Source organism: Cynocephalus volans, chromosome 1, assembly GCF_027409185.1.
Source record: "Cynocephalus volans isolate mCynVol1 chromosome 1, mCynVol1.pri, whole genome shotgun sequence".
Lineage (NCBI taxonomy): Eukaryota > Metazoa > Chordata > Mammalia > Dermoptera > Cynocephalidae > Cynocephalus > Cynocephalus volans.
In genome coordinates, this window is record NC_084460.1 from 150,764,718 (window position 1) to 150,908,896 (window position 144,179).

Consider the following 144,179-nt stretch of genomic DNA (forward strand, 5'->3'; position numbering starts at 1 on the left):
TAATCTCATTAGGAAAGCGTTGCTGGGCTACACCCTTGCTTTTGTAGCCAGGCTGAAAGTTATCCAATATTTTGCCCTCTGCTTTCTTTTGAATTTATAAATTCTGGCTTTCCCTCATGCCATTTCTGCCATAACTCAACATAGGCTTTTGCACGTAGCCATGCAGCTTTCTAAATGTTTTACTGCTTAGTAATTTCATCCACTAAATACCCTGGTTCAGTATCTTTAAGTTCCACAATTCATAAAACTTTGGGCCATGAACAGAATGTGGCTAAGTTCCTTGCCAGTTCATAGCAAGGGTGATCTTTTCCCCAGTTTCCAATAAGTCCCTTCTCATTTACATCTGACACCTCTTTAGAATAGTCTTTATGGTCCATATTTCTACCAGCATTCTTGTTGCCACCACTTAACCAGTCTCTAAGACATTCCAAACTTTCCTCACCAGCATCTAGGCTTTTCCTAGCCTGTTCCTTCAAATTCTTTTAGCCTCTTCTCAACACCCAGTTCCAAAGCTACTTCCACATTTTCAAGTATTTGTTATAAGCAACACCCCACTTCTCTGGTAGCAATTTTTTGCATTAGTCCATTTCTGCTGCTTATAACTAAATACCTGAAACTGTATGATTTATAAAGAAAATGAAATTTATTGCTTACAGTTTTGGAGGCTAGGAAGTCCAAAGTCCAGGGAACACATCTGGTGAAGGCCTTGGTGGTGAAAACAGTGACCCGGGGTCTCACATGCCAGAAACAGCAGAGTGGAGAGAGAGCTCCTTGTACCTTCTCCTTTTAAAGCTCTCAGAAGCATGCCCCAGACCACCATTATTAATCCATTCATTAGGGCATGGTCATCAGAATCTAATCACCTCTTCAAGGCCCCACCTTTCAATTACCATAATAGGATTTCCCACCAACAACAGTTAGAATGGAGATTAAGCTTTAATGACTTTTGGGGGTGGGGGGACAGTTGATCCACTGCAGTGCATACACGTGTGTATATATAGATATGTATGTACATTCTTTTTTGCATACACAAATAGTATTTTTTTTTAATTGTAAGCAGTCATAATTATTAAATTCTGTACTATATAGGATTTTCTAAAAATACTCAATGTTTTTAAAAGTAAACTTATAAAAAGAAAACAAATTTAATGGAAAAACACGCTAATCTCTGTCTAAATTCACCATCTTTATGCATCTATATGAAGTCTAGCAATTGAAACCAGAGGCTATTTTAAAGGTGTTTGTATACAATCCTTGAGACTTTCCCTAATGTGCAAGTCCAAGAGTTGCAAAAGTGTCAGCCTTACAAAGACTAACCTATAAAATAAGGACATCACAGCAAGCCATCCAAATTTAGGTATAGAAATGTGACATATTTACACATTTACCACTTATGGTAATGACTACAAAGTCTATAAAAATCATCTGATAAAAATCTCCCCTCATTCCCAAAATAAATTATGCAAAAATGTCTTTACACACTTCTAGAAGAAAGACCATCTACTGATAAATGACATGTCATTCTGAAAATGTTAGTAATTGTAATTCATAGATTATGAACAGAAGAATATTTTTAGAAAGGTTTCCTCATTCCAGTACTGAAAATGTTTCAAACTGAGTCTTGTTTGAGTGGAAAGTAAAAGGAGGTAGCAAACTGATCACTGACTAAACTGCTGGAGCGCCATGGTTATGAAAGGTCAGAAAATATGGATCATTGCTAAAATGCAGAAGGTGAGGATTCCAGTTAAATTGCTTGTGTAAAAAGGTGATTATTGCTCCCCCCCCCCACACTTTTTTTTTTAACAGTATATAAAGTCAGGTCAGCATAAGCTTTTAGTGTACAACTTGTGGAACCTTTATAGGAATGATACAATAAGCAGATTTATTTTTCCCACAATTCTCTTCTACATTACTTTATTCATGTAGTAGGAGGAAGTTTGTTAATCCTCTGCTATTCTAAGAATAGGCATGGGATTTAAAAAAACATTTTCCTTATTAATCCACATGTAAAGTTATTTTTTGGTCATATACTTTCTCTCACAATAATCTTTTTACCTACAGTCACCAACAGAAAAATCCACCTGCAGATGGTGTTAAATGGGTTCCCAATCTGTTCTTTGTATTCAGCAGCTCAGGGAAGCATTCTTTCATGTTATGTTGCAGTATTTGGATGTTATTTTAAATAAGCCCCCACATATGTTTCTGCAGTAAGCAAAAAAAAAAGAAAAAAGAAAGAAAGAAAGAAAGAAATGAGATGGGGGGAGGGGAAGCTCTGTAGAACTGAGCCATTTGTACAAGAGTTGTGTAATCTTTTGATCTCCTTGCATTAAAATTCACATTATGGACCTGGAGAGATGGCTTTTCAAGACTCGGTGATGTGACACTTGAGCGAGGTACCCCATATCAAGGAAAAGCCCTTTACTATATAACATTGTCTCAAAGAAATGTTTTTAATCTGTGGCCTTATAACAAAATCTCATGTGAATACCTTTCTTGTAAACAGGCAGTACTGTGGGAAAAAACATTTTGTAACAATTTTTGTAAAAAAATGTTTTGTAACTTCCTGCCCAGTTTTTCATAGAGCATTATAAAAATGATGTAGATTCAAGTGATCAAAATTTGATTGTATTTTCTACTCCCTTCAACATTGAATCATCATCTTGATGGTTAATTGCTGATAATTAACTGCTCTTTTTTAAGAAGGGGATGTATGGATTGGCTTTTTTTGTATAGTTCTTTTATTTACCTAAAATCACCTTTACTGCTGCCCAAATAGCTAGTGTTCTATCATTGAAGGTCATGGTACATCCTTACTAGTCCACACCAAAACTTATTTTCCACTGTAATTTGTTTTCCATATGCACGGATTTTGAAAGATAAATAGAATAAGTTGCTATACACTTCTCAATCATATATGTAACACATACATGTAACACACATATGTCAAATAATGATCAATACATGGCATGTCAGTGGTTTTGACTAAAAAATGAGATATCTTCTAGAAAGCATGATAGAAATTGCTCTTCCACAGTTTGTCACTGAATTATGCAATTTTGTTTCTGATAGAACTTTTCCAATAGCTTGTTTTATTTGTTATTAATGTTGAAACTGTTTTTACAAGCTTCTCAGTAAAAATGTCTTATACTTGGTTTTATTTAAAGAAATACAACCCTGGATGATGCTTCCGTAATTTTGGACTCACTCATCTTGCATGACAAATTTTAAACTAAGATGTATTATTTTATACTTGTCCAGGAAAAATATCATTACCTAATTAAACTCGCTTACCAGAGAAATCAATGCACTTTAAAACTGACATGAAAACTTTGATGGTGACAATGTAAAGATTTGACAGGCAATGTGCTGTTGACCAGTGGCGTATGCACTGCAGGCCAAAAATGTTCAGATAGTCTTCATTATTCTTCCTTATCTGTTTCACCTGATGTTTGAAAACATCACACTCACAATCTCTTGCACGGCACACACATATTGTAACACCGTATTCACAATGAAGTTTTTTCCATTGTTTACATTATGCCATTTTTATGAATGATGGTATGTTACTATTTTCATAATTTTTCAATAAGCCAATTCTGTGAATTAGAGATATAAGAAGAGTATCAACCATAAAATGCAAATAGAGTATTAAAATTACCAGGAAAGAACATTAATGAAGATGAATACCCTGTTAATTTCATGTTTGAGGTTAAACTGACCAACACAGTCCTTGTTGTGTCCATATGGACCTACATTAACATTGTTAACAACTTAATGGGATTTTTATGAAAATCATATCTTACATTTAAAACTTGTAAAATATGTGAATTACGTGCATAAGATTTGCAAATATATGTAGAATATGTGAAAAAAACAGTTTCAATGCATTTTTTTTTCCCCTCTGAAATGGTCAAACTATTTAACAGACTACCAAGGATCACCATTCTTTTAGCAGCATTCCTCTAGTCCAAAGGTTAAGATTTTACCTACAATTCAGAAAAACATCAAAAGATGACAATGGTTAAAGTAGTAAAGCAGGCATCAATGAAAAATCACTGAGAAGCACTGTCTAATAAAATAAACTATTGAACAGTCAAAATTACTTTATACAAGTTAAACAAAGTTAAACGAAGTAAGAATAGCATAAGAAACTGCAACAATCAACAAGCTGCTTTATGACAAGCGCTTTCTGTTAAAAAGCTTGGCAGACTCTAAGTGCTCAATAAACGTTTACCAAATGTAAGAACATTTAAGAGAAAATGCCAATGCATTCTTTAAAATAAAATTTTTTTTCTCAATCCTAAACTCTTGCTCTAGCAAAAAGTTGCTCTTAAAATTAAAATCATGGCTAATTCTCACTGATACCCAGTGATTTTATAACTGTTCTACTGACAGTTTCAGCATTAAAGCCCTTGACATGCTTTAATTTTCTATTGTTACCCTGTTTCTGTACTCCAGGCTCCTTGTATTATATATCTGAACCACTTCAGTCAGTGCAGTCAGTATAGCAAAACCTCCTGTCTCTGCTAAACAAATGTTTCCATTAAACTTCCTAGAATAACTTTAATGACTTTATGAGAAATAACTCATCCATGTCACATGCTTCCTATACAAAAAGCCTATCCTAAGTCTGTGTTTTGTCTCTAAATGTCACTCAAATATTTGACAACTCCTATTATTCAGTCTTTTTGAAGAAATCATCTACATTTATTTAATTAACATCTTTATTTCTACTAGATATTACTGGCAGTCTTTAATTTGGCTATCAAACCACTTTGCACTTTTCCTGACTAAAACAGAATATATATTTTAAACACGTGCAACAAGGAAAAAATCTTTACAGTAGTTTCAAACAAGTTCAGAATTTCTAGTGATTAAAAAATATAAAGATATTTTAAAGACTTCAATACTATTTTCCCTTTTCTATAATGTACACAATATTTTCATCATTTTGTTTTTTCCCTCTGTAGGCAGAAATACACATAGTACCCACACACTTAAAACACATAAATGTCTGTTTGAAAAAATTAAGAATAAAAAGAATGTTTTTGAATGAGCATTACTTATGAGGAAGCCAAATAATAAGGAATTGATTTACCCAATAATGAACTACAAATTCCTTAGAAGTAATATTCTTGAATTGGTCAGAGAAGGCATGCAATCACAATACCCTATAACTTTAAAATCACAGCATATCTTAGAAATCAGCTGACCCAGCTGGTTAACTTTTACATGTAAAGAAATTGAGGATTGGAGTTTAAATTCTATCAAAATAAGGTAGTCGCAGTAGTGGTACTGGAAACAAAGTGCAAGAAAAAAACATAGGCTTTATAGTTTAAAAAGAAAATAAAACAAAAAAGGGCTAGAGATAAGACCTCCACAACAAAAAAACTACATAAACTTCAGCATGTTACTTAGCTTTTGGGGCCTTAGTTTCTTCATCTTTGACAAAAGCTTAATAAGATCTAGATAATTCAATCTGCTGAGTGTTGTTGATTGTATTAGAACTTTATATATCATCATCCCGGAAGCTAACTTTGGCTTTAATCATTAAATATTTATTGAGCCCCTAATATATATTGCTAGACACTGTCTTTAACAGTTAGGAAAAGGTCTTGGGATATATAAGGCCCTGAATAAAAAGTAACGTTTCCTTATTTCTATCTTTAATAAATAAATATCTATTGAATATCAAACATCTGTGCAAAGCAATAAAAATACAATGTAAGTGAAACAGTTATAGTCCCTATTCTCAGCTTAAAATCTAGTGGGGAAGATAAATAATAAATTAGTAAATTAACAAATAATAATATCTAAAGTGCTAAGACAGAAACAAAAAAGATGCTCTGATAAATACTAAGGTTTATTTAGTTAGAGGAGAAAACATTTTGGTCAAGTCCTCAAAGGTGAAAATGAAGTAGCCATGCAAAAAGCTTGGGAAAGATTATTCTAGACAGAAAATGTACACAAAATCCCTAGAGAAGAGTTTCACTTATTGAAGAAATTCTGTTATTAACTGTTAGAATCATAGTCCTTTCCTTTCTATATTATCAGACTGCATGTAACAAAAAAATAAAAATTAAATTATACAACTTTGGTTACTTGGGTATAAAAGCAGAGGGCTAAGTAAGCACAGGGTAAATACAAAGATTACTTAGTAGTACATGTTGGCTGCACCAAGTAATGCATGAAAATGAGTGCGTTCAAACCTAGGTGGTGATGAAAAACAAAGTATGAAATCTGCACTTTATTTTGGAGGTAATGCAACACACCACTGAAAGTTCTGAGCATGAAAGTTATGATGAAAGCTGTACTTTAAGGGAATTTTAATGTCTGTCACAAATATGTAAAATATATTAAAGCAGAGAAGTAAATGAGTGAAGGTTTAGGTAAAGAGGGCCTAATTACAGCAGCAGCTGAAATAGAAAACAATACTACAGATATACTACATCCAGACATGGCAAGAAATTGAACATATGGAACAAAGACTATCTGTCACTGAAAGCACAATGGTGTCACAAACAGGAAGGGAAGAGGACTAGAGATTGTAGTGAGATGGTAAGTTCAAGAAATTTGATATAAATTGTTAAGTATATTTTTATATTACCCAATTACCTTTATACTATTTTTCATAAGCAATATTGTTTTACATGAATATTCCGTATTTTTTCTCCAAGAGATTTTCAATCACTAAATGAGCAACTCAATGTATAATTACAAGTGGAATACAGTATGACATTAATATTTACTCTGTAGTTAGATAAAAATACGGATAAAAGGCATCCTTGCTTTGGAAATAAATGCCAGCAAATAACAACCTTTGTACTGGAGATACTTAATTGAAAAGGATTCATCAAAAACTTACTACATATAAGAGGCAAGATAACATAGTAGTTACCATGTGATTCTTGAGCTTGAATGTCTGGGTATAAATTTAGGTTCTACCATTACCTATGACAGCTTGAAAAGTTACTCAACCCTGTTTTCCAGTAAAAGAGGGATAATGGTGTCAATCTCATTTGGCTGTAAGCAGGATCAAATGAATGAATACATGCAATGTACACAGAAGAGTAATGGCATATCGTAATCACCCCAAATTTAGCTATTATTTATCCTGTGCATAACACTAGGGAAACAAGATTGCAAAAAGGTAAGAATCTCCCCCTTTAGGTATTTACAATTTAGGGAGGCAAAAGTAACTTACATGTAATCAACAAAAGATGAGAAAGAAAAGATTAATGCAGACTTATAAACTAAACATTTCAAGGAAAAGGCTTTCCTAAGTAGTTTTTTGTTCAGCAAACATCAAACCAGGTAAGTAACACAGTTGGTAGTAGGTGATTTTTCCTTCAATTCTTAAATTTATTAGTTCAAATGCAACGAATTTCATACTTCAGATTTAGAATGTCTACAAACTGAAGCTAAAAACTACTAACCAAAGAAAACTGCTAACCAAAGAGCCTCACTAAATGACTCACTAAGAAAAGCAATAAGGAGATTTAACAGTACTGGGAAGAGAATTTAGGAGGTACCAAATTCTAGGTCAGTGACTTCATGATTAACACAAGTACTTCTGGAGTTTATGGTTTGATATACATATACACACACAATATATATATCACAACCAGTATTAATATTAATGCTTTACTGAAAGACTACTTGGAAGGTTCAGACTAGAAAAAATAAAGCTAAAACCTTTTAGCACATTCTGATAGTTTGGAAACTTTTCCTTCCAGCTCTAAATAAAACAGTCTGTCAAAATATTCTATATTCTGATTGATAAAATCTATGTCTTAAGCTAGAGCCATAAGGTTATTTAACAATTCCAATTAAAGCTTTTTTCTGACTATATTAAAGTTAAGGATCCTTCCAAACCTTACAGAAGTTCTCACTTTAAGACAACCTAAACCCAGAGATTGAGATTTGAATCCAACATAAACTCAGGTAGAACCCAGATCCAGAAAGTCTTGTTTCCTAAAACTGCAGCTGGGGTTATCTGTCTAAACTGGGTAGACACAAAGGTTATAAATAGGATTGTGGGGGTGGGAGATAGGTGGAAGAGAGTGGGGTAAGGTGGGATCACATATATATGCCGTACAGAATATTCATATTTTTAAAATCTTTAATCAAAATTAGCTATAGTTAATAAAAATCTTTTTAGGATAAAATTTTTGTAACAATCTTAAGGATACTTTTTTTTTCACATTTTTATCATTCTCCAAAGTATGTTCATTATTCACTAATCTTGTCAAAATAAAATGATTTTTTTGTCCCACTTCACAGTATTTTGGTAGATTTTGTCTTCACACCCAACATCATTCACAAGTAACAACTTTCATAAACAGATTTCATAAAGATTATTCTTTCATTCATGAGAAAGATTTAGTCCTCTCACTTACATACTTGGGCAATATAACAAATTTTATAAAAAAATTTTTAGTCTGGGTGAAATGTAACTATTATGGCAGAATTTCTTAACACAGGATATAGGAATGTTTATAGCACTCACGGATGTGCTTTAGGGAGGCCCAATAACTCATTGAAATATGCACAAATTCTAATACTATATGCTAAAATATTTTTTCTGGGTAGAACATACCTCTCATTTTTCAAAAGGTCGATGACCACCCCTCACAACCCAAATTAAGAACCAAAGAAGAAAAGGGCATTATAATTTGTGAAAATAGAAATCCTAAGAAAAACGTATGGTTTTCATTTTTATGATCTACTTAGCCATAAGAGTCATTCTGACAAAACACGTTTCTGATTATCTTTATTTTTAAACCACTGCTTTTTCTTTTCTGGTACTTCCAAAATTTCTTACTGGGACTAGGTATCTAGCTTTCCTTTAGTATAAAATATCACCTTTCTGAAAACCCAGGAACATTTTCCTACTTGCTATCGTGTTTACCTTTTGCAAGTTGACTTAATATATTAAAGATTGACTTTTTTCCTATAGTTTGGTATTTCAGTTAATAAGCCAGATGAAATATGTTATTTGGCATTCTAGATACCAATAAAATATCTTAATGTAAATATTACTTTAAGATTTTATTTTAATAAAAAAGTATACTTAATGATATCTCTGCCCTGTTATTGAGTTATGGCAAATTAGCCTACAGCAAATAAAAAGTCCAGATGATCCCCTACTTGGACCACCAAATTATTATGAAGTATGTGTAAAGCAATGTATTCTTCACCACCTGATTCCAGACTTTCCAAATACCAGTTGGGTACAACAAAGCAAGAGACAGACCTAAAGCTGGGGTCTCTGCCATTCCCTAATAAACAGACTAATAAGATGGTAGTAAAAATACAGTTCAATCCTTGCACTAAGCTTCTGGTTGTTCTCAAAGGCCTAATCAGACTTCAAGCTTCATGAACGGATTTCAACTCCTCCAAGGTGTTCTTCCGAATACTGTTTCTTCATACGCTTCTCTTATAATGTTTTCTAGGTAGCCTTAGGCCCTTCAAGGTATAATTCACTGACCTTGGGATTTTAAGCTTGGTGCAGTTTTCCCAAATCTGAGTTACTTTAAAAGTTTCTGTGTATCCACATATGAAATTAAAACAGACTACATGACCAAAAAACCACCACTGATAAGAAGCACCAAAAATAAAACCTAGACGCAGAAAGGCCTTTCTCACAGTATGTTTCTTTTTGCTCATTTATTCACCCATTCACTCCAACATTAAGCTCTATGTGCCCATGTGTGGGGATTCACTTGAAATAAAACACAGCCCTAACCCTCAAGAAGATTTCAAATTTTTAAGATTGATTAAAACTATGTGCAGAGATTGCAGCATTGTTTAGGGTTTATACAAATTCAAAAACTGAATACTGAAAGATAGCTAGAGGCAATCTCTGCCTATTCTGAACATGTGTAGTAATACTTCTACAGTATTTGACAGCAACAGCGCAAAGAGACAGACAGAAATGGTTTTAATTTTATCCTTAGGATATTTATCTATTACACATTACAATGATAATTCCAGCTTAAGGAAAAAAAAGATAACTTGGTTTTAAAACCCAAGCAGAGCTATAGGATAGGTAAAGGTAAGACTGGTGACCTGACCGAGTACCTTACAAAAGTATAAGAGGCAACTTTTTGCAAACTTCTGTTTTCTTTATATCTAATTATATCACACTTATAGTCTAACTAGCAGTAAAATTTGCTTTATTTTGGTTAAATGCCTAAAACTTTATCTAAGAACAAGACAAGTGTAAATTAAATCTAAACAATACACTATTCTTAAAGCAGACAAAAATGATTTCCCTCCTTTATTAAGTTCTTATTTTAGGACATATCAATTTGTACTCCTCATAAGAGGCATGGCATTAAAAAAACAAAAAGATGAGTCTTTTCCTCCTGCTTCCAAAATTCTTATCAGTCTCCCTAGATGATTCTGAGCAGAATTATATGTAAAAAGTAACATGTACAATACATCATCACAGCATTTTCCAGTATAATTTTTTTTTCCAAATGGTACTTTTATAAAATTACTAACTAAATCCAGAATCAGCAAATAGTTGTTGGGTAATGAGGAATTTAAACTTTAAAGCAACTATGTAATGCAGGTGGCAACTCAACCTTGTAACTCAAACCTAGTAACACAAATTAGAGGTGAAAAACTGCTAATAATTCTAAGTTATGAGGTAGGGGTATATGTATACATATGTATGTATGAAAACCCATGTTATAAATTTGTGGGGTTGAGGTTTTTTTGTTGTTGTTGTTCACCTTTGCCAAGATCAATCAAGATGAAGAACAGTAATTTATCTAAAAGTCAGGAATTAGGTACACCTTTAAAATTTCAACACTATGTTTCCTTTATATGATGTTACATATATGATGTTAGCTGAAGCCTAGGTAAGAATAAGGTCTGTTTTGAGAACAGCATTTACCACTGCCCAAAATAGTTCCAAAAATGATGCAGACTATAAAAGATATTTAGCTTGTACTACAACAGATAACTGAAAAATGTTCCTCAAATATTAAAGAGGCAATAAATTTTTCTCCACCTGGTAAATTACTGGACTTTTTGCATAAGAATGTCATTCAAGTTTTCTAAAATGAGAACTTTGAGTTTACATTAAACATCTCTAAAATATTTAATAGTCTAAAAAAAAATTACTGTAGTGAGATGCATTTGCAAAATATCCAATTATCCAGACTTAGATAAAAGTAAATAAGAAACTTAAAGAGGGAAAGTCTTAAACACTATTAATCTTTTCCCACATGAAAAGTGGGAATAAAAAATAGCAGAATATTCATAAGTAAAGTGAAAATATTACCTGGTTTCTAAGGCACATGGTTAGCTATAACATCTAAAGTGGGATTTATTTGATGAACTGCATTATGCCCTCAGAAAATTTGGTGCAACTCAAGTAGAAATAGGCAAATATTCACATAACATGTCAATCTGTAGTCCAGAAAGGTATTTCAACTAAAATATGTCCATCTTCACATCTGAACACACTTACACATTACCGATATAATATTTAGAAGAGTTTCTGTATAGAAGACTTTTAGGCTGACATACAGGGCTCAATGCTTTAGAAGGTTAGGTAAACTCAGTTCTCTTTTGTTCATCAATGCCTCATTTCCACTACATAAAGCTTGGTCTCCAGTTCCACTATCCAATGACTGCTTTACATTAAGGTGTACTTCACTGGTACCACATAATGTGATTACGTTATAAAAGGCCTCTAGATCACTTTGTTCAAATCTAATAGTTGGTTTCGGTAATGTTCCAGGAGCAAGGGAACCCTCTCCAACAATTCTTAGGTTGATAAATTTGATTTTCCAAGTATTCTCCACAAAAGGGCACCGAATGAGTCCAAAAATTTGTTCAAAAATGCCCAAACAAGTGTTCTCTCGGTGGACAGTCCCGGCAACTCCAACCATAACTAGCCCATGGGGAGAAGAAGCACATTTCAGTCCATGGGAATCTAGGTTGGGGCTGAGGAAAAGAAATTCTTCCTTCACTAGTGACAGCAAACGAAGGCTCACGATTTCTGCTCCATGGTAGTCTATCACATTTTGTTCTGATGTGTTGTAATAAAACCTAAGCTTGACATCATGCCAGAAGTGCTGTGGACCCCATTCATCTTGAGGTGGTCCCAGAAAAGGATTCTGAGAATTAAGAAGTTCAAAGAACCAGTGACAGAATTCTTCTCCCAGGCGACGAAAATCAACCTTTTCAGCTTTTTTATCTTCTTTTGCCTGCTGATTAAAATAGATAAAATGAATACAAAATAAAGCCAAGGTTTAACTTTTATATCTATTTTTCTATCTAGCCTGTTTCATAGCTAAGTTTTAATGTACTGATAACAGCAGAGAGAACTGAACTACATGTGAACTCACTGAACCCATCATCCATAGTAAAATCTTTTTTCAAAAAGGAGAAAAATCATTTTAGAATTTTCTAGCTTAAACATGAAAATTCAGCAAAGAAAGTAAGGTTTAACAAAGTCTTTTAAAATATCTGCATGATTGGTCAATAGTAATGATTTACAGCATCACTATTTTCTCTTGATTGTGTCAGTGTTTTCACAGGTGTGTATCTCTGCCAAACTTTCCAACTGTACACTTTAAGTGAATGCACTTTGTTGCATATTATATCACAATAAAGTTGATAATAAATAAGCATTTTCATTGTCTTTAAACAGACACTGCTAAGGTGATTGAAATAGTTTATTTTCCATGATTGAGATTAATTTTATACTATAATTTCTTTTTTTAAAGGAAATGTTACTGCAAAATCATTCCTGACAGGCTAGATCTCATTCACCTACGTATTCCAGAACACAGTACCTCACTGATGCGAAAAGATCTCATATTTTACTGAACACCTACTATTGAATATATTGGGCACTGTATACGACACTTAAGGGCTTTCCTCCTATCTTCACAACAAGCTTTATGATATAGATATCATTGTTATGACCAATTTATAGATGAAAAAAAAAAAAAAAAACGCTCAGGTAAGGTTATTTGCCCAAGTTCACACACCTAGTATACGGCAGACCCTAATTTGAAGTCACATCTACATGCTTTAAAAGTCAATGCTCTTTTAAGTTTATTAAGAAAGACCTTAGAAGATACTTTCTTAATGTGAAGGCAAAGCCTCCTCACTTAAAACTTAACTAATTCAAAGAATATGAAATGTGTAAAATATGCAAATTTCCTAAAAGTTCATTCAAGCAACATTTAAATGTTCAGTCTAAAATGGACAGTGGAGATACAAACAAATAGGAACAGCCAACGTCAGCTCTGGAAAATTACAACAGGATTTTTTCTAGTTAAAGTCTTAAAAATGAGAATGTATTACAATAGAATTCTTTTAAAGTAAAAAAAAATTACAGAAAACAAAAGCCCAAAATTAAATTAATCTTGCAGTTTAAACTCTCTAAAAATCCAATAGTTCTCATTTGATAAGGGGGAAAAACATTTTTTTTTTCCCCTCACAAATCAATAGAACATTATACATATATCACTAGATGTCGGAAATATTTTGTCTTTTAGTTGCTGTATTGTTCTTTCTTCCTTTAGGATGAGAAGAATATGGAGTAAAGTTAAAAGTATAAAATACAAATATATCAACCACCTTCTTCCAGATCTAAGATTACCTGCAAAGTTTCAGACAGAACAAAGGTTCAGAATATAACTATAAGATCTATTTTACCTGTTGAAAGAGTTGGATGTCCTCTGTCTTCATAACTGGCTCTGGTGTTTCCTTTAATTTCAGTGGTGATTGCTTTTCCCAGTAATCTTTTGCATATTGAATAAGATTGTGTTTTTCAGTAGCTGGAGGTATAACAACTCCCTGTGTTGCCAAGTACTTAAATATGACATCTCGGTGGACTTTTCTACGCCTCAGAAGTTCTTCTACACTTTGACTATATACTAAAATTGCACGAATGGCATCTAGAGGGAAATTGCAAAGATTAATATAAAATCATGAAGCACTTGTAAATTTATCCACGGTCAACAGAAACTCTACCAAATAGTATTTATAAACTCTTGTCACAACATTAATTGCTTTTGCATGTTATTTTTAAAAACAGGAATTGAATTGTCAAGTTTCCCCCCTCCAATTCCTTTATGCTGTAAACTTTCATTACCTAAGATTCCTCCTTCCCTTCACTTCCTATATGTGACAGTGAAATTCTAGCACTTCCTCTTAAAGAATTGTCTTAAGAAAAATTGTAAGCCAGAAATTTTTTTTTCTAATCAGGCCAATGGACCTAACTTCATATACAAAACCTCTAAAAATAGGTAAAATTACAATATTTTAGATGTCAAGGAATTTTAGTCCAATATCCTCACTCTATGAATAAATGAAAGTTGAGGATACATGAGGTTTCAATAATCATATTTCTAGAAGTGGCAGAACCTGGACTTGTATGTTTTTTAATTTTTAAAAACTTTATATTAAACACAGACTGAAGAATATTTTTGACATGTGTGAGGTATACAGAATGGCAATAAAATGAACTTCCATACACACACCTCCTAGCTTAAGACACAGCAAATTACTAGTGTCTTTGAGGCTCTCATTTCACCCCTCCCTAATGCTATTCCTCTCTCTTCTTACCCTCCTCACAGGGTAGCTATTATCCAAAATGTTGTTTATTTTTCCCTTGTTCTTCTTTATAGTTGTACAATATAAGCATGTATCAGCATACAATATAGTTTGGTATGTTTTAGATGTTCTATAAATTCAATCCATCAATATATATAATCTTTGGAAGCAGCTTTTCACTTAATGTTTTTGAGATTAATCTATATATGGGTGTATGTAGCTGTAGTTAACTCATTTTCACTGTTATACAATAATTAATTATACTACTAGGTATCTGTTCTTCTGATTATAGATTTTTATTGTGTGTGTCCTATTACAAACACTGCTACTTTGAACATTCTCATACATATCTCCCAGTGTACACAGAGAGGCAAGCAGCATGAGCATCACCTGGGAGCTTGTTAGACATATAGAACTTCTGGGCCTACAACAAAACTACTGAATCAAGAGTCTGCATCTTAGCAAGATCTCTAAGGGACTGAAAGACACATTCAAGTTTGAGAAGCCGAAGTCTAGAGTATGTGTTTTATCTTCTATTTTAGCAGATAATGCCAAACTTATTTTCTAAAGTGGTAGTTCTAATTTACATTCCTTCATTAGTTGTCAAAGCATTGCTTCACCTGACCAAAACCTGAGGTTTATATTTTTAAATTTTTGCCAATCTGGTACACAGAAAAGACACCTTGTGTTTTTGATTTTCATTTCAGTGCTTTCTAAAGTTGAAAATCTTTTCATATGCTTATTGGTTATTTTTTTTTACTGGAGAAATGTCTCTTCTTTCCTGGAAAAAGGTCATTTAAACATTTCAGTACTGGGAAATTTTCACTTTTTCTTTATTTGCGTTTAGATCCACTATCAATTAAATCCAACATTTTATATAATACAATTTTAAATTCACACTCACCATGATCGTAAAAATCACCACGATTTACATTACATGTCATGTAAAATATATAAATGCTCAAGAACAATGTCTCAAACTATTTTCAGTCTAAATTCTTACGAATTTCTTTTAACGTTCATGGTTCAAAGTTACAAATGACAAAAATGTAAAACCCGACTTAAAAGCAGAGAAATCGTTTCAAATGGGAGAATTTTTTGAAGACACTTAAATCATATACAAATATATGAATCTGGAACATTTTAAAGTAAAATTCAGTAAATTTAAAACTAGCAGTGTGATGCACAAAGTGAGACAAACTTTATATTTTTATACGAACTAGGCACAAACAGGTTTAATATTAATAACCCTTGAAATCTTACTCTGCCCTAATGTACTCGTATATTTGACTCTGAAAACAATGTATTCCTAGAACACAAAATCATCTCAGAAAAACTTTGGCTCCAAAAGGAGACACGAACTCAAACTGTCTTTCTATTACAGTCGTTGTTTCACCAGAGACTGATGAAAAGTGTGTATGATATCCTCTTCCCCCCAAGCCTGAAGAAAAAAAGCCTGAACAGCTCAGCTGATCGAAACTGAAAATATAAAACATTCTGGCTCCCCGGAAATTTTAAGAGATAACTATTGAGGCACTACGAAACCTCGAACCAACAACAAGCTTTTGCTCATAACATTTAACGGCTATAACCTGGAAACTGCGCCATTGTCAGCGCCACCATCTCCCTCAGGGGGCCCAGCGCGACCCAGCCGCCCAAGTCTGAGTCTTGGTTCCAAAGCCGCGGAGCAGCGGGAGTGGCCAGGATTCCCGAAGATTCTGCCCAAGAGCGGCTGGGGGTGAACTGGGGGTTGGGCCCCAACCCCCTCCACTCCCACGCTCTCTTAACGTTGGGTCGGGGTGAGGGCTGGGGAGGGGCGGCCGCCCTCGGGGTGTAGGGTCTGTTCTCACCTTGCCGGTCCTCAGGCTGCACCAGGCGGTTGGTGACGGTGTCGCATAGGGCCATGATCTCATCGTTGTCCAGTAGGCCGAGCAGGTTACGACAGCCCTCCATCTCTGGGCAGCTCAGCCCCGACATCTCGACCCCCGGGAAGGGGGGAGAGGACGACACCAATAATGTCGTCTCTACGGCCCACGGGGCCCGTGCCTTAGCAACAGAGACCGGAAGTGTTTCTCTTCTTGTTCGCCGCGGAAGGGCCTCAGGTATTCCAAACCCTTGAGCGGAAGTGATCGCCAAGGCAGTCAATCAGGAAATGCGGTGCTCCGACTTGAGGTTCCGGGCTGGCCGGACGGAGCGAAATCCCACGGTTGATGAAAAGAGCTGCTTTTACTCGGAGAACACCGACCCTCCACAAGGGAGCTGGTTACAGAAAGAAAAGCCCTGAACTCCTCCGAAGTCCCTCCTCCAAAACAGCGCCTTGAAGGCCTGCGCAAGTGCAGGTGAGTGGGAAGCGCGCGGAGGCCCCGGCGCACGGCGAGCTCCCGTGATGCCGCGGGGCCGGCCAATGGAGGCGGCTCCTCCCCGCCCGCGGGCCCGGCCCCCGGGAGAGCTTGAAAGTCCTCAGCGGCCACTTCTGAGTTGGGTGAGCCGGTAGCTTGATATTAAGTTAGGTAAATTAAGATATTTTGGTTTTGTTTAACATTGTAGTATGAAAATATATATATATATATATATCACCTATTCTATCCCACGCCTGCCCGCCTTCCAGCTGACTCCTTTCTAACGGGCTGGGATCGTCAGTTTCCCCCATTTCCCATGTTACTGGCTCGGCCTTAGTAGAGGTGGTATCGCGCGCTGTTTGAGGTTGGGGATTCTGGGAGCCGGATTGCCAGGTTTTTATTCCGCTATTTACTTACTGAGACTGAGCAAGCTCCTTAGCCTTTTTGTCTCTCGGTTTCCTATCTCTAAATGGATCTAATAGAGATACCTACCTAATAGGGTTGTGGGGGCAGAGATAAGAACAGTGGCTGGCACCTAATAAGAGCTCAGTACGTGTTAGCTGTTATTACTATTAGTATGACAGCAATCTACATTGACGAGAGAAAAAGTCATGCTCTGCTGGACAGAGCAATCAGACTTAAACACATTGTTACTTGCCTCTATCTGCTTCTATTTTTTAGCCATACTTTAGGTAAGTTAACATTTAACTAGGTTATTGCCATTTAATAGCTGAAATGTACACATCTGCAGATCCCTGTGAGCATATTTAACATTTTTAAAATGTCATAGCTAAATACCAGTCATAAAATATGCTATAAATATAGTCTTTCAGCCGGACACGCAAAACATGTTTAATTTGCCAGTGGATGTTATTTGGAATACCATTTACTCAACAGATACCAATTTATTTTTCATTAAGCATTAATGAGTGCTTACTATGCTAGGTATTGAAGAATCAAAGAAATGACACCTACATTCTTCAAGGAGCTTTTGCGAGTGTTGCAGGTAAGGAGATGACAAGATAATAGTAAGTGCTTATATATGTCAGCGTGGGACTACATGCTCAACCTTGTCTTTCACTCATTGCTTCATTTTTTAAACACGTATTTATTGAGCACATAACTACTTGCAGTTACAGTTCTTTGTGCTGTACTAGGGACAGATGCAAGTCCTTTGATGCTGCATTCTAGTGGGAAGAAACAGTCAGAAAACATACAAAAAAGTATGTATACTTCCAGGAGATGCTATGGAGAAAAACAAAGCAAGAAGGGGATGGAGAGAATGTTACTATTTTATGCAGGTTGTAAAGAAAGGCTTCTCTCAGTGACATTGAAGGAAAGATCAGAAGAGAGTGCAAGTAAACCACAAGAGAAGAGTGTTCTGGGAAGAAGCAACAGTAGAGGTTTTGAGGAAGGAGAGATGTGCTTGGCAGGTAAGAAGGAGGCCAGGAGGCTGGAGCAGCTTGAGCAAGGAAGAGGCAATGAGCAATGTGGTTAGAGTTGCAGTCAAGACTGATGTAAAGCAGAGTTTCTCAGCCATAGCACTATTGACATTTGGGGCAGGACAATTCTTTGTTGTGGGGCTTGTCTTGTGTATTGTAGAATCCTTAACAGCATCCCTGGCCTCTACCCACTAGGTGCCAGTAGCACCTTCTCCCCTGTTGTGGTGACGAAAATTACCTCCAGCCATTGCCAGTTGTCCCCTGGAAGGCAAAATCACCCCCGTTAAAGAGCCACTGATATAGAACCACCCGTCAAAGTGCTTTCTGAGATGATAAAAAAAGTTTGTTATCTGTGCTGTCCAGTACAGTATCCATCAGCCACATGTGGCCATTAAGCTCTTGTAATGTGGCTAGTGCAACAGGAATTCAATTTCAAATTTTACTTGAACTTCAGTTAAATTTTAATAACCATATGTGGCTAGTGGCTATTGTTCAGATAGTACAAATCTAGAGCCTTGAATGCTATTACATAGACTTTGGTTTTTATCTTTTACAAACTGACTGTATTTCCTGTTCTTCTGTCAGTCTTTGACTCCAGACTAGTCACAATGGTTCCCTCATTACCTGTTCCTTCTATTTACCATGTAGATCCCTGCCTCAAAGCCTTTGCTCTTGTTATTCTGCCTAGCATATCTTCCCTCAGATGTCTGGATGCCTCTATCCCTTAAAGTCCCTGCTCAAAAGTTACCTTATCAGAGAGGTCTTCCCTAATTATCTGTTTAAAATTACCATCACTAACAGCATGCTTACTTATACATTTCCTACCCACTTTTATTTTTCTCTATAGCACTTATAGTATACTGTATGTTTGTTGCCCCCCAGTAGAATGTGAACTCTGCAAGGCTTTTTTTTTCATTGCCTATTATAGAGCCTGACACGTAGTAGGTATGCAGTGAATATTTGTTGAATAAATGAATGAATTATAAAGCCTTTGGAGGCTTTTAAACTGAGAAACAGCATGGTCTGACTTGTTTCAAACAGGAATACTCTGCTGGTGTGAAGAACAGATTGAAGGAAGGTAAAAAGGGTAGAGATAGGGAGCCCAACTGGAAGACTACTACTGTAGTCCTGGTGAGAGAAGATGGTGGATTGAATTAGAGTGGAAGACATGATAAAGAGTCAGGGAAGACTGCAAAGTTTTGTTTGGGCAACCCTTTACTGAGAGGAGGAATGCTGGGAGAAGTAGGTTTTAAAGGGAAAATAGGAGGAGAGATTGAGCTTTCTGGATAAAGTGCTGATACCTAAGGAGGATTAAATCAAAGAATGTGGGGTGGAGCAGGAAGAGGATGAAGAACTACCAGTAAAGGTAGCAGTACTGAAAAATGCGTGAAATAAAACAGCGTGATGAGGGCACGGTGGAGTTTCAGGTATGGCTGGAGCCAAAGACTGGACAGGAGCTATAACATGAAGAGAAATTTAACAAAATCATAACAGGAAGGAGTCAGAACTGGGCCCTTCACACACTTAATTCTTAGAACCTTGCAAAAACAGCTGTCCCTTTTTAACAGATGAAGAAGGCTGAGCTCAGCGAGATGTACTTGCTTAGATCTATCTCCACATGCTAGAATTTGAGTACAACTGATCTTCACACTTCTTTGCACTCTTCTCATTAAATCATATTCTGATAAGAGTTTTACTTACTGAGTACTTTTTGAGATAAAAAAATCTCTAGATTAGAACATTTTAGAGTATCAGATCTTACTACTTAAATATCCACTCACCCAACAGTAGTTATTTAAATACCTATTATAGGGGACTTTTAAAAATGTCCTAGAAACCTGGAGTTTCTGAGACAGCTATATGAATTTAAGGGGAAATAGTTTACTTCCTAGGGAAATACGAAGAACATTGTTGTTTTAGATCTGTGGTTTTCAAACCTTAGCTTGTATCAGAATCAACTGGAGGACTTGTTGAAAGACCTGACCAAAATTTAGCAATTCTAACAAGTTCTCAGGTGATGCTGATTCTGCTGTTCCAGGAATCACAATTTAAGGATCGCTGCAATTATAAGATAATGAAACATTAATGACGTATATCTGCACCAGACTTCATCCTTTGTCTCTGAAATCTCTATCTTCAGGCAAGTCCGACCTTCTCAATTTGGATATATTAGATCCACTAATGTTCTTCCTTTGCAGGGGAAACCTACATTGCAGAATGGAAACATTACGGTTTGGGGACACATCTGATTTTTAATGGCACTTCTCCAATTTTTAGCCGTATGACTTTAGTCAAGATTACCTTTCTGAGCCTTGGTGTCTAAAAATCAGTGTTCCCATTTACCCTTGAGTTGTTTTAATTAGAGATAACACATATAAAGTAGCTGGTACATAATTGAGTAAAACAGAAACCATTTTTTCCCCAGTGTGCAGCACCCACCAATAAGGTGTGAACCTGTCTTCTATTTTTAATTTTTATTGTGTGTAATATTGGATTGACTCCATTTCAAATCTTGTCATATACCCAAAACTTCTGTCCCTGTTACTGGTTGGTTGTTGAAATACATATAGATCTTATATTATTCTATGAAAAGCAACTTAATGTGGTTATCTTGGAAGCTTACTTAGTAATATTTGCTTCTCAGATTTCCTGAAGTTTCAGAAAAAGAAAATGGAAAGTTATTTAAACTCCAGTAACTTGTCTAAATACCTCAATACATTCACTGTTCTGAATATGGAACACATTCAGTCTAAGATCATTCAACCACAAATCAAACCGAGAATTTTAGATCTTGGCTCCATAATGCTTCAGTAACTCTTTGTGTTTGAAAGCATAACATTTGCAATATTTGCAAATCACTTTAACCCATTATCTATTCTATCATTTGTAGTGTTATCTCATTGCATCAAAAGAGATTCTTTTTCTACTTAAAGCCCCATTTTTTTCCAGTTGCAAGTTATAACAAATAGTGTAGTGGATTTTCCTTTGTTAGTGAACCAAAAAAGTAGGAGTCTTCATGCCCACGGACATCGCTTTTTGTTACAGATTGTTGACTTAAATATTTCGGCATTGAAATACTTTTGTAGGAAGTAATTTTCATCTTATATCCTAATATTTCAAAGTGACTTCATAGTCTTCTACCTTTTTTTATTTTAAATTCTGTCAGAAGATCTTCGTCTTTGAAGATTACCAATGGAAACAAATCCATCCTATGTCTTGCTTTTGGAGAATTCTGACATTTCTTTCTTTTATACCAACTAAGTTTGCAGAGTACTGTATCACACTGCAGCTACTTACCTGAAATGACTTTAGTAACCAAAATTCTATCAACATTTATTCCTGCATATGGACATTAGTTAAAATAATGTTCAGAAATGCCTATTTTGTGTAAACTTTTAGATTTATTTTTCTATATTATTTTTTAAAAATCACTCAATAATCCGAATATGGTAATATTAACTGAAATATCTCATCCCTAAAATGAGACATAATAGAAATTTCTCATTTAATATATACCTCAAATAAGCCTACTTCCTTTTGAAAACAATGTACTACATAAAACTGAACACTTTATTACCAACAAGGACAATGTTTTATTGAACAAATCTATGTACAGTACAAAAAATTTCTTGAAATGAGACACTATTGTTGATTTATTGCAGTTCAATGGCTCAGTTTTAATCTGTACTCTTATAAAATGCAAAGTAAAATAATTTAACGTTCAACAAGGAAGCACAAATTTCCTTTCTTGCTGAATCTGTAATATCTTTCACATATTGACAATTCCAAAATGCATATGCAGCATTTACTCATTCTGAAAAGGTGTTTTACAGTACCAAATAAATTAAAAAATAAACACTATCATCCCTTTTAGGTTTTTCATCCATACACCAGTATTAAACCAAACATGAAGGGAGTATGGCTGAACCTTCAGCGTGATTTGAAAAGAATCCAAAATCCAATGATATAAATTATCAATGAATTGTATAATCGGTGGTTTTAAAAAAAATGAATATGGCTAAAGCCCAAAGTACCAGTGTCCTTGTCCACGGAGATTCCCCTTTTCTTCCTCCTCTACAGTATCTGAGCAGCAAAAATTCAGATTTGCTGTATTCTTAATTTTACCGAAACAGCAGAAAGTATTTTAATTTTTTGAGGGAAATTTTTATTTAACGAAGATTTGAAACCTGGTCCATGTAAAATTAATAACATCCTCAAAATAGGAGTAGAAAAGAAAAGGTGAAGAATCTGAGGAATAAGAAGAAAGCTTCCTTTTCTTTTGAATCCCAAATTAGATCTCTTAGAAATTTATGCACCCCATAAAAGCAAAATGATGTAGGTTTAAGTTTTAGAAGACACACATAATAAAATGTATATATTCTTTCAATAGCCATTATTTGAGAAGTAAAGAGGTTAGTGATCAAATAGAATTTTATAAAACATTACTTGATTTAGTTCTGTATTAACTAATTTGATCTGTCTTTCAGAAACAGTTTTCACTTAGCAACACAAAAGTAGAAATAAAACCTCAAATAAAACTTAAAGACAAAGGAAAATGTGGATTATGTTTAAAACATCTTAACATTAACATTTCAAATTAATGAAAATGTAACACTTTGCAGGCATGAATTTATGTCAATGGTTACAACTTGTAAAAAATAAAAAGTTAAAAATGTCATAAAATGTTATTTTAGACTTCTGGAAAATGCACAGAAATTATATTTCAAAAATAATTTATTGTCCAAATGAACCAGTTTCCAAACAGACTTTTTATTATAAGATGTACTTTTAGAATGAGATGAACTCAATTATTACATTTTTAGTGTTGGGAAATAAGGAAAACATGTTTTGGTTTTTTTTTAGTTGAACTTAAAGGATTTAAAAACTTGATTATGAGTTGTATTCACTTAAAAATACCACAGCCTAATATAGGCTACATAACAAAAATAAACTTAAATTTGATTGGAATGGACTTATGACAATCATTGCATAGCAGTGAATGCTCATGATAAATAAAGTGAGATTTTTTTGGGGGGGGATATCATTTGATCTATCGTGACTTGGAAATCCTAATTTAATAAAGTCTGGATGCTACCCTGGAGGTAATGTCCCTCTTCCCTAGTAACCTCATCCCAGAAGCTCTATTATAAAATTTGTAATAGTAGGGTCTGATAATATTATCTGCTTTGAACAAAAATTTATCAGTTGGAATAACTGGAATATTTAATAATGATACATTAATATGTCCATTTTTTAAAAATTTGCCCTTGCATTTTTGTTTTTTTTATCCGTCTTAGATTAATACACTACAGGGTACTTTGAAAAGTACATTGAAAGATTGGTATTATCTTTTAATTCTATTTTTCCACAAATTTTTTGAAGTACTCTTGTATTAGGTAAGAGAGGTCTTTAAACATCCTCCTTTCAATAATGGGTAAGTGGAAAACATTTGAGAGGGTATTTTTTAGAACATTTAATAACAAATTTATTGACTATTAAGTTAAAATCTTCTTAGGAAAATTACTGGTCACCAAGGAAAATAATACATCAATATATCTCTTATTGTGTTCTTGCTAAGTTTTTGTGTAAATACTTCCTTTTATATATAAAAATTGCTATTCAGACCAAATTCATCACTTATGAATAAAAAACATGAGTAGTATGGCTTATTCTGGAATTACTCTTCTAATTAAATAAAATGAATTCTTGACCTGATTCACAGCTGACATATTTTTTTAATCTATTTTTATAGGACTGTACTTAGATAACTCACATTAAATGTATGAAGGACTTTACTATGAATCATCAAGCAATGTCCTACTACTATATACAAACAGAAATATCCCAGTGTGCTTTCATTATTCACATTGAAGAATTTGCAATTCAGTGTTTTCCTTCTCAACTATATATCCTATAATGGTCTTAGATTCCTCCCATCTTTCCCCAAAGTTACTGATGGTACTTTTTTCTTTTAAATATACATTTGCCTTTTAATATAACTAATTTTTATTACAAAAGTGGAAAGTGGAAGGCCTTATAAAGAGCTTATTAGCAAAGCATTATTGTTTTGTTTTGTTTTTTAATTTTCATTGTTGGCATGCCGTTCACAACTTTGGCCTAATTATTCATTTGAAATAAATTACAATCTTTAATAGATAGTATGGTGATGATAAATCAAGTTTTATTTTCATGTATCACTTTCTAAATTATATCACAAACCAAACAGCAATGGCTCCTTAGAACATATGTGACCAGAAGGGAGGACGTAATCTGATTATGCATGACAAGAAAACAAATCCCATTTGTAGAATACTTTTAAGTTGTTTATTATTGTAAGCCATCCCCCCTCCCTTTTTTATAGTGGGTTAACTTCCCTTTCTGTAAGGCTATAGCTGGTTTTTCTTTCTGACTAGTTGCCTGAACATGTTTCCCACATAAGCGAAACTGAACATGCTGCTATTAATCATCATAAACTTTTTTAAAATGTGGTTTTCTGGATAACTGGTACTTTGGGAGTTCTATATTAACCCTTTTGGAGTCTAAGCCAGCACATCTCCTTTGTGGGTTCATTCTAGAAAATGTGCTTTATCTTATCATTAGTAATCCGAGACCACTCTAAAATTAAGGCCATCAGGGAAATAGCAAACTGATGATGCATTTTCTTGTAGTGCTTTTCTCACACTACTGCTTGATCGACAGATCTTTCTGAAACATTTTTATCAGGCACCTGTAAAACAGAACATGTCTATTAATTCAAATTTTATAGATGTTCAGCTGGAATTCTAAGTTAGATTCCTGTTTAATTTATACCCTCACTCATTCAAGGGATATTGATATTAGTAAAAAGAAAATCTCCTCTTTTGCTAATTTTGTTTTTCAATTTTCTGGTTCTTTTTTTACTTCTGTTTTTGTAATAGAGACTCAGTCTCACTTGATTTATGTTCTGGCATGCTGATGAAAAAACATTTCCATCAAAATTACTTTGCTTCTAAAACTTCTATTACATGAAACTGGGAATGAAGAAAAGTCCCTGATACAGAGGAAAGAGTATGATCAAAGGGTATAAAAAACTTGTGTTCAGATTCTGGCTTCCACAAGTTCATAGGTCTATGCAAATTACTTAATTTGTGAATTTCACTTGCTTGACCTATAAAACAAGAATAGTAATAGCACTTCACAGTGGTTGTATGGATTGAAGAGAATAACGTGTGGGGTAGTGCTTCACCATCTGTGCTATACAAATGCTAATTTTTTTACCTCGTAAAGATCTATTATAGTTATATTTATGGCATTTTCTATTTCTACAGATACATCTACTGAGAAGATAGAAGACTTACTTTCATCATCTGAATCAAATCCAAAGAGTGTCTGACATTTCTTTTGTGCAAGGTGAGCCTCAAGTGCTTCTGCATTACAGTAGGTGGTTAGGCATTTGCCACATCTTAATCTTTTCACTGATTTTTTACAAATGTTATCTTGATCAGAACAGGCATCTACTCTATCAGTCAGAAATTTTCTGCGTTTTGGCATACTAAGGTACCGTTCATCAAGGTAACTAGGAGGCAATGGTCTGACATATGGCTTTGTTAAAATTAAGCCATATGAAGTATGTTCACTTGTCAGATTTGGTTTGGAAGGTGCCTGAGATACTGGTAGGATATTGTGTTCTTGTGATACAACAGTGGGTAAAATGGAACCATTTTCTGTCCTAATTCTATTTGTATCAATTTTCAAAGCAGGATCTGATGAAACTAAAGGTGTTTGCTCTATTTCACTATGTCCATTGACTAAATCACTAACACTACAATTATTTTCAGAATTTGGCTCTATGTCAGTCATCTTTTGGTCTATCAAGCTTATATTTGAAACAGTGTCAACAGAATGTTCACTTCCATTTTGAACTGAACTGTCTGTTTTCTTTTCCATGCTTTCTATACATGTCTTTGGTTCTGTAGAATCTTTCCTTGATTTGCTAGTTGAAACTGGCAGACTAATAGTTTGTTTCTCATTACTAGATGAGTCTTTTTCCTGATGATTAGGATTTGATTCTGTATGAGCATCCCAAAGAATTGTTTCACTTGGTTGTGCAGACGATTCTGGTGTTTTACTTAAATAGTGCTGAGCTTCATGTTCATATAGCAGAGGAAGATCTTCAAAAAGCTCATGGCATTCTGGAAAACTACACTGAGCTTGAAATATGCTGTGACTTTTTGTATGCTGGGCAAGCTGGAATGGCAGTTTAAATGATTCATTGCAATTAAAATGCAAACAAAAGTACACATTTGGATAGCTGTGTCTATTAAGGTGATCTATAAAATGTTGAGAATCTTCAAATTGCCTTTGACAAAATTTGCATTTTCCTTTGCTCCACTTCATTACCGTTTGTCGCACATTTAAATCAGTTGGATGTACAGTCCTTGCATGTTTATTTAGAAATCCAATTTTTTTAAATATCCTGACACAGCCAAGAGCAGGGCATTTAAAGTTTCCTTCTTGATCTGTAGCATATATGTCTTTTGGATGGCACACAGTTCCATTGATTTTATGAAGTACTGAAGTTTCTTGATTTAGGTCATAATCATCATCTTCATAATCACCTTCTTCATCCTCTTCCTCCTCATAATCCTCACATTCAGGTAAAGGCTTCAGGACATTTAAAGAAGTATCAGGACTGCCATTTTCAATAACGTTTTCAATAACATCTTCTGGTATGCTTACAGGAATTTCAATGAATTCAGCCACATGCTCAGGGATGACTTCTTGGTTTCCAACACTGGAAGCAGTAAGAGTCTCCACTTCTAAATCCTTATTATCAGAATTCCCATTTTCAAATGAAATGGAAGAACTGGAACAATTTATTTCTTCCAAAGCAGTGATTTCCTGATCGTCCTGTTGAGCTGCAGCAATTTGCTGTCTCTGCATCTTCTTAACATGATTCTTTAAATGCTTCTGCATAAGTCCTCTGTTTCTAAATTTTCTACAACATATTACACATGAAAAACTGCCTTTTTTCTGATGAGCCTGAGCGTGCCGTACAATGTGACCACCTAGAAATTCCTTGTTACATAACATACACCGATGCCTTGGGACACTGTGATCTACTTTGGAAGTATTAATAGCTATAAGGTTTTTCTTTGTATTAATATGACCTTTAAACTGTGCTCCAGATGGATCATCAGGATCAGTCTCCCCAGTGCTCTGATCTGTAAGAGAGTCAGGCGCTTCATTTAAACCTTGCTGTTCCACTGTCCTTTTTAGATTACCTGTAGAATTTTCCAGTGTACTTTCATTTAAAAATCTGACTGCTGTTTTATCACTCAGTAATGCTATACAGTTTTTCTTAATCATTATGAAGTTCCAGAATTCAGGATCAAAAAACAATCCCTTTTTCAAAATTGGAAGTAATTCAAAACGAACACGGTTTTGAACACTACTTGTGCCTTCATTATATTCTTCATCTGGACGTTTGTAAAGCTCTTCAACAGTATGATAAGCATCTAAGGAGCGCTCAAGAAAGAATATTGAGAGCGCACAAATCCTGAGGATCTCCAAATCATTAGGCAAAAAATGTGCAATTGTTTTATAAATTAGACATTTAGTTTTGGGATCATCATGAAGGTCGAGTTGTAGAGCACAACCACATATCTCAACACAAATTTGCAAGCCTTCTTCTTCAACCTGTAAAAAGAAAAGTGTTACTACTAAATACTTTTTAAAAAATATGATTACAATAGCTGTTTTTTTTTTTTTTTAATACAACTCTGAAATGAAAGTTGATAAAAACACAGTGTTCCAAAGTTCAGTTGGCAGCCTGAAATCTTTAAATATAACTAAGATATCCTTTTCTTTTCTTTTTTTTAACTTGAGAATAATCTGGAATGGATAGCATTCTGGCTTCCAATTTATTTGCAAGTTTGACAAGCCCTACTAACGATAATACAAGGTGCTTCATAAACTTATGATGATTAAAATTTCTTGCAAATCTAGACCCCCATTTATAATTTTAGGTACTAATCTTACATTCTTCAGCAGAAAGGTTAAATTATATGTATTTAAATGGATTTATCAATTTTCCATGTTAAGAAATAACTAGATTTTTTTAAAAAACTGCTTACAGAAACTTATAATGCTATACTAATTAATCTTACTTATTTTACTTACTAAGTAATATTTTAATCCAAAGAAGGGGGAAATGTGGCCCACATGAAGAGGACATTTGCAATCTTTCCAAATCTAATAAGGTATAAGAATAATGAGCCTACTGGAAATTATCTGAAAATTACTCAAGCTTTGAAACTGTTACTGATAACTCAGAGATGACTGTATCAGCTTTTACTTGGGAATCTGTTGTCAATCCATCTTAAAGTGATAAATCATGCTCTTAGTGGTTTCGAATAATCTAAATGCTTGTTTGAATAGGAGTTACCATAGTAATGTCTTTAAAATCACATTTATGTACACGTATATTCATCATACTCCCTGCATATGGCATATTGTAGATTACAGGGAGGAACACTACCTTGCAAGCCTTATGTCTTCTTAGTCCCTTACATTCTTGTAAATCTGCTGAACTACTTACAGTTCCATAGGCAGATCTTAACTTTGCACATCCTACTCCCACTTTATCTAGCTGATAAACTCCTACTGATCTCCTATTCTTTCTTTGAGAACCAATTCTAGCCTGAAGGTTTTTTCTCCCCATCTATTCTGGCCTCTGCCCTGAGGTACAGTTAAACACTTCCTATTCCTTACATTGAGAATAACTTATACTTATTTCTACAAAGATTTTCATATTGTTTTATAACTATCTGTGTATGCCCCCACCCCTAACTTGGAATTCCTAAGTCACAGGGGACAGTTTCTCATTTTTTGTATCCCCTATGGTTACCATAGAAGTAGGTGCATAGCGATCTCTGAGTAAATGTTATGCAGAATGAATGGGAATCAGATCTATTCCACTAACTTTAGTTTGCCCCTATAAATCCATCATCTCCAGCTTGGAATCCTTTCTGAATTCATATTCCTAAATATCTATTACAATTGGATTTTTCCACTTAGATTCTCCAGATATACCAAATTCAAAATCCACTGGTTCAAAACAGAATTTCTCTTTCTCCAAAGTTCTATCTGCATCCTCTCTCTTGACTCATAAACTTATAATTCATCCAGACGCTCTGCTCAAGTTTAAACATTTTAGTATCATCAAAAAAGAGAATAGGCTACTTTCTTCCCTGAAATTCTTTAATGGTTCCAGAGTATTTATGAGCTGAAGTTCCAACTTTTAGTGTAGCATTCTAAGTCCTTTCGGATCTCCAACACCCCCACACCCCCCATACACACAGTCTCTCAAGTTAGTCTCATTTCCCACCCACTTCCCCACATTTCTCTGCTACCCTATTAATGTCACTGGATGGCTGTGAAAAGCAAATAAGATGAGGAAGAAGTGCTCTGTAAACTATTAAGTTCTCTACAAGTGTTAGTACTATCCTCATCTATCATTCAAAACCCAGCTTACAGCACCTTTCTCTGTGAAGCCTTTTCAGATACGGCATCTGTAATGTTTCCTGAACTCACACAGCATGTAACTGTGCCTCTTTTCATAGCACTGAGGCCTAGAATGATCTATTCCATCGGATGAAAGCATTTTTAGTAGAGTGTAAACTATTAAGCATCATATTTTAATATTAATTTCATCTTTGAATTTTTCCCTTATAATATATTCTTAGGTTGAACATACATGTGAAATTAAGAAAGCTCTGTGATAACTGGTAGAACCTTGCTTATATTTTAAGCTTTCTATAACAGTATCAACTTTTGGTGCAAATAAGAATCATATAAAACAAAAATACAGATTCATCTTTATTTTTAAAAATAAAGTTTTACTGGTAATTCTGATGTACATCAAATGTTAAATAGTGCTCTGTAGCATAGTTTGTTTTCTGTTTTTTTGGTGAAGGGCGAGGTTAACTTTGACAGTACATTTAAATGACATGTACTATTTAATAAGGATGTTATGAATGCAGTTTGCAAAATAAATTAGAAATAAAAAAGAAAAAACTCTCATACAATGCTGCCAACTTTATATTAGGGGAATATGATTACTACATTGTAATACATCTAATGAGTGATGTGATAATAAATGTAATAAATGCATATATACTTAAGAAAAAATTAAAATATATTATTGAATGGATGCCTCCTTATATGTTTAAAAGTAACCCACATAAAGATTCAGTTAAGTGGATCTACCTAAAATGTAAAGTGGCTTTATCTTTCCTGTCTTTGTATTCAAGGTCCTGTTAATATCTGGGAGGAAACGTTAGAGGATATTCAGGATCTACTTTCATAAAAGGCTCATATATAGAATTATACTCACTTGCAAGTGGCCCAAGAAAAACTTAATTCAGGACTGGTTTTAAAAACAGGTAATGGGTTTTTACAATTATTTCAAATTAACACTTTAAAACTTGTCCTTAAGTTTCAAAAATGCCTTAGAGTTCATCGTTCTTTTTCACATAAACACCAGACTTAAAACAGTGAACTAAGTTTCTGTGACAGTGAATAGGTATTAACGACAGATATACAAAGTTCATTTGCAAATTAGTTAAGATTCTGCAAACGGGACTTAGGAAAATGTTCAAAGTGACAAACTTAATTATAAAAAGAGATAATAGCTTCTTATGGAAGCCATCGTTCCCATATTAAATTTTAAACCTCAATAAATTTGTTTTTCAGTTATTTTCACTTATATCTAATACCCCCATTGTACCAAGTTGGGATTTTGCAGCTGGGGGAGAGAAGGATGTAATATACAGAGAATGTAGCCTTAAAATCCTCCTTCCCTTCAATTTTATAATCAAATATATTTTATCATAAGAGATTCAAGTTTTAGTGAACTGTCATTTAAACCTAATTTAAAATTCAAGGGTTAAATATATCCTATTTACCTCATCTTTAATGATTTTCATGAAAGGAAATATGACTCTCACATTAGTTGCTGTTCTTAAAAGCTGGTAGCATTGATCTACAAAAACTTGTTTTGAAGGATTAGATTTAAGCTGTAGTTTACTCCATATGAAAATCAACTCCCTGTAAATGAGAAAAAAAGAGAAATATCAAAAATACAGTTTATCCAAATACAGACATTAGCTATGTTTCCCTGATTCTATAGAACCCTAGCTGGAATGTATACAAAGTGGGTGTGAATGTGTATCATGTTAACCCCCCAGCTGCTCTGCTGCCTATGAGACTAATAGAAGTTGGGAAAAAAGAGAGATCAGAAATTACAGATTTGCAGTGATAAGGAATTAATTTCAACCAAATGCTGGCATACCTAAAACATCTCTATTATTAGATCAAAACAGAAATTCTAATCTCAATGTACCAATATTGATGATATTAATTAAAAAAAAAAAACTTTGGCCTTATTATCCTACTTGCAAATTTGGAAACCACTGTTACAGACTTTCTGCAAAGAAGACATGGTTCATATTTTTCAATCTATGAGGATACCAAAAGTACTATAGATTAAAAGTGTAAGTATATCATAGTACCATCAGCCATTGGTATCCTTGGGGGATTGCAGGACCCCTTGCAGATACAAAAATCCACAGATGATCAAGTTCCTTATATAAACTGGCATAGCATTTGCATATAATCTATGCACATATATACTTTAAATCATCTCTACATTACTTATAATCCCTAATACAATGCAAATGCTACATAAACAGTTGTTATGCCTTATTGTTTAGGGACTAATGACCAAAAGAAGTCTGACAGTTCAGTACGGACACATCCAATTTTTTTCCTGAATATTTTTCTGCTGTTGGTTGAATCCACAGATGTGGAACCCACGGATATGGAGGGGTGACTGATTCTGAAATTGCATGTTTTTGATCATCTGCTCTTCTGTCAAGATATGGTACTTTTAAACAAAGCTACGGACCATTTAACATATTTCATAGGTAGATTCTTATCTAAAATATGGCCAAAGTCATTAGATGAACAAGGCTCAGAGCAGTGCGTTTTGAGGCAAAGGCATATCATAAGATATAATTGATATATTTGGATATCACATTTTAGCAAATTAAAATTTTTTAAAACATGCCATAAAAGTTATGCAGTGCATCATAATGTAAAAGTATTAAAATAACTGATGAAAATGTTTTAAAAAAAATGTGATTACTGAGTATGTACTTTGAGCCTAGCTATTAAATCTGAGGACAGCTTGATTACCATCATGAAGGTACACATATTTCAGAAAACACAAAACAGAAAATGACAGCAAATAACATATAAGAAGTAAAACCAAAATTCCACCTCCATTTCATACTAGCTATATCAGTGTTCCTTAAATTTCAGTCCACCACCCACTTTTTTTTTGCATACGTACTTCTTTAGAATGTTCACCAGGCTTCACATCTTCCTTCCAAATCTCTAGCTCTGACTTCTTTCCACATTTTCATGCCTGGGTATTTCAACTTAGATTGCTTTCCATCACCTTAATCCACTTAGAACTAATTATATTACTGCAAAATTGATGATCTTCTCCTAGATCAGTTACTGACAAACATTCCTCTGGCCTGTTTGGTTTTGACCTGTTTATTTTACCAGTGTCTTTATATTGCAATTATATTTTTGCTCAGCTGTGTTATTCTTTCTCAATGCTACCACCTTAGGCCTTTAATTTTATAGATGTATTTTTCTACAGTGGTTGCTAACCTGATCTGTTTCCATCCTCCCAGATCATTTAATTTAGTGCTTATTCAAAATGCTGTATAGTGTTAATTGCAACAGAAACAGATTTTGGAGTCAGAAGGATCAGGATTTGAATCTTGGGTACTCTTCTAGGTTGATTTCCTCACTGTCAAAGTGTTTCATTTATTTTCACTTTTCTTTATGCTGATGTCTCTACTTGGAAAGTACTTCTTCATTTCTAAGTCAAGCTTATCTTTCAAAGGCCGTATCAAGTGTCTCTTCATGAAAGCCTTCATGAATACTCCAAACTACGGTGATACCAACTTCAGAATAGAATTTATCTCTCTTAATGATTTCATGCTTTTTATATGCTACCTTGTTTATATTTTAGAGGTCCTATTTCCCCAACTGTTAATACATTGTAAACCTCCTCAATTACACATTGTATAGTGGAGGTAGTGGCAAGAACAATGGGATTGGGAATAAGAAGGACCTAAATCTCAATACAGCATTATACACTAATTGAAGTGGTGCTACCCAGTTCACAGTGAACCACTCTTTTTTGGGAATAGCCCTTATACATAGGGGTGGAACTCGACCCTCCCTTCCTCCTTTAAGATACTAATTCAGGAGTAGGAAACTGACCCCAATCAGACCAGTCAGTGTCCCTGGGATGTTCTCAACTCTAAATTATAATGCTTGGGGACTGTTGGTGTTCCTATTGATCTGTAGCTGGAGAGATTGAAGCCAACTGACAAAAACATGTCTGTAAAAAACATTAGCGATCTCAGCATCCTTGGTAGCAGTTATCTTTGAGGAACAACTGTATCCCTCCTCGTCTTGTGGTTCATGTCATACCCCAGTATCCTTTCAGTCCTTTTCCCTACACTAGTTAGATATAGATGCTATCGCTTGCAAACTGACTAATATAAATTCAAACTCCATTTTGTACTAGCTATATGACTTTTATCTCTTACCTAGTTTTTTTTCACATAAAAGATGGGATTATTCCTACAACATCATTATTTTTAAAAATAGAAAGTGAAAAAACATAGGTGAAATGTCTGGCATGTACTGATGTATTTTAATAAATCACTAGTTTCCTATATTGATTCCTTGTCTTTGTAGTCTTCATTGTACCAAGCAGCAAGACTTATTCAATAAATACTCGATAGCTGATAATCTAGCAAAAATTGTATTCCTAAATGCTAAAAGCATTTAGAGGAAGAATTTTAAGGGAATATGTTAAGAGAAATTATAGACATGGAATGAGATAAAAGATCATATGAACATTCTAAATAAGGGGTATTTTATGAAAAATGAGGTATGGATGGAAGAAGGCAAACAGATTGACTGTTTAAGAAGACATGGCATATCTGCAACAGATTTTAAAACAAAATGATAGTTGGAAATCCTGGGAGAGAGAGTCCATTCAATATTATACAAATTAATATGTAACATATTAGAAATGTATATATTTATTTTCCAACTTGTTCCAAAGAATAATGTGAGAATCCTTACCGATATTCTTAGGGCACAAAATGATTTGATTTGATTTTTTCTTTTTTTTAAAAGACAGATCTTATTTCCATTTTGTTGCTGTTAAGTCAAGGGAAACTTTGGTAAACAAAATGTATCCCAGGATCCTACTAAATTTTCCAGGAGACGGCTACTAGTGTGGATTTTAGCTTTGTAGCAGTCAAGGCAAAAATCTCAAAATTATGGTCATTAAGCTTTTGATTTTACAAATGGGTTCTTGAGTTTTATTTGTACATTGGATTTTGAAGGAAAACAAAAAAAAAACAAAAATCCTGAAAACCACTGACACTCTTTTAGAAGACTAAAAGGCAGGTTTAATGAAGCATATCATTTTCTTTTAGTCAGTAGGCCCTTTAGAAAACATAGCACCCATTCAGTGTACAAACACATTTCTCAATAATACAATCACATTATCTGGTTTCTGAGAAAAGGCTATAACAGGGTCTATAATCACCCTTACAATGTAGATATTTTGTTTTTCAAACTTGACCCATTCATAGTAAGTTATGCTTAATAGCAGAGGCTGTAAGTCAGGCAGCCTGGGTTTGAATCCTGGCTTCCCTGTTTACTAGTTGAATGGCTTGAGCACAATATTGTCTATTGTTGGATTAAATGAGGTAATGTGTATATAAAGCATAGAATATAGGAAGCACTCAGCAAAAGTTAGCAGCTGCTATTATTATTATTAGTGATAATGAAAGAGAAACAAGGTTAGTAGCTTGCCCCATTGGCTTGAGATACAGCAGACTAGACTGTGGATCTGGTTCTGTCCACACAGAGGGGAGAGGAAGGGCAAGCTGGCTCATAGGGAAGGCCAGGATGAAACAGACGATACAGACTTTGCAGGCTGAAAATAAGCCTGCTCTTCAAATTACAGTAAATTAGAAGCAAGAAAAAGGACCACAGCATTCAAAAATATAGAGGAGAGACAGAGAAAATACGAAGGCAGGCCATCAGGACCTGTGCAATTCAGAAAGAAGTGCCAAAAGGAAAAGCTAAAGACTCCTTTCCATTTAGACAGCTGGAGTCACACCCAGCTTTTATTCCTAGAGGGCGTTTGTGGCCAAGAGCTGGAACATAGGCATTGTTCTATTTTTAAGGTCCATCCCTAAAGAGTAGAAATTGATTAGCCAAGAGAATAAGAAAATGAAATATATTTTCCTGTTTTTTTATTTATTTACACTTGATTCCAGTTACTTATGAGTATATTAAAATGAAAAGATTTAAGATAACCTATTTAAATAAATATAGCCAGGCAGAGATCATTCCTGTCCTCAAAGGAAAAGATATTCTATAACAGTCATGACTATATTTAATTTCAGAATAACTGCATATCTAAAAATGATAACACTCTGAAAACTATTTAAGAGTATATGTCTCCCCACTACCTCTCTTCCTCTATTTGAAATTCCTATTTACATAGTATACTTTTGAATAAAAATTAGCAGAATGTAACTGAAAGTATATTGTACTCCCCTAAAAGACAAGTTTACTTTTTTCTAGACTCAGCTCTAATTAACTATTTGGCTCTGTCTCTGAATCTGAAAATTTTAATGTATAAAACAAGAATACTGAAGTACGTTTATAGCCCATGATCATTTCAGATTATATGTTCAGCAAATGAAACCTAGTAATGATTTCACCTAATAGCACTTGAAGGGTAGGCACTAAAAACTCTTCTACCACATTTTAAATTACATGATTGCTAGGTAAACTTGATGCTTCATGTATCCTACTAGCAACTTTTAAGTCATCTTAAAAATGTTTTTAAAAGCTCGTACTCCAATCTGAAAATTTAATTTCATACATAATTGTTTCATTATAACATATACCTTTAAACATTTACACTATCAATTAGTGGTACATGATTATTTTCTTTTTAAAATCTTTAGTTCTTAGAATCTGTTATTCCTTGCACAATAGATTTTTATTTTAAAGTGGTTTAATATTTTCATACAATTTAAAATATATATATAAAGTCCATACTCTGCTAACCAATTCTTCTGTTGTCCATCTCACCATTTCAATTTCTGTATTAGAAACACTTACCAGATACAGTACATATCCCCATTCTGGAGCTGTGGAATAAGAAAGGATTCACAGAGTTGCAAGGCTAACATAGTCTTGCCTTCTTTTTCAGTGTTACAGATGATATCAATTCCACTCTTACAATCAGTTTTCAATAAATGCTGAGGAAAAGAAAAATCAGTTTGCATCATTAAAAATATCTAAAAAGCTAGTTGCAATAAATGTTTAATGTAAAAGAAATTAGATTTCTAGTTTCCTTCTACAAAATGATGAATTGTATAGAAGTATTTTCACGATTTCATAGTTTCACTGTATAGCACCTACATTTTAAAATGACTACTTTTAATTTCATTAATGTCCACAATCTATAGGCAAGTAGGGTTCATATTAGAAAAAGATTAATTCTATTATCTTGAAAAAACAAAATAAACATGCGCATTTAACTTCTTAGTACTTTATTTAAAAGGCAAAAATCATAATGCTTCTTGGTTTTTAATGCTCTTCCTTATCACACCAAAAACTCAATATGAATAATGCTTATTAATGAGTATATTTTATTATTGTCATCATTTGTTAATATCAGATTCTGACTAATTCAACACAAACTTAAAGAATGATGCCCAAAGAACACATCTGGATAACGTAATTTTTAAATATTTGATATTACTGTAAAAGGAATTTAACAACAACAATAGGTTACTTTTTTTTTTTTTTTTTGGTAGGGCTAAAATGGTAATAGGCAAAAATAATTTCAAACAATACCTCCCGGAATAGCTGATCTTCTACAGGTGACATAAACAGACATGTGAAGAGTGCTTGATGGAAGTACAAGTCTTTACTGATTTCTGGGTGATTTATACAAGATTTAATAAGAGCCATTGCTTCGGGTATGCGTTCACAAGCAATTAAATATCTGGCACGTAGTTCAAAGAACAGTGGATTTTCAGAACTTAAATATTTGTTCACTATATTAAAAAGAAAACATACTATTACTCTCAAGGAAAGATTCTCTTAAACTTTGATATTTGTCTGAAACTTTACAACTAAAATATGATATCTAATTAGATTAACCAGTTATTTAACTAAGTAACATTTTCCTTAGTAGGAGTTTATGTGTGGAAAAAATGTTCAATTATATGGTTGGAAAAATGAAAAGAAGAGTGACACAAAAACAAAGAAATATTTGTTCAAAAAATATTTGTTGATTTCTTTTCAGTCAAGCAAAAAACAAAAATAAAAACAAAATTTAAAAGAAAAAAATGAAATCTTTCACTTCATTAATGTGTTAAAATGTTTCAAGTAACATGGGTCTTATGATGTCCTGGTCTAAGATTACATACTTTGTCTTCTAACTGTCTGCTATTTTCATTATTGTAAGGTTAAAAGGCTGAATCCTAATTTGTCACATTAAAACCAATTAATTCAGATTAATTATAGAGAAGTGTAATCTGAAAGAATGAAAAAGTTGAGTCATAAGAGATATATATTTTATTCCTTTTCAAAATTAATTCAAAACTAGTGCCAAATAGGACTGCTTATTAATATATGGTCATGTATCATTAAGGATAATTACTGATGAATACTTTTACACAATTTAAAAATACATAAACACCTTAAGCTACATAAGTTTATTTAGACCTAACAACAACCTTATGATAGGTATTATGATACTTGTTTTACAGTTCACAAAACTGAGTTTCAGAGAGGTCAAATGACTTGCCCAAGTATAAAGAATAAGTGGTAGAGCAGGTACTGCAACCCATATGTTATGATTTTGAGTCAGAAAATGTTTTCATTACTTACATATGTTTAATCAGTAGCTTCTGAAGTGCTTATGAGCAATGTTTTATTTTGAACATTTGCCTTGAAATTCTGTTTATAATGTGATAAGCAAACACTGATTTGTATAGTTAGTGCAGAGATAAACTTCAGTCTGTTCTCTACCCTAATGATCACCAACTACAGAAGAGTCATTCATATTAATGAGACTTTAGAGTAGCTTTTTCCAAAGTGAGGTATGCCAGTGTAGGTATGAAAGGAGTATTTATTATTTTAATGCTAATTCCGGCCTAAAAGGCCATCAGCCCTCAGGTCAACAGGTTTGTTCTAGCTCTTACTCAGAGACGCCTAAAAGCTCCCCTTAAAGCACAAACTTTCTTGTCCCCTGTCCTCACTCATTTTGAAGCTCTGTCTTTGTCTAGCTCCTGTCCCCTCTGGCTACATTTCCCAGTCTCCTCATAGTTTCCTCCATCACCCTTGCCTTTCCTGAATTTGACTCTTTATACTTTTCCTCAATAATCAAACTCTTCCTCCTCAGCTTCAACTGTCTTCCTCTTTCTTTAAATAAATTTTTTTTTAAAGTGTTTTTTTAAGCAAATCACTTTTCAAGATCCACAAATCAAGCAGGTCTCCTTTTTATTTCTTGGGTCTCCATGCCACTGTCACGTATACCTTAGCCCTTTCCTCCTAGTTTTGTCCTACCTCCCATCCCATCCCACCACTCTGAATTGCTTCTCCTAGTCTTATCTCTTCATCTTCTCTCACATCTCTATCATAGTCTTCCACACCTATAATTATGGTTGGTTTGCTCTTAAGCCTGATAATCATAGCCCCTACTCAACTCAACTCTACTCAGAACTCACCCCCATCCCTTAACCTGGGACAAATGGAATAGCCTAACCTGCTCAGCACCATCTGTGGTGTGAAGTATCTTTTTCACCAGACCAAGGTCTGACTGGTTCTAGGGTTGGGAGGTCTTGTCTTTCCCCTCTGGCTGTCTTATAACTGCACTTCATAGGCTCTCTCCACTCTTTCAAATGTTTTCCATACTTTTCTGCTTATTCCTCACTGCTGAGCTTACATTTTTAGTTCTGGTGATCTCAAATGTTCGGAGGCTTAGAAATAAAATGGGAAACATTTTTTAGAAGAATTAACTAGAAGCAGTTGACAGAGCCTCCTGCCTCAAAAGGAAATTTTGACCCACAAGAGACAACTGTGGGTCTAGGTTTGACAGGAGGTAATGTCAAAGAAGTAGTGGTGACATAGTTTACTGTGTCAGGGAGATTCCATGTGCTCTCATGAAAAGCAGAGTTTTTGTTTTTTTTTAAAAAAGGGTGTTCCTACTTAGATTTAAGAAACATAACTGAAGTGACAAAAACTCCCTGTAAATAACATCTAATAAATGTGTTAATACTCTGAATTCCCATTACTAGAAATAAATGTGTCTAGTGGTGTAAAAAATCACTTTGGACCAGGTCAGAATAACAAGTTAAACATTCTTCATCTGAAAATACATTTACTCCGTTATTCAGTATTATAAAATAAAGAAAAATCACGGTTACTGCTCTAGTTAGGAAACAAAATTGTGTTTGCTTCTCACAAATGTTGGTTTTGATTTTCAATCTCCTGAGTGAAGTACCTATCTCCTGAGATGCTGGCTGGGCTTTAAGAACAGCTTGCAACACTGGATCTTCCCACGGACCACCATCTCTAATGATTCGAGTCACCAGTTCCAGATTCACATTTCCATATCTGCGGAGGTGATTCTGGCATTCCTAGGAGAGAAAAATCATTTTGGCTTTGTGAATTTAAAGGGGTTAAAAACTAAACTTGATCATCATTGTCAATAAAATGACTGATGGTCAATGAGGCAGCTGTTAAATTACAAAAGAGAAAAGGTTACTGTTGTAACCTAAGTAGGGTGTCAAAACCCCATTAGTACACAAATAGGCTTTAATGGCAAAGGTTACACAGTGTGTACATAACTGGACTTATAAAATCCCATTAAAACAGGGATGAAGTGTAACCTAAAGGAAAAACTTAAGGATGCATCATTTCTAGGAAAGAACCAGGTTGCAAAAAACAAACTAAAAAAATGTTTAGTTAAATGTATATGAGGGCTTATAAAGTTCCTGTTAAAAATGGCAGGCAAGGGCCTGATAATAAGAAAGGGGGGGGGGGGTGGAGCTGCTCAATAGGCAGACTCTGGTTGGCAGGTAGACACAGGTTCCCTGCCCTGATCCCAAATACATAATCTGAGTTGCAGTAGAAATCTGGAAGATGGAAATTCTATTCCCTTTTATTGGATAATTAGATTAGTAGTTCTGAGATGAAGAAATGACAGGTTGAAGAAATAAATTTAACCTATAATATGAACACTTTGGATTAGGTTTAAGATAAATATGAATTGATAAATTGGGCAATAACTGATCATTTGTCCATGTATTATGGGTTTTTTTTTAAAAGATATTTGAAATGTTTTTAGAGAATCTGCTGTCTTAGGCTTGTCATTACAATTTGTAACAGAAGTTTATAAGCAATGTATAATATTTAGGAGAACTTGGTTTACTGAATTTATAAATTTGATTTATTAGATTAAGATTAACAGGATATGTTTAGTTATTTGATTATGCTTTTTGATTCATTATATACTTTGTTAAATGTTTTTTAAAATGCTTCAGGGAATTTAATTTGACAATTTAAGAAGATTAACTGAAGGCCTAGTAAAAGTATTATTTTTTAAAATGCATAAATTAAAAAAATAAATAAATAAAAATAAAATAAAATAAAATAAAATGCATAAATTGAGCTTAAAACCTTAAGAAAACACTAGATATTAAAAATGGCAGTGTTAGGACCGGCCCATGGCTCACTTGGGAGAGTGTGGTGCTGACAAGTCAAGGGTTAAGATCCCCTTACCGGTCATCTTCAAAAAAAAAAAAAAAAAAAAAGGCAGCGTTAAAAATTTGAATATAAATTGAACATCAGTTAAAACAAACAATTGCCAGAATTTCTGTGCTCACAAAATCTGTCAGACATTAAAAATGCCATAGCAGTTATAAAGCAAAGCTTCAGGATAAAAAAAATATATATCTAACAAATTTTACTTATTAGATTGAATCACCAGGCTACATATTCAAAGTGGCTGTACACACTTTGCTTTTATTAGATTGTCATATTCTTCCATCATTTGAATATTCCATCTTCAACTAAAAAGTGATTTCTACTTGCCACTTTGTATTTCTGGTTAAAATACACAAAAGAGAAGGTTTTATTTATAAGAGAACAAGATAGTATAAGAAATCAAATTTCAAGATAAAGAATTATTGAGTCAAATAAGTCAAAGGATCATTAAATCCAAACATGAAAATAAGTGTCTTCTAAAAGCGATTTAAGGATGTTTTCAAAATTAAAACAAGCAAGCAAACAAAAATCCTATAATCAACGGGCAAGTTATTTAACCTCTCTGTGCTCTATCAGTTAATTCCTTTGCAAAATGGATAGAAAAAAACACCTATCTCATAGAATTGTTGTGAGGATTAAATAATAATATACAGTACTGAAAAGTGCTTGGGACAGTGCCTGGCACATAGTAAGTACTCAATAAATGTTAGCTATCATTTCTTCTAGTATTTTTTAACATTTTGTATAAATATTTTATTTTAGGACACCCAGTTGCCTTAGCATAAAATCAATTTCTGCATTTCCATATATCATGTTAAAGCATTTACAAAAAAATAAGGTAAGTATAAAGTTATTGATCATCCATAATTTTTAACATACATGAAACATAGTAATCATCTGTGGTAACTGCTTCATGGTTAAAAACAATCATCAATTTCAAACCTCCCAAGGTAAACAAACTCCTAGATTACTCTAGACAGACATATCACTGCACCTAAAATTCAACTACTATAAGCTGGCTTCTGGTCCAATCAAAGCACAAGAAATAAGGTGAGCTGGAGGCTATCCACTGAGTCACTGGTTAGTTTAGATCTGATGCTCAGCCCTTGGACAGTCTATCTTTCTAGCTATCTAAGGGCAGGTGATGCACAAATCATACAGCCATTAGTGGCTATGGGACTTAGAACTGTATTGCCAGTTTCCTAAACTTGGCTGAAAATAAGAAACACTTGGAGCTCTTGTTAAAAAAACAGATTCCCAGGCCCCAATTGTGATCTACTGAGTGAGAATATCTAGAGAAAAGCCCTGATAATCTGTATATTTAACAACTCCCACCCACAGCCAACTTTAGGATACTTTTTGGATTGTACCTCCTACATTTAGTGTACACTCACATAAATGTTTATATTATAAATTACATACTTGTACTCCTGTCAATCTTTCTAGTAAAAATTAACAAATTAGCTTATGTTCATGTTTCAAGATAAAAATTAATTAAAATGGGAATTTTTTGTGTGTGTACACTGCTTGGGTCAAGTACGCCATATTTTGGAGACCACTCCTATGGAAAATAGCTCTAGATAGAAACAGAGATGAAATAAAGATTTCATTTTGGTCTATTTAAAAAAACACAGGAACAAAGAGAACAAATAAGTTTGAAAATTTAATTGGCTCCTCCTCCTTTAAATAGTATGATGGCTTTTTCTTTTGATGATTTTCTATTTAGCACTGCCAAAATGATTAAAGAGAAACTTAAATCGCTATAGAATTCATAATTTATTCTCTCCTAGAGTATATATACACAATGTATTTTTTCAAAATGTCTACTATTATTGATACCCACTGCACTGTGTTAAATTCCCTCAGATACTTCCATTCAACCTTGTGTCTTTCCCAAAGGTAGAAAGAAAACACAATTCTTTCCCTCCCTCTTCTTTAAGAATCCATTGTTAAGTGAAAGATAAACATTGTTTAGAAAGATAAACATTGTGTGTTCTCACTTAGACGTGGAAGTTAAAAAAAAAATGTTGAGCTTATAGAAGTAGAGAACAGACTTGTGGTTACTAGAGGCTGGAAAGGGAAGGAGGGAGGGAGGACAGGGAGATGTTGGTTAATGGATAGAAAATTACAGCTAAATAGGAAAAGTAAGTTCTAGTATTCTACAATAGTGCTATAATTAACAGTAATTTGTTGTATGTTTTCAAATGACTAAAAGAGGAGTTCAAACGTTCTCATCACAAAGAGATGAGAAATTTCTGCGAAGATGGATATGCTTATTACTCTGATTTGATCATCACATATTGTATACATGTATTGAAATATAACTCTATACCCCATAAATATGTACAATTATTACATGTCAACCAAAACAAACGTTTTTAAAAAGAATCCACTGTGGAATGGGCTTAATGTTGTGCTCCAGATGGAAGATTTCTCTTCCCTGAACTGGTTGTCGATTTAGAGACTGCCTCTACAACATGTGTCTGTGAAGCTGTACATCAGTGTTATGGCCCTTCTACTTAGTTGGTCTAAGCTTTTCAGCATCATGATAAAGTCTCTCAACAAATTAGGTATAGAAGGAAAGTATCTCAACACACAAAAAAGCCATATCTGACAAACCCACTGCCAATATCATCCTGAAAGGGAAAAAGCCAAAAACCTTTCCTTTAAGAACAGGAACCAGACAAGGATGCCTACTCTTACCACTCCTATTCAGCCTAGTATTGGAAGTACTAGCCACAGCAGTCAGGCAAGAGACAGAAATAAAGTGCATCCAGACTGGAAAAGATGAAGTCAAACTGTCCCTGTTTGCAGATGACATGATCCTATACATAGAAAAACCTAAGAACTCTACCAAAAAACTTAGAGCTGATAAAATGATTTCAGTAAAGTTGCAGCATACAAATCAACCTGCAAAAATCTGCATTTTTATACTCCAACAGTGAACTAGTAGAAAAAGAAATAAAGCAAGCACATTTACAATGGCTACCAAAAAAATAAAATACCTAGGAATCAATTTAACCAAGTAAGTGAAAGATCTCTACAATGAGAACTACAAGTCATTGCTGAAAGAAATTAAAGAGGACACAAAAAAGAGATGGAAAGACATTCTGTGCTCATGGATTGGAAGAATTAGCACTGTCCATACTATCTAAAATGATCTTCAGATTCAATGCAATCCCCCCATCAAAATACCACTGACATTCTTCACAGAAATAGAAAAAACAATCCTAACATTTATATAAAACAACAAAAGACCCCGAAAAGCCAAAACAATCCTAAGCAAAAAATAAAGATGGAGGCATTATACTACCTGACTTTAAATTATAGTACAAAGCTGTAGTAACCAAAACAGCATGTTACAGGCATAATAACAGACATACAGACCAAAAGAACAGAATAGAAAACCCACAAATCAATCCATGTACTTATAACCAGCTGATCTACAAAGGCACCAAAAACATACATTGGGAGGAGGACAACCTCTTCAATAAATGATGTTGGGAAAACTGGATATTCACATGTAGAAGAATGAAACTAGACCCATATATCTCACCATATACCAAAATCAACTCAAAATGAATTAAAGACTTAAAAATAAGACCTGAAACTAAAAAACTCCTGCAAGAAAACATAGGGAAACACTTCAGTATGTAGGACTGGCAAAGACTTTACAAATAAGGCCTCAAAAGGACAGGCAACAAAAATATAAACAAATGGGATTATATCAAACTAAAAAGCTTCTGCACAGCAAAGGAAACAATAGAGTGAAAAGACAACCTACAGAATGGGAGAAAATATTCCCAAACTATACATCTGTCAAGGGATTAATATACAAAATAAACAAGGAAATCAAACAACAGTAAAATAATAATCTAATTAAAAAATCAGCAAAGAAGCTGAATAGACATTTCCCAAAAGAAGACATACAAATGGCCAACAGGTACATGAAAAAATGCTCAACATCACTTATCATCAGAGAAATGCAAATCAAAACCACCCTGAGATATTATCTCATCCCAGTTAGACTGGCTATTATCAAAAAGAGAATAACAAATGCTCGTGAGGATGCAGAGAAAAGGAAACGCTTCTACACTGTTGGTGGGGCTGTAAATTAGTACAACCATTATGGAAAACAGTATGGAGGTTTCTCAAACAACTCCAGATAGAACTATTCTATCCAGCAATCCCACTACTGGATATATACCCAAAGGAATAGAAATCACCACGTGAAAGGGATACCTGTACTCTCATGTTTATCGCAGCTCTGTTTACAATAGCCAAGATATGGAACTAATCTAAATGTCCATCGATGAATGACTGGATAAGGAAGTGTGGTATATATACACAATGGAATACTACTCAGCCATTCACAGCATCATGGATGAGCTTGGAGTAAATTATGTTAAGTGAAATAAGCCAGACACAGAAAGGGAAATACCACATGTCCTCACTTATAAGTGGCAGCTAAAACATGGAAGGGAGGAAGGGAGAGAGAAGATGCTAAACTTACAAAAGGAGAGAAAAGAACTGTGGTTACTAGAGGTGAGAAAGGGGAGGGGAAGATGGTTAGCAAGAAATTGGTTAATGGACACAAAGAATGATTACGTTTTGTAATGGTGAATATACTAATTATCCTGATTTGACCATCACATATTGTACACAGATATTGATATTCAACTCTACCCCACAAATATTTATAATCAATTCAGTTTCAATAAAAAATAATTCGTGCAAATATATGGGGGGAAAAACACAAAAATAAATCTTTCAGCAGCTTATCATATGATTAAGTCCTAATGACTTAATCTCATATATAAGGACCTCTGGACTTAACTACCTACTCATTCACCTACTGCATATCATGAATCCTTTTCTCCAGCCTGGCCTCTTCTGTGTTTCCCCAATTCACCTTTATTTTTTTGCCTATGCCTTTTCTCGTCATACTCTTTCTCCTACAATTTCCATAAACCTATTTAAATCCTATCTTTCCACAGTCCCACTTTCCGAGAAACCTCCACTAACTCATAATTATCCTGCAATGCTGAAAATCTGTACCAGTTCTCTCTTCTGATATTTACCATATAAGATGAGAGGCCTTGCATTGTTATCTTAAGTGCTGACATCTTACTTCTTAGGTAGTTAAAAGCTTTCTCAAACCGCCAGAAAAAACACATTCTCAATAATAAGTAACTTTTTAATCAAAATAGGGTTTTATGGAATCTTAAGTGGAAGCATTAGGGAAAATGTGTCTTATTTTGAATGAAATGCAAATGCCAGAGTAAAGTTATAGAACACCACATATCAAATTCACTCATAAGCAAATTACTGCAGCAAATTGAGGCAAAAAATGTAAAAGGTCTTCAATATGGTTAATTTTATAAAATATAGCCTTTAAAGTAGCCTTTAAGGTATAGTAAAATCTTTACAATATGTGAAAGGAGTATGACCATGATATATTTTATTATTACAGTCTCATTAACCAATCTTATTGGCAAAGTACTTCAAAAAGTTGTAAATTTAAGTATGTTAAGCATTTTTCTTTTACAAAATTTGCTGTTCTTTTCTGTAATAAGTTCCTAAGGAGTATTTACCTCATGTTTTTGAAAAATATAAACATTCTAAGTTTGCCCATTTAAAATAAAGGGGGCAGTTATAACAATGAAAATGTTACTGTTTTTCAAAAGAAAGTTCTTATGGAGAAAATCATTTTAAATGAATTTTTGGAATTATTTGCATTATTATATGATTGTTATTGCCAGTTATCAATATGTCACCTATTATGCCTCTATTTATACTGTTAAAAAACCTAAACCAACATTTTCTTTTGAAAAAAATCTTTCAACTGGAGCATTTTAATGAGTTTTTAATTAATTTGTTAAAGTGTTCAAGAGAACACTGATTGACTTTAAGAACAACAGAAATTTGGTAGACAGATTAGAAAAGAAAATTTTTCCATTAGGATCTAGTAAAGGTATCCTTTTTACCTGTGACAGCAGTTAGAACTAAGCATCAAAGTAAACTGAACCTTAAATCAGACTTCGAATCACTATACGACAGTGCTCAAATTTTTCAAAAATAAAGCTTATTCACATTGCCGTCATTGAGTTTTTGTAGTTAAATTAAAAACATTATTTTACTTTTATCATTTTTATGTTTTCATGTTTCATAATGTATATAGTATTAGTACATGTACATAAATAATAAGTATATAGTTAATGGAGATATGTGCTCAAAGTTTTTGTAAAAAACCTATAGTATGATATCAACTCCAATGGAGCTTAATTTGCAGATCTATAAAATAAGGGATCTGGATTAAACAATTTCTAAAATGACTCCCAGTATCAAAATTATAAAAACATGAATGCCTATAAGTTACATGTATTTTTGATTTTTTAAAATAATTAAAATCATGTACTTAGTGAACTATTTAAATACCTCTTTGGGGATGTTAAATAAATGAATATTTAAATATGAGTAATTGTTCACTATTTAATAAACCTGATTATATTTTTATACATTTTAAAAAATTTTAAGTAACAAATGTAAATGTTACTAAAATTAGCAGAGTTTTATCTGAAGGGGAAGCCCATCATAATAACAGTGAAATCACCCACTGAGATTATAATCAAATTCCAAAATTAGTTGGTGGTTAACATGTAAATACAAGTACAACCATACCATTAGAATTTTAAATAAGTAATGAATTAATATAGCCACCAGAGAAGTGCTACTGTCATGGTTCTAACCTATAATAATACAGGCCCTGAAGCAGAATTAAGGTGTATGCAAGATGTATTTGAACATAGGTTCCCACACAAAGAAATAAATATATCTGACCTAGCAAGAAAGAGCACTGGAGAGTCATTTAAGAGAACAGGTCAAAGTGCTCATAGTTTGCCTATGCTACAAACCAGGCAAGTTAATCTCCAGTAAATATTGTTTGAATGAATGAATCTAGTCCTTCGTTTCATCATTTATTAAAAAATGAGATTGGACTTAATGCCTTCTACAGTTGCTTACAGCTTAAATTTTCTATGATATATTTTATCTGGGAAAATACATACCGCTTCAATCACTAATATGCTGAGAATTCTAGTTATTAGGACATGCTACAGAGTCTGCTTTCTGTGAACAACGAATGCTTCAATGACCCTGATGTGTTCTCAGAGCTAGTTTCAAGGTGTTAGTTTTAGCGCTAATTTTGAAGGCACTTACATGCCTGCTCTTGACAACACGAGACTACAAGATGCTCAGAATGTAAAATCTTTGTTTATAGATGGATACTATGTATGAATAATAATCAATGCCCAGTGCTTTAATACCTTCTCTTGAGATGGCTGCTGTTCTGTGTATCAGGGTGTACTGACCTTTCCTGAAATTTATGCAATTTATTGTTGCTGACAGTCCTATCTTTTGGAGGCTTGCTCTTAGCCCCTTGAGATTAACTGTCTCAAGTTTATTTATTGTCAGTTTTATGCTTGAAATAATACTGGCTCTTGTACCTCTTCCAAGAAATTACACAAGTTGAATTAAAGGAAGTGGTTTCCTTCTCAAACCTAAGATTAAAATTTTTTAAAAAAGGGAAAATATTTCTAAGGTAGTGATATACAAGAATTATTAAGCAGAATTAACTTTCAAACTGATAAATACCAATGGAAAAATACTAAAGTTTTACTCATTTCAACATGAAATTTATCTAAGGAATACAACCTTCACAAAATATTTAAGAACCTGAAACTTTAATTTTAACATCAGTCCTTTTCACTTCCAGTGCTAAATGTATGATACACTTACACATTTATGAAATCTGTTTCTTTCATAGATAGTGAAATCTTTTCTCTCATCTTTTCTCACAATTAAGCATATTTCAATTTTCTTTTTTTCTACATTGTCAAAGTAGAATCCACAAGTAAATATTTGATATTTTCATTCCACATATACATTCTATTGATCTGTCCTCCATCTCACTATACGTGGTGGTAAGCAATGGACTATGAACTCAACAGTTTCAGACAATATACCTAATTGGTTTTTAAAAAGAAAGGTATGGCTAGACATCAGATAGAAATGACTATGGACTTATTTATCCTTCATTTGTTTTGGCAAACATTTATATCAGTAATAAGGGATTAAGATTTGAGACACAGGAAAGAAAATCAGTCTCTGCCCACCAGATCTACCAGTGTAGTGACAGATATCCAACCACAGGTAGAATATAGAGGAATTTGTGCTTTGGTAATGGTGGAAAAATTTAGTGGGGGAAAATCAGATGCAGTCAAAATAGAGTTGTGCAGAGACAGAAAAGAAGTTCTATCTGAGCAGAAAATATGGTAACAATTTTTGAAACTGCTCCTTACAAAATGCCTTGCTATTTAAAAGCCCCTTTAACCAGCACTACAAAGTTGTTTTGAATACCAAGATTAGGACTTTGCCAAATTAAATCTTTGGGAAACTTATTCCAAGTATTTTAAGGAGGGCCATGGTCCAGGTTTTGAGAAGTTTTAGTGGAAAGACAATAATTCTAAACTTCTTCATATTAATTAGCTAAAAATAATAAAATCTGGGAGGCTTGCTGGTTTATGATGAATATACACTCTAACTCCCTTAGTGAGATCAGAGGGAAGCAGGATGGGTTTAACACTTTTATTTTTGTTTCAGATTAGTGTGTGTGTGTGTGTGTGTGTGTGTGTTTAACAACTTGTATTTTTTTTTCTAGAATCATTTGACATAAATAGAATCTTCACAGTAGCCATAATAACTGTCTTACTATTTTGTACTTATTTCTTCAGGTCAGCCCAATTTCTTTCATTCTGTAAGGACCCTATTTGTTAATTCTTTGTTATGATCAGCTGACATACTTCTTTGTTTTCCTCATAAAAGACATGCAGTCAGTTTGTTTTCCAAGTATTTGGACTATTTATGTCTGTTACCCTCTCTCATAAACTATAAGGCTTGGCAGGTGTATTACGAAATTATATTTTTTTCCCTTTGAAAAACTCCACAGACATTATTTATGCTAGCATTTGTTACTGTGGAGGAGTTCACTGCAGGAAGTTAACTTAATTCCAGCAAAGAATGTTAGCTTCTTACTACTCAAAGTGTGGTCCAGGGACTAGCACCATCAGTGTCACCTCAGAGCTTGTTAGAAATGCAGACTGTTGGGTTACACCTCACAACTACTGATCATAATCTGAATTTTAACAAGATCCTCAGGTGGTCTTTATGTACATTAAGGTATAAACATTGTATTTGTCCTACTTATGGTAGAAAAGAAAGAACACCATTTTAAGCTGGTATGAATCTGTATGTAAGATGGTTAGAGATGGTTTCCTATTTGGGGAAACAGGGTTTGCACTAGTAGAATATATCAAAAATATTTTAAAAAGTGACACTGGGGTTGTCATTGGATTATCAAAGGTCAGTTAAAAACCCAAAGAATTCACAAGCAAATACAGTGTTTTACAGAGGTATACATGATGCACTGACCATATGTTGGGCCTTCCTGGGTCCCTAATGGCATAGGCCTGGGAAGCACCAACAGCAGTAACTCAATTTAGAAAATGAAGGATTATTCTCCAGGTAAAGCTAAAATGGGGGCAAAAAGTCAAACCTCTCCTAGGAGGGAGGAGTTAGAGGATCCAGGAAATTCAGACTAGGAAGAAGCCATAGCAACAAAAGTGTCAGAAATGGCAGAGAGGGGCTGGCTGGTTAGCTCAGTTGATTATAGCACGTTGTTATAACGCCAAGATCAAGGGTTTGGATCCCTGCACTGGCCAGCCAGGAAAAAAAAAAAAATGGTGGAGAGATTGGAGGAAGAATTAGGTGATGCGCTTTAAAATTCAGCCAAAATTAGAGATATTCAAATGATTAGAGCAGCATCAAGGGTGTAAAACCATGAACTCTCCTTTCAGGAAATTATTATTTTAATAACTAAATGACCACCTTGCTCTTGGGAAAAAAGGTAAGGATACAAGGGTACTTCAAAAAGTTCGTGGAAAACAAAATTGAAAGATAATATCAACCTTTCCATGGACTTTTTCAATACCCTTATATATTCTTTCACAAATGTTATGTTTTCATACATTTAAAATAGAAGTTAAATATTGTCTCTCATCTACTCCAAACACTTAAGTGGTCCCCATTATCAGGGCTCAACTGATACCCCATTTAAAACTGAAATATCCTTCCCCAATACCACCATGCCACCATTCTCCATTCCCCTGTCCTGCTTTATTATTCTCTAAGGCATATGTCACTTTCTAAAATACTCTTCATTCATAAAGGTTTGATTTATTGTCTTTCTATCCCTACACTAGAGTTAAACTCCACAATAGCAGGATTTTTCTATGTTGCTTACTACTGTTTTTCCCAGAGCTTAGTGCGTAGCACAATGTGGGTACTCAATAAATATTTGCTGAGTAAAAGTTGAAGAATGGATTGCCAAGAACGCAACTGTTAAAGGAAAAATGAAATGGAAGTTTAAAAACTTTTAAATACTTTAATATATCCTCTAATAGACTGTAAGCTCCATGAGAACAGGTATTTATTTTTACCTCTTTTGCTGAATGTAAGAATGGATAAAGTAGAATGTTCAGTACAGTGTACCTAACACAGCAATACCAGCTGACCGTAAGCCTTTCTTCTAACACCATAGTAATAAATGCAAGATATGTTGTCTGAATATTTGTTTTGAATGGGGTGGTCAGGGACACTTTACCCCCAAGGGGGCTCAGAATACATCTTCTTTACTCCATCCCAGAGAAGTGCTGATGAGATGAGATAATGCCAAGGACACATAAGTGAGTTAGGGTACTAGGTGTTGCTTCCCAAGTAAATGGTAGGAAGGTCAAACATTCTTTCTCTGAAGGAGAGGTCTCACATCTTTTGTCATTCCCATCTGGATTTACTTTCTTCTCTACTACACCAGGTGTAAAAAAAATCTGCCTCCTAGCTTGGGAAGGCTGTTGTGAGATGAGAAAATCAGGATACACCAAGAGAAAAAGTAGCATGGGACAAACAGCCTGCTCAAGTCTAGACAAGAAGAATCCTTTTTACCAGGGCTGTTTTTATATTATAGCAATAAAAAATGAGTATATGCCCAGGATGTGCTTAGGAATCCACAAGGGTGGTGGGAGCAGGCTCTGGTCTAGCAAATGTGGAATTGGAATCTTGGTTATGAACTGCTTGGGAATACAGTTAAAAATTAATTTTAAGAGCTTTCTTTTTATGGCAGTTTAATAAGATCTTAAATATGGTCACTTTAGCAACCATAAAAACATAAGCAATAAATAACCAATAAACTATTTTTAGGGGTAGAATAAAGGCCTGTTTTAAATGTAGACAAAATGTGAAGTAGAAAACTGTTTTACCTGGAATGATCCAAGAATATCCTTTAAGGGCTCTTCATAAAACTCATCTCTTCCAAAGAACAGCAGCAACTCAAAGAAACTCCTAGAAAGAATAAGTGAATAACTTTCATTGCTTCTTTGAGTTTTTGCTCCAGTTTAAAAGATTATCAAGTGATAACAGCTATAAAATAGTTTATTTTAAGATATTTGGCTTTAAAAAACTGTCAATCATTAGAATTCATATTATGTTGTAAGATTTTAAAAGTATCTTTTAGAATGTCAGTATATTTCTTTCTATTTTTCTTGAACTATAGAATGAAATAATTATATTATTCATGCCTACCAGTGTCCACAATGTAATAAAATTCAATGATATACAAGGTGGCAAAAATGGTGGTTATACATGGAAGGATGATCTAAAATGGGCACATAGTCCAGCTGTATCCAATACAAAGGGACCCAGAGAAAATCCAAATTCTGTTTTATTGGGGGAGAGATTTAATGGATGTATAAAATTAACACAAAAACATAAGAAATAGAATCACCATGAAACTCACAGCCAACATTTTTATTACAGCATGTACCACCAACTACATCGAATAAGTGAGACATGGTTCCTAAAATTCTAGGCTTACCTTGATTATCCCAATCATAAAAGGACTGCTCAAATTCTGTAGTCCTTCCTCTTTAAATAAATTATTTGGAAAATACTGTTACTAAATACTTTATGTACTTTTAATAATTCATGAGTTCATAAAGGAACGAATACGAACTATTTCCTAATCAGGCGCATGGAAAATTATAAAATTATTATTATTTAGCAATCCTAAAATAGTACAAATGACAAATCTCTCAGAACCTTAGATTTTAACTCATCTAGCACATACTCAGCTAAGAATAAAGTTGTATTTTTTTATAAACAGTTATCTTTAATCAAAATAAATCACTAATAAAGACCAAATTTTAAAATACAAACATTACTATGAGAATATAGTTTTAAAAATTATATAAAAGACCTAAATATTACACAGTAATTACAAAGACTCTTTTACGTATAGCACAATTACCATGTCTGATAAACTGATATTTTTATTAATTTTACTACTTTAAATTTTAAAATATCAACAAACAAAAAAACTTAAAACCAATCAAAGGCAAGGGACATAATGAGAAAGAATCTTTGCAGCTTTCCTTATTTAAAAGGCTTTTACAGGTAATTAAAAAAAAACAACAACAACAAAACTTAAGTTAAAAACTCAGTAGAAAACTGGAAGACTATTTCACAGAAAAGAAATGCAAGTATTTTTTTTCCAAATGTGAAAAGATGCTCTACCTTACCCATAATTAAGTATGCAAAAATTATAAAGATGAAATACCATTTTTCCTATCATATTTACAAAAGTAAAAGAATTGATGTATTCTACTATGATGACTCTGGTGTGCAGAAACAGGCTCTTATATCTTGGAGGGACTGTAAATGTACTACCTCTTAAGGGCAATACAGTAACAGTCATCAAAATTTAAAATGCAAATATACTATTTTGACCTAGCTGTTCCACTTATAGGAATTTCACCCTCCAAATATGACAGTACTTCAAAAAGTTCATAGACAGATTCATATTGTCTTTTAATTCTATTTTCAACAGACTTTGAAGTACCTCATATACATACAAAAGTTCAAAGAGATATATATACAAGGATATGTACCAGATTGTTTGTAGTATCAAAGGACTGGAAATATCCTAAATGTCTACCATAGGAGACTGGGTAAATTAATTACAATATATCCATACACTGAAATATAATGCAAATATTAGTAAGAATATTAGTGATAATATACTTCTATATGAATAGATAAGGAAAAACATTCCAAGACATATTGTTAAACAAAGATGCAGAGATATATTCATTACATTATCTTTGTGTAAAGGGAAGGAGAGGGGGAAGAGCATGTTCACACCAGTACATAAAGTTTGTACATTGTCAGACTATCCAGAGGGATATTCAACAAACACTAGTAAAAAACAGTTGCCTCTGCTTAGGGTAAGAACTAGGGGTCAGAGCTGAAAAAGCAAATTATATTTCATTATTAATTCTTTTGCAATTATTTATTTTACCATCATTCAGTAAGTATGAACAAAGCCCCATCAAATGTACCCCTGGAATCTTCTCTATCCCTAGTAACAAAGGACTAATTCACATCTATCTCATCTCTAAATTTTCTAATGAACCTGTCTCCACTCTTGCACTATTCACTTACCCAAAATCCATGTCCAACTCAGCTGCCATTGTTATCTTCCTAAAACAAAGAAATGATCCCACTACTTACATACTTTACAACTGCTGTTTGGACTGTATAATCTGAAGCCCAGACCTTCAGTGGACATACTTGATTTGTATGAATAAAACATTATTTTAAAAATGTTTTAACTGGTTATCAATAGTTTAAAATTGTGATATTACAGATTAAATCTAGATTTCTCTCTGCTCTTGAAGAACAGGAACTCCTATAACATGAGACTTGTATTTCTCCCTGGTAAAATCATCTGAGCAGCTACTGCCTTTAGACAGGGCATGAACTCTTCTCTTTCAATTTGCTAGTCTCCATCCACCCTTATTTCTCCAACACATTGCCTGCTTGACTAAATTACTTATATTCCCTTCCTTTTCTATTTAGGTGTTTGAAATCACTGATCTAGAGCAGAAAATCCAAATTTTTTATCATGACATAAGAACCTTTATGTCTGAACCCAACCTACCCTCGCACACAAAGCTTTTACCATAATTTCTATGCTTTCCAATCACAGGAAACTTCTCCCCATACCCTAAAACTCCTGTGCTTTTTCAGGTCTTTCAATCTGTTGCTTCCTCAAGCCCTACTTACATGATTTCACCTAGGAACTTGTCTAAAAACTCCCTTCTCTTCAGACAAATATGTAGCTGATTCTTCTTCTGTACTATCGTAGTACTATACTTTGCATATATTTCTATAATGACAAGTCAAAACATGGGGGAGTTAAATTTGCACTAGGTAGAAGGGAGTAGGATTGCATCATAATGTTAAGTAGACAGTACTGACTGGTAGAGCAATTAATTAAAGGAGAGAGATACAAAGTTAGTAGTAGAAATAAAATGTGCTATGGCAGTAAACTTAGAAATAAGTATGCAGATCAACATAACCTTCTAAAGAATAAAACAAAACATGGAATAAAATGTAGAATGACACAATGTCTGCATTATATCAATATGAAAGAGGGGAGCTGACATTACAAAAGAGACTATAAGTGCCCCACTAGCAGCTGCCTCAATAACAAGGCCCAACTCCATGATGATATTAAAAATGAGAAAACTCACATGCAACATAAGATGAAATAAAAGTAAATCAGCCTAGCTACCTCTGTCTTAGGGGAAGATTCAGAGAAGTCAAAAAGTTTTATGCCATAAGAAAAGGCTGAAATTACTAGGAAAGGAACCTAGGTTACATTTAGAAGTAGAAACTTCATTTTTTTAATTTGTATTTTATTTTTAAAAGATGACCAATAAGGGGATATTAACCTTGACTTGGTGTTATCAGCACCACGCTCTCCCAAGTGAGCTAACTGGCTATCCCTGTATAGGGATCTGAACCGGCGGCGTTGGTGTTATCAGCACCATACTCTCCCAAGTGAGCCACAGGCCGGCACTGAAACTTCATATTTTAAACCTGTTGTGTTTCATATAAATCAGTGTAAGTGATCAGGTAAATGTTCATAGATCAACTTGTCTAGCTCTCGTGGAAGAAAACTCTACAGGGTCCAGAGTAAATGAGTCCAAAATAGAACAAAGTAAGACTCCAAAATATAAGTAGCAGCCTAGAGCAGGGCTGGCAAACTACTGTCCATGGGCCAAATCTGGCCAGTTTTTGTGTAGCACACAAGATAAGAATGGTTAGCCATATTTAAATTATTAAAAAGATATCAAAATAATATTTCATGACAGGTGAAAATTACATGAAATTCAAATTACTGTCAATAAATAAGGTATTGGAACACAGTCACATCCATTTAGGTACATATTAACTATGACCACTTTCACACTACAATGGCGGAGTTGTACAGTGGCAACAAAGACCGTACGGGCTGAAAACCTAAAATTTATAATCTGGCCCTTTACAGACACATGATCTAGAGCCACACTGCTTGGGTTTGAATCTCAGCTCTGCCACTTACTTATAATCCTGGGCAAATTACCTGATATCTCAATGCTTCAGCTTATTTATTTATAAAATAGAAATTATAATAGTAGCCACCTCCTGAAATGCACTTGGAACAATCCCTGATATTTAGTGGTACATGTGTTTTCTGACAGTAACATAGTACTACTACTATTATTATTAACATTATCATCCAAGTTTCCTTCAACAATTCATAAGTAAACAAGATCTTCAGAGATTTGTTCTTATCAGCTATGTATGTGTCAATTTTGTTGAAATATAATATAAAGAGTAATCAATGTGTTATAAAAATTTCTGAAACATCTGATTAAATACATCAAAAAGTTTATTTCCAAAAATCTATTGTAAAATCATAGCATTTATCAGTTTTTAATGTTGAATATGCTAAATATGTTTCTATAATGTATGTTTAACATGTTCTATATGTTTTATTATGTTCTATATGTTAAGAGTCTATACATTACTCAATTTATAAATAATCTTAGTTCAAGTTATGGGTTACCTAGAGTTCATTTACCTAAATGGAAATAGTTACCAAAGAAAGAATTACCCAAACACAATGATTTACATAAAAACAAAAATAATTTATAGTGGGATAAATACATTATAAATGGTATGCCTTTTGAATTAAAAAAAATGCACCAGATATTATCATATTTATTTGTCTTTCATCAATCAGTACCCTATTAGCTATGCAAGCTTAACTACCTATAGTTGTATTAGAGTCCCTATTTATGAAACAAACTGTATTCACAACATAGAGTGTTTGGTAGTTATAACCTGAATTAGTATTCTTTTTTGGAATAGCTTATTGGTAATTTTCACAACGAAGTACAAAAATATAGATTTGTGCATTTATCTACCATAGGAAAATTCCACTAAATTATGATATTTAACTATACAAATACAAAAAATCCACTTACCAATTTAAGTTAAAGAAAATTAGGTATACTCTACATGAATCACACAATAGAATAAAATCGTATTACCCACACTTTATTTAAAACACTCAATTCTTAAGAACTTCTTCTACACGTATTAACTCTAAATCTTTACTATCTTACAGAAATTTCTACTTAGTGTTACTTACCATTAACAAAAAGCATTTACTAAGACATACTCAATGATTCCAATACACTTATTTTCAAAATATTTTCTTCAGTAACATGTCTTTACTGAGGAAGGAAGAGGTTCACAGTTTTCTTTATATAGCTATAGTAGTACACCTTATCTGTGGGGGATACATTCCAAGACCTCCCAGTAGGTGCCTGAAACCGTGGATAGTACTGAACCCAATTGCCATCAAAACATGTTTCTCTTCATGTCTTCCATCCACAAATTTAATGCCTTTCCCATCTTAACTAAGCATTTATTATGCACTGTGGCCATAACCTTTGCAATTTGAGGTGTGTGAGCAAACTGCATGGATTTCTCTTTGCTCACATTTCACAGATAGAATATTTGTTCTTACTATAGATCTTAGCAACCTCAGTGTATGATTTTTTATCTTATTAAGTTGAGAACTTTCAACTCTTCACTTAAAGGAAGTATGTTATGTCTTCTCTTTGGCATATGTGAACTGCCAGCATCACTACTCTTGTGCTTTATGGCCATTACTAAGTAAAACAAGGGTTACTTGAACACAAGCACTAGTAGATCTGATAACTGAGATGGATAGGCTACTCAGTGACTAATGGGTAGGTGGCAAATACATAGTGGATATATCATACAAAGGGATGATTTACATCCCAGTCTGGAAGGAACAGGATGGTGTGAAATTTTACCTTGCTACTCAGAACAGCATGCAATTTAAAACTTACAATTGTTTATTTCTGTAATTTTCCTCTTAATATTTTCAAACCATGGTTGACCATGGGTATCTGAAACTAACTATGAAAAGCAAAACCATGGATAAGAGAGGATTACCGTACTGACAAAAATAAAGAAACTGTACATTGTATGATAGACTATGTACCTTTAATAATTATCCCTCTGAAAACAATTAAAGTGCTAGAGAGACAGCTGGCTTTTGCCTTCACTAAAAGTTTAAATAGCTTACACCAGTACGTTCTTCCTACCTACCTTACCACATTTCTAGAGTGGAGGAAAACTGCCTGGCTGAACTTAAAGCTAAGTAGAAAAAGAGAAAAAAAAATGTACATTAAAAATCTTCTCATGTAGATTGTGACCTGAATTCATACTGCCTATGCATTCCAGAAATTCTCGAGCCCAAAATTTAGCTAATATTGGCCCTGAACTAGTAATATCCCCAAACACCTGGCAAAAATAAATGCAAATCCTTTCTGAAGAGCACACCTTTGATCCCAGCTTCAATTACCAAAGTAAATTTATTCCAAGAAAGTACAAATTTACAATGTATGTAAAAATAATGATAATAACAGTAGAAACCACAACATACAAAGAAACACAGAACCATAAGCAAAAAACAACAGAAGAATGTTAGTCAATAGAGACTTTATATATTAAAATTGGACATAAAATATAAAATATGAGTATAATGTAGTTTAAGAAATGAAGTACTGAAAATATAAAGAACAAGATAAACAAAACTATCAATTGCAGCCAAAAAACTTCTAGAAATAAAAAATAATAATAATTGAAATTAAAAGCCAATGGACAGATCTAAAGGCACAGTAGGTACAGCTGAAGAAAAAAATCAGTGCACTGAAAGATCTGAAAAAATTTACCAGAGTACAATACTGAAAGAAAAAGAAATGGAAAACACGAGAAAGAGTTAAGAGACACAGGGGTAGAGTGTGCAAGTCTAATCATAATTCCAAAAGGCAGAAAAAAAAAAAAAAAGAACAAAGCAAAGACAATAAATGGGCAAGAATTTTTCACAACTGATGAAAGATATGAATCCGCAATTCAAGAAAGCTCAGGAAATCCCAATAAAAATAAATAAAAATAAATCTACATCTAGCTAATCATAGTAAACTATAAAATACCAAAGAGCATTGTATAAACAATCAGAGGAAAACATAGATACTTTACAAAAAATGGGAAATTAAACTGGTAAGAAAGGTCTACGATGCAAATTAGTAAATATGTAGGCTAAAAATTTTGACAGCTTGAATCAGTAATCATCTCATCTGGACTTGAAAATAGAGCAAAAACAGATGGCATCAATAGCATGTATGTTGGAAGAGAAGGTTAGTGCTCTAGTGTCATCAGACTGGAGGAAGTTAAAGAGCAAATAAAGTATACACTACAATAAGTTAAAAGCTAAATTCCCTTTAACTAATTTATATGTGCATACTGTAAAAGTATGTTTAAGTTTTTCAGGAAATAGACAAGTTGATGATTACAAAGCTGAATATCTAGCAAAACCATGAAACAAAGGCAATGAAAAGGCAATTACATTTTGTAAAGCCTCTATAATTAAACCAACACTGTATTAGCACATGATCGGATAAATATAGCAAAACAAAATAGAAAATCCAAAAATAGACAAATTGCATGTGAAAATTTAATATATGACAGAAGCAGCATCTCAGTAGGACAATCAGTAGGGAAAAAATTGACTACTTCATATTGGATAGCCGAATGTTAAAAGACAAGATTGATTCACTCTAACTTCCAAAAATGGGGAAAAAATTCAAAATAAATCAAAACTTAAATATAAAAAAATTAAACAACACAAATATCAGAAAAAATTCCAATATAAACTAGTTATAGAGAAACCTTTTTAAGCTATAATATGAAATTCAGAAATAGGGTTTTATAAAATTTAAATACATTAAAAAAAATTTACATGGTTTAAAAAAGGCATTAGAAATGCCATAAGTAAAGCAAAAGATAAATGAAAAAACATACATTTGCAACTTATATCATAGTAAGGGCTTAATATCCTGAATACATAAAGAGCTTATGAAAATTAGAAAGAAAAAGTCTAGTTTATAGAAAATGGGATTGATATATAAGCAGGTAGCTCATGGAAAATGAAACAAAAACAGTCTTTAAGGATGCCTTAGTTTGTTTGTGCTGCTATAACAGAATACCTGAGACGAGGTAATTTATAATGAACAGAAATTTATTTGCCTCACAGTTCTGGTGACTGAGAAGTCTAAGGTCAAGGCACCAGTAGTTCTGTTGTCTGGTGAAACCATTCTCGTCTTCCAAGATGACACCTTGCATGATGTGTTCTCTGGAGGGGCAGGAGGCTGGATCCTCACATGGCAGATGGTGGAAGGGCCAAGAAGCTAAAGGTAGCCAAACTCACCCTTTTATAATGACATTAATCCCTAAACACCTCTCAAAGGTCCCACCTCTTAATACTGCTACAATGGCAATTAAATTTCAACAAGAGTTTTGGACGGCACACATACTCAAACCATAGCAAAGGATATGAAAAAAGACATTCAACTTTTTTCACCATAAGAAAAATACAAATTAAAATGACACTGAAGAGCAATGTATAAACAGAGAAAAAAATTACAGATTGTTTACAAAAAATGGGAAATTAAATTGGCAAGAGATGCCACTTCTCATTTAATTAGGTTAGTCAAAAAAAAAAAAAAGATTGGCAATATAAAATTGTGGTGAGGTCAGAGAAAAGTCTCCATTTTGTGAATGGGAATGCAAAATGGTACATTGAGAATATTTTGCAGAATTACAATCCATTTATCCTTTGACACAGATTTCAGTAACCTACCCCTAAAATCTACTAGTGAAAATACAAAAAGATATATGCAAAAGGACATTAATCATAGCACCATTTATAATAGGAAAAGGATGGAAACAACCCAAAAATATATCAGTAGAGGAGACAAGTTCATTAAAGTATGGTACATCTACACAACAGAATACTATGACTTGTAAAAATGAATTTGGAATAGTCTGTATCATTCAGAGTGATCTCTAAGATATAGTACTAAGCAATAAAAGCAGCCAAAAACATTCTGGTATGGGTATACATTTTATCTTGCCTTTTTATCCAACCACTTTCTGTCTTTTTAAGTAGGAACAGACTGTTTACTTTCAAGGTGATTTTTGATATACCGGGATTAAAACATACCATTTTAATTGTTTTCTATTTGTTCTATCTGTCCATTGTTATGTTTGACCTTTAAATCCACCTTCTCTTGTATTGATTAATTTATACCATTTTGTCTTCACTTTGGTTCAATACTATTTAAAATTCTAACTGACTATCTAGATGTTTTCAGTTTCTCTATGTCTTCACTAACACTCATTATTTATCTTTTTCATAATAACCATTCTAGTGGTTCTGTAGTGGTATCTCATTTTGGTTTTAATTTGCATTTCCTCAATGCTGTTGATGTTAATTAAGCATCTTTTCATGTGCTTATTTGCTATTGTATATCTTCTTGGTAAAATGTCTATTCAGTTTTTTTGCCCATTTTTAAATTGGATTATTTGCCTTCTTAGTGAGTTGTAAAAGTTCTTTATATATTATGGCTATAAATTCTTTATCAGATATGTGATTTGTAAATAATTTCTCCCACTCTATGACTTATATTTTCATTTTCTTTTTGGTATCTTCTGAAGTTTATTGCTGGTTTTAAGAAATTTGATTGCAATGTGCCTTGTATAGTTTTCTTCATGTTTCTTGATCTTAAGCTTCCTGGACTTTTGGGTTTATAGATTTTGTCAACTTTGGAAATTTTTTTCAAAAAATTTTTTTTAGAAATCATTTACTTGAAGGGAATAAACAGTTGTCCTATAGCTTATTGATGTCTCTGTTAAGTTTTCATTTGTGTGTGTGTGTTTTCATTTTAAATCATTTTTATTGCTGTATCTTTGTTTTCACTAATATTATTTTCTTCAGTGTCTAATCTGCTGTTAATCCCACACAATGTGTTTTTTTCATCTCAGACATTGTATTTTTTTATGTATACAAGTTTGATTAGGGTCTTGTATATTGTCTATTTCTTTACTTAACATGGTTAATCTTTACCTTGGGGTTTGATAAACTCTGGCCTATGGGCCAAAACATAAACTATTATCTACCAACCCAGTCTCCACCCTAAACACAATATAACAATTTAGGAATTTGAAGCCAATGGTACACTGAAGGTCATTGTAGCAACCACAAAACCCACATTCAGCTTAACTTTTGACTGGTTTTACTCAAATGCACCACAATAAAGACCTAGCAGAAGAAAAGAAATGCCTATATGTGGGCATGAACATTATTTACCTTGGTCTGTACTGTCTTATACCAGGAAATACAACTCTCACAGACCAAAAATTACAGGCACATGAAAATGGCAAGAAAAAACCCACTACTAAGAGATAAAGCAATCAGTAGGACCAGATTCTGATATAAGTGGAAAAGATGGACAACATGCTTGAACAGGTTGGGGATTTCAGCAGAGACAGAAACTTTAGGAAAGATTCAAATGGAAATGCTGGAAATAAGAAACACAGTAACAGATGAAAAATGGTTAATGCCTTTGATGGGTTCACTAGTGAACTCCATGCAGCTAAGGAAAGAATGAATGAACCTTGAATGTAGATTAATACAAATTACCCAAACTAAAAGGCAAAGAGAAAAGAAAACAGAACAGAGCCTCTGTAACCTTTGGGAAATTATAAAACTGTTTAACATATGTCCACTAAAATCTTAGGAGGAGAAGAAAAAATGAGTCAGAAGAAATACTTACAAAATAATAGCCATGAGTTTTCCAAAAGTAATGAAAGATATCAAACCACAGATCCAGAAACTCAGAGAACAAGAAGGAAATTTCAATCTCTCTCTCTCACACATATACACACCCACACCCACACATAAATGGACTTACATAACTAGTACCTAGATCACCCACATGTATAACATTCCAACACTGAAAGTAACCGAGAGAAAAACTGAAATGCAACCATAGAAAAAAAAGACATTATCTAAAGAAGAATAAAGATAAGAAATACAACAGACTTCTCTTCAGAAACTATGCAAGCTAGAACACAGTGAAGTGACATCTTTAAAGTGATAAAAAAAATCTTTTAACTCTCAATTTGGGAAAATGTTTAAATGAAGGAAAAATAAAGATGTTTTCAGTTAAGCAAAAAGTAAGATGATTTATACCTAGAAGACCTGTAATATGTTAAAGGAAGTTTTTTAAGCAGCATAAATGCTGGGCAGAAATTTGGATCTAACTAAAGAAATGAGGAGAGGTGAAAATGTTAAAAATTGAAGATAAATATCAAATTCAATTTCCTTACTTTTAACCACTGTAAAACATAACTGATGGTCTACAGCAGAAGTTGACAAAACATTTTTTTAAAGGGCCAGATATCTTAGAGTTGTGGACCCCAGGGGCTCACTGTTGTAACTACTCAACTCTGCTCTTGTAGCAAGAAAGCAGCAATAGACAGTATGTAAATTAATGGATATGGCTGTATTCCAGTAAAACTTTTACAAAAACTGGCAGCCATCCTATGGTCCATATTTTCTAAATGACAGGAATAAAGTGAAAATTGTAGTGAAGTATTGTTGGTTTATAACATATTTAAAATCAAATTAATTACAAAAATAGGACATAGGTTATTACATTTATACCACAGGTAGCATAATATTATTTTAGGGTGGACTGGGATTCTTAAAGATATACATTTGTAAACCCTAGGGTAACCACTAAAAACAGAGGAGGATATATTGAACCGAAGTGGAGACAAAATGGTATCATAAAATTACTCAGTCCTAAAGAAGGGAGACTTAAAGGTCAACCATAACATGAACACAAATGTTCACTGCCAAAAATTGTTAATAGTCCAAATAGCCATCAGTTGCTGAATGCAAAAACAAAATGTGATATATCCATACAATGGAATACTATTCAGCACAAAAAAGAAAGAGCTACCAAATATATGCTATAATATGGATGAACCTCAAAACATTATTCTAAGTGAAAGTAGTCATATAAGATTATTTTACATGACTACTTCACAAAGCTATTTTAAATTCTAAGTGAAAATACGTAAAAAGACTACATATTGTGTGATATTGTTTATATGAAATGTCTAGAAACAGCAACTCCATAGAGATAGAAATTAGATCAGTGGTTGCCTTGAGCTGCATAGGCACTGGAGATTGACTGCAAATGAGCATGAGGGAGAGCTTTTGGGGATGATGAAAATGTTGCAAAGCTACATTGTGGTGATGGTTGCACAATTCTGTAAATAATCTACAAAAAATCATTGAAAAAATCACTTACAATGGATGAATTTAACTATATGGAACTTATACTTTTTAATAAAACTGTAAATAAAAAAGATAACTAGTAATGAGTAAAGAGTGGAGAGGTATAGATAAAACAAGATTGACAATATATTGATAATTTTTGAAGTTGGCTGATGAGTAACGGTGGTTAATTATACCATTTCTTCTGGGTTAGTAAGAAATTGGTAAAAGGACACAGAAAATGATTACATTGTGTAATGCTGAATATACTAATTACCCTTATTTGAGCATCACATTTTGCACACAGGTATTTGTAGAGGATTCTTAAAGCAAATGTATGTACTTCACAGGGCCTGGTTTTCCAAAGCCTTACAGTTTCAAATACTGGCCTTGTGGAGGACTGGAAATTTTCCTCAGGCTATAAAGTCCCTGGTGTAAGATAAAGATTTGTGGCACAGCAAGGTTGCTGGCTCAAAGACAGACAAGTTACTGATTGAGATGTAAAGATATTGAGAAATTGCTGTAAGAAGGGAATGTTTGCTAAGATCAAGCTTTTGTTGATAGGACCACTTAATTGCCTTAATGGAATGTCATCTGACTTGTTTCACTGAAAGTTACCAGCCTATACTGTTAAACTATAATCCCACCTATGTTCTCTTCCTGTAATTTCCTGGTCTGGAGAATAAATGCAGGAAGAGAACCCCAATTCATGGTTATTTTCCCAAGGAAGGGACACCTCTTGCTTGAGGGTTCTGGGGAAGTTAACCACTTTGGGGCTTCTCACTGCTCAGAAGAGATGGGTTTTGAGTAATCCTCTGTGGCTTCACCACCCAGGGGAAGTGGGGTGACAAATCTGTGGAGGGCAAAGCAACACGTATTGATATTCAACATGGCAACCCACAAATACGTACAGTCAATTGTTTCTATAAAAAAATTTTTTTTTTAATTAATGGTGAAAATATTATCATAATAAAGTTTTTTAAAAAAACTATATTGATAAAGATGTGGGGAGACACCCTGCATTGCTGACAAGAATGAAAATTGGTTTAATGTCTACAGAGGAAATTTAGCAAAATCTACCAAAATGACAAACCCGATATTCATTAATCTAGCAATTCTACTCCAAGGATATAACTAGCATATATAAATATTCCTGTACATATTCCAAAGGCTACTCATACATGGTAATTCACTACAGGGTTGTTGATTACAGCAAAAGATTGGAAGAAAAACTAAAAACCAATTAGTAGGGAACCAGTTAAATTTTGATCGATGAGATTGAAATACTCTACAGCCATTTTAATGATGGAAGAAGCTCTTTCTATCCTGATGGGGAAAGATATCCATGTGAAAAAGGAGGTACAAAACACCATATGTAGTACACTAGCATTTGTTTAAAATGAGGAAAATGGAAATATGAATTTTTTTCTTATACAGGCATAAAATATCTCTTGAAGGAAACTCAAGAAAATTATACGGGTAGCTAATAGAAATGGAAACTAGGGGCCAGATAGATGTAAATGGTAGAGATAGCTCATTGTATACTCATCATACCTGTTAAATTCTGAATCATGAGCATGTATTACCTACTCAAAATTTAAATAAAAAGTGATAAAGAGAAAACCTTAAAAGCAGCCCACCAAAGGGGCACATTACATACAGGGAAACAGGTAAGAGTGACAGCAGACTTTTCATCAGAAAAAATGCAAGCCAGAATGCAGTGGATGGACATCTTTAAAGTACTGGAAGAAAAGAAAGTGTCAACCTAGAATTCAATAACCAGTGGAAATATCTTTTAAAAAACAAAGGTCTTTGTCAGTTATATAGAAGCCAACTGACTTCTGGTTAGGTTTGGCTAAGGACAGGAAATGGAGGAAAATTGGAAGTCAGGAGGAAGGGAGAAACAAGGGTCTTTTCTCCCTTGCCCTCAGTTTCGAGATCCTCTATAGCAGTACAGTTAACCTTCAAACAATGAGTTTGAACTGCACAGCTTCACTTACATGCAGGTTTTTTTTTCAATATTTCAATATATTGGAAAATTTGGTGTTAGGTATGTCATGTATTTATGACACATATTCATGAATACATGACATACCTAACCAAACAGTTAAGTAGCCTACCTAACTGTAGGTAATTAGTAGTTAAGTAGTTAAGTTTTGGGGGAGTCAAAAGTTACACACAGATTTTTGACTATGTGGGGGGGGTCTATGCCCCTAATCCCCATGTTGTTCAAGAGTCAACTGTAGTTATAACTCTTCAGAGATCCCCTCTTACACAGGTCAGTGCTTCTTCCTCTCATCAACCATCTCTTGTCTCGGCTCTTGTAATAATACTTCCTTCTTCCTTTGTCCTTCCATTTCTAGAGCTAACAGCAACTTGCTGCTAATGTCTCGGTTCACCATCCTCTTTCTGTTCTCTCAGGTACTCTAACATCTGAAAGTGGTTCTATGAATTATATTCTCTCTACTGAATTATTTAGCATGGTTTATATTTCCATAATTGGATCTTGACCGAAAAACATCATAGTCAAAAAGAAAATGAAAAAGAAAGCAAAAGTAAATTTATTGAAGATTACTCCTTATAGGACAAGAAGGAAATTGTTTCTTATCCCAATTCCAAAATTAAAAGGGAGATCCTTTTCAAGATATCATGGCTTAAGAAAACTATAGCCAATAGGCTTCAACCAATTAACTAAATATTAAAAAAATATAATTTGGCCCTTGATCCTGGGGAATTTCTTATAAAATTTCTGTATGAGAAACAATGAGCAAAATTTTGTCAATTTTAGGGCCAACCCATGGCTCACTCAGGAGAGTGCAGCGCTGGTAGCGCCGAGGCGGTGGGTTCAGATCCTGTATAGGGATGGCTGGTGCGCTCACTGGCTGGGCATGGTGCAGACCACACCATGCCAAGGGTTGCGATACCCTTACCGGTCAGAAAAAAAAAAAAAAAAAAATTGTCAATTTTACTATTACAGAAGCATTTCATATGTGGGGTTTTTTTTGTTTGTTTTTTCACTTTTTCTTCATTCCATGGTGAAAGCTAGCAGTATAATGTTGTGGTCTAGGTCTATGAAACAAAGTATTAGTGGAAAGGAAGTAAAAGTTAAAAGGTTCAGATCTGCGGCTTTTCAGTGATCTGATTTAGCACAACATTAAGCCAGTCAAATATCAGTAAAATTCAAACATGTATTTACATCTTTGATAATGACTATATACACTTTTTCTGAAGAATAATTGATCTTCCTAACAGCACTAACTTGTAGTCCACTGCTTTTTCATTCTAATTTTTGTATATACACACTGACCAAGAGAATTATCAAGCTTTCCTTTCTTGAGTTATATTAAGAAAGCTATAAATACCATTTTTCAAAACTTACACATATACATCCTTCTAGATTCTGATATATACTAATGTGGGTGGGGATAGGGCATCTCAGCACCTGATCACCTTCCATACCTACCAACACAGATATATCAGCTGGTAATCCCTCAATCTCTTTGCTCATGAAATGACTACAGTCTCAACCACTTCTCTCCAAAATTAACAAAAGGAGAAATAATCACCAAAATTACAGGAAAAAAAAAAAAGTGCTAGTCACAGCTAGCAACAAATGAAATAATGAGCTTCTTACCATGGCCAATAAAAACAAAAGTACACAGGTTTGTCTAACATTGACTTTAGCTACAACAACTCCTGGAAACAAATATTCTAATGTAATGATAAAGAGCAAAACAATGTTGATAGAATTTAGTAAGGAAATAAAATTAAGACCATAATTACCTCAAAAAAGAGGAACATTTCTTTCTAAGAGAGGGAGCACAAATAAATAGAAGGCTGGACAGCCTAGATTCCTCTCTAAAATAAGTGAGGTCAGCTGCCACAAATAAATAGTAAAGAAATGGATGCAAAAGTGGAAAAGGTGTTGAATAAGTGTTGGTCAATATAATTAAAGAGATGGCTGGTCAGTTAGCTCATTTGGTTAAAGCGTGGTGCTGATAACACCAAGGTCAAGGGTTTGGATCCTCATATCAGTCAGCTGCCAAAAAAATAAAAATTTTTTAAAAAGAGTCAAGAAGCAAGAGAGTTCTATACATTGCAGGGAAAGGATATACTGATTGGAGCCTATAATACACACACCTTTTGTGAGGCCTGGCCCGCCCTCCAAAAAAAAACAAATGTACATTTGTAATTAGCCTTTCTTCCTTTGATTTCCAGGCTGTTTCCTAAATTAGATGAAGCCCAGACCTAAGTTATAAATGAAACCAAATAAAACTTAGTTGTAATATGGTACAGATTGAAGTTAGACACAAATGGTATGTATGAAATATAGTACAAATTACCAATATAAGCAGAAGGATCAGTGATCTATCACTACAAGTGTGGCCTAGCCCAAGAATGTCTACCCACTCTAAACAGGCTGATTATATCCACTTAGCTCCATGAAAAAGAAGACCAAGTTGCTCCTACGCAACTTGGCTTATTAGGACATGCACTTTTTAGTCTTTGCCATGGCACATACTAAATGCCATTTAGCTGAAATAGTTCCCTCCTCCAATGATCGTTGTGGATCTAATGGCCATCAGGCAAATACCTACTGTCCCATCACTGAACTCTGCTTGGAAAGCTCAAATCTATGAACATTTACTTTCCATTGGACAAAAGGAGGCTGTGAAGGCAGCATTAAAATTTGCTTTTATTTTACATGAAACCTATGTTCTCTGTGTGAAGGTCTACTCAGTTTCAAGGTGTTTGGCTTTGTTCTACCTATGAAACTTAGAAATCTGTATTTAACAAATCTAAAGCAAGAGAATAGGAAAAAGACCTATCAGAACTTAATTAACTCAGATTTGCGAAAGTCCTCCAACTTCTCAGGACTCATTTTTCCTTATAAAGAGGAATGAATCTGAGGTTCATATTGATACAAATAAATACATATATACATATGGCAAACTCTTCATTTCTTTAGAAAATAAGAGGACAGTCATCCCAAGAAAAATGGGACAAAATTATAATGAGTCATTTTAAGAAAATTCTCTACATTACTCTTCATTTCTGTAACATTTAAAAAAACACTCAGGTATGAATAAAAACAGAATCCACTTTCCTTCCCTTTAAAGAGCACCTTAGCAAATCTATAGTTTTTATAATCTCCCAGGCTAAAGAAGGCAGATCTTCACATATGTATAATTACAAAGTGGATATAGGCTTTTATGAAGGTGGATATGTATACCAGACAACACTGTCAGAGAATGTAGTAACTTAGATGTTTTATATATAACAAATATTTTATATGTATATATTATATATACATACTTATATAAGATAGAATATCTTTTTAATGAAATCCATTAATATCCTGACTTCTTGTCCAGGTGCCTTGAACATTCTATTTGCTATCCCTGAGAGGCTCTTCTGCTCCTTCATCTAAGTTATTCTTTTCATTTCTTCAGAGCTCAGCAAGAAGTAGTTCACTCAGCAAATATTCCCTGACCCCCAGACCAGGTCAAGTCCCCTGCTATGCTCTCTCACTGCACACTGTAATTCTCTCATAATTGCAATTACATAATAGTGTAACTGCTTGTTTAATATCTCTTACTTCTGTAAGGTCTTTGAGATCAAGGACTTATGTATCTTAGTTTGTATTTAATCCCTAGAACCAAGCACAAAGCTTTACAGAATAAATGAACCAATAATTATGAAATAATTGCTAGAAGAATTTTCTGGCTAAATGTTTATTTAAATAAAATAAGATACTATTACAGAAACTTACTATTCCTTTAAAAGAATCACTGTGTTAATTCACCATTTTTCTTCTGGTAAGGAAAATACAATAAACTTTTGTTAAGGTACATGCAAATAGTGCAGAAAGTTTTCCTTTAAAGAAACACTACTATTTAATAAGTCATCAAGATAATTTATTTCATTTGGCTAGCATTGTCCACTTAGATAAGATTTGATTCTGCTTAACACATTTTTTAAATGAGCAATAGAAAAGAGCTAGCAAGTTCAACTGGATGAGGAACGATTAAAAAAAAAAACGCTAGCAAGCAATGAAACACAAGTCAGCAAATAATGTTTTAAACAAAAGTACTTTTGAAAGCTTTAAAAGCATTTTCACATAACAGCACTAACATTAACAAAGATTATATAGATGAAAGGGGGGGGCGGGATCCCAAAGGCACTAAAACAAGAATAGTTCTTGCTTGCAAATAATTTATTTCTTTTAACAATTGTTAATCAGTAGCGAACAGCTGAAACTATTTTGGTAGCCTGCAAAACATAAAAATATTCTTTGTAGTGGACATCTATTATTTTTGTATACCTAGCCAGCTCTCTTTCACACTACTGTAGGGAATTGCTTCTCTCTCCAGCATTTCTATGGTTTTGATGAGGCTCCCAATATAGTATTCTTTCTTCAGAGTCGTGGGGTGGGCTTGTCATTAGAATGAGCCCAAAATCTTGCCACATTCTCAACACAGTGATTAGTCCAAGTGGTGGACACATAATCCAGGCTGGGCCACAGTACTTCCCAAGATAATTTTGGGATTAGAAATGGGGGGAGGGGATTTCTTTCCCCTTAGTTAATAAACCAAGATTAATCCTAGAATTGTTAGCAGCCCTGAGAGAATGAAGCCCAAACAGGAAAGATGGAAAGAGAGAACAGTTCTAGATGATATTTTTTTCTATGGATTCATAAAATCCTGAAACAAAACCAGTTCCATTTCTTGCTTTTCCATGGTTATTTAGTTATCTAAAAAATTACTCCCTGCCTTTTGTTTTGTTTTGTTTAAGTCAGTTTGATTATGGTTTGTCAGTTATACAGTTATAATCAGAAAGTCTTAATACATTCCTATATTCCTTTGGACATCATGAAATAAATATTAGAAAATATATGGTTTTAAAAAAAAAATTGCCCCTCTCTAAATTATGTTATATTCTAAACTATCCTTCCCTCCTATGATTTTAAATATACACAAATCAATTTTTAAAGAAGCACAATGTACATACACTCATTTAAGTTTCTCTTTGGTTTTGTTTTACATTCTTGATTATTTCTTCAACTTTACATCTTCTAAACCTTCCTACAAAACTTTAAATTTTAAGCATCATATTCTCTTAATTTCAAACTCATTTTTGGTATCTCATTATTCCTTTTTAACACAGCATGAAATTAATGTTTTACGTTAGACATATCTTCTCAAAACTCTCCGAAAATGCTAATTACAGATTTTACGTTTGATTTTTAATTTTTCTGTTTTCAACATTAACACTTCTTTCAGAACTTTTTTTTCTGTTATTTTTCTTGGATTTTTTTCATGTTGAAGGCATTCTTCAAATGTCTGGTGATTCTTGGATATCCATTAATATTTAAAAATAAAGCCTTAAGTAGGTGATTGGGAGCCCTGTGAGCTTGTCTGTAGTTTGCTAGTTTTTCTTTAGGGTAATTAAGTGATTAGCTAGCTGTCTCTATGAGGAATCCTTAAATGCCAGAATACAAAAGTCATTGCTCCAGGGTCATTTAATTTCTTTAGAGGAAAAAAAGTAGTGTAGTAACACTGTTTCCCCACCTCACCCTGGCCCTAAAACCTGGTGATTGGCTTGAACAGGAAAACTGCAATTAACGCTTTTATCTACATAATCCCAAAATATCTCATTCCCTACTCTATTCCATACCTTGCACGTTCAAATTCTACACCTCTCAGTGGGAGCTGGTGGGATGCAAGGCAGACAGGAGGCTTCCTCCTATCTTATAAGACAACAGATAATTTTGTTTTAAGTGCTACCCAGGTTTTAAAAAAATGTTTTACAAATAATCAAGTATATACATACATAAAAATAAATAAGAATTTCATTAAAATAATACTTATCCTAAGAGATGTACTCTGATATTTTTATTGCATTTTGTGATGATGATATAAATAATTTCACAACCTACTGTTGTGGTGTCTGCAATTTGAGGTAAGAATAAATAATAAGTTTTCTGTTACCCAGAAAACTGTGGAACTCTTTCATTCACTGAAAACCTTCCTCTATTTTCTTTTCACTGTATTTCTCTCTTTTACTTCTTTACTATAATATTGTGGGCTTCTAGGAGGACGAAAAGGATAAGCACAAGCACTCAGTTTGTAGTCTTTAATTCGAAGTTCTCTACAGGCGATTTTAAAAACTAGGAGTTTCCTAACCTCTTTCTGGACTGATTTAAGGTTTCTCTGCTAACTGTTATGGCCTCATGTGCTATATCCTGGGACTTACCATTAGAGTTTGCCAAGGCAATCTGGAGAACTAAAAGGAAAGTAAAGTGCTTGTAGTGACCATAAGAATCTGTATGTCACAATTCCATGTAACTCTAAAACTAAGTAAAACCACGTTTAAATGTTCAAAATTAAACCTAGGTAATTAAGTGAAGAAATGAAATTTTCTTTTTGAGAAAAGAATTTAGGAAAGGTTTCTTCCTCAAAAGAAATAATCAAAAGCCAATTCTCAAATATATCAAGAAAAATAATGCATTTATAAGAAGTAAAGAGTACTTACACAGCAAGGCTACTCAAAACATATTGTACGTGCTCACATTCATCTGGGAATGATGCACTGGCTGATGTAAAACAACAAAGTGCAGTCTGAAGAACCTGAAGCTGTGGCAAAGGGACCTGCCATCTTCCAGCATAATCTTCAACCACCTGATAGGGAAGCAATCCAAACATTACTATAGAAAATGTTCTCAATATCTCAAGTTTAAAATTTGGATAAAACTTACTAGATAAAACATCAGTTCAGCATGAACACAGATGACTTGATGGGAGGGAACAACTCTGTAATGTTTGTTTCTATGGTATGTATCTGAAAATAAAATCAATTATCTTTGCAAATGTGGAAAAGAAATGTAATATATGAAATATTGTACTATTCAACTGCAAAATGTTTACCAAACTCTGTAACAAATGTACTTCACCTCCCTTATTCAACTTTTGTCAAAATATGAATTATTAAATATTAAAATAACTAGACAGTAGAATACAGTAATGAAGAAAATTAGAAATGACCATGCATTATTATTATCATTATTACTTATAAGGCTCTCAGCATTCTGGCAACAAATGAGTATTAAGATATAATAGTATAACGCTCTGATTATGAATATTTAACCTGTACCATATTACAGGAGGAGTCCAGAATATAGTCAGTCAATTGCTTTAAAAATGCTATTTCTGTTCTCTCATATGCAAGACTGCTGTATTAAAACAATGCATTATATTAACAAAACCCATAGTATAAAACTGTATGTCCAAATTCGGCCTGCCACCTATTTTTGTACAACCATGACCTAAGAATGGATTTTACATTTTTTAATGGTTGAGAAAATATCATTTTGTAGTATGGGAAAATTATATAAAATTCTAATTTCAATGTCTATAAATAGAGTTTTATTGGAACATAGCCAGGTTCATCCATTTATGTATTGTCTATGGCTGCTTTCCTGCTATAACAACTGAGTTCAGCAGTTGTGACAGAAACCATATGGCTCACAAAGCATAAAATATTTAATACCTGCCCCTTTACAGAAAAAGTCTGCTGACTCCTGATATTGAAGCTGAGAAAACTAGAGTAAAATACAAAAGCCAAGAACACTCACAGCCCAAAGGACTTTTCACACTAATCACTTCCTGTTTGGGGACAATTATACAGGGTCGCTCTCATTTCTACAGTCTTTCAAAAGGAAGCCCTGACTACCTTCATTTTTTCACAGATATTTATAGGAAACACCCTTGAAAAATAGAGATGATGTTTCCCTTCAGAGCAGTGAGCCTACATCAGCCTTGTGGCATGAGGGGCACAGGGAATCATTGTAAACATGAAGTTAATGCTGCTTGCTGTGCCATGACTAATCAAGTCCTTTATCTCTCACCCAGGAGTTTCATGTCTTCTGCCAGCATCCATGAAAATGTGGCAGGCAAACTTGGATAAAATCTCAGACTCTTCACAGTTCTTGACAATTCCAAATGGTAATACCAGGTACCTAGTATATCTCTCCAGTGTTTTTGGGAATGTATACAGATAAAAAAGAAAGCTAAAGGAGATTATCCCTTATATCTCTTCTAGATCTTACAGTTCTTACTAACTTAAAAGTAAAAACTACAGCTAACTCTGCTGGCCCCAAGAAGGAGAGACCTTTCCAAACCACCACAGGCCAAAAAAGGAAGAATGTTAGACAAACAGTGGTCTCTGGCTCTAAGTTTTCTCTTCACTGGAGTCTCTCACCATTTTTTTTTTTTTTTCTTTTGCCTCTTTTTGGCCATCACACCACTCTGGTGCCACATAAAAAGTAGGTATCTTACAGACTCACATTTTCCTGATCCCATTCCCAAATAGTTTGTCCTAATCCATGTCTACTTATAATTTTATTCACTTCCTATTTATGGTTTGATTTATCTCCTTGGAAGAGAAGCTTTCTACCTTTCCATGTTCTGTTCTCATTATAGCTTCCCTCATTCACCAAGATTCAGCCACTGTTAGCTTGCCTGGTCTAGATGAGCCCACACTAGCACAATAAAAGTTTTTGTGGGCAATACTTCCAATAGGTTTCAAGGGACATAAATAGAATGAACTAAAATACATACACACTGTTTAATATCATACCGGATACTAACACTATTTTCTTTGAAATATTTTCCCTAGAAAAAATAAAAAAATTATATTACATAGCCTTGTTACTTGGAAATTTTTCTCCCATTCTGTGAATGCTGTCTTGAGAGCCGATGCTATGGACATCATAATCTGACCATGCTCTATCAGGCCATAGTGCAGTAAACAACACATCTTCCTTTTTTTTTTTTTTTTTTTTTGTATTCTAGTAGGTCACAGTCTTAACATAATGGTAGCTAGGATAATGCTGAAGTTGCTGCAAACAAGAACAGTATTTAACTGGATCTCAAAAATCAACTTTTACTGCAGTTATAAATTTTTAAAGAAAATGGTCTAAGAAACAGAGGATCAAGGTCAGCAATCCTTTAGGGATTGGTAGAAACCTTTTTCTCATTTGAAAGGCATAATAAACACTTTACTGAGTATTTACAGAGACTATGAATACTGCTGAAAGAAGCTATGGCAAAAGAGGCATGCCACTATATTAGGGGAATTGAAGAAAAGGGTAAAGTAGTACTGCCAGAGAAAGATATTGGAACATTCTAATGATCCTGTAGCTTTTTTTCAGCACTTGCATTCACAGGAGTCTACACCCTGCTCTAAAAAGGATATAGGGTATACTATATAGTGTCACTGTAATTTACCAAGGTAAATTAATGTGAGAATGAGCACAGACTCATTCTCTGTCAAAACTGCCAAAATGTAGACTTAACATAAACCTATTAAGTTAAAATACATTAATTTTATTTAGGGACATTAAAATACATCATCCAAATCGTTAAGGACTAAATTGTGTCCTCCTAAAATTCATATGTTGAAGCCCTAATCCCTAATGTGACTGTATTTGGAGATACGGCTTTTTTAGGAGATAATTAAGGTTAAATGAGGTCTTAAGGGTGGGATCCTATTATGATAAGATTAATGACCTTATAAGAAGAGATCTTTGTCTCTCTCTTTCCATGCACGCACCAAGAAAAGGCCATGTGAGCACACAGCAAGAAGGCAGCTATCCGCAAACCAGGAAGAGAGCCCTTACCAGAACCTGATCATGTTGGCACCATGATCTGGAACTTCTAGCCTCCAGGACTGTGAGAAAATAAATTTCTGTTGTTTAAGCTACCCATTCTGTGGTATTTTGTTATGGTCAGCCTAAACTAATACACAAACATAAAAAAATTTTAAAAAGGGGGCAGTTTAGGAACCCAAAAAATCACATAAAGTGATCAACTAAAATGTGGTTATCTGTTTCTTAACTGAGCTCTCCTTTTTTCTTATATAAAAATGAAGAATACCAAACATTAGTTTGTCACTGAGCAAACAATGATATTAATATTTAAACCCAGGTAATAATTAATGCACTAGATCATTAACATAGTATCAAGCATGACTTTATTTCTATCAGTTGGCTATTCACATCCCTGTCGTTCTCGTCCCTGAAATCTCCCACTGTCATCAACTTTCATTATTTCAGATACTTCATAGTTCACAGGTATCAGTCAAGCTGTTCACTAATATTACTTTCATCACTTGCTTACAGTGAATCCAGCCACTTTTTAAATCTGGTTAACAAACCAGAAGATATATCACAATTACCCTGCATTCTAAGAGCTTCAAAGAATGGTTGTAATATATGCCTGTATTAATTTGTTGAACACAGATGGATACAATCTATTCACTGATAAGTTTGCTAATTTTCTAAACATGTAAAATAAACATTTTAATAAACACTAGGTTAATCTTTTCCCTACCCCTTTCAGTATGATTATGTTATTAATTTTAATGCAGTTAATATACATACAAATATTTCCTAGCTCTGTCCACTGAGAAGACCTAGAAGCAATGACTCCACATTAATAATAAACACACATAGAGCCCAAATCTTGGAAGTCTCTTCACACCATCCTCCAATAAAAGGAACTTGAGCACCTCAAAGAGGCAGTTGATTCCAGGGCTGGGGCAGGGAAAATACAAGCTGAGTCTAAAACATCTTGTGATGCCAGAAAGTAAAGAAATGCTGAAAAAAGAAAAAAGACTGGGATATAAGAACACAGGAGGCAACCTGAAGATGCTCCTAATGGCTGAAGCTGGAATAATTTGACCAACAAAATAATGATAGTATTGAACTGTAATCCATCCAATAAATTAAATGTCCATAATCAAATAAATAAATGAATGTTAGCAATGAGATATCTCTTCCTTACAGTGAAAGCCCAACTCATAAATGTAGAAGGAAAGTGGGGAATAGAGAATCACCATTAGGCAAACACCATAGTAATAAGTGTTGCAGACAAGGTACACGGATCAATACTTACATTAGTGGGCAAAAGTTTGAGCAAAAGCAGAATTTACAGTCTCAAAGTATCTCCACCAAGTCATTTACCAACTACAAATATAAATGCACTAACTTTAAAGTGGAGAAACCCCAGACAGAAACTTAACACCAAACCATCAAGGTAAATATCATGAGTAAGTAATAAAACATATCAATAACATAAATCTCTTGACATGATGCACTGAGAAAGACACAATGTCATTTGTATATTACTCTTGCCAAAAATGCATAAAGTCAACCCAATCATGAGAAATCATCAAACAAACTCAAACTGATGGATATTCTACAAAACAACTGATCAGTACTCCTCAAAAAGTGTCAAGGTCATCAAAGACATGGAAAGATTGAAGAACTGTTACAGAGTAGAAGAGACTAAGGAGAAATAGCTAAATACCATGTGAGATCTTTTTCTAGAACAAAAAAGGAGCATTAGTGGAAATACTGGTAAATTTTGAATAAGGTCTATAATTTTGTGACTACTGTACCAATGTTACTTTCCTGTACTCGATAACTGTAAGTCTAAAATTAGTTCAATTTTTAAAAGTTTAAAAACAAAATTATTCTATTCCAACCTTTTTCCTCAAATTTCAGTGTTCTCATTTATTTTCTGGAGGCTATTTTATAGTATAAGCACAACTCTACATTTACTTTTTCTACTTTGTTATTCAACTGTACCTGTAAAATGAATTTAATATCTCCTTAATCACAGTCCTATTGAAGAACTAAATAAGATGTACATTAAACTCTAGGATAATTTCTGGCACATAACAGACAAGAGCTATAATTACTAGCACACTTAGTAAAGAAAACAGAAAAATTAAGCTTGCTTTAGTGACTATTTCATTGCATCAGTATGCACTGATTAATTATCCAAGTATGACAAATTACAACAAATTTTACTCACTTTTAGCAAGCAAATAAGTCATTCCCAAATAAAATCTATTCAAAAACTAATGTTGAGTTTCAACTATTTAGTTTAATGGGAAAGATTTTTTAAATGATTGTACATTAATCCTTATCACTTTTAATCTGACAAACAAAGCATATCCTAGATATAGCAATACAAATAAAATGCTCTACACCTGGAGAGATAACCTGAGGATTCATTGTTTTTACAGTTTTCCATGGAGAATGAAGAAGATAAAGGAAAACTCTGCTCAAAAAAACAAAGAAATCCCTTGTTTGTCATTTTGACCTTTTCTATAACGATAATCATGTAAATAAAATCTAAATTAAAGTTACATTTTAAATTCCTTGAACTATCTTAGTCAAGTGAACAGATAATGATGGGGGGGGTTGAGAGGAATGGGTGAAAGGGCATGAAAATCAACTACAATGTATATTGAGAAGTAAAATAAAGCCCCCCCCAGGAATAAAGTTACATTTTAAAAAACACCAAAATGGTTTATAAATAGATTCTAATAAATCAAAAGTTGTTTGGAATCTGCAAAGGACATAATCTATAGTAGTAAGCAATCTAAAACCCAGTTCTTCTGGGGGCTTAATAAAGCATACTGTTTGTTCAACTCACTGCTGCGTAAGCTGATATTTCTACATTAGTAGGTTCTGAGAATGTAATAAAACTAAACTTTTTCAAACTGGAAAATGGAGCAAGCATCTCTAAATCTCAATATTACATACAATCTGTTAAAAGGAATTTTTAAGATTATCTAGTCCCACCTACCAAGCAGAGCATGAATACTATGGCATTATCACTGGTTAAACAACATGAATACTGATAATGATAGGTAATTTACTACTGCAAAGACAATTTACTTAATTTTACAGACCCATTTATTAGAAAATTCTTTACTATGGAGCAAAAACTGTGACATCCATCCGTCCGTCAGTTGTAGTTTTAAGTTCTAAAGTTATGGAAACAAAATATGCAACAGTCCGTTAAATATTATACAGCAGCTATCATATACATCTTCATTATAGTCTCTTTCCTAGATTAAATATCTGCCATCCTTTCAACCACTTCAACTATTTCTCATTAGTCTCCAAAATTTTCATAGTTCTCCTTAACATATATATCCCATTCACACTCCAAATTTTCCATGTTTCTTTTCAACATAGTTCCCAGAATGGAACATAAGACTCTAGGCTTATTCCAGTGGGACTATCACCTCCCTGGGTTTGTTTTTTTGTGGACGGCTGTGGGGGACTGGGCAGGGAGGGGATCCAAACCTTTGACCTTGGTGTTATAGCACCTTGCTCCAACCCACTGAGCAACTGGCCAGCGGCACCTCCCTGTTTTTGACTCCATGATTATATTAATGCAGCTTAAGGTTACTTTAGGTTTTATTGATTTTGAGTCAGCAAAAACGCTGTATCTTTTCACACAAATTGCTATTAAACCAGTTCTCCTATATCTCATAACTTTCTATAGCTGATTTTTTAAATGATTGTACATTATTCCTTATCACTTTTCCCATTCTTAGTTTCAACCTAAACCTTCTGTCCTGCATTTCTAGCCAATAGATTAGCTTTTCCTCCCAGTTTGTGCCACCTGTAAATTTGAAAAGGACTTTCATGTTATCATCAAAGTTGTGTGCAAAAAAACTTACACACAGACAGACACACATCATAGGGCCAAGTTCAGATCCTTCAGCTATAATGTATACTTAGGAACATTAATCAATATCATTTTGGCAGTCGTTTTCAATCAGTTAATAATACTAATTTACCCCTATTTCTCCATCTGTCAATAATAATACAATGAGAAATTTTGTAAAAATCCATGCTGAAATCCATATATGCTGAGTATGTCACATTTCCCACTTCTATTACCAGTAATACCATTATAAAAAAAGAAGAGATAACAATATGGAATGATCTGATTTAACAAACCCATAATGATGGCTAGAGATGAAGACAACATTTTCTAATTACTGACAACCATTTATTTAATAAACTATTAACTAATTATATAAATAATTAAATTATAATGTAAATAATTTAGCTCAACATTGTACTTTTAGTGGCCTACTGTTCTCATAACCCACCTTTTTGAAAAACAGAATATTTGCCCATATCTAGACTGATAGCTATCTCTTTAGTTCTCTGTTTCTTCAAATTTTACTTACTATACAAAGTGTTCCCTGTCCTCCACATTATACTGGGATGTCATTTACCTGGGAGATATAAACTTACTTAAAAACCCCCTACCAGCTTTCCCTACTAAGTTTAGGCTTTAATTCTTTTACCACATTTAGCTCCTAATTTGAAAAGCATTCACCTTGTTAGAAAATATATTTTAAAAACAAAATGAAATAGATGTATTTTTCTGTCCAAAGTAGAGGGTCTACCCCTTTATTCATATCTGTTCAATTAATAGTAGATAATAAACTTGCACAGGAAGAAATGAAGTTACACGAAGTTATATTGTAGGAATTCATTCCATCCAAGAGGAAAGAAAACATATCAAATCCCTAGTAACTAGTTTAACACAAATATCAATCCGATGAACACAAAAGTTTGAAAAATAAAGAGTATTACACTTGGTAAGACAAGGATTTCAGAATTAACATATTAAACATGCTTCATATTACATATACTTCACAAGGCAACTCAACCTATGAAGTAGTTGTACAGTCATAATATTCACTTAAAATCTAACATATATACAAAATAAAGGGGCTTTGGTGAGTCATGAAAGAATACAGTGAATTTATAACACAGACTACATAGAATTCTTCTACACTAAAAACCAAGCTTGGTTGTTAGAAATGATTTCCATTAAATACACTGTAATAACTCTTTACTATTTTTTCCTTTTTGGTGGCTGGCCAGTATGGGGATCCGAACCCTTGACCTTGGTGATATCAGCAACTTGCTCTTTGAACCAAGCTATTTGACACAAATATTTAAAATCAGTTGTGATGTCTTTAGTTTTTAAAATATTTTGCTAAACTGAATTCTGTTAGTTTGCACTTGAAAGTACACAGCATGTTTCATTTATCTTTCCTACGCATTACTTGGAAAAGTTATCCTTATCTCAAAAGCAGTATATTTTTTCTGACACCCAAAACAAAAGTTTTCTCATATGTATATTTCATGAATAAAATGAGAAACAATGATTTCCCATACATCATTAACACCATACTTTTGTTCTTCCTTTTGTAGTCCCCACCATCTTCTGTAAGCCAGGGCAAAGAACTAGAAAGAAGGCTGCCTATATTGGTGAGTGGAAGAGATGAATAGAAAGGGGTAAACAGCAAAAACTCATTCTGAATTCTTCTCCTCTATTTTAATTCTTTTTTTGTCCTCTTCCTAAATTCTGGACATTGAGAATTAAGAGCAAACTTTTTTTCTTTTCTTCTAAATTCCTGTTCATAAAATAGGAACTTATTCTCTCTCAAAAAGATCACTGAGAGCACAACTTTCATCCTTCCCTAAAATTCCCTTACTCCACAAAAGTAAAGTTAACAATACTAGTGAGAGCCTGTCAGCTCCTGGCCAAGGTTAAAGTAGAGGTCTGGTTTTCATCTTCTTGAGTTTTCTGCATCTCCCATGTGTGAGGCAGGTCAGGGTCTTCCATGTGGCAGCCTAAGTGTGATATTATGATATGTATATTTTGGTTGATATGTATATTTTGATTTTTGTCCATGGTTCCTGGCTTTTTCTAACCTTTCCTCACCTTTCTGTCTTAGATTGGCCACAAAGAAATTCTCTGATCTACCTTATCTGATGGTAGGTAATAAGACCCCGATTCAAGAACGGGTCCCTCCCCATATCACAGAGGAATGTTGCATAGAGAAGCCAAGAAAAATCTGAACAGACAGGCTTGCTGGGTTTCCCCACTCAGTCTATTAGCATTAGATCAGTCACATTTCTACACTATTGTCCATGCTTCAATCATGCCTATGTAATGAAGCTTCCATAAAAACACAAGAGCACAGGGTTTAGGGATCTTCTAGATAGCTGAACACATGGAGGTGGTGTGCCTGGGAAGGGCACAGAAGCTCCGCACCCCTTCTACCATATCTGTCCCTATGCATCTCCATCATATATATCCTTTTCTTCATTCTATCTTTTATAATGTTTCCCTGAGTTCTGCAAGCCACTCAGCAAATTAAGCAAACCCAACGAGGGGGTTGTGGGAACCCCAATTTATAGGCAGTCAGTCAACAGAGAAACAATCTGTACCTTGCAACTGACATCAGAAGAGGGGAGGGCAGTCTTGGGGACTGGGCCCTCAACCTGTGGAATTTGATGCTATCTCCTGGTCGGAACTGAGTTGGAGGGCACTCAGCAGGTGTCTGCTGCAGAAGTGGAGAACTGGCTTGCTTGCTTAGTGTATGGGGAGAAACCCCCACACATCTGGTGTTAGATGCATGTTGTAGGAGTACAGTGGGAGAAACAGTTTGTGTTTTTTCCTCAGTCACTAGTTATCTGCTTAAAGATCCAACTTTCCTCTTATAAGTAGTAGGTCACTTTAAAGCCTTTAGATAAATTTTGATCCCTGACAATTTTTAATGATTCCAAAGTCAGAGAGGAGAATAATATATTAAATGCTTCCCTCGTAAACATTAAAATTGGTGCATGGACAGTGGAATCCCAAAGTATATGTGCAAGAAGTATATGAAGATCAAATTAAAATGAGGGATGAACCAACACTAACTCTAGGTACCAGGTTTGCTCAGTCTCAGGAACTACATATCTTTAAACAAACAAAAAAGAACAGATGAAACACAATTACAATAAGAGTGGGAGAATTAAAGCAAAATAAAAGGAGGACAAGCTGATTAAGATGGAAGAATAGAGGGACTTCTTCAAGAATAAGAGTTCACTGTTAAAGGCTACATTAGACAGATATCAAAAATAAAAAAGATAACACCTGAAATTCAAAATTTAAAAATAAGGAAAATAAACAAATTAATTAATTTTTAAAAATAAAGAAAAAGGAGACATATATACCAGAACTAACTGCTCTTGAAGATAAAATTAGGGAAAAAAAGGAGCACTGTAGCTGTTACTCATTAGAAAGGAAGGGTAACTGGTTCCAAAGGTACATAACTGAAGGATAAAAGGTAACTGTGGGATGGTAATCTAGAGTGAACCAGACTGAAAATGTAATTGGGGTAAAATGCTCTTACAGATAGACAGTCCAGAATAAGAGCAAGTGAAAAGCCACAACTTGAAGACAGACTTCTATACAAGGTAACATAAAAGTTGTTCAGATTTGAGAAGTAAAAAAGCAGGGAGATTACCTTAAAATACTTCAAGTGCATTCCAAGTTAATAGTTATTTACAAATGGCAGTGTATGGTATGGCATGGTGCCATAAAGGAAAGTGCTTCAGGAATTCAAAGTTAGGTCTCACAGGAATGAATATGAGAAGCAACACTGACAAAAAACAAAAGAAGAGGTCAGTCCAGGGTTTAATGTTGAGTTGGTAAAATTTTCTTAAGTTAGGGAGATGAGAGTGGGCAAAATTTATTTGATAGTAAATACTTTTTGATGAACTCAAAACTTCTTGATTTTCATCACTGACATTATGGAATTTATTACAAGAGATAACTGAAGAAGCAAAGAGAAGAAAGAAAAGGAAGATAGGATGGTCCAACTTAAGAACAGGCTAAAATGTAAACAAAAACAAAAAATGAGCTATTTTTACCTGAAATGACATATCCTACTATTGCTGAAAGAAATGTGACAGAGGGATGCTTACACTGCCAATGAAATAGAACAAATTATGCAAGACCTAGAACAATTAAAAGCAGAGTCTGGGGAGGGGGGAGGTCTAAAAGAGTAAATAGCAGAAGAGATAGTGTCTTCACTGGGCTCCTAAGAACACAGACTTCAGAAACATCAAAAGCAGTTTCTATAGCAGAGTAGTATTCCATCATGTAGATACACCATATTTTCCGTATCCACTCATCTGATGATGGACATTTGAGCTGGTTCCAACTCTTAGCTATTGTAAAGAGTGCTGCGATGAACACTGGGGAACAGGTATACCTTCAACTTGATGATTTCCATTAGTCTGGGTATATTCCCAGCAGTGGGATAGCTGGGTCACATGGTACATCTATCTGCAATTGTTTACTACTCTGCTATAAAAAAGAATGAAATACTCCCATTTGCAATGACATGGATGGACCTAGTGAGAAGTATTATTAAGTGAAACAAGTCAGGCACAGAAAGAGAAATATCACATGTTCTCACTTATTTGTGGGAGCTAAAAATAAATAAATAAATACACAAAAAACCGGTGTGTGGGCGGGGGGGGGGGGGGGGGGGGGGAGACATAACAATTACAATTCCTTGAAGTTGATACAACAAGCAAACAGAAAGAACATTGTTGGGAGGGAGTGGGGAGAGGGAGGAGGGAGGGAGGTTTCGGTAATGGGCCACAATAATCAACTACATTGTATATTGACAAAATACAATAAAATTTGGAAGAAAAAAAAAAGTAAATATATAAAAAATGTAAAGAATTAGGAATAAAAAAAAAAAAACAGCTTCATTTCAGATACTCATTGATGGTTATTATCCAAATAATACAAATATGGGGCACAAGGAAAGTGTTTTTACTATTTAGTTTAATAGGCCTAAGAATTTCAGGGGGAGTGGCAACAGCCTAGGTAGCATAAGACTAAAAATGCCTTGGCACAAAGTTGGGGATAGAGAAATACAGATGCAAGGGCAGAACACTGTGGTTATGGAAATTGCAAGGCAATGACTGTGGTTGGAGCTTCACATATTACAAGTAAGCAACAGTAGAAGCTGTGCCACTAAACAGATTCCACACTTATTTCAGCACAGGAGTACCAGGAAAACACAAAGGAAACAGAAATTAAAAGCTTTTAATATGAAGGAAATCTAAAGTAGGAAACATCAATTAAGACCTGGTCCCTGTGGCCGCCATCCATGGAAATTTGTAAACTTTTCCAAAAGACAGAAATTCAGATACTACTTTCAGGAAGGAAGACATGCTCGGGGGTAAGAGCTCTCACTCTCTCAAAAATATGTTAAACATGCAATGGCATAATTAATTAACAACTTGATGAGTTTTCCCTGTAAAACTTAAGTACAAATTATGGACTCTGACAATTGTCACAACTGGCACCCTGGTGAGACTGAAACCAAAACTGACTTGCTATCCTGTTTTCTGTGCATCCATCTTCCCTCAGATATCAATTAATCCTACTGGCAAAAGTAATACCAGTCAACTGTATCATGTACTAAGTTCAGGGAATTACTAGTGTTTCTAACTTTAATGGGTATTGAGCTGGGTGCAGTAATAAATGTTTGCCTTACTGATTCTCCATACTTAAAAAAGTAACAAACAAAAGAGATTAAGGATTAAATAATTCTTCCGAGTGGCAAAAGAAACTGCTCCCAATCAGAAGACAATGACCCAGGCTATACCTCCTAAAAAATCCCCAGCTCTAAACCATTGGCTCTGATTATGCAATATTCTAAAAAGAGAATAATTTGGGATCTTTGGACTCTAGACTTTAATTTCTCTTTGTGACCCTGATAATAGGAGATAATTTTTTTGATTAAATGTGATACATTATTATTTTTGTTGACATTTGGTACCCTGTACCAAAGCTGCTCACATCTCTAAATTAAAACCTGAAAGAAAATTTTAAACTTAAAAATTATCATAGCTAAATAAACTCTCTCAAACACAGAAGCAGCCTCTATTAAAAAATCCTTATACTCTAAGTACTGAGGTGTTGTGAAAAGGAAAATAGAAATTATGAGTTCTATATTTTGATAAATATTATTATCAGTTACCTGAAAATCCATTGTTCTTAAATGAAGATGAGTATCCTCAAGATTAATAAAAATGTTATTGTGGCTAATGATTAACAATTTCTGTTCTTTTTTTTTTTTTTTTTAAAGAATGCACTCACTCTTCAAACCCAATAGAACCAAAACTATGCTGTTTATTTGGATCCCTTAATTCTTCCTTCTACCATTGATTACTACCACCATATTCCAGATATTTAGATTAGAAACTCAATGTAATTTCATGGAATTCTTTTGTCTTGTCTCCACATTCAACAAGATGGTAAACACTTCATTTTCATGCTATTTCTTGAAACTGTTTCTGCTGCTTCATTTTCAGTGTCGCTACCTAGCCAGGCCCTCAATTCTTCCTTTTCTGAAATATTCCAATAACTTTATTTTTTGTGCATAGGCTTTCATTCTTTATCTCCTCTAGGCTATCTTAAAACAATATTTAAGATTAATGATGGCACTGCTTTGACCTTAAACTCTACACTGTCCCACAAAATTCAAACACCGAAGGCAAGATCTGGACCAATCCATTTTTCTAATCTTCATACCTACCAATATTTTTCTGAGTCCATGTGCTACTCCAATGGTTCTCAAACTTTAGTATGTATCAAAATCATCTGGATTGCTTGATTGTAGCCCCAGAGTTTCAGATTCTGTACGTCTGGGGTAGGGCCAATAAAGTGCATTGCTAATAGTTTCCAGGTGATGCTCATACTGCTGGTCTGGGGATCACACTTTAAGAACCACAGCTCTAGTCAAGCAACTATCCCCATTCATAAATACAACTACCATACACCTTTTCACAAATTATCTGCTCTTCTCTACTTAGAATGTCCCCCTACCTATACTACTTCCATTTTTGTGGCTACATTTTAATACTAACAATTCTCTTAAGAGTCTAGTCAAATGTTATCTCACCACTAAGATTTTCCCTATTACCTCTATTAGAAGTATTCTATCTGTATGAACTTGCATAGGACTTAATATACTGTATGTCTTTAGTGGCACTAATTGCGGTCTTCTATTTTAGGGTTTAACTATATTTATTCATTCATTTATTCAAACTTTATAGTGTCTACTATGGACCAAGTATCCGATGCTTTCATTTTTAGTGGAAGAAAAATGTAAACAAATACATATCAGACAGTGTTAAGTACCTTGGAAAATAATAAAACACAAGGTAAAGGGAAAAGAGAATGCTAGAGACGGTATACTCTTTTATATGAGATGTTCAGGGAAGGCCTCCATCTCTCTGATAATAGGATATTTGAGCAGGGCTCTGGGGCAAACCATATAGATATCGCAATGAAGTGTTCCTGGCGGACAAAACAAAGGCCAAGAGGCAGAAGCATACTTATTCAAGTACTGGCATCTACGACCCCCCCTTGCCCCCCTCAGATGCCCAAATCCACAGATGCTAACCCCCCTCCCCCACTCTGCCCTGTGCAAACCACAGATACAAAACTTGGCCCTCCATATCTTCAGGTTCACCATCCCACAAATACTGTATTTTTTATCTGTGGTTTGTTGAATCTGCAGCAAAAATGGACTTCAGTTGCAAGGAGCAGCAAAAATGCTGATGTAGGTGAAGGTAAATAATGCAGGGAAAGAGTAAGAGGAGACAGAGTCAAAGAGTGACACTGGGGCTGGACAATGGAGCCCTGCAGTCCATTACAAGGATTTTTGGTTGTGACTCTGAGATAGAAAAGCATGGAAGGTTTGGAAGAGATCTCACTCATATGTTTAAAATGATCACTCTGGGTGCTTGTTGAGAATACACTGTGAGAAAAGCTGGAAGCAAGGAAATAAAATAATCCAGAGGAAAGGCGCATATGGTTTGGATCAGGGTCGTAACAATGGAAATAGTAGGCAGATATGTCTTTTCTCCCTTACTAGATGATTCAGTTCCTTAAGGGTAGGGGTTGTGTCTTTTTCCTGTTTAAGTCCCTTATAATAAGTAGGATAAAAACTTTTCACTTAGTACACAATTTATTCTTGAAGGAATACCTACTATAATACTTTTTATTATACTTCATGTATCTAGATCTATGCCTAATTAAGGATAATTTGATTGATATAAAGAAAAAGTTTATGTACTGTCCAACAGACACACACAAATATTATGTGAGCACTTACTAAGATATGATAAGCATGTAACAGTTGTTGAAGTTAACTTCAAAATAGAAAAGAAAGGACAAAGAATCTGGAAAGTTAAAGGACAATACAGAAGTTTTTAAGAAACTAAAGATAATAGAATAATTTCTTATTTTTTCATAAAATCAAGAGTTAAGAAGGGGCTGAAAAATAGCTGGCAGGAAGAGAAGCAGAAATTGCATTATCCACTCCAATTTTATAAACACAGGATGACACGTAGGAAATCAAAGCAGTAAATCAAGAAAAGATGAATGAGTTTAAATACTCCCACTATGTTCTACCCAATTTTTTACACCTTTTCTCCCCTCTTGATAAGTTATGTACACTCACTATAGTAAATCTGGATAGTACCTCAAAAAAAGTCATCCATCATTCCACTGCCCACATATAACCACTATTAACATCTTGATATATTTCCCTTTTCTAGTTGTGTGTCTAGGGGGTAGTTGCTTAACCTCTCTGAGTCTCAGCTGTATGAGTCATAAAATGAAGATTAAAAACAGTACTTATCTCATAGGGTTGTTACAAAGAATCTAGAACATACTTTTTCTTAAAGGGTCAGAAAGTAGTTTATGGGTCCCATGCATCCTCCATCCCAACTACTCAACCCTGCTGTTATATCATGAAAACAGTCACAGAAAATATAGAAATGAATGGGCAAACTCCAATAAAGGTTATTTGCAAAAAACAGGCAATACTGCTTGTGCCATAATGGCTTAAAAACAACAAAGGTTCATAACTTTTGGTGTGTTTGGATTATTGTTCAGCTGTGTTTGTTTGGCAAGTTTTGAAATTCTTAAGAAAATCTGATTTAAAAAAAAATACTTGCTCACCAAGAAAATGAAAACACAACTTTTTACAAATAATTTCAAACGGTATGCAGATTTCCTGAAGTATACAAATGGCTCTTACGGATTATCATCAAGAAATCCTGTTTCTAGTGAAATAGCTCATTTGATTTTTCTTTAAAACACTTCACCCCTCTAAAACGTAAATGTGAGTAAAGTGGGAATGGACCAGCCTATGGTTCAAATTTTATAATTTTTGCTACAAAGTTTCTGTTGGGAAAGTATAGAAAAATGGTCAGGGCCCCTCAGATGTTCAGAATCTTGCCGAGCATCTGATGTGAATATACACAAGTGCCTGGGTGTTCCTTGTTTGTTGTCTAATGTAATTGCCCATGTGCACCCAGGTGTTTTGGGTTATGGACTTCAGTAAAACGGACTAAGGGCTCTGATTTGCGGTGCTTCTCGGGACACTCCGGGAAGCCACTAGGGTGGCTAGTCCTAGTTCTGAATAAAGCCTATTAAGTTTTTACCTGCGGCTCCCAGGACCTTTTCCTATTACCTATCTCATAGACCTGCGTGTGAAGGGTTTGTGACCCAAGGGTTTCTGTACAAGGGGCTGGAGGGGTCTGTGAGCCCTAGCCCTAGCTTTACAGTTTCACATCTGATTTTTTTTGGTATTATATTTTCCTAATTTATTACAGTCACTGAAAATGTCGTTTTTAGTGGCTGAATAATATTTTAGTTTATGAGAGTTAAAAAGATAATTCAACTATTTTATATGTTCCAGTTGCTTTCCCATTTTTCATTCATTTTATTAATTATAATCAATACTATAATAAATAGCTTTATGTCCAAATTTATTATTTCTCAAAAATGAATGTTCTAAGGAAAACAACCAAGTCAAAAGGTGCAAATTATTTTTATGGTTTCTAATATAGCTTGATGAACTGTGATCCAGAAAAGTTGTGGTGATTTTTATTCTCACCAGCTGAAAATGAGATATCCATTTCACCACACCCACGTGGGTGTGGAATATACATACAATTTAGACTTTACTACCAATAATCTCTATTATCTAAGAGATCTTTGTATGAATTTTCAAACGATGGTAAATGCATAGATAATAAGGTCCAAAAAGGGACACTCATTGTATATGGGATTGGTAGGATTTCCAGATATTCACAGTTAAATTTAAATAACATGGAGAAACTGAAACTTTAATCATTTAAGATAAACATTTAAAACAAATCACATACCCTCTTGCCTTCCAAACACAACTTAATAAACATAAAATAACTTCTACTGGTTTGAAATTGTTGGGAAACTGAAGGAAATGCTCAGGGCCCCTCAGATGTTCAGAATCTTGCCAAGCATTTAATGTAAATAGGCACGTGTGCCCAAGTGTTCCTTGGTTATTGTCTAATGTAATTGTGTATGTGCACCTAGGTGTCCTGGGTTATGACTTAAGTACAAGGGACGAGTGGCTCTGATCCACGGCGCCCCCCACCCCTGGGATGCTCCGGGGGGGCTATCGGGGGCCGCTACTGCTGCTGGAGGCTGTTGCTGCTGGGGCCCCTGGGACCCTCCACGAGGTCAACGCCACCGCCAGATCTGTAAGCTGCTGGACCTGTAAGCTGTTGCTGCCATTGCTGAGGACTGAGCTCCTGTCGTCTGCCAACGGCTCATGGGATCTTTCCCGATTACCCAGAGTGGACCTGCCTGTGAGGGGTCTGGTGACCCAGTCTGTATAGTGGGTTTGAAAGGTCTGAGCCCTAGCCCTAACAATACAAATGGAAACTAAGTATAACTAAAATAATGAAACATTTTGGCTTTAGTTATGAATCACCTTACTCAACAACTGGCATAGTCGTGTAGCTTTACAGTAATCATCATAACTTGTGCATTTTGAGACTAACTGCAGTAGTGAGCCACTGCTACTGAGATAAGTATATCCCATTCAGGTGGACTGGGGGAAGAAAACAAGAGTTGAGAATCACTTCTTATGGGGAACTTCTCATAGCTTAAATTTGACGTTTTTCTCTATTTCACATTCATGAACATCCTTATTCTGCTGCCTTGGATCTTTTTTATTAGTGTACATTCAACTACTCAATCAAAACTGTTTTAGTATGCTATGGTATGTATCAAATACTTATGTAAATATGCTATATTAGATACCAAATGCATATTCCTAGAAACAATACAATGTATATGTATATATACTGCAGTGGCTAAATGCACAGGCTGGATCTTGGCAGACTGGCCTGGTTTCAGTCTGATTATCACATATTAGCATAACGTGACTTAGTCAAGCCATTTAATCTCTCCCAGTCTTAGTTTATTGATCTGGAAAATGAGAATACAGTAGTCATCCCTTATCCAGAGAGGATACATTCCAAGATGCCCCAATGGTTGTTTGAAACCACAGATAGTACCCAGCCCTACATATTCTATGTTTTTTCCTATGCATACATACCTATAAACGTTTAATTTATAAATTAGGCACAGTACGAAATTAACAACAATAACTAATAATAAAATAGAACAATAATAGAATAACATACTGCAATAAAGTTATATGAATGTGGTCTCTCTCTCAAAATATCTTATTGTATTGTACCTATCTTAGGACGGTAATTTGACAGTGGGTAACTGAAACTGCAGAAAGCAAAACCGCAGATAAAGGAGGACTGTTATAATGGCACATACCCTGCAGGGTAGTGAATTCAATGAGATAAAACAGGTAAAAGACTCACCACAGCCTCTGATACATGGAAAACACTCTAAATATGAGTTACATACATATACAGAACATTCCAATAAAACCTTCCAGATATTAAAAACATAACACACGATTATCTCTAATCACTAGCATGAATGAGCAGTGAATATTTAGAACATTTCAACTTTAATCAAAACAGACTGGTTAATGTCAGTAATCTCTACTTGTAGAAACAGATATTAATAAACTGTGTACATGCTTTATTAGAACATTATATATGCACACATATACATATTTTCACAGTATACAGAGCAATGATGTGTACCTGTCTATGAATATCTACTGATATAACCACTTTTCCTTCTGTCTTTTCTCCTTTCACTTCTCTGTTCTATGATTTGCCACAAATGGAGCCAGAAAACAAGCCTGTCTTTTCTTTCTCAAAGTTAATTAACTAATCAATCATAGTGTATCACCCAATCCTGAGTGAAAGTAACTAATCACGTTCTCCATGCCTTCACCTAGGCAGCTAAGCACTGTTAAACAAAGGTACAAACTATCGGTCACTCTGCATTCATAACCAGCAAACTCAGATGGTTCAGTAGGTCAATTCAATCTACCTCTCTAAGCACCTAACATTTTAGACATTCATTTTCCTTATTTAACCTTCAACCACTTCCACACACTCTCAATAGATGAGCTTTCCTCCTGGCGCAAAGCTCCTTTGTAAAGAAACTCCTCGACTTGTGCTTTAAACCTTGTTCTTCCTTCCTTTTGGTAAACTTATACTATAGATTATCCCTTCTTTCCTTTGTAGATTTAGCTCTTCCTTTGAAATGGATCGTTCTCATCAGACTTTAAATATACTCAATTCTCACCAATTTATTAAAAAAAAAAATTTTCACCTTCAATCCACAATCCCTCTGGTTACCTCCAATATCTTTTCCTTTTCCTTTATAGGTCATCTGTACAGTAGTCTCCTCTCACCCACAGAGGATATATTCCAAGACCCCCAGTGGACGTTTGAAACCACTGATAGTACCAAACCCTATATATACTATGTTTTTCCTATTCATTCATATCTATAATAAAGTCTAATTTATAAATTACGCACAATAAGGGATTAACAACGATAACTAACAATAAGATAGAACAATTATAACAACATGCCAGCATCACTGCTCTTGCTCTTTGGCGCTATTAAGCAAAATAAGGGTTTCTTGAACACAGGCACTGCAATAGCACAATAGTCATCTGATAACTGAGACTGCTACTATCAAGTGGTTAGCATACAAGGATTATTCCAAAAGTTTATGGAAAGATCCATATTATCTTTTAATTCTATTTTTCCACGAATGCTTTGAAGTACCCTCACATATGGTGTGGATATGCTGGATAAAGGGATTTATGTCCCAGGCGGGAAAGAGCAGGATGGCACGAAATTTTATCACACTACTCAGAATGGCACACAATTTAAAACTTATGAATTGTTTATTTCTGGAATTTTCCAGTTAATATTTTTGGACCAAGGATGACCAAAGGTAACTAAGACCATGCAACAGGGGTACTACTATACTTACTGTCTCTATTTCTTCACCTCTCACTTCTCAAACTATTCCATTCTGACTCCTGATCCTGTTATAGTGTCAAAATAGTTCTGCGTATCATCACCAAAGACTCCTTGTTATTTCAATGATTGGACCTCAACAGCTTTCAATGTTGGTTTTACCATTCACCCATTCTGAAACATTCTCTTACCTTGCCTTCTGTAACACAACAGTTCTCTGGCTTTCTCTAACCTCTTTAACAAATTCTTCTCAGGTTTGATTTGAAGACTCATCCTTTCCTTCTGGGCCATTAAATTTTGGAGGTTGTCAAGCTTCAGTTCTAAGCCCTTCTCTTTCCCTACTCTATACACATATGGCTTCAAATATGATAACCAGAACTTCCTTCTGAACTCTGGTTTCTGTAAATCCGGCTATCTTTAAGATCTCTCCTTGGATGAGGCAAAAGCATCTTAAATTCAACATGTTCAAACTAAACCAGAGAATCTCAGCAGAGCTCAACTTGGCCAAGAATCCAAAAATAGTCAAGCTTCCTACTAGTTCCTATTTATAGTATTGTATACCTTTTCTTCATAGCACTTATGAGTTATAATTGTACACAAAAACAGGAACAAGGACTATTTGCTTACCACTATATTCCCACTGCTTTATACAACTGACAAACTACAACATTCACATCAGTGACTTATCTACTGACTAGATGAAGAGTCTTTCAGTTATTTTCAATTCACCACTGCTTCAGAGAATTGATGATACAAAGTGTTAATGTACTAGACATTAGGATCTTATACAACACATTACTCAACCTCCTCTCATATTTAGTTTGCCAACACTGTCCAGCCATCCCCTAATATCCTTAACATTATATATTAATATACATTTAATATGTCATTCAGTTGACCAGATTTTATTAATCATATTTTATTTTTTTCAAATACCTCACCAGGCACATATTTCACCATATGTTTTTAAATTTTAAAGTTCTCTTTCTTGTTTTTGTTTGTAATTATTAAGGTATAGTTTAGAACATTTTGGCAGGAAAATCAAAAAAATTCAGTGCCAACAATAACAGTACAACTGGTCCCTTACTTCTGTTTGGCAAAACTGCAAAATGATGGTATCATTAAAAAACTTAAAAGCAATGAACTCCATTGAAAAACATTTTCTCCTACCACTGTATCTACAAAATTAAAATTGAGATAGTTTTTTTTTTTTAAGCAGTGCAATGAGTAGTTATTTAGAAAGCAATAACAGACATACATCTAATTAAAGACTGCATATATTCACTTAACCAACTCATTTTTGACAAAAAGCATTCCATATATTTTTAGAAAACAAGGAATTAAAATCTCATCATACTCAAAACAAGCTTGCATTTATTTGTAAAAAATAATCTATGAGGTAGTTAACAAACAAAATAAAATTTATTTTTTATACTTTATTTTTTCTTTGATTATAAAGTACTAGGTTTAAAAAAGAAAATCTAAAAAATTAACAAGTATAAAGAAAAAAATAAAATTGATCCATAAACATACCATTAAGAAGTCATCCACTGCTAACAATTTGGTATTTGTCTTTTTAGTTATTTTTTATTTACAAAAGTGAAACCACCTGTCGCCTGTGTCTTTTCCATAGTTATTATACTATAAACACAAGTTTCCCTTGTGAATAAATATTTTTTAAAACATGATTGTTTGGGGGGAGGGGACATAGGATTCCATTATATGTAATGACTCCCCTAACACTGGTCACTGAGGTTTTCAATGATTTGCTATTACAAATAATGTCATTATGAACAGTTAGTGTAATTTAACTCTACATGTCAACCTAAAATAAACAATAAATAACAACAAAAAGCATTTAGATCCCCAAATACTGCCACCAAGATCTAAGGTTCATTTTGTTTTTCTTTGTAATAAATAAGTTAATGTCCTTCCATGGAATTCACCTTTTATGAACACTGGCTATGTCCCAAATGTGCCAAATTTTAAAAACCATCAAGAAAAAAAGATAAAAATTTTAATTTGCAATTTAGAAATAATTTTGCCAAAAGGAACACATAAAGTATATCAATGCCATGAAGTTATTTCTACCTCTGAATATTCACTACAGAATAGATCAGAAAGTAGGAAGCTCTTTTTCAAAAGTAAATAAATCACTGCAAATTATTTTTAATACTTTCCTTTTCATCATCTTCCATATCTATTATTCTTTACTGAGCTAGAAAACTAATTTGAGACTTCTAGTTAAATGTAGCAAATTGGACACACATTTACTACTCTTTCTATTTGAAAACTCCACTGAAATAATAGTAAAAATATTTTTAAGACCTAAAAGGAGAGATGACTACATTTGGGATGCTGGAGTAGGATGAGTGGTTAACTGACTTATCAGACCTGAGAAACTGAAACATCAGTGGAGGGAGTTCAGGAACAAGCTGATTTGTTCTTGAAGAACCCCAGAAAATCTCAGGCATTTGAGGTATCACATACCTCTTTGAAAGTGAAAGCAAGAGTCAAAAACAGAAAGACTGGTTGAAAATCTCCCCCAGATCCCCCTCTCCTAGCAAAACAATGGAAACTAATTCCTAATTCTCTAGAGAGGCTGAACTATAGAGACTAAGAAATGGGGGTGGGGGGTAGGGGAGACAGGGTTTATAGAGATAATGGGGTAAAATCAAAGTGCATGTAATGAACATGCTGAACAGTGAGATGGTAAGGTAGTACCTACCTCATCCCTCAACTAGGCCAAGTGATCACAATCTACAACTAAGGGAAAAGTTTTTATAAAAATTATTTATCAAAACTAAAAGAGTTGCAAGTGATTGCCTCTGGAGAAGAAGAGGTAGGGAAAGGAAGGGACAGAGCATGACTGCTATTTTTTGTTATAAGCTGTGCCCCCTGCCCCACCCCCAGATAGCTGGTTGCTTCCATAATATCAATTCTTGTTTTCTTCCTTCCTTACTAACAGAATCATATGCACGTGTTGATCGGAAAAAACAAAAATATTTTTAAAAATTTCCTAACTCTTTTCAGATGGGCATAGCTAACAAGATGGAAGTGGAAGTCACTAAGCAGGATTTAGGACAAGCTGTTTTGAGCTTACCCCACAGAGACACCCTGTTCCTGACCCTTGGAAGTCGGATGTGATAGCTAAAAATCCAGCAACTATCTTGGATCATGAGACAAACTCAGGATAGGGAGACAAAAATGACTGATACGAAAGAGAGAGTACATGAGTGTGCAATAACGAAAAGGCCTCCATGCCATCCCTACCCTGTCTATTCAAGACTTTGTACATGAGAAATAAATGCCTACCTATGTAAACCACTCAAGCCAGGTCTCTATTAGCAGCAGAATGCAATTCCTGATATTTAGGCCTTGTATGACTTTTTAAACTATGTACATTGACAAAAATTAAAGGCAAATTAAAAAATAATTCCAATTAATAGCAAGAATTGGTAAAAATGGACTATATATACCATAAGAAACTACTCAGAACTATAAATACTATGTAAATTCTCTACCAAGACCAAAAGATAAGGTTTGCTTTTTCCTAAAACAATTAAATTTGAATTTCTCTAAAGTAAGAGACATTAACATTATTTCATAAAACAATGAGACAAACCCCTTTTTCTGTTAAGATTGTCTCTTAGGCACCTATTACAATGCCTGGTCCACAATACTTGTTTAACAATCATTTGAGAATCATTAAATACTTTTTTGCCGTTTAGCATTACAGACATAAAGTACCTACTAGGAGTCCCAAAATAAGGGGATAGCAGGGTTTCTCAATCTTGGCACTATTGATATTGTGAACCAGATAATTCTTTGTTGTTGGCGCTGTCCTGTGCATTGCAGGATACTCAGCAGCATCTCTGGCCTTTACTCACTAGATGCCAGCAGCAGCTCCCCAATCATTACAATCAAAAATATCTCCATACATTGCCAAATGTCCCTGCAGGAAACAAAATCTCTGAGAAACCGTACCACAGACGAAAAAAAGTTGGTTTGCAAATCATTGTGCTTTACAAGGAGCATTTGGCTTTTCTAGCTAAATAACATAATTTAAGAATTGTAAGATTTCTAAATTTTCGCTGTTGTAGAATACAAACTATAAGCTACCTACAGATTAGATTATCTCTAATGTCCCTCTTAAATCCTCAGAGGATTTCGCATGACAGAAATATTAATAGCTTCCATCTATTTAAGCCTGTCTATGTGCAAGGTACATTACTAAGCATTTTATGTTAATTCTCTGATTTTATACTCATGACATTTTTATGGAATGGCTATTAACAACACTGTGGTACGAAATAATTTTAAAGTCTATTTTCATCAGCATATCAAAGTGTTTCCAGAAATGTTTATTTATTATTCATTAGATTCATTCAGGCACTGAACTAAGAGAAAAGTACCTCAATTTGATTAGTTAACAATTTATGACAAAAAAAAAAAAAATCAGTACATCCGGTGACAAAATAAATTGAATTACTAAAACCCTCAGGAATTGGAGAAATGTTCATAGCACCTAACAAATAAGATATGATAATGATTTGACTGTTTCTTGCAATATTTTTTACTTCTGTGGCATAATGAAAGAGTACTTTTAAAACTTTTCAGCCATGATTCCCTGAGTATTTCCAGTAACTTTTTTTTCCCTTTACACCACTTGCCAAAAACTTTTTTTAAAAAATCACTTTATAATTATTTGAGAGTTTATTTGTAATGTCAACTTGCCTCTCAGTAGAAATTGACATTGACGGCTGGGTGCCAATCCCAGCTTTAGGATCCTACTGGAACCTAAAACAAATTAACTTATTTAGGCCTCAATTTCAACTATATGATATGCTGTCTAAAGGCTAAGAGTTAGTAGGCCCTTAATAAAAGTTACTTTCCCCTACCTTTCATTCTCAAAGCAAACAAATTATCAGTTAAGGGCTAATTTTATTTAAGCATTTATTGAGAGTCTACTAGCAAAAGCCAAGGGAGGATGTGATAGGGGCGGTTAGTTCAACATTACACCATGCCTTCTGTTTTAGTTTTCCTTGTGGTAAGAGACACAAGAACCTCTCTTGAAAAGAAGTGTTCCTTCCTCTCTCCCTTCACCCACACAACTAACTGCCAAGAAATTTTGATTCATATTTCCCTCTAAAAGGAGGAAGATAAATTGGAGCCTTTCTTCTCAATACCACTAAGCTGTGTTTTTATTCATATATTTAGTTAACTCTCACCTACCGAAGTGCATATTATCTATTTAATAAATTATTCACAATTAAGTCATTTACTAATAAATGTGTAAGTTACTTAATATTACACTTAGTAAATATTAGAAAACCAAATCTTAAAAAGAAACAATTTTTGACTGGGAATTAGATTATATAATCCACTGCTTCCCTTATGGGCAAATAAAACAATTAGTATAGTAGGATTTTATTAATCAGTAGATAAAATCTAACTTAATTCAGGGAATCTTTCATTCCATGTAAAAGTTTTAATACAAAAAAGGATTTCTCAAATGTCATCTGCAAGGTGGAAGAAAGACAAGAACCCTAAGACCAGGTCTATTGGTAATCTAGAGTATTATAAAACATGTAATGATATAAAAGTATATTAGTATAACACTCATAATTTAGCAATGAAAAATAAAAATTCATTAAGTTCTTCCTGTTTAATTTCCTTGGATATTCAGGAAGTAGTGGAATTTTATAAAATAATCAACTTCATTTGTTCTTAAAATATTTTACTGTCTCTGTTCAGACACACTGTTTCACAGGCTAAATTTGTTCATTTGTTTTTAAAATTGATTTTGAGAAACAATAAGAGTAGTTAAAAGCTCTCCAAACATGTTCCGGCCTTCAAGTAAACTTTCAAATTCTATAACAATTAAGGATTACTTGATCAAGTTAATTAACAAAGCTAAATGTGACCAACACCAAGTTGCTTGTTAATGATATAAAAAGCAAAACAGAAAAAATTAGAGATTTTCTGCCCCAGAATATATATATCAACTATACCCTAATTTTCAGAGGCTTAAAATTACCGCAGCTATAGTCTACCAATAGCATGGTTTCTAGATGTAAAATGTATACAGTAGTTAAAAAATAAGTACTAAGTACTCTGAAAACAAGACAGAACCTCTAAATCTAGAGAATGTCAATTATCAAAATAAAAATACACTCTCAAGAAAGTCACTAAATGGCAATGCCAAAGAAACTGACACACCCATTATATCAAGACAATTTCAACCTTCAAACCACCTATTTATGACTTTGAGGGAAAAAATAAATTCAAAAGACAATTTAAACTAAAACATTAAAAAACTTACCTGATAATGCCAACTCCATCCTTTTTCTTTCAATGCTTGTAAGGGCATAAAATCAAATGTCAGCAAACATCATGCCCACTTCTTGTTAACTTTATTTCCCTCTTGTCGACAGAATGAAATTAATAGCTAACTGATCCAGACCCTTTGCATATTTACTTATTTAACTACTATATTTGACAGAAGAGGAAACTAAGGCACAGAGTTAAGTAACTTGTCCAAGGTAACACAGCTAGGAAGTGGTGGATGGAACCAGGATTTGAATCCTACACATCCAAGATAATAAATTTTAAAAGAGGTAGGATGGAAAAGTAGTACTTTTCTTCCCCCCCAAAAAAGTTTGTAAAACAAGATTGCTGACAATGAGAATAAAACACTGAAATTATAAATGTATGTAGATAAGAATGCAGATTACACAACTTTACCCCTAAAGAAGTACTTTGGTGCTATATTTAATTACAGTCAAACACGTTAAACTACATCAAATCCTAGTGGCAGTCGACTGAGTAAATGAAATAATTTACTGTCACTCCCGACACTGTATTTTACAGGCTAAATAACATACATTGTAATTTAAAAGTTGAGGGGGGTTGGTGATGCAAACAGAGCAGTATTTTCAAGGAGAACGACTTTTTCTATTAGCAGTTAATTAGAAAAGAGTGCATGTGTCAAGGGAAGGGGTAAGAAAAGGAAAGATGACAATCACACTGCTTTAACGCCCCCCCCGCCCCCCACCGAAAAATAAAGTAAATCACCGTGGGTCAACGCCTAAGCTAACTGGAGGACTGGCCCAGCGGGATCGCGTAAGGGGATGACAGGAGACCCTAGCAGAGGGGGAGGGGTGGCGATGACAGGAGAGGAAGAGGTAAAGAAATGGCATGCGTCCTATCCCCGAAAAAGGGCAGAATACGGGGGGCAAGAGGCAGGGAAGGGAAGTCAGAAAATGTTACCAGAGCTTCCAAATGAGGTGAGAAGAAACAGGGTAGCAAACAAGAAAGGCGGGACCCTCGGGCAGGAAGGGGTCTTTTGGGGGCAGGGAAGGAATGTCAGGACACAGCGATCAGTCCAGCTGACCCTCCTTCTCTCCAGCCCCTCCAGCCCCGACAAACTCTCACTTTCTCAACAACCCTAAGCCAGCGGATCACCTTCGTCCTGCTCCCTGCCCCCCACCCCAAGCCGGATAGGTGGAGGGGGAAGCTTCACCCTCATCCTCCTCGTTGGGCTGCAGGGGCCAGCATCGGACACAGCTCTGATTCGTGGACTAGAAGGCCAGAAGACGCAGAGAGGCCCAGGACCCGGGTGACAAGTCCAGGCGGCCGACGGGCGCCTCACCTGACAGAAGCGTCGGCAGTAATCCCGACTGCTGATCCCGACGCCGCCGCCGCCGCCGCTGCCGCAGCCAACGCCGCCTCTGCTGTCGCTCGCAGCTCTAATCCCCACAGGGCCCGGCGGGGATTCCACAATGGCCACGAGCTCTTCTCCGAGGCGTTCGGCCTCTTGGTCGCTCTCTTCCTCCGCCATGAGGCTCTCGCCGCCCAGCGCGTACCAGCCCCTACGCCGCCGCCGCCGCTGTAGCTGCCTCGGCTAACCTCCTCCTCCTCTAGTTCCCTCCCCTTTCCCTCCGCCCCTGCCGGACAGGGCCTCTCGGCTAGGCTTTACTTCCGGCTCCGCCCACCCACGCCCCCCGTTTTTATTGGGAAACTCTGACCGCCAATCATGTTTATGCCCTCCCTTCCACTACTATTGGTTAAGGAAGCCGTCTACTTGATAGACCGGCCGTCTGTTGGTCAATGCTGCTCGGCGGTTGCTGGGGACCGCCTACTGGCTATGCCATAGGCGGTACCGGAGGACGGGGCGCGGCGGGGGACACGGCGGCCGCCGCGGGGCTCGATCGGGCGGCGACGGCTACGGCGGCAGCGAAGGGTTCTCCTCCTTCCTCACCCCCTCGCTCCTCCTTTTCTTCCTCTTCCTTTTCTTTCCGGCCGGGTCTCGTCCACTTCCCCTAACGGCGGCCTCGATCCTACGGTACCAAGGAGCTAGGGAGGCCGAGGGTGGGCCCGGGGCCTTCCGTCCCGAAACGGGAACCGAAGGCGGGGCCGGGGCGCCGTTGTCGGCGGCAGGAAGAGGGAGGAGACGGGAAGCCTGACAGCGGCCGCCTCCGCCAGGCGCCTGCCGCCTCCTCCCTTAAGACTGCCGCCAACTCGACTGTCGAGTTCACGGGCCCACGGCCGGCAGCTGGGACGCGGCCCTGCCCAGCTAGCGGGTTGGGGCGGTGGGGCGCCGGCGTGCTGGGTTTGGCGCGAGAGGACGGAGTCTAGACGCCAGGAACGTCCCGCGCCCCGCCTCTCTTCCACCCCCGCCCGAACCCTGTGTCCTGGGGAGCGCGAGGAGGTGCAGAGCGGAGCAAACTAGAAGGAACTGGGGCGGGAAGTGGTGGGGTGTACGTTGGGATGGGGGTTGTGATGTGGAATTAACCCAAAAAGCGATTTTAGAGACACCTGCGTGATGGCTGTTGACGTTCTTATAATGTTTTCATCCACCCTGCTTTCCCTCCCCCTTTCTCATTTTTTCCTCTCATTTGTCTTCGTGTTTTACAGTAAAGGCATGACTTCTCGTCCTCGCAGGGAAAATAGGGTGCAAGCCCAGAAACTATTTCCCCACCACCACTTCTTGAAAAACTGATTTGAAGGCATCTCCAGGTTCGAACAACGGGAAAGTGCCAGGTTTTGTTACGTCTCTGGCTTTGCGCTGGAGACCTTTTACTACTAAGTATCAAGACGAAAAAAACTGGAAACTAATCCGGTAAACATTAAAACTTGAAAACTTCTGATGAGCTTAGTTTGATCTAGTAAATGATTTGCTGTTTCTCATTTGTTGGCTAATTACTGCTGTTAATTTTTTAACTTCCTTCTTTGTTTAAAATATCTTCTGTTGAAAGCACTTGTTCTTCGGGTATGTAAACTCTAGCCTCCTCCACTGGGTGGATATTTGCCTCTGCAATAACAGAGACTTTTGAAAGTTACAAGACATTGAAAAGTATAGGCCTTTCTCATTAGCACGGGTGATTGAGCATTTTATGCTACAAGAATATGCATAGAATTACGTATTATGTGCAAAGAATTACGTACTTATTGTTTTAGTGTTTGAAATCCAAATATTTAAAATAGAAGACTTTTCACATAGAAAGTGAGATTTAGGCATTACTGGGCACAAAAATTTAATGTTTTTCATAACTAGCTTAGAACCGTTAATCATAATCAGTACTGATTTTTTTCTAGGAGTAGAAAACACATACAGTAACTTAAACTACAAAAGTGTGATGATAATTGACTAAGTACTAATCAGTAATCATATCTGTCTTCTCTACCATTGCAAATGTATATTGTAACACAATATTTGGCAAATGAGAGCCATGCACTAAAAAATTTTAATGGAAAAAAATAGAATTAAATTTATTAAAACTTATACTTCGTCATACTTGCTAGAATTTCTGTGAAATGTTCAGTCTTCTGGGTTGGGTCCTTGAGGATCTAACACATTGACAATTTAAGGCTTTTTGAAAGAGATTTCATGTTACCCAGCTATTAATTCTCTAGTGTAATGAATGGAATACTCCGTTGTTTCTGATTACACTTATAAGGTATAATTCTTTAGAGCACACTTAGGAATCTTTCTGTAACATATTTATAGAGAACAGAATTTCATTTTGAATTCTGTCAAGTTTAATTTCTTAAATTTTTGTTGTAAGAGCTTAGCTAAAAGGCACAGCCCCAGAGAATAATTAAGACTTAATGATCATTTGTCACTGACCAAAGTATGTTCATTATCTTAAGTTTTCAATGCCCATATGTTATGATTTGGGCACTTAGTCCAATGATCATAAAAGTTTGTTATTAGGATAATTTGAGAAATTATTAAGCTATTTCTAAAATAAATAGTTGGACAAATAGTGAAAATGCTCATTTACTTTTTTCGTCAAGTTTTGATTGAGCACCTGTCATATACTGGGCATTATGTTAAGTTTCAGATTTTGTTCAAACTTGTAATAAATATTATGAAATTAATTATTCATGTTTAATGGAAAAAGGAAACCAAAAACTATTAGAGATAAATAAAGCAATTTGCGTATCTTGATTATCACCTTTTGGAAAACTTAGGAGAGGTATATATACATTTAAAAATAACTTACTTTGAACTTTGTATTTTGGCTTTAAAATTTAATGTCATTATTGCTGTTAATTGCATTTGATTTATGTTCTTTTTTAGTTTTTTTTTTTTCTCTGCCGAACAATGTTGGATATTATATCTCTCTTCATATAAAATTGTGCTAGTTTAGCAGGCTGCCTGTTTGCACAAACTTTGTATAGTTTTGTTCCTACAGTCAGTTGCCCCAGAATTGTGAAGGGAAAGAAGCTCTAAAATACATGTCTAAATTGTATGAGATTAATATAATTAATTCTTTAAATGTTGCCTGTGATTAGGTTTTCCTCAAAGGTGGTGACATCTGGGATAGTTTAAGTTCTTTCTTCATAGATCTAATTTATCTGAATTTCATAAAAGTCATGGAATGGACCTAGTTGTTACTAGTACCTTGCTCTAGTTTTGCCTTCCCTTACATGTTTCAGGTAAGTTAAGATTTAATGGGCACACAGTCTACTAATTTGAATTAAATTTCTTAAAGTCTTTAATCTTAAACTGTTTATACCCTGACTTTTATTGTTGATTACTTTCAGGATGAACTGTTGTTGTAACACTTACTTTGTTTCTCTTGTCTTGAAAGAACCTTATTCAAAGTCAGAATGGAACGATTTGTAGTAACAGCACCACCTGCTCGAAACCGTTCCAAGACTGCTTTGTATGTGACTCCCCTGGATCGAGTCACTGAGTTTGGAGGTGAGCTTCATGAAGATGGAGGAAAACTCTTCTGCACTTCTTGCAATGTGGTTCTGAATCATGTTCGCAAGTCTGCCATTAGTGACCACCTCAAGTCAAAGACTCATACCAAGAGGAAGGCAGAATTTGAAGAGCAGAATGTGAGAAAGAAGCAGAGGCCTCTTACTGCATCCCTTCAGTGCAACAGTACTGCACAAACAGAGAAAGTCAGTGTTATCCAGGACTTTGTGAAAATGTGCCTGGAAGCCAACATCCCACTTGAGAAGGCTGATCACCCAGCAGTCCGTGCTTTCCTGTCTCGCCATGTGAAGAATGGAGGCTCCATACCTAAGTCAGACCAGCTGCGGAGAGCATATCTGCCTGATGGATATGAAAATGAGAATCAACTCCTCAACTCTCAAGATTGTTGACAAGGAGGTTACCACCATTGTGATCAAGATAAATAATGTGGAGTATTAAAGTTCTGTGTTGATTGTGTGGTTCATTTTTATATTTATTTCATTTAAAATCATGTGATGCAGAATAGTTTTGCAATGTGTATATAGTTGCAGGCAAAAAAAAAAAAAAAACCTCACTGCAAAACTTATTGTTAATTTTAGTCACCAATGGTATAAAGCAAAATTTAAGTTTAAAGTATGCTAGGATACTTGAAACCTAATGGTTATCTTTAAAATTGATGGTATTTCTCCTGAAATGTTTGTGCATGGATGAACTGCCCTGCTTCTTTACCCTGGTGCCATGTATGATTATTCCTTGTGAGATTACTTAATTACTTGGATTGAAGACTAGCCTAGGAAATTGAAGCTGCTGCCAGGCAACACTACTCACAGTAACTTAAAGGAATTATTTCTGTTTGGAGGATCCTCTTCAAAAAGGGGTGGTGGGAAACTGTTCCTATATCTTCAGATCCCTAGTAGAAATGACTGTGTTTATTTCGAACTGTGTTTTACTTGTTTAGGATGTAGTTACCTTAACTATCCTTCAATTCCTCACTCTCTCCCCACCCACCCCACCTTCTTTTTTAAGGGCTTATTGTATTTAGTACCAGCTTCAAGTGACCAAAAGATTAAAATCTCAATGTCAGTGCCAAAAGCCATAAGGGATTTTGCAGTGACAGGATTTTAGTCTCTTACTATGAACACAAATTTTTGAACCATGGCTTTCATTTTAAGCATCCTCTTGAATTTGTAAACTTTTTTATGTCTTGGTGTTAAAAATGCCAATCTCGAAGTCTTTTATTTAAATAGGTAGACATTTTATGGTTGAGTTTCCTCTTTACAGAAAACTAGTAATTTTTGGCTGACAGATCAAATAATAAGGAATTTACTTTCTGTATATTAATTTTTTTCATATGATTTTTTTAAGTTTAGGTAAATAGACTAGAAACAAGTTTACTTACTTTCACTTTTATCTGCTTTGCCTCTGGTGGTCCAAGGTTTTTAAATGTGGATGGTAAACAATTGCCTAGAAATTCTGACAAGATTTTTGTAGTGGATATCTGGCAGTATCCTGCATAAGCGTTTGGGTGAGGAAATAAGCAGTTCTGGTGAAGGTCAGCCGTGTTCGGAAAATGATCTCTATCTGAAATTCACTATCCTATAAGGTTATCAAAGTAGCTTAGCCCAGCTCAGTCCTCTCTATCAAAGACTGAAATGATATTTAAAAAAAAATTTAACAGTGGTAAACTTGGACTAGAACTTTAATAAGAAAATCTTAAATTCTTTGAAATTCAAGTTAAAATGTTTTTAAAATACACTTCTGTTGTAGAGCACTGACAGATGATGCCCTATGTGACTTAGAGTTATCTTTGAGGGCACTTTACCACAAATATTTGTTAGGATTTTTTTTAAAAAGCCAAAGTGAATAAGAAAAAGGTGAAGATAATGTATTTTTCAGATACCGCTTTCCACGTCTTAAGTTTTGTTTTTACAGACTGAAATTCCTAATTCAGGTTGTCAGAGTGGTCTTCTGATTTTAGAATTTATTTTATTTGAGAAATAAGCCTGCTCCCCCAAATCTCCTGTCAAAATTTGAACTATCAGTTTTTCTCATGTTTTAATTATGTAAAGAAAAACAATAAACGCCTAGATTAGTTCTCTCATTGATAAAGCACATAGATGAGATGAGGCAAGAAGCCATAAAACAACCAAAATATGTTTTGCTTTTACTTCTAAAAAATAATTTGCAGGCAACCATGTTTAATTCGAATTATCTAGGATGGTATAAGATCTAAGAAGCTAGGAAAATAGTTGAGTTTTATAGCACTATTTTCAGAATGCAAAAATAAGGTTAGATATACAGTCATTCTGATTTTTCAAAATTTCATGTGATTCAGGCTGCTCCTATTGTTTAAGTATTAATTTGCACTGACAGCAAACACATCATGGCAGAATAGCTTTGAGTAGCTCTAAGCAGTAAATTGGATGGTGCTGCACTGTGAAAATATCAGTAACTCATATTTGAGTTTCTAGTAGTTATTGCTGATTTGATGATCATTTAGGTCCCATATATCTTAATATATTTTTCCAGGCTCCTAAATATTTAGGATCATTGTCCATTCTCCTGTTAGAATTATATCATGTCCTTAGAAGCGTTCATCCTGTGTGTGGGGATTTAATATTAATGTTTTTTTACTGATTATGAAACTTATGTTCCCTGAAACTCATAAATGTCTCATAAATAAATAAGGCAGAATGATTGTTTTAGCCTGCTGAACTGGAATAAATTCATGAAACCATGATTGGCATATGTTAGATAACAAATGAGTATGTCTAACACATACGCTAGTTTGGAGATGTAATGAACGTATGTACAGAAGCTTTCAATCTTAACTATATAGTGTTAGTGTGATGCTCTACTCTTGGAAAAATAGCAGCTTTTCTATTTTATAAATTGTATGCATAAACATAAGATTTGTAATGTTTCATTTATAAGCTGCCTTCTTCAACACATGCTTACCTGTTAATAGTGTTTTCTCAAAGTTTGATAGTTTGTCTTCCAGAATTTCACTATATGCTTAAAGTAAATAGTTCCTAGCTTGTTGAAATGTTAAATTTCTTTTTGGCTTTTATTTGATTCTATGGGGCATATAGCAAGCCTAAAAGACATTGTGATCATTTCTTAAGGAGTGAAAATTTAGAAAGATTGTGTATGAGAGCCTGTATAGTTATTTTATCCATTATCTTTAACTTTTTTTTTTTTTTTAAACAAATGCTACTTCCAGTTAATGCCTTTGGCCCTACTGAATTTTTAGGGACCAGAAAACGTTAAAGAAAAAGTTCTGCATCTTACAATTATAACCAATTAAGTATCAACTTGAGATTGTTCTCAAGTATTAATTGCTTTAAAACTATTGTAAATACAATTGGCAAATCTCCAAGCTGACAGTATCATGTTAAAACTTTTGCCTGAAAGAATGTGTACGTGAATGTTAATGGAAACACATGTAAGCAAAATAAAATTTAAGGTGGCCCAAACAAAGTCACAAACAATTTGTCATTTATTGCTTAATCTTTTAAGGGCTCTCTGTGGTTTGACTTGGCCCAGCTGCCATTAAGTGAGGACAGTCACCTTAAAACGTCAATTTGGTTCATTACGTAGAAATTTAGTTCTATGATTTCATTGAAAATCTTAGCCTAAAATAAATTGGTTTAGCTTCTGGTCAACACCAATTAAAATGTGAACAGTGAAGTGGCTATCCTAAACCTTGGTCTCAACCCATACTATCATAGATTCCTGAGGTAAATACAGTTCTTATCTAGTGGTATTCTACTTGTATCCAGAATACTGTATTAATTAAAAAGTTACTATGTTAATTTTTGTATTCCTGTGCTTATTTTTTTTGCTCAAGCATGTATCCTTAGTATAAATGTGTTGCTTTTAAAGTTTTGTCTCTGTGACGTTTAGAAATAAATTTTTAAAAAATTGTTTCAGAGGTTTTTGAAAGCACATTTTATTGTTTTGTGAGTCAATAACATATATTTCATAATTCCAAATGATCAACAGAATTTTACTAATTGAGTTATTTTTCTACTAGTTGTATCTCTGTTTTGTAGTATTAGTTCTAATGCCTTGTGTAAAAGCATAGATTTTGTCAAGTCAGATTCACATCATAGCTATACATAGCCCTTTTCCCCCCAAATTATGTAGATAATATTTAAGCTTAATCAGTGCTTTTAATTGGAAACATTTTTGTTTTCTACTTTTAGAACTATTTTGAAAGAAAAGGTCCTAATTTGCTTTATTTATTTATTTATTTTTAATTGGGTTTTTGAAAGATCTGCTGTATTCTTATTTGCCACTTGGGGAAAAAAATACATAGAAGGTAAAAATCTTTTATCTTTTAATAATTTTTATCTTTTAATTATTTTTATCTTTTAATAATTTTATGTAGTTTTGAGGGAAAATATCCCTGCTACTAGTCACTCCTATTTGGAAAAAAATAATTTATCAGGTAATTAATGTGTATTTTTCCTGGAATCAAATGGTAAAAGGACTTTAAGAAATCAGTCAATCCTCCTGTTTCCAGTTTAATGTTGCCAAACTGTGACAGACCTGTCTTTACATTTTCTAAAGAATCTCATCACAACCTTTATTAAATGTCAGCCAATTGGATGTATGTGCCTCTGGGTCTCATAGTTTCTTATTTTCCTGCTTATGTGTCAATTGAGGTGTATTATATACCTGTAATATGGTATGTCGTGATGCACGCATGATTCTGGGTTAATCTGGCTAACCCAGCACTGTGAGAAGTAAAATGCTAAAACTTAGAGTAAGACTTATATATGATGTGTTGTGTGATATGCGTTATGTGTATTACATGACTTCCATCTAATTACCCCTCCAATATGTTACTTGATTTCAACTGTTTTATATATATACTACTTACAGTGAATGCTTCTTAGCTCTTTCTTGTTTAAATGTTAGAATCATATAACTTAAAAGCCCAAGTCCTCAAGTTCTTGGTTAAATTTGAATAATATGCTGTCAACTAGTATTTATTGATTCCCTACCATGTGCCTGACTCTACTTTAGCCACTGGGGACACATCAGAGAAAAAAAAAATCTCTGCCATCAATTAGCGTACATTCTAGTCATGATTCACTATCAAAATACAGTGATCTTGGGGAGAGTAGGGGAAGGATGAGGAGAGGGAGACATATCTTTGTCTTTTCTAGGCAACTCCTTTAAGCATTCCTCATGTGACTAGTTACCAGCCAAGTAGTTACTTATCACTGGTTTTGTCTGGATTCTCAAAGTCTTATTTTGTACAAGAATAGCAATAAAAATTAAAAATTTACAAATTTTTAAAAAGGTGTGCATATTCTTTGAAAATCTGGTAGTTTGTGTAGTCCATAAAATATCAATTTTTAGATTAAATTCATTAAGCAATGGGATTGACCAATTTGAATGCCTTACAGGAAGAAAGTGCCACATTTTAATGAAATGCTCACAAGACAAAAATGTTATTAAATATTTGATATCAAGATAGTCATTGGTGTACCTAATCACACATTAATGATTATCATAATCCAACCCCTGGGTTAGTATGTATATCAGATGATTGACTCTTAACTTTTCTACTTAAGCATAAAAGGAATCAGTGTGTAATGGAACACTTTATTTTTATATCCCTCTTTCCTCTTTGATTTTTTTCTTTTTATCATGCTCATGTAATACCTATTCAATAGTAATAATAGTGATGATGATTATGATTTTATGTACTGTTACTAATCTAGCAAGTCCTACCTTTATGAATATATCCTACATAAATATCTAATATATAAAGATATATGTACAAGGAGGTTCTTTTTAATATAATACTAAACAACTGCAAATACTGTAAATGTCCAGAAATGGGGCAACAGTCATAAAATTATGACACATCTATATTATGAGATATTCAGGTGATCTAAAAGTATGGATCAAAAGAGACGTTTGCAATAATTGCTAAATTAGGAAACTACAGAGTATATATTCTCACTTTTGAAAAAAAAAATAGTGCCATATCAGTGCAAATATTTGTATGAGGTGGGCAGACGCACCAGATGTTAAGATTACTGACAAGTGGTGACACTAAATGGGACGGGGAGAATATTAACCTATTTTTTATTTTTATTTTTTTTTGGTTTTTTTATACACGTCCTTATGGTTGGCTTATTTACTACAAACACATTATCTTTTGCACACACACGAAATATGAAGAACACTTTGATCCAAACCTGTTCACACAATAGTTATATTCTAACTGTAAAGAATAGCAATATCACATCATTTATCTACCCTAGTAATGAAAATATTAAAGCATTTTAATTCTTTAATTTCCATTAAATGATTTTAATGGTTTAGCAAGTAAGGTATCTTTTTTCTATTTTTTACTTTTATAAAATTTAGTTACACATTTACAAAGTTAGGTCATCTTTCTTTTTCCCAAGTCACCCATCACTAAGCAGGTAATTGTAGAGTCATTTTCAAAACTATGACTCTAGGATCTGTATTTGTTCATTTTCTTTTCCTATAACAATACCTGAAACTAAGTAATTTATAAAGAAACAAAATTTATTTCTTACTTTCGTAGGCCGGTAAATCCACGGTCCAGAGGGACGCATCTGACGAAGGACTTCTGAGTGATGACTCTATGGTGACACAGGGTGTCACATGGCAAGGATGGCATGAGCAAGAGAGCTAACTTGTCATTTGCTCTCCTTATAAACCCATTAGAACCACACCCATGACAACCATTAAACCATCAACTCGTTACTCCATGAATGGAACGATTCATTCATTAGGGCACCACCCTCACAATCCATTCACCACATAAAGGTTCCACCTTCCACCACCATACTGGTGTTTAGGTTCTAACATGAGTTTGGGGGAACATTCAAACCATAGCAGTATGCCTGTGCTTTACTTTCTAAGTAGCCTATGCTTTTTAGTTGTTTATAGTAGTTGTTGTACACATTAATCTACTGTGCTTCAACAATGCCTACAACAAGCTTAAGTGTAATCACTGCTGAAACCCTGTAGATACATTTCAGAATTTGCCAGTTAATGAAAATAAAATGAATGTTACGTATGTCATTAGGTAATTCTTTTAACCTAATAATTTCTATATGCCACCTTAATTTCCTATTTCAGAAAGCCAGTATCAGATTAGGAATGGAACTCCATGTCTGGTATTCATTTGTCACCTAACTCTATGCCTCTGTAGGAAGGTTGCTATTTCAGAACTTACAGTCTTTTGAATGCTCGTTGCCTACTGAGAGATCACCTAGCATCTATCTCCTTGATAACTGATGCAGTAATAGTTCCTTCCCTACTCGGTGTATCAGTAACATAGAACTGTCAAAGGTGCGATCTTTCCTTATACTAATGGCCATCTGTTCTTAATCTTTCTTTCCTATCTGATTTCCTTCTTTCTCCTCTAATGCCTCCTAATCTCTTCCCCTTGTAGATTCTCAGTTCTGCACCTTTGCCTAAAACAAAATATTAACAATTCACTGTGACATCACAAGAGTTGTAAGTATCAAATGCTTGTCTAGAATCCATATAGTCATTGTTCCACATTTTTAGGCATACCCATTAAATGAAGCAGATTTTTGTAATTCAGTCTTCAAATACTACGAGAATGCTACATTTAGTAACTTCACCAAGTCATACATGCTCATGACTCTGGATTCTACATTTTTATAGAAATAGGCTTAACAACCAAATTTTCTGCCACTTATTAGGCAATTAACCTTAAATTCATCAGGTGAATATTAATGTGTCTGTCACATTGACTTTTCTGTCTATTAACCAGTATGGAGCTAATACTATAAATATATGATAATGAAGCTAATGCTATAAATACTTGATTGTCTTAATTGTTTTCTTAAGACCATATAGAATATCGATCATCATGCTACATTTAGGGAAGAAATAACATTTATAGATATGTTTTAAAATTATATTTAGCATATTTTTATATCATTTTACTTGCCTCTGTATTCTTTTTTTAATTTGTTATTTTTGTCAGAGCAATACATGCACATAGTTTAAAAACTCATATAATGCTAAATGATTTATAATCAGTAATCCCTGCCACATCCTCTCACCCTTTCCTAGTCTTCAATTCTCCCCCACCCCAATCACCTATTTTAAACTCCTTCAGGTTTTTCTTCTGACACTACTTTCATATTTCTGAATAATATGCATATATCACCATTTTTGATTTATCAGTTTTAGACATGCTGCTTAAAATGAAGGTTTTGTTCTTTTCCATAATCATTCCACACTTTTCCTCACCATAGGATTTTTATGCAGTTAAAATCAATAAACAGTGTTTTAATTTTCATAACCATACAAATGACTGTTCACCATTGAACCAAATAGTATATTGTGATTTTTCCCTTTCATATAACTTTTCAATGTTTCTTAAAATTGATAATTTCATATTTTTCTAATTTGCTTTGTATTCTATTTTTTTCCCTAATTTACTAGGAGATATGGTAAATACCTGTAAATAGTCTTGCCAAATGCTTATATATGTCCAATAAACTATCAATTCCATTTATTTTCCTGGCAACCTCCCTTCCCAGGCTTCTTTTCTCCTCAAATCTGAACTTATTTTTCTCTATGTCCAATACAGTGGTTATCCTGGGATCTCTCTTTGCTTTGCTGCTTTTCTGGCTAAATCTTTTCTTTCCTGTATCCCACATCTTATACTTTGTTTAGTCCATTGCTTGGTTTAAGCACATCCTCCAAAAGCTTCTTAAGAAAGAATGCATGGAAGATATATTCTTGATATCTTACATGACTGAAAATAACTTCATCGTCCCTCATGATTAATTAAAATATGGCTAAGTAGGTTGAAAATAATTTTCTTTGATAATTTTGAAGGCATTGCTCCATAAATATAAATCACAGTGCACTATTTGGTCTTTCAGTATCTAATATTGTATTAAGAATTATAGAGCTTTTCTCAGTCTTGTTCCTTAATATATAATGTGGTTTTGCATTATTTTTATATTATATTTGTAACATATATATTTACTGTCACAAAAGCAGCAAAGCAAAGAGACATCCAGGATGACTACTGTATTGGACCTAGAGAAAAACAAATTCAGATTGAAGTAAGAGGAAAGAAGACTGGAAAGGGAGAGCTCCAGAAAAATAAATGTAACATATATTATTTTATATTATATTTATATTATTGCTTTGATAATCTACTCTCCTCTATTAATTTTATCCTGCTTTTTATTTCTAAGAATCTTTATTGTTTTCTGGACATTTACTTTTTATAGAATCCCAGTTTAGGTTTATGATTGCAGTATTTTCTTTTATCTTTCTGTGACTATTATAATTTTTAAAGCTTTCTTCTGCATTGCCTCTTTCGCCTCTTTTTCCTCCAGGTTCCCTTATTTTTGACTGTTTGTGTCAGTCTGTCTTTTTCCTATTGGAAACATTATTTACCTAGTGATCCTTAGATAAACATTCATATTTAAAAACTAAATAGCTAAATGTAATCCTTGTGTGCATAGGTGGGACTTGGCAACAGGTAGAGTAATCCAGAGCAAAATGTAATCTTTGAAGAACCCCCAAATTTTTGAAAATATTTTCAGTTTTGAAAATATTTTATCAAAAGGCTTTCAGTTTCTTCTTTCAGCCTCACAAGGAAAGGGGTGACAAGTATATGACTAATATGCCCAATTACTGGAATTCTGAGAGGAGGATGAGTAAGGGGGGTGTTATAGGTGGTTGAATTGTCCCCCCTCACCCCAAATTCATATACTACAACCCGAATCTGCAGTACTTAAAAATGTGAATTTATTTGAAAATAGGGTCATTGAAGATGCCAGTTAAGATAAGGCCATACTGGAGTAGGGTGGGGCCCTAATCCTGTATAACTGGTGTCCTTACAAAAAGGGGGGGGTGGACACAGACACAGGCACACAGGGAGAACCCCATGTGAAGACGAAGCAGAGATCAGGGTGATACAGCAGAAGCCAAGAAACATCACAGATTGCCAGCCAGCCACCAGAAGCTAGGAGAGAGGCATGGAATGGATTCTACCTCACAGACTTCATGAGGAATCAACCTTGCTGAAACTTTAGTCTTGAACTTCTAGCCTACAGAACTGTCAGAAAATACATTTCTGTTATTTAAGAACCCAGTTTTTCATGTGTGGTACTTTCTTATGGCAGCATGAGGAAACTATTACATACAGGTCAATATGTAATAATTCCTTTAATCCCATGTTGTTAAACCTTTGCCTCCTCATTACAACCCTCTATTCAACTGGATTTCCTGAATCTGAAGCATCTCTGGTTCAAATTATCCAGAGAACAATCTTCTGGTCTCTTGCTTGGTGGTGGGTGTGAATGTGTGAGTGAGAAAATAGTTGCCTGTTCTGTGGTCTAGGAAAGTGAGCTTGGAGCACCCTGAGTCTTCTCTTTGCAGCCTGCAAGAGCAAGCCTCTGAGGGTTTTGTAGGCTGAACTAATTCACTCTTGTATATTTCCTCCCCTCTAGTCAGTCACTTACTATCCATCCAACCACTCTCTAATTTTTGAAATTTGGGACAATTTCTCATACATTGTGTGGCCTGTTACATTTCATTTGTCCTTGTGTTTTATACACAAAGACACACACACACATTTATTTTTAATTCCTGTATTTTTATTTTAATAAAGTTTTATGAGAGAGAGAAAAGAGTTAAATGCATGGGGCTAACTCATCATTTTGAACCAGAAGTGCTTTGTTTTTGGTCTCAGTATGTTACATTTCAGCATCAAAACCAGAGCCTGAATAGATATGACAGGCCAAAAACATGTATTTGCTTCCTTCTATCAACGAAATCCCTTAAAATCTGAGAAGAAATGAATAGTAGCATTTAAAAATAAGAAAGAGTTCCATGAATAGATAAAACATATTGCGGAATTTCTGAATAATGAAAAGATTGATTGTATGAATGATGAAAAGTAGACTGTATTAGATTGATTGGGAAGCAAGAAAATAGAGAATATCCAAAGCTCAAATGCTTTCAAGAAAACCACTTCCTGAAGAAAACCTCTTTTGAATTCCGAGCAAATTCAGAAAAATGGTAAGCACAAAGTGAACAAAAATATGAAGATTGGGAGATGTCTCTGAGTAATCAGCAGGATAAATGGCTAATAAGGCCATGTCTTGCCATACTTCCTACATATACTAAACAGAAGGTAGCACTGTTTGCTGCTTTTTGACTGTGATATAACACCCACAAACTACACTATAATAAAATGAACTGCTTATTTTTAAAAGCATGGCTTCTATTATAATGTAGAAAGGCCTAAAAAAATATTCCAAAAAAGAGCCTGTGATAAGTTTAGACCATGGTCAATGAAAGAAAAGAGACAAATATCTGCCCAGCTTCTAAATGCAGCAAATTGCTTTATTGCCTGTGATGGTTAATTTTATGTGTCAGCTTGACCAGGCTACAAGGTGCCCACATATTTGATTAAAAATTACTTGGGGTATGTTTGTGAGTGTGTTTTGGATGATATTAACATTTGAATCAGTAGACTGATTAAAGCAGATTGCCCTCCTTAATGTGGGTGGAACACATCCGATCAATTGAAGTCCTGAATAGAACAAAAAGCCTGACACTCCAGAGAGTAAGAGGGAGTTTCCTCCTACCTGATTGCTTTGAGCTGGCACACTGGTTTCCTCCTTCCTTTGAAATCAAACTAAAACATTGGCTTTTCCTAGATCTTGAGCCTGCTGCTATTCGAACTGAAACCACACCATTGACTGTCCTGGTTTTTAAGCCTTCAGACTCATACTGAAACCACCCATTGATTCTCCTGGGTCTCCAGACTGTTAAGTACAGATCTTAGGACTTGTCATTCTCCATAATCATGTGATCATGTGAGCCAATTCTTTATAATAGGTCTCTCTCTCTCTCTCTGTGTGTATATATATATATATATATACACACACACACACATACATATGTGGGCGTGTGTGTGTGTGTGTGTGTGTGTGTGTATAAAAATATATCTTATTGGTTCTTTTTCTCTGTAGAACCCTGACTAAAACTAATTTTGGTACCGAGAGTGGTTCTAAAGGAACAGAATTTTAAAGGTGTATTTTCTAAATTGGTTCTGGAATTTCTAAAATTGGCTCTCTAAGCTGATTAGATTTTAATATGCTAATGATTATGTTTCCAGTAGTAAAGAGAGCAATAAAGGTCCATGGCATGATGTAGCCATGAAGATACACAAATATCACCACTGAATACCCAACCACTTATAAGAAGCAGAGAGCTGGGTGACTGTATAAGATACTTTAAAACATTTTTTGCAAACTAATGAATATAATGAGAAGGGCTGATTACTCCTAATGTCACGGGACAAAGTAGGGGGAAAAAGAATGAGCTCAGGCATTTGAATTCCCGGTCAAGCATTGCATAAATAACCTGAAAGTTTCTATGTGTGCCCTGAAGGAGACTCTTAATACCTATAGCCACAGGGCTAAGATTGCTGAGAATCAAACCCAGAATCTCATTCTGCAACTTGCTGAATTACAGTGCAAGTTGAAGACCCAACCTCATAAGTTATTTACTTTTAAAATAAGGGTATTAATTGGGAAGGACTGGGATCCTGAAAGTTAGCATAGGAATGCGCAGGAAGACCCCAATGAAACCAGGGACTATTAACCTCTAAATTCGGATGAGTCTACTTTGGCAATAGGAATGGTCTCCCCATCCCCAGTAGCAACCTCTTCATTCCAAGTGGTTTTAGCCTTCTCACCTTTGTCTGAGAGGATTAACTATATTGCCTGAGGAAATTGTAACAGCCACTACTGATGCAGTTGCCATGCAAAACATTAATAAGTCTCCTCAGGACCCATTCCTACCACCCTTCTTTTCTTCTAGACCTATTACTAGACTCGTGACCCAGCAGGCTCCTACAAGTGAGGTACAAAGTGTGACCCATGAATTGGAACGCTACACTCCAAAAGAACTATTCGAGATTTTTAATTTATATAAGCAGGAGTCTGGGGAACACATGTGGGAATTAATACTAAGCGTGTGGAATAATGGTAATAGAAACATAAAGTTAGATCACACTAAATTTATTGATATGGTCCCACTAAGCAGAGTTTCCGCATTTAATGTTGCAGCTCAGAGCTGAAGCTTAAGAGGTCAGGTGATCAATGGAGTTTTAGCTCAGGTCTATATCTCAGCGGGTCCATTGGGTCTCTGAATCCATCCTGTGGTTGTTTCCTCAGTTCCAGAATGCATAATTGGAATAGACACACTCAACAGCTGACTGGATCCCCACATTGGTAATGAGACTTGTGGAGTGAGGGCTAGTATGGTGGCAAAGGCCAAGAGGAATTACCTCTACCTAGGAAAATAGTAAACCAAAAGCAATATCACATTTCTGAAGGGCTTAAAGAGATTAGTGCCCCCATTGAAAGAAACAGGGGTGGTGATTCCCACTAATTCTTTATTCAACCCTCCTATTTGGCCTGTGCAGAAGACAGATGGATCTTGCAGAATGATAATGGATTACCATAAGCTTAATCAGGTTGTGACTCCAATTGCAACTTCTGCACCAGATGTGGTTTAATTGCTTGAGAAAATTAACATATCCCTTGGTAACTGGCATGCAGCTATTTATCTGAAAAATGCTTTTTTCTCCATAACTGTCAATAAAGACTATCTAAAGAAGTTTGCTTTCAGCTAGCAGGGCCAGCAATATACCTTCATGGTCCTACCTCAGGGGTCTATTGACTCTCCAGCATATGTCATAATTTTGTTCATAGGGATCTTGATTGCCTTTCCCTTCTATAAGATATCCCACTGGTCCATTACACTGATGTTATGCTGATTGGATCTAGTAAGCAAGAAATGACAACTGCCCTAGACTTATTGGTAAGACATTTTCTGTGTCAGAAGGTGGAAAATAAATCCAACAAAGATAAAGAGGACCATAAAGAAAAGAAAACAAAAAGACAAAACAAACAAAAAAGTAAAAAGACTCAGGGGCCTTTTACCCCCAATAAATTTTCTAGGGGTCCAGTGGCATGGAGCATGCCAAGATATTTTTTCTCAGGTAATGAATAAGTTGTTGCATCTGGCCCCTCCTACAAATGAAAACGAGCCACAATGCCTGGTGGGCCTCTTTGGATTCTGGAGGCAAGATATTCCTCATTTGGGTGTGTAACTCCAGCCTGTTTACTGAGTGATCAGAAAAACTTCTAGTTTTGTGTGGGACCCAGAAGAAGAGAAGGCCTCTTGGGCCATATGATTCAGTACATCCAATGGTGCTTGAAGTGGCAGTGGCAGATAAGAATGGTGTTTGGAGCCTTTGGCAAGCCCCTATAGATGAGTCACAGGGCAGGCCCTTAGGTTTTAGAGCAAAGCACTGCTGTCCTCTGAAGATAACTACTTTCTTTTTGAGAAACAGCTTTTGGCTTGTTACTAAACCTTAGTAGAAACTAACTGCATAACCACGTGCCACCTAAGTTACCAAATGACCTGAGCTTCCCATTATGGACTGGGTGTTATTTGACCCAGTAATTCATAAAGTTGCACATGCACTGCAGTACTCCATTATCCAATGGAAGTGGTATTTGAGAGATCTGGCCTGAGAAGGCCCTGAAGGCACAAGTGTCTTAGTCCGTTTTGTGTTGCTATAACAGAACACCTGAGACTGGGTAATTTATAAAGAACAGAGGTTTATTTGGCTTAAGATTATGAGACAGCTGCACCTGACGTGGGCCTCAGGCTGCTTCTACTCATGGCAGAAAGCGGCAGGCAGCCAGCGGGTAGAAACAGATCACATGGTGAGAGGAAGAAAGAGAGAGAGAGAGAGAGAGGGGAGGTGCTATGGTCTTTTAAACAACCAGCTTTTGTGGGAACTAATAGAATGAGATCTCACTCAGGCCTCCCTCCCCCAGGGAGAACATTAATCCATTCATGAGGGATCTGCCCCCATGACTCAAACAGCTCCCAACACTGCCACATTGGGGATCAGATTTCCACATAAGTTTTGGTGGGGACAACACATCCAAACTCTATCACACAAGTAAGGTACGTGAAGAAGTGACCCAAATGCCCATAGTCCCCACTCTTACTACACTACCTTCTCTCTCCCACCCTACACTTATAGCCTCATGAGGAGTTCTTTAGCATCTGTTGGCAGAGGAAGTGAAGACTCAGGCCTGGTCTTCAGATGGCTCTGCACAATATGCAGGCACCACCCAAAAGTGGACAGCTACAGCATTGCAGCCCCTTTCTGGAACACCTCTGAAGGACCTTTGTAAAGGGAAATATTCTCAGAAGGCAGAATGTTGAGCAGTGCACCTTGTTGTTCACTTTGCTTGGAAGGAGAAATGTCCAGCCAGAGTCGTGATTATATACAGATTCATGGGCTGTGGCCTATGGTTTCACTGGATAATTAGGGACTTGCAATGAGCATGATTAGAAAATTGGTGACAAGGAAATTTGGGAAAGAGGTATGTGGATAGATCTCTGAATGGGCAAAAAAATGCCAAGATATTTGTGTTCCATGGGAATGCTCACCAAAAGGTGACCTTAGCAAAGAAGTATTTTAATAATCAAATAGATAGGATGACCTGTTCTGTGGATACCAGTCAGCCTATTTTTCCAGCCTGTCATTACCCAATGAGCTCATGAACAAAGTGGCCATGGTGGCAGAATGAAGGCTATTCATAAATTCAGCAGCACGGACTTCTACTAGCCAATGCCAACTTGTCTACAGCTAGCACTGAGTGCCCAATCTGCCAGTGGCAGAGGCCAACAATGAACCCCTGATGAGGCACTATTCTTTGGTGTGATCAGCCAGCTACCTGGTGGCAGGCTGATTACATTGGATTGCTCCCATCATGGAAGGGGAAGTGTTTTGTTCTTACTGAAATAGACACTCTGGATACAGTTTCGCCTTTCCTGCATGCAATATTTCTGCCAAAACTACCATGTGTAGACTTACAGCATGCCTTATCCATTGTCATGATATTCCACATGGCATTGCTTCTGATCAAGAAACTCACTTCATAGCAAATGAAGTGTGGCAACTGGCCCATGCTCATAAATTCACTGGTCTTGCCATCTTTCCCATCATGCTCAAGCAGCTGGCTTGATAGAGCAGTGGAATGGCCTTTTAAAGACACAGTTACTGCCCTTGCTAGGTAGTAACACTCTGCAAGGCTGAGGCAGAGTTCTCCAGAAGGCTATACATGCTCTGAATTAGCAACAAATACATGGTGCTGTGATTCATGGGTTCCAGAATCAAGGAAATGGGACTGGAACTACTCACTTTTACCCCTAATGACCCCCTAGAAAAATTTTTGTTTCCTGTCCCCTTGACCTTATTCTCTGCAGGCCCAGAGGTCTTAATTCCAAAGAGAGGAATGCTTCCATCAAGAGAGACAACAATAATTACATTGAACTGGAAGTTAAGATTGCCATGCAGCTATTTTGGGCCTCCCATGCCTCTGAATCAACAGGCAGAGAAGGGAGTTACTGTGCTCACTGAGGTGATTGATCCTGACTACCAAAGAGAATAAGACTACAACTCAACAATGGAGGTAAGGAAGAGTATGTCTGGAGTAAGGAGATCCTTTCAGGTATCTGTTAGTACTACCATGTTCTGTGACTATGTTCTATAACTGCAACAACTTAATCCAGGCAGGATTACTAACAGCCCAGACCCTTCAGCAGTGAAGATTTGGGCCATCCCACTAAGTAAAGAACCATTACCTACTGAGGTCCTTGCTGAAGGCAAAGGGAACTCAGTATGGGTAGTGAAAGAAGGTAGTAATAAATACCAACTATGGCCATATAACTAGTTACAGAAACGAGGATTGTAATTGTGATATTTCCTTGTGTTCTGTTATGAATATGTCTCTCTGTGTGTATATATACATGTGTGCACATAAACATGTGTGTTGATATATAAATATATATATAAAGCAAATATCTTTGTTTTCTTCCCTCTCTTATTCCCTTATCATATAACATAATGTGTTGACTTTATACTGTAGTATTTAAGTATTGTTAATTTTACATCAAAGTATTTTAGTTACAGGATATCCAGGAGATATCCTTCCTCTTCTGGGGAAGGAGTTAGGGTGTATTCAGTTGTACATAGATTAGTTGTACCATGTTAAATGGAATTATGACCTCGTTATTGTCTTTATTTGGAGATTATGTATGGTTTAATGAGATGCATATGGGTGCCAAGTTGACAAGGGACGGACTTATGATGGTTTTATATGTGAACTGACCAGGCCATGCAGTGCCAAGACATTTGGTCAAACGTTATTCTGGGTACGTCTGTGAGGGTGTTTTGGATGAGACTAACATTTGACTTGGTAGGCTGAGTATAGCAGACGGCTTACCCTAATGTGGATGGGCCCTAATTAGTACATCCTTCAGGTAAAGGCTTCCATCTTCTGGAAGATGGGGAGGCATTCTTTAGTCCTTTTGTTTGTCTTCCACTTGCAAATGCTTTCAGTACTGCCTCACTTCTGTTCAAGGCAGAAGAATTAGAAATAGGACTCACAGAGCTGCAAATGAAACCCAGGAAATCCACCTGCATCAGTTTCCCAGGGCTGCTGTAACAGGGTCCCACAAATCAGATGTCTTAAAACAAAATAAATGTATGCTCCCACAGTTTGGGAGGCTGCAAGTTTGAAGTAAAGGTGTCAATGGGGCTGTGTTTCTTCTGTCTCTTTCTAGCTTCTGGTGGTTTTGGTGCAGTCTTTGATGTTCCTTAACTTACAGTTGTAGCACTTTAATTTCTGCCTCTGATGTCACATGGCATTCTTCCTGTGTGTCTGTATCCAAATTTCCTTCTTCTAAGGACACCCATCATATGGGATTCGGGCTACCCTAAGGACACCGATCATATAGGATTAGGGCAACCCTAACGACCTTATCTTAACTTGATTAAACCTGCAGAAACTTTAAAAATAAAGTCGCATTCACTGGTACTAGGGTTAGGACTTCTATGTGTCTTTTTGGGGGACACAATTCAATTCACAATACCACCTTAATTTGACAACTCAGTGCATCAGTCAGAAAGTTTACCGGATATTTGACAAAACCAAAGGCATTGACAAGGTTGACCAATATGACCATTCAAACAATCCAAGGAACCACACAATTTATTTTTTATTTTATTTTTTTTAGTGAATTGACTGTCATCAAAAAGGATATCATACAAGAGCATACTACATCCACAAGACAGGAGCAGGCTGCAAGGAGAAGATGGCAATCAGAGGAAAACAGTTCCTACAAATTAAAAACAAAATTAAGAAATGAACAGTCAATATTATGTGATGCATTTGAAAGATAAAGTTACAGAACTCTCCCAAACTGTAGAGCAAAGAGATGATTACCATGAAAAAAAAAAGTTAAGAAACACGAAGGAATAATTCAGCATGCATATTATTTATCAAATACAAGTATCAAGAAGACAGAAAAAGAGAAAAGGAAGGGAATAAATAATCAAATATGTAATTGAGGAAATTTTTCTGTAACTCCCAAAACCAGAAATGTTGAGATTTAAAAGAATTTTCCAATGTTAAGACAATAAAAAACTCTGCCTTAGAAAATTATTTGTGAAATTTCAGAACTCTTAGGACTCAGAGAAATTCTTAAAATTTTCCAGAAAGGAAGAATACTATCTACAGAGGAATTGACTCATTGCAAACTCCAGGAGGCACTATGTGTATAATATTACCTGGCTGTGTGTCCCAAGGTCCAGAAATTGCCTTCTGGAACTGGGCAATGCTGTAGCATTGGACAGGTGTTAGAAGTCAACAGATCAATGTCTTCCAAATGCTGAGGATGAATTACTTTGAAACTACAAGTCTATACTTATTCAAGCTAGAATTTAAGTGTGAGATCAAAATAAAGAATATTCTAATCTGCAAAGTTTCCAAAAGTTATCAATCACAGAAACTCTCTGAAGTAATTGTGTGAGAATACATGATAGAAAAATGTTAAATGAATACACAAGAAAACAGAAGTTGTGATATAAAAGAAAGAGCAGCACACAAATATACACTTAAATCTTAATATTGCTGATGTATAATACTTAAAAACAGTTAAAAATATAGATACAAATTTCCTGATGATATCAACATTTTAGAAATTGGGATGAAGGGGGAAAACAAAAGTAAATAAAACCAAAAATGTGCTAAGACATTTTGCTAAAAGTATAACTTTTAGATGTTGCTATTAATTAACTAGAGATATTGCTAAAAAATGTAAATTTGTATATAAACAAAAGAAGAACAGGAACTGGATGTATAACTTCCAGTCCCACTAATGGACGTAAAATTTAGAAAAAGAAATTCAATCAGAATAAAAAAAAAAGCAGGATAAAAGACAAAATATAAATGGCAGGAATAAGTCCAAATATATGTCATTATAATACATGTTAGAGTCTTATTAAAAGAACATTGGATTTAAAAAAGTCATTCTATTTATAATTTAAAAGAACTATACTGAAAACAATATTGCACCAAGTGTTTGAAAATGATATATTAATCTGATGCAAAGAGAATGAGAACATCTTGTACAATGCTACAATCAAGAACAAATAGAATTCATAACTATAAAATAAAAAACAATTTTTTGTTATTGATAAAATATACACTATATCCTCTTTCTATCTCTTGCTAAACCTCCTTTTTAACAAAATAAGAGCCAGAGAGACTCTTGCAGGCACTGTTATTGCTTTAGAGTTTATAACATATTTTTGCTTTTAGTACATTTATTTTTGTGGTTAAGTTCTGCTCATGGATATTTCACTTTGGTTTTCCAATTACAGTTTTTGTTTTCTTTTTTTCTCATATTAATTACAGTTTTCATAGTTTTCTTTTTAAGTAATTTTTAATCAGGTATAAAATACAAGTAAAAATATCAAGTAAATAATAGCTTTGATTCCTGGATAGAGCAAAATACTTGAAGGCACCATGTGAAGGATATTATTCTGCTCAGACTGCTGTAACAAAATACAGGCAGTCCCTGACTTCTGATGGCTTATCTTATGATTTTTTATCTTTACAATAGATGTATAAGAATGTAACTCCATTGTAAGTTGAGGAGTATCTGTACCATAAACTGGGTCGCTTAAACAAAAATAATTATTTCTCACAGTTCTGGAGGCTTGGAAGTCCAAGGTCAAGGTGGTGGCAAAAACCAAACGGTTCTGGTGAAGGGCCCATTTCCTGGTTTACAGATCACCATCTTTTTGTTGTATCCTCACCTGGCAGTGGAAAGAGAGAGAGGAGCAAGTTCTTGTGTCTCTGCTCATAAGAATGCTAATCCCATTCGTGAGGGCTGTGCCCTTATGACCTAATTACCTCCCAAAGGCCCCACCTGATAATGCCATCAAACTGGGGGTTAGAATTTCAAGATATGAATTTTGGAGGACACAAACAGTTCATAGTATGCAGCTGCACAGATATGACAAAAACTGAAAGGTGATGAGCATAGGATGGCTAGCTGCTCAGCAAACCTGCACATCAATTGACTGTGTTTCCTGGCCTCCTTTTCCAGGTGATGAGTTCTGGCCAATGAAATGTGAGTGGAAGTCAAAGTAACCTCTTTGATGCAATCTTCCATTCTCTTCCACCACTGCTGGCTGAACCCTGGGCTCTAGTGAAAGGAAGAACCACAAAATAAAAGGAGCTTGAGGGGCTGAATTTGTGTTCCCACAGAGGTAAGCACAAATATTGATACTGTCTTGTCATCGAGGAAGATTACCCTCTAGAAGGTCTTCAGAGCAGTGAACTTCTTTCTTCAATTGGATGTAGTATTATGGAGAGACGCGCACAGACACTCATTCACTCCACACACTTCCTATAAGGACACCAATCCCATTCATGAGGGCTCTGCTCTAATGACCTAATTACCCCCAAAGGCTGCACTTTCTAATACCATCACATTGGGGGTTAGGATTTCAAGATATGAATTTTGGGGGACACAAGCAGTCAGTTCATAACATGAAGCTACACAGATGTGTTCTGGTGGTTCAAATTATATTCCTTGATCTAAATGAGATTTTTATTGTATTATATAAGATAATTAAGTTTTTTTCTTTTCCAGCATTTGGATAATCAACAGAATTTATCATATGCTTAAGAGAATGAACTTTTTCTTTGAGGTTTTAGTAATGAATTTAATACAGTCAAGGGAAAACTAATTATATAAGCATCTCATCTATTCATTGCAGCAGACCCATAAATAGACTTAAAAAGGATTTGGAAGCTCTGACTTCAAGTTGTGGGAGTATATTTATAAACTAGTAAAACCACATTAAAAAATTCCAAAATTAAGAATTTTCATTACTCTAACCTTTCATCAGTTTAGTCTCACATAAATTTCTGTTATACTTACGAGAGAATAAATTTTTTCCTAATGTTATTTATTTATGTGTGAATTGTTCTCTTGCATATTTGTGAGTGTACATGTGTGTAACCAACTCCTAATCATGAGTGACCCATGCTCACTATCTATTAAGTTTCTGGTCTAATTTTTTCTGAAATGAATTTGTCAATTTTATCTAAGTTTTCTAAGTTGTTGGTATAAAGTTGTTCATCATATTTCCCTATAATCTTGTTAATTTCTGTAAGATTTAAGAGATGTCCCTATTTTATTCCCGATTTTAGTAAATTGTGTCTCTTTTGTTCTTGGCATGTTAAACTTGCTAAAAGTTTATTAATTTTGTCGATATTTACAATCAACTTTTTACTTCATAAATATTCTTAATTTTTTCTGTTTTTTATTTTTTATGATTTTTTGAAGTGACAAATAAAAACTGTATATAACTATGACATAAAAAAAAGAAGAAGGGGAGAGAGACAGGGCTGAGAAAGGAAAAGTTAGTTTTAAAAAAATGTGAGGCATGAATGCCACTTAGACTGTTATTGACTGATGATTAACAGTTTTGATTATGTTTTTTAAAAACTCGCCTTCAGGAAATTCAGTAGTTTCTTTGTTTGGTATTCTGGATTTGGTTAATTTGACATTTTTAAATAGTTTCTTCTTTTCAGTTTCCTAATGAAATTCCTTTTGATAAAACACCAACACAAAATACATATGCCATCAGTACAACTGCAGAGGAGGATCAATGAGCTGTGGATGTTAGTTCTGGCTTGCCTATAAGTTCTTTGTATGATTTAGATGAGTTCATATAAACTCTCTGAATCTCAGTTTTTACCCCTGTGAAATGGCAAGTTTGGTCTATATGGTCCCCAACATACTTTTGGCTTAACGATGATGAGAAAAAAAATTTTTTTAAATTTATTTTTATAGATTATACATATTCATGGAACACTGAGCTGACTGTTAGCACCTGTGCCCAGAATCTGATGATCAGGTTAATACTATCAGCATGCCCACCACCACAAATTGCAATTGCCACCCAACCTCTCTCCAACCGCCTGTCCCTGCCTTCCACCCCCCAGCAACCCTAGATCTGTTCTCTCCCTCTGCAAGTCTGACACACCACTGTAGTCTTCCTTTTCTTCTTTCTTTCTCTCTTAGCTCCCACTTGTGAGTGAGGACATGTGGTATGTTTTCCCTCTGTGCCTGGCTTATTTCAGTTAATATAATTTCTCCAAGCTCATCCATGTTGCTGCAAATGGCAGAATTTCATCCTTTTTTATGGCTGAGTAGTATTCCAGATTCCAGATAATGAGAAAAATTCTGATGCACGCTAAGATGCTGGTAACGGCAGCACATTAAAATTGCTCTTGGGAGACCAAAGAGCCAGGAAGTATTTAAACAATCACAGGCTAAGAAGGAAACAGTGGGGGCAACTACAGTATTAGGAAATTTCTGCCTCATCTGTTCACTCACACTGGCATATAAACAATTTAGGCATAAATGTAAAAATATCTTAGTGTGAACTTTAAAAGAGGTAACAAATTTTGTTATAGTACAGTATAGTATAGTACAGTATAGTAGCCATAATGTAAGGTGGAATGTGATCCAGCTATAGGTGTAGTAATCTAAGAACAGAGAAAAAACAAAAAGGTTTCTTCCTTCGGGGTTTTGAAAAAAGTATATTGAAGGATATCATTCACAATGAACAGCTGAAGGTTAACTCGGCTGTGTGGTGGATTAAAAATGAACCCAAAGTCTTTGACGTTTCTCCCATCCACAGATTAGGATCTATGTCCCCTCAATTTAAATTATAGTGGGCTCTATGACTTCCTTGACCAATTGACTATGGCAGAAACAATGCTGTGACAGTCTCCAGGACAAGACCTTAAGAAACTGGTAGCTTCTACTTCCTGTTTTTGAAAAACTCTTTCTGGGATCCCTGGGTTGTCATGTATGAAATTCAGCTATCTTGCAACTACCATGCTGGAAAGGTCACATGTTGGTGCTCTGGTCAACAGTTCCAGGTGAACTCAGCCTTCTAGACTTTCTGATGCAAGTTCCAGTCATATGACATCCCACCCACCAGTTATATACAACCCACTGATCTCAATCAATCCCACATGGAACAAAAGAGTCTCTCAGCTCAGAACTGCTCAGCTTCCTTACGCACAAATTGGTGAGATAGAATGTAACAAAATTGTTGCTTGACACTGCTAAATCTTGGGGTAATTTGTTATGCAGCAATAGATAACTGGAACAAGATGATGAAAGATTTTTAGAAGTAAGGTTTTTCCCTTGAAGTTTTATTTGGTTTGTGGTTTGCTGGGGAGACAGTTTATGAAACCAGGCCTTCTAATCTTTTTTTTTTTTTTTTTAATCATGACTTTTTGAATGTTGTATCCAGGCAGAACTGCATTATTCCTACACTCCTTTTGCTCATTTTCCTTTCTATTTTTGGGTGGCTGCATGCCAACCTAAGGTCTAAAATTCCTTTAGGTCTGTCTAATGGTATTCCAAGCCCCATTAGGTAAAACCCAACAACCTCTTATTCTAAACCATTTCTCCCCAGATATTCCAGCTTCCATGGGTGACACCATGTTGGGATTGGGTGAAATTCCATATCTGTTTTCTATCAGCTAAATTTAGATTGAGGAGCTCAGACTTTTGAAATAGAATTAAGTTTTACTGCTTACACTTATCCTGTTTCACCTCAAGCAAGCCACTTGAACTCTCTGAGCACTAGATTTGTTGTTTATTTTTAAATAAAACAAAAAGGTTGGTAGAAAGTATATACATAAAAAGCATGTACCATAAAATAACTTGGCAATAAATATGACATATAGAATGAAAATAATTTGACCATTAGAATAAACTCCCAGGTTCAAGTCCCAATTTGTTTCTGTTTCTGTTCACTTCAACAATAAATGCCATATTTCAGGCTCTAATCTAGATACTGGAGATAACAAAGACGGGTAAGTCACAGTTTCTGGCTTTGAGAAGCTCGCAGATCAAGGAGGAATCTGAAAATTAAGTCAGAGATGTAAAGCCATTCAGCTCACACAGAAGACATCATGGCAACTGTAAGAACAGAACACAAAATCCAGGGAAGTTATGATGATGCAGAAGTGATCGATGTGTAACTCAGCAGGAGAGATTCCCCACAAGCACCGGGCGTTGCAGGAGACTAATTATGTTCTGAAAATCACAGTGAGAGGAGATGTTGAAAACGAGAAAGATATTATTAGTAAAACTTGGGTAACAAAAACCCAAGTGAGTTAAACATGCAGAATTAACATGATCCTCTAATAGGCATGCTGTGAAAGGTTTGGTATAGAATTCTAGTTCTTTCTTAAAGAGGTTTAAAAGAAGGTAGAATTGAGCAGTTGGTGCCAGGAGTGCAGCACACAGTGTCAAACTGGACCATTACACCGTGAGAAACTGAAAGTGAAACAAACTGGGAAAAGATCGCAGTAGCCTGTCTACTAACATGAATGCATATGTATATATATTTACATCTGATCTACAACAGCTCTAAAAGTTGGCTAGTCGCTACCCTTAAAAACATACAACATCTCCTGACGTATATTCGGCCAGAGCTTATTGTGGTTACATGAGGAGCACTACAAGGGAAAATAAAGTGTAGACAGAACTTCCACTCAGCTCTATCTACACTGTCTTCCAGGCTCTACCTCCTGAACTTTCCTGTTACTTTTCCAGACAAAAGAGTTCAATGAAAGGTATTTAAAAGAATATGATATGCTGTAATTACACATGTTAGCACTTCATTCAAAAGTATTGAGTACCAACTATATTCCCAGTATACCGAATTATGTAAATTATATTTTCAACACGAATGATTCTTTTAGCAAATGGTTTTTATGAACTATCTTACAGACTTAATCATTTTTGATCTTGGAGCCAAGTTTCGCTGGGACAATTATTTTTGGTAAAGAAAAATTTTATTCTATCTCCACTCCAAAATTGATCATCAAACTTAAATATGTCTGTGTTTGTACAAAACTGTGTTTGGTTTAGGACAAAGCTATTCCCAGTGTTCAGAACAATGGAAAATGCATGAATAGTTAATTTGGTTATTATGTTCTGTAAGTGACCAAAACAGAGATAAATATTATCTGTTAAAGATCTTTGCAGTTATTGCAGCATAAGTAAATTAATATTTAGATGCTGACCTAAAAATTTCTTGAGGTACATCTATTTTAAAGATCATTACAATATTTTAAAGTAAAAAAGAGAAACATTAAAAATATAGATAGAAAACTAGGATTTTAGGATTAGATAAAACATTTCATTATTTTTAGAATATTTCAGTATTTGGTTAACTATTTTTTCATGATTTTCAACTTTCCTATTTAGATATGAAAGTTAAAAAAATTTTATAGTGATAATTTGATTCTGATGCAGCTTAAGGAATACTTCAATCTCCTGAGTACCTACTTTTAGGTTTTTATTTTGCTATTTACTAGAAAAACATTTCTTATTAGATTATGTAAATAAATGCTTAGAATTTGGAAATCTAGAAATATCTGCCTAGAACATTTGACACAAGAAATATATTTTGTTTAGATATCTTTAAATATGTGTATATGTATTTTCTATTTATGAATCATACTATTGGGCTTATGTATGTTATTCATTATTTTAATTAACTCACTTGGAATGATAATATTCTATGTAGTTTTAATATTTAAATTCCTTAGAGACTGACAATATAATGACCAGTCTTTGCTCACAAAGAAAGCATAAAAAAGCCCAAGTGAAGCCTGAATCAGAAAGCTATCTTAAAATCTTTCTAAGAGAGATGTCCATTAACTTGGCTCTATGAAAGCATGGAATCCTTACATTACATGATACAAATACGATTTCTATGTCATGTAATTAATTGTTAATAGTGATATAACACATTTTTTTTTAACCTCAGGTGCAAATAGTTGTCACTCTCATATTTTGGTTCATGGTATGCTCTCATTATTAGCACAGCTCTTCTCTTGTTTGATTTGGTCTCATTCGATTTTATTTTATTTCCTCTTTATACCCTATTCCCTTTCATATCTGCTCCCCTCTCCCCAGTATATGTCCTATAAGATTTTTGTATCTTTAAAAAACTCATAATGTTTATTTTGTATTCATGTGGTTTTAATTTACATAAACAATATTACAATATTTGTTTTTTATTTTTTATCTACTTTTTTACTGAGCATGTTTTCAATATCTACCCATGTGGCTTTGATTTCATGTAGTTCATTATTTTGACTACTTCATAACAGTCTATAATATACATCTTTGCATTTTACCTATCCATTATCTCAGTGATGAACAACTAAGGTGTTTTCAAATCCCCACTTTCACAAATAATGCTGTGATTAACGCTTATCTGTTTCATTATGGGTCGGTATAAAATTGTTTCTGGGCATATTACCAAGAATGGGGTTCTGAGTCATAGGTTATGTGCATATTTACTTGTCTTATTTTTCTTCCCAAAGAATCAGCTTTTGGTTTTGTTGATCTCTCCTTTTTACTTTACTTTTATTTATTTATTTTTTTACTATTCTCTATTTTATTGATTCTGCCTCTATTTTTATTATTTTCTTCCTTATTATTATTATTTTTTTCACTAGGTTTACTCTATTGTTTTGTTTCTAGCTTCTTGGATTGATCTCTTAGTTCATTTGTTTTTAATCTAGTTTTCTGAGAAATATATCCAAAACTATAATGTGTCCATTGCGAACTACTTTAGTAATGTTCCATAGTCTTGACATACGAGTATGGTACTAAGTATTTTACAAGTTTCTTCCCTTTTATTTTCTGTTTAACTAAAGGGTTCTTTAGTAGTATGCTATTTAAAACATCCAAACATGTGGAATTTTTTAAGACATTCTTTTATGCTTGGTTCTACAAATGGTTTGGCTCAGTATGTTGGAGTGAGATAAAAACAAACAGACCTACTAAGATATGGTGCTGACAGATAACAATGAAGGGAAGTCCTCCCAGAGGGCAGGGCTTCAAGCAGCATTCTAAGTCACTACCTTTGTACTGGTAGAGAAGAGGTCTGAAAGACGACTATGTATACGATTTTTTTTTTTTTTTTAATTTGTGTGGCTGGCCAGCATGGAGACCCAAACTCTTGACCTCGGTCCTACAAGGCTGCACTCCAACCAACTGAACTAACTGGCCAGCCCTATATATGAGATCTTGAGAGGTGCCATGTAGCTCAGCTGATGGGTCAGGAGCCTAGAAGGAATGAGATTGGAAGAAAAGATCCAAGGAAGACTGGGGAAGAGGCATGTGGATAAATCTTTGGAATAAGCACAAAATGAAGGAGGATCTGAACAACCAGGTGTACAACTCATCTAGAAAGGCTTGGCTATCCTTTGTCCTTGGACTTCTCAGTGCTTATGATGAACCCATCAAGAGGAGTCATGGTGTTGGAGATGGGGGCAATTTATGGGCTCAACAGCACAGTTTCCTATTACCAGTGTTAATCTAACTACTGCTGCTGTTGAATATCAGATCTACCAGCAGCAGAAACTGATGCTGAGCCCTCAAATGGGGATCAGTCAGCAACTCTGTGGCAAGTTGATTGCATTGGACCCCTTTGCAGCAAAGGTGGCATCACAATATGCAGGTAACCAGGTCCCACAGGTCCTACCATATACCTGAATCTAAAAGTCTGATAGAATGTTGAAATGGCCTCTTAATAGATGAGGCTTGTGGATGACGCTCTGTGGCTTTGGAGTGCTGTTCTTCAGGATGTGAGATATACTTTGAACCAATGGCCATTATATGTGCTATGACTGTGATGTTAGAATATATGGGTCCAAGAATCAAAGGATATAGATAGGAGTGATTCTTATCATCACTTGCAATGAATCATTTTGAATGTTTGTGCTTTCATCTGCAAAACTTGAGTTATGTTGGACTATAGAAAACTAGTAAGATTCTACTTAATCTGAAGCTATAGCTACTACTTGGCCATTTTTGGCTCTTTAGACATATAGGCTAACAGGCAAAGAAAAGAATTACTATTCAGGAAGGTGTAATTTGACTCTTATTATAATGAGGAAATAGAGTTACTACTACACAATGGGGGTGAGAAGAAGTATGTCTGGAACACAGGGGATTTACGAGGTTAGTCTCAGTGCTTCTATGTCTAATGGTAACAGTAGAAAGGTTATTGCAACAATCATGAACTGGTTAGAGAATAGTAAAAAGGGGATCAGATCCCTCAGGGATGAGGGTCTAAGTTTTGCTAAAGTGAAGCAATCTAGGCTAGCAGAAGTGCTGGCCAAGGATGAGTGAAATATAAAATGGCTGGTAAAGATGTAAGATAATGCGTAGCAGTCATTGCCTCAGAACCAACTGCAGCAGCAGAGACTGTGGGTTGTCCCGTCAGCTTGCTACTGTTGGTATTTCATTTCATTTTGTTTTGAAATTATGACTGACTACTGCATTGAAGAATAGTGACTAAATAGAGGGAATGTAAAGCAGAGCATGAGCAGATCTGCGTAGTGCAGAAGGTGCACTCCCAGAGGGCTCCAGTGAGATTTATGCCTGTTTACCTGCTCATTTACATGTCCTGAATTTACTTTCTTCCTTTCTCTGTCTCACTTCTCCATTCCTCTATTGGTGCTCTTGGGATCACCATGAAAATATGACATTTGCACTCAAATCTTCATCTCAGGGTCTGATTCTGGAAAAATCCAGCCTAACACAATATATATGTTTCCTTCAAATAAGATCAGTATCTTAGTCCTCTTTCAGCTCCTACCAATCTATGTTGACATTATTATTAGTTTATCTCAGAATCCTTACGGATGCATCATATTTCACTTTTTTAATCTTTATATTGCTTTTTCCCTCTTTTTTGGTAGTGCTTATATAAAAACAGTAAGTGTTACTAATCGTTCATTTCTCTTCTTCCTGGAACATTTCTTCAAAAAGTATTTTCAATAATGGCTATATGTGATAAAACTTTTGAGACCTTGTTTGCTTGAGAACATCTTTATTTTAATCTTCATGTTTAAATCATTACCTAGCTGTAAAATTCTAATATAAAGTTCCTTCAGCACTTTAAAAATATTATTCTATTGTCCTCTTGCTTCTGCTGCTGCTATTGAGAAGCCTGATGTCATTTTAATACTTGCTTCATTGTAGATGGTCTTGTTGTATCTCTCTGGAACCTTTTAGGGTATTTTTTCCTTGTACATAATTTATTTTTACAATAACTGCAAGATCTAATTGTCCAAATGACATATTGCTAAGATAGTGCATATTATACTTGGCATTCAAAAGTCATATTATTATTAAGGAGAAAGAAAGATTCAAGGGCCATTATAATTTGAATGGGAATTGTGGTAGCCAAGAAGGCATGCCACTTAGATCTCCCCTCAAGAGAGAATTTGCCACAAGGAGCGTAGTGAGTGGAGAGCCTCCAACTCTCTCCAATCAGCTCCCTAGAGAGACTAAGCACAAAAGGTGTACTAGATGACTGAGTACAGCAGGGGTACTAGATGACTAAGTACAGCAGGGGTACTAGATGACTAAGCACAGCAGGAGTACTAGAGCATGGCAATTTCCTCTCGATTTCAGCACCGCACTCTACCGAGTGAGCCACGGGCCGGCCCATTCCTCTCGATTTCAAACTTCTCTATGAGTAATCTTTGCACTAGAGCTCCCCATTGGGCTGACTGAGACTCTCTCAGTGCTGCACCTGTAGTATGAGGCTCTTTCTTCCCTTTCTCTTTTCTTTCTCAGGTGTCTGCCTTGCATTGTGGACTGTAGGCTCTTTCTGCCTACTTTCTTATCTTGCACAAGTGTTACCCCGATTATATCTCACATTTCTAATTCTATCTTGGTGTCTGCTTCCCAGAGGACCAGGACAAGAATGAATGAGTGAATGTTGTGATATTTATTTAAATAGAAAGCCCAAGCCAGAAAACTTGCAATCTGATCATTTTCCAGTTGATTATGTGGGAGCTGTACTGCTGTTATCGAGTGTCCTCTACTTTTCCTATTCTCCACTCCATGCAGACATTCAGTGAAATAAATTTTGGGCTTTCAAGAATAGATGTATTTTTATTATTGACTCTTCTTACTATAGTCTTCTCTGGCTTGACATAGCATATTTTATATTAATAGCATAAAAAATAATGCAAATTCTTACCATTACCTGTTTAAAGCATTCATAGTTTATTTACCAACGAGACCAATTTTACCACAGTAGATCACAACTTACAAATAGGTTTAGCAAAACTGACTTACATTGTTTCTATTTACTCTCTTGGCTTTAAGAAATCTGTGAGTGGTTCTGATTCATTTAGAGTTAACACTTTTTATCTTCAATGTGCTGTGCTTCACGAAACAGTAAAATTCACTAAAATTTAAGAATCCAGACACCAATAATTCAGAATATCTTTATAGGTTATACAAACAAGTTCATAAAGTAGACTGAAGAATGCATGCTTAAAACATAAAGATAAGAATTGTTTTTAAAACCTGATGTATTTTGGAAGTGCTCTTTACAAATACAATTTCAATGTTTATTTATTTTTATTTTAAAAATTTATTTCTTTTTCTTTTTTTTTTTTTTTTTAAAAGATGACTGGTAAGGGGATCTTAACCCTTGACTTGGTGTGGTCAGCACCACGCTCACCCATTGAGCGAACCGGCCATCCGTATATGGGATCCGAACCCGGGGCCTTGGTGTTATTAGCACCGCACTCTCCCGAGTGAGCCACGGGCCAGCCCCTAAAAATTTATTTCTAATGACAGATAATAACTATGTATATTTATGAAGTACAGTGTGATGTTTTGATCTATGCATATATTATAGAGTCAATAAAGCTAATCAATATATCCATCACCTGACCAACATTTTTATGTGGTGAGAACATTAAAAATTTATTCTTTTAGCAGTTTTGAAATATGCAATACAGTACTATTCACCTGTCCTCACCATGCAGTGCAATAAATCTCTAAAACTTACTCCTGAAGTCTAACTGAAACTTTGTATCCTTTCATCAACATCTTCCCTTTCCTCTTTCCTCAACCTCTTCCCCAGGCTCAGATAACTGTCTTTCTACTCTCTGTTTCTATGAGATCAACTTTTTTACATTCCACATATCAGTGAGATCATACAATATTTGTCTTTCTGTTCCTGGTTTGTTTCATTTAGCCTAATGTTCCATCCAGTATGTTTATTTTTATATTAAAGCATATTGATTCAATAAAATATAAAGGACCTCCCTAGCTACACTTTTTAAGTTTAGCTGCAGTAATTTGGATTTGATAAAAGATCAATTAGTTTATAGCTACTCCCCTATCCCAATCAATTCAAATCACTGAAGTTTATAGTAGAAAGATTATATTTCTTTAGTCTAAAGTCTTTCTCCAATTACAGGTACTCAGTCTGCCAATATGAAAATAGGAGACATTTTATGAAAAACATGTGGTTTGTAGTGATGTGATTATGGTTATTTACACCTCAATTTTTAATCATATATTAAACATGCATACTGACTTTTTCACTCTGTGGTTAGCACTATATGTTTGGCACCAGTGTGCCTATGTAAAATAGATTACTGTGTGGATACTTTACTGAGTTCACAGTTTATTTTTTTGTGTCTGCGTAAACCACAGAGCTACTACGTGTTGCTTAACAGCTGCATGGCAGCAAACGTTTGCTCAAAGCCACACTTTTGCCCCAGTGTAGTGCATTCTTACTACATGTATTCCAAAGTGTTTTGTGGCTTTTCCTGGAAGAAAAATATTATGTATTATTCTATCTTCCTCGTGTGCTCGTGTGTGTATGTTGGGAGGGGGGTTAAATCATTTTAGATTAATTTGAAATTCCTTGAGCACAATGTTTGATATCTTTGTTTTCAATCCTCCATAATACTTAGAAATTAGATAATACATGGTTTATAAGCAAATCTGTTAAAAGTTGAAAAATAGGAGTAAAAATGAATGCATTTCACATTTCAAACAAAGTTATTATTAGCTCTTACTAATGATTAAATCTCTTGGTACCCTGTAAACTGTTTCTCCCTGTAATGTCAGCATAAATTTCCTTTTTTCTTCTTTTTCCTCCCCCCCGTTTTCCCCCCTCTCCCCTTCTTCATTTTCACTTTTTAGCAAACACTCTTGGTATTAGTCTCACTTTCAAACAATGAATACAGGTATTAACAAAATGGTCCTTTCTATGTAGGGATTATCAATATGTCAGAAGAGTCTAGACTTCTGATCTTTCTAAAATGATCATTTACAGTCATAGTGAAATTTGCCTGAACTTGGTAAACTTACACAAATATGAAGACAAAATTTCTAATTTTGGCTATTTCTCTCCCTTCTGTTTCTATCCACGTGCTATATTACTAACTCTCTTTAAACTATCTATCTTTATTATTTATTTATTATTTCCCCCAAAGTATGGTGAAAATCCAAAGGTCATATCAGTCACATAGGAGTATTCTGGGGAAAGTGATAACAAGGATGTTGATACATGACATCAGTCTTTTCCAGGCTCTTTGTTAAGACATGAGGAGGAGATGTTAAATGTTAATGGGCTTTTTTATAAAGACTTGTATGGAAACATTAGTAACCTGGGTTTCAGCTGGTAGTAGTTCTTGTAATATTGTTTCAATACAATATTCTGATGAAATAGAAACATTTCTCAGATTTCTCTAAATTCATTCATCTTTCTATAATCATTTATTATGCTTTTATAATATTTGTTCTAATAAGGAGAGAGGAAAAATATGATATGGCTTTTCCTCTTAAGGAGTTATGAGGTTTGGAGAAGAATATCAAAATGAAAACAAAAACCATAGAGAAAATAGGTGTTGTGTTCAAGGTAAACACAGGATATAGATGGAGAACAAGCTGACTGTGAATCTGGAGTGGAGGAGACTAAAAGAGGTTTTATGAAAGAGGTATCACTTGAACTGAGTTTAAAAATAATGAATAAAATTGGCCAGAGACTTTAATTTGACTAGCAAATTAAGAGTAAGAACTTAGAGCACAGTATGAAATGAAGCTGGAGAGGAGGGCAGGGGCCAGGCTTGGACATCTTGCTGAGCTTCATGGATTTGATCCTACAGACAATGGGGAGACACCGAATGATGTAAACAAGAGAAAACCTGAACCTGCTTTGAGTTTTAAGAGATGACCTCAACAATTTCTATGGAGCATGGATCGCACTTGGATGAGACTGGATGTAAAGAGACCAAGTGAGAGTTGATGAGATCTTGAACTTGGGAGAGAGTAAGAAGAAATAGAGAGAAGGGGATGGAAAAGAGACTTATCAAGGTAAACACTAACTTTTGCATGTGAAAAGAAAGGAGAGATTGAGGAAGCTGCTTGCTCAGTTTTCTGGCTCAGCTGTTTTCTGAGAGTATAGTGGAGCTATTAAAATGGAGGCAGGGAACCTTAGAAGTCAACGGGGCAATAACCAATAGTAATGAAAACGGATTTTTATATGTTGTGTTTGAAATGCTTGTGGGGCATTCAGTTAGACATGCCCATTACACAGGTTACAGGGCCGCCGTGAATTATTATTGAGGTTGTGCACCATCCTAGGGTGCCCTTTTCATTAACTGCAATGTGAATGTTGTCCCCTGTGCTCTGCACAGCCTGTACAATTGGAAGTGGTGGTGTAATTGAAGAAAGAGATATGGACTGGGAACAAAGATTTCATTAATTGTTTTAACAAATATTTAAGTGCCTGTGATATACCTGGCACACTTTTCTAGGCACTAGAAATACAGTGCTGAACAAAGCTAAGTCCTTGCTCTCATTGAACTTACATTCTGAAGGAGGAGACAGACAATGAGCAAATAAATATGTGATTTAATATCCAATGATGATAGGAGCTATTATTAATAAATCAAAGAGGAGCTATCCAAGTGACGTAGAATCAGATGGTCCCTTAAGAAATGACTGATTCTATATCTTGGGCAAGAACAGTACAAAATAACCATGGAATATCTTCTTATACAATAAATCAGGCGAGTTACCAAAGACTACAATGCTGTGTTGATAGAGTTTGGACATATTGTCTCCCTAAAGCTCATGTCAAAATCTTATCCCCAATTGGAAGTGTTAGGAGCTGTTTGGGTCATGGGGGTGGATCCCTCATGAATAGATTAATACCCTCTCTGGGGGTGGGGAGTAGTGAGTGACTTCTCTCTGAGTTCTCATGAGAGATGTTTGTTTAAAGGACCCTGACACCTTCTCTCTCTCTCTCTCTCTCTCTCTCTCTCTCTCTATTTCATTCATTTCCTCTCACCATGTGATCTGCTTGCATCCTCTGGTTGCCCTATCATTTTCTGCCATGAGTAGAAGCTGTCTGATGCTCGTGCCAGATGTAGCTGTCCCAGAACCATGAGCCAAATAAACCTCTTTTCTTTATAAATGACCCAGTCTTAGGTATTCTGTTATAGTAATACAAAAATGAACTAATACATGTGTCCAAAAGACTCAGAAGACAACTTGAAAAAACTCTTTATCAGCCCAGATTGCAACAAGAGAAGAGCCACAAAAACTATTATAAGAATAAAAGGGTTTATTATGAGAATTCAAATTTCCTTGAGTGTGGGAAAGCTGGGAAAGAACAGCCTAAAGCTTGGAGTGGTTTGAAAGGAAAGAATTTCAGAAGAGTTTGAGAAGCTGTCAATCTTCCTATCATGAATGAAGTAAAAACTCACGGAGAGATCTGTGAAGCCATTAAATATCTGCTTCCACTGTCAACTTTCAAATTTTGCATCAGTTCCAATCTGGCTTAAAACCACAAAGGGAAGGTGATTCTAGGAAATGCAGTTTCTAAGCCTTAGATGATGTGGCAGAGCATTCCTAGGTAAACACAGAATCCCACTCTACAAATATGGACAGCTTGAATATCAATAAGGATAAAATCTACAATTGACTAACATATATCATATAATTAAATTCATGAGTTAATAATGATCTCAGGTGAAGCTGATTGCAAAAATAGCCTCAATTTTCCCTTCCCTGTATCTATGTTCATTATGAAGTGACTGCAGCTCCTCCCATCAAGAGGTATTTTCCTTCATTCTTTGAATTTGGACTGGCTTTGTAACTTGCTTTGACCAATAGAATGCAGCTAAAAGGACAGTGTACTAATTCTGAGTCTAGTCCTCAAGAAGACATATGTCCTGCTTGGTTTCTTATACAATTATGCTTTCTTGTTTTTGAAATCCTGCTACCACATTGTGAAAGTCAAGGCTAGCCTTTTTGTCCAGTTATATTACATGGAACAGAAGTAAGTCATTTCAGCTTAGGCCATCCTAGAACAGCCAGCCATCAGCTGACCAACAAAGTTGATTTTCAGCCCAGATACACCAAATTGCCCATCTTACTTTTAATGCCTATGGAAAAAAAAAAAAAAGAAAAGAAAAGTTTTATGGACGCATGATAGACACACAACAAACCGTACCTATAAACATGTACAATTTGTTAAGTTTTGATGTATGCATGCACACATGAAACCAGCACTCTGATGATTTGACATATGTATTCCTTATCTCCAAAAGTTTCCTGATGCCTCTTGGTAATCCTTCTCTCTTGCCCCTACTTGTTCCACCCCCAGGAAACCACTTACATGCCTTCTGTTATCATACACTAGTTTTCATTTCCTAAATTATGTGTGTGTGTGTGTGTGTGTGTGTGTGTGTGTGTGTGTGTGTATAACATGGTATGTACTCTTTCTCTGGCTTTTACTCAGCCTAACTATATTGAAATTTAGTCATACTGAAGTGTGTATCAATAGTTCATTCCTTTTTAGTGCAGATTTACCTATTGATGAAATTTGGGTTGTTTCCAGTTTTGGGCTATTACAAATAAAACTGCTATCAACATTCTCGTACAACTGTTTTTACAAGCATATCAGTTCATTTCTCTTGGATAAATACCTAGGAGTGGAATGGTTGGATCATAAAGTAGGTTTATGACAAACTTTTTAAAAAATTAAACTGCCCAAACTGTTTTGTAAAGTGCTTGCACTGTTCTTCATTCCCGTTATTATTATTCCTACCAGTAGTATGAGCGTTCCAATTCCTCCACATCCTCTCCAACACTTGATATGGTCAGTTTTTTATCTTATTTTAAATGTAGTCATTCTAACAGACGTGGAGTAGTATCTCTTTATGATTCTAGTTTGTACTTGTCTAATGACTAATGATGTTCTTATTTTCCATTTGCATATTTTCTTTGGTGAAGTATCTGATCAAATCATTTACCCATTTTAACAGATTGCTTATTTTTTTGATATTGAGTTTTCAGAGTTCTTTATACAATCTGATTACAAGTTTTTATCCTATATTTTTGCAAATATGTTATCCTACTCTGTGGCTTATCTTTTCATTCTCTTAACAGTGTTTTTTTTTAGCAGAAGAGAATTTAATTTTAGCTCAAGTACATTTTATCAATTTGTTCTCTTATGGATTGTACTTTCGAAATCATTTCTAAGAAATCTTTGAAGGTCTTAAAGGGTGTTTTCTTCTGAAGTTTAGTGGCTTTCAGGTTTATATTTAGATCTATAATCCATTTTGAGTTAATTTTTGTATATAGTGAGATGTATTGAAGTATATATATATATATATATATATATATAATTTTTTTTGGCATGTGGATGTCCAGTCATTCTAATAAGATTTGTTGAAAAGGCTATCCTTTCTTCACTAGCTTAACTTTACCTCTTTGCAAAAATCAGTTACTGTATACATTTATGTTTATTTCTGGATTCTCTCTCCTGTTCTGTTTGACTGCCTTTATGGGAATACCACACTGTCTTTATTACTCTAACATAAAAAAAATTTGTAAAAAATCTATTTATATTTTAATTGAAACATATTGATTTTACATATATTAATCAGTTATCCACATGTATTTAGGTTTATTTCTGGATTCTCTCTTCTGTTACATTTGTCTGTCTTTATGGCAATACCTCACTCTCTTGATTACTCTAACATATAAATTCTTTTTTCACAAAAATCTATTTATATTTTAATTGAAACATATTGGTTGTACATATTTATGGGGTACAGAATTATATTTCAATACATGTATACAATATGTGATGATCAAATCAGGGTAATTAGCACTATAATAAGCCTTAATATCAGGTAACATCAGTCTTCCAATTGTGTCTTTCTTTGTCCAGGTTTCTTTGACTCTACAAGGTCCTTTGCACTTCTGTGTACATTTTAGAAGTACTTTGCCAATTTCTACAAAAAAAAAAAAAAAAAAAAAGACTTGGAATAATGAAAGGGTTTCCATAGATTTTATGGATGAATTTGGGGAGAACTGACATCTTGACAATATTGAGTCTTCTGACCCATAAGCGTGGTATAATTCTCCATTTATTTCCATTTTCTTTAATTTCTCTCAGGAATGTCTTGTAGTTTTCAGTGTACTGGTCTTTCATAAATTTTGTAAGATTTACACTATTTCATTTTTTATGCTATTTTAAGTGGTATTATTTTAAAATTTTATTTTCTGATTGTTCATTGCTAATGTATAGAAATTTAATCAATTTTTGTACATTGTTCAGTCCTGTAAACTTTCTAACTTTATTTCTTTAATTTTTTTAATAAGTTTTATTTAACTTCTATGAATATTATATATTCAATTGCTAATAAAGGGAGTTTTACTTCTTGCTTTCCAAACTGGGTGCCTTTTATTTTTTCTCACCTGCTCATACTGGTTAGAACCTCTAGCACAGTGTTGCTGATCCCGGGGGAAAGCATTCAATCTCTCACTATTGAGTATGATGTCAATTGTACATTGTTCATAAGTGCTCTATATCTGGTTGAGGATTTCCCTTCAATTTCTATTTTTCCAAGAATTTTATTTTTATCAGGAATGGATTTTGTCAAATGATTTTTCTGAATCTACTGAGATAAACGCACAGTTTTCTTTTTAATTTATTGATATGGTGTATTACATGGACTGATTTTTAAAAAATGTTAAACAGCCTTGTGTACCTGTGCTTAGTCTGGTGCTAATTAATCCCTTTGTTGTACTATTCCCAAGGCTTTATGATTCATGGGGTTTTCTAGTCTGTCTAGTGAAGACAAGCACTATTCCTGGCCATGTGTGAGTGCTGGGCACTATTGGCTCTCTATATTTGAAATGTTCTACAGTAGAAGTAAAAAAGAAATAATGTTGGGGAAAGTGACAGAGTGATAACAAATACTGTTTTAGTTAAGGTGGTCAGAGAAAGCTTCTCTTAGAAGAAGGCTTTTGAGAAGAGGAATTGATAGAAATGAGGTAGCAACATGAAGATTAAAATAAGTAAGTCTATATGATTTTTCAGTTAGGAAACTGTTGATGACCTTTTACTATTTTCAGTGGAATGATGTTTGAGTGAACTGGCTGAAGATGAGGAAGGAGAGAAAGCATTATTCTTTCCTGTAGTTTAATGTAAAGGGAAGAGGAGAGGCAGTAGCTTCTCTTTTCTCAGGCAGGGTAGGACACTATGCCTATCTGAAACAGTACAGGATTTGCTTTGTCTCTGCTTGGA

General features: G+C 34.8%; 3 protein-coding genes across 6 annotated transcripts; 1 reads left to right on the forward strand and 2 right to left on the reverse strand.

The window, feature by feature from the left end:
• Positions 1-8,103: 8,103 nt before the first annotated feature.
• Positions 8,104-16,642, reverse strand: C1H3orf38 (chromosome 1 C3orf38 homolog). Its single transcript, XM_063101146.1, has 3 exons — positions 16,440-16,642; positions 13,690-13,931; positions 8,104-12,227 (listed from the first exon to the last, which is right to left on the reverse strand). Exons 1-3 carry the CDS (start codon positions 16,564-16,566, stop codon positions 11,550-11,552), a joined length of 1,047 nt encoding a protein of 348 aa, XP_062957216.1. The 5' UTR covers positions 16,567-16,642; the 3' UTR covers positions 8,104-11,549.
• Positions 16,643-23,281: 6,639 nt separating this feature from the next.
• ZNF654 (zinc finger protein 654) lies at positions 23,282-101,922 on the reverse strand. 3 transcript variants are annotated; one of them, XM_063097559.1, is made up of 9 exons: positions 101,669-101,922; positions 73,584-73,729; positions 52,693-52,774; positions 40,056-40,191; positions 37,400-37,602; positions 36,659-36,798; positions 31,318-31,459; positions 25,708-28,048; positions 23,282-25,097 (listed from the first exon to the last, which is right to left on the reverse strand). In XM_063097559.1, exons 1-9 carry the CDS (start codon positions 101,855-101,857, stop codon positions 25,090-25,092), a joined length of 3,387 nt encoding a protein of 1,128 aa, XP_062953629.1. In that variant the 5' UTR covers positions 101,858-101,922; the 3' UTR covers positions 23,282-25,089. The 3 variants fall into 3 exon arrangements, with proteins under 3 accessions (XP_062953629.1, XP_062953622.1, XP_062953639.1); XM_063097552.1 differs by having other exon boundaries at positions 23,282-28,048; XM_063097569.1 differs by lacking the exon at positions 73,584-73,729 and having other exon boundaries at positions 23,282-28,048; positions 101,669-101,697.
• Positions 101,923-102,176: 254 nt separating this feature from the next.
• CGGBP1 (CGG triplet repeat binding protein 1) lies at positions 102,177-105,708 on the forward strand. 2 transcript variants are annotated; one of them, XM_063098492.1, is made up of 3 exons: positions 102,177-102,361; positions 102,934-103,138; positions 105,117-105,708. In XM_063098492.1, exon 3 carries the CDS (start codon positions 105,136-105,138, stop codon positions 105,637-105,639), a length of 504 nt encoding a protein of 167 aa, XP_062954562.1. In that variant the 5' UTR covers positions 102,177-102,361; positions 102,934-103,138; positions 105,117-105,135; the 3' UTR covers positions 105,640-105,708. The 2 variants fall into 2 exon arrangements, with proteins under 2 accessions (XP_062954562.1, XP_062954569.1); XM_063098499.1 differs by having other exon boundaries at positions 102,934-103,035.
• Positions 105,709-144,179: the final 38,471 nt, after the last annotated feature.

Bases quoted from the DNA above. Each gene is read 5' to 3' on its own strand.
- C1H3orf38 (XM_063101146.1), bottom strand. From the start codon at position 16,566: ATGTCGGGGCTGAGCTGCCCAGAGATGGAGGGCTGTCGTAACCTGCTC. The intron at 13,932-16,439 runs GTGAGAACAGAC...ATTTCCCTCTAG, and splicing joins GCAGCCTGAGGACCGGCAAG to ATGCCATTCGTGCAATTTTA. The intron at 12,228-13,689 runs GTAAAATAGATC...TTTAATCAGCAG, and splicing joins ACATCCAACTCTTTCAACAG to GCAAAAGAAGATAAAAAAGC.
- ZNF654 (XM_063097552.1), bottom strand. From the start codon at position 101,857: ATGGCGGAGGAAGAGAGCGACCAAGAGGCCGAACGCCTCGGAGAAGAG. The intron at 31,460-36,658 runs GTAAGTGTTTCT...TCTCATTTACAG, and splicing joins GGGGATATGTACTGTATCTG to GGAGTTGATTTTCATATGGA. The intron at 28,049-31,317 runs GTAAATAGGATA...TTCTTTTTACAG, and splicing joins TGAAAATCATTAAAGATGAG to GTTGAAGAAGAAGGCTTGCA.
- CGGBP1 (XM_063098492.1), top strand. From the start codon at position 105,136: ATGGAACGATTTGTAGTAACAGCACCACCTGCTCGAAACCGTTCCAAG.